This window comes from Oncorhynchus mykiss, chromosome 12, assembly GCF_057628025.1.
Source record: "Oncorhynchus mykiss isolate SJ-2025 chromosome 12, ASM5762802v1, whole genome shotgun sequence".
In the NCBI taxonomy this organism is placed as follows: Eukaryota; Metazoa; Chordata; class Actinopteri; order Salmoniformes; family Salmonidae; genus Oncorhynchus; species Oncorhynchus mykiss.
The window spans coordinates 30581580-30725758 of NC_143033.1; the positions used below are offsets into that span (position 1 = coordinate 30581580).

Here is a 144179-nt window from a genome sequence, read left to right on the forward strand (position 1 = left end):
GAATATTTTAGCTCCGTTAGTTAACATCTTATTAAGCTTCACATACAGACTCAAACTTGACATGTTCAACTATCTTTCCCTTAATCTGTTCTCTGTAGGAGAGCTGAAGAACCCCAGTGCTGCCATTCCCAAAGGCACCATTATTGCAGTCCTCTACACCTGCATAGTCTATGTCCTGCTCTTCATTCTGGCCAGCTCCACATGTGAAAGGTCTGAATGGATGAGGCTGGGAGTGGTGGGAACTGTGTCATCCCTAATTTGCTCATAATTGACTGCCCGACTATTCATCATACTGTAGCTACTATATACTTTCAAATAGTTAACTAATTCATGTATTTTGTTTAGGACCCTGTTGGTTCAGGATTACGGGTTCTTCCAGAGTATAAACATCTGGCCGCCATTTGTAACCATTGGGATCTACTGTTCCGCCCTATCAGCAGCCATGTGCTCTCTGATTGGGGCGTCCCGGATCCTCCATGCCCTTGCACTGGACCAGCTGTTTGGTAAGGATGTTGTTGAAATTGTTTCGCAAAGTGTAACAGAGTAAAGGACATGTTTTGGCCTGACACAGAATAAGGAGCATAATGTTGATGTAATGTTGATGTTACCCATAGGTTTTCCATTGGCTCCTGCTGCTATCACTTCCAGCTCTGGTAACCCATGGGTGGCAGTGCTGTACACCTGGGGGTTGGCACAGGTGATGAGAGGACATGGGTGTATTGTATTGAGCTGTGGAGTGCTACTTTTGGCATTTTAAACAGGCTCTGAGACAGTGTCTTTGGTGTGACTGTGTTGTAGTGTGTGGTGTTTGCAGGCCAACTTAATGCAATAGCTGGCCTTGTGACCGTGTTCTACCTGCTGGCCTATGCTGCTGTCGACTTGGCCTGTCTGGCTCTGGAATGGGCATCGGCCCCAAACTTCAGGTAATCAGATCCTAGTATCATGCTGTACAATCCAATAAAAATAAATAAAAAAAAGAAGACAATGACCTTGCGCTGATGTTCCTCTTTTTGTGTTTGGATGTCATTGTCCTTAGTGAAGTAGCTTTTATCTGGAATTCTTTTGACCATCATTGTCCAGTCTAGTTTTTACCTGTCTTTCACCTTTCCCCGGTTTCCCTTGCCATTCTATCTCCCCAGGCCTACCTTCCAGGTGTTCTCCTGGCACACATGTCTGCTGGGCATTCTGAGCTGTCTGGTGATGATGTTTGTCATTAATCCTGTCTACTCTTCAGCCAGCATCATCCTCCTCTTGCTGCTGTTGCTCTTCCTGCACTACAGATCACCCACCAGCAGTTGGGGATACATCAGCCAGGCTCTCATCTTCCATCAGGTACCCACACATGGCGACGTGTGCACACACACCACATGCATATACTTGTACCAAAGCAAACATGCGCTCATGGGCCAGTTCCTGAGTCATGTTCAGCAGGGAGGAAACAGTTCTTCACCGTTTCAAAATATCTGAAGGTGTTCAGTTTAGAAAACAGATGTAGGTTTTCTGATGCAAAATATTTTGCTATGGTGTTCCCCACTAAACAGGACCCTGTGGTGTGTCACTGCTGTCATTCTTGGTGCTTTGAATCTACTTTCCCCCATTCCCCCTCTCCTGTAGGTGCGTAAGTATCTGCTGATGCTGGACGTGAGGAAGGACCATGTGAAGTTCTGGAGGCCCCAGGTGTTGTTGATGGTGGCCAACCCTCGCTCCTCCTGCCAGCTCATCAACTTTGTCAATCAGCTGAAGAAGGGCGGCCTGTTTGTGCTGGGACACGTGAAGCTGGGAGATCTGGGTAACATTATAGGGACGGTGACTGGGGTTCTGGTACCAGTGGTATCATATGATTCTTACAATAAATGCTTGTAATTTTCATGACTGCATGAAACCTAAAGCTTCCACTATTTGATTACAAAAGGAGTAATCTGAGTGTGATATTTCTGGGGTCCAAAATGATTGACACCCTTGCTAAAAGATGTGCAACACATACTGTATAAAATAAATAGTTCAAATACTGAGCTATATTGTATGCTCCAAAAACTGGATTTTGTATGCTCCAAAAAAATATTCTATACTAATGCTAAGAGCTGCTCTATTTTTATGTTATCCAACAAATGTAAACACCTGGAGTTTGCTAAATGACATTGGCACTTGGATTGGAAACAGTCAGATGACATAAAAATTGAGCTTTTAGGCCATGCACACTAGTGGTGGGTTTGGCTTCATAATAAGAATGCATAAGCAGAAAAGAAACCCATATCTACTTTCAAATGTGGTTGTGGGGCCCTTGTTAAGGTCAATGGCATCATAAACTTTACCCAGTACCAGGACAGAGGCTGAACCTTGACCGCTTGCGGATCTTCCAGCACGACAATAACCCAGAGCACACATCAGTACCTAACAAAGAAATTGTTAATTGACCACAAAATCAACATTTTGCCATGGCCTTTTCAGTCGCCAGACTTGAAACCCATTGGAAACCTGTGGTTGGAATTGAAGAGGGGAGTCCATAAGCACAGACGAAGGATAACAATGATCTGGAAGGATTCTATATGGAGGAATGGTCTAAGATCACTTCCCAAGTGTTCTCCAGCTCATAACACATTTTGAGAAAAGGCTCATTGAAAAGGTCACAAGGTCAGGCATTGAAAAAAGTGGTGTCAATCATATTGACGCCTACCATCTGAGCAATTGCATTAGTTTAAAATACTATAATTTACCAATTTTCTGGGGAGCATAAAATGTAAACTGAGTATACCAAATATTAGGAACTCATTTTGCCCTGAGAACAGCCTCAATTTGTCAGGGCATGGACTCTACAAGGTGTTGAAAATGTTCCACAGGGATGCTGCCCCATGTTGACTCCAATGCTTCCCACAGTTGTGTCAAATTTGCTGATGTCCTTTGGGTGGTGGACCATTCTTCATACACACAGGAATCTGTTGAGCATCAAAAATCCAGCAGCATTTCAGTCCTTGACACAAACCGGTGCGCCTGGCACCTACTATCATACCCTGTTTAAAGGCACTTAAATCTGTTATCATGCCCATTCACCCTCTGAATGGCACACATACACAATCCATGTCTCAATTGTCTTGAGGTTTAAAAATCCTTATTTAACCTATCTCCCCTTCATCTACAATGATTTGAATGGGATTTAACAAGTTATTATACCTTTATTTCAACGAGGAACACAGACTGAGACCAATGTCTCTTTTACAGCTGGGCCCTGTTTACACATACAGTTTAGGTACAATGATTAAGAAACTAAACAAGACAAACAGATTATTACATTTACATAGGTTATTCCCCTAACAGCATAAGAACTTGTATTACCTGAAACAGTTACAAGCAATACAAAAATAAAAAATCCTCCAATAAATATTTTAAATGGGCAAGGAGGACAAGAGTCTCAAGTTTAACTTTAGGCTGCAGGCTATTCCATGGGCAAGGAGCGTAACAGGAAAAGGCAGCCATACCCAACTCTGTGGAAATCCCATGGGCCTCAAGAATAATCCATGCTTGAGACCTGGTTTTAGGAATTCTAATTCTAATATTGATGAGTGATGATGAAGTGCTTTATAGAAAAACACGAGAGCATGTTGTTCTCGTCTCACGGACAGCGAAGTCCAACCCACATTTTTATATAGAACACAGTGGTTAGTACTGTAGCTAGCACCCGTAATAAACCTAAGTGCGCAATGATAAGTAGCATCCAGCAATTTAAGTGTTGATGCCGTAGAATGCATGTAAATAATATCCCCATAATCTATAACAGACATAAAAGTAGCTTGCACAATTTGTCTTCTATTTATAGAGGACAAACATGTCCTGTTTCTATAGAGGAAGCCTAGCTTGATTTTTAACCGTTTACAAAGTTCATCAATATGCATTTTAAAAGGCAGTTTATCATCCAACCATATCCCTAAGTATTTATATGCAGAGACCTGAATAATTTGAAAACTACCTAAGCTTGTAAGTGCAAGTGTATTTTCAACCAACTTTTTTCCCCTATTAAAAATCATAAAATGTGTTTTGTTTGCATTTTTAAAACAAGTTTCAGCTGTATAAATGACCCTTGTAATATCTTAAAATATGACTCCAATAGTGACATCAATAAGGGATCATAGTTTTCACCTGGATTTACCTGGTCAGTCTATGTCATGGAAAGAGGTGTTTTGTATACTCAGTGTAGGAATATGAATTATTTGTTTTATTCAGTCATTTTTGCTCATCTTTATCAAGTGTGTCAATCATTTCAGACCCCATAGAAAATTTAAGGGAAACTAGTTTGGCTCTGCTCTTGTTTGGGAATCCAGGCATTCCAGCCTCTCTTCTGTTTCAGACACCCTGCCCTCTGACCCTGTCCAGCAGCAGTATAACTTCTGGTTGAGTCTGGTGGATAAGCTGGGGGTGAAGGCCTTTGTGGACCTGACTCTGTCCTCCTCTGTGAGGCAGGGCACACAGCATCTGCTGCGCATCACTGGCCTGGGTGAGTCACACAACCTCCTATTTACCATTCTGGATCATTCTTTGTTGTTTTCCTCCTCTTCACACACAACTGTGTCGTAAAGAGCAATGACATACTGTATTAAAAATAATATTACTACTTTGGAAAATGGAACATAAAACAGTTTAACCCGTCAAGCAATGTACTCTTTAATCCATTTGATTATCCTCCTCCACTCTTTACCTCTTCAAGGCGGCATGAAGCCCAACACTCTGGTCTTGGGGTTCTACGACAGTTGCACCCCTGAGGACTACTTCCTCCAAGACCCTGCCTTCTATGAGTCAGAAGAGGCCGGAGGGGATGATTTTGGTGTAGATCTGCCCTCTCTGCAAGCCCACTTCCCTCCAGTTCGCCATGTGGAGAGCCCACGCTGGCTCACGCCAGAGGAGTATGTGGGAATCATCTCTGATGCCATCAAGATGAGTAAGAACGTGTGTCTGGGCCGCTACTTCTTCCAGCTGCAGGGGGAGAGCATGGGGACCAAGATGGACGGGGCTGAGAGGATCATCGACGTGTGGCCCCTCAACCTGCTGCGTCCGGGCAGCACCTCAGCAGCCTCTGTTGACGTGTGCAGCCTTTTCCTGCTGCAGATGGCGTGTGTCCTCAACATGGCCAGCAGATGGCGCCATGCCAGAATGAGAATATTTCTGTGTGTGGAGGCAGAGTCAAGCGACCAGGGCTGGGTGGTTAAAGAGGAGACCTTCCGGGAGCTGTTGAGGAAGCTGAGGATCAGGGCCTCCATCAAGATAGTGCCTTGGGACTCTGTGGTGCAGCTGTACGGACAGAAACAGACACAGGACACAGAGCTGGGGGAGCTGGGCCTGACGAGGTCGGCCCCAGCCCTCTCAGAGGACTTCTTGTCTGCAGTCAACTGCCTGCTGATGGAGCACAGTGCTCAGGCTGCTGTCCGCTTCCTGTATTTACCACGCCCCCCTACTCACTCTGGCCAATCACAACAATACCTTAGTCAGTTAGAAGCTGTGACTCACGGTTTAGGCCCAACCCTCTTGATTCATGGTCTCACCCCAGTCACGTGCACTGAGCTTTGAGTGTGTCACTGTGTGTTTATGGGATCAATATGTCATGTAGCTAACTCAATCCTGAACATAATAGAAAGGGCAGTCTGTTGAAAGCATAACATATGAGGTACATGATGTATGTGTTAGTTAGACAATAAACACATAGGCACACTACACAACAGGACCTATTAGTATAGCTCTGTTCTGTAGGCACATAGTTTCACATCTTGTAATGTAACTCATTTACACATCTACTAATTTCATTAATGAACACATTCGGCACCTAGTCAGTCACAGTAAAAAAATCCTTCTTTAAGCTGTCTCCTCCCTTTCATCTACACTGATTTAAATGGATTTAACAAGTGACCTCAATAAGGGATCATAGCTTTCACCTGGATTCACCTGGTCAGTCTGACATGGTTTGTACACTGTGTATATTTATTTGTTCAAACTGTAATTTAATGGAGTAGAAGAAGAGTTGAGTTCCAACTCTGGATTCTGAAATGGAGAAAAGGCTACATATGTTTACTTGCTATGAAAACTAGAATTTTGTGTTATTTTATTTGATGTTGAACACATTCTCTTTCCATTGACCCCTTTTCCCAGCATATTCCTCTTCAGATTGTGACCCAGTTTGGGAGAGCTCACGACTGTCTGGACCACATGATCTCTTAGGATTTTAGGTCATTCATTAATTGGTCATGCTTGAAATGCTGCTTTTCTGGACTATTATCTGGTCCATGATGGAACATGAGTTCAAAGTTCCTGACCCCGCTCCTAACTAGATGAGTCCCTAATGCTTGACAATATTATGTAATGTTACACAACCACCAAGGCACTAACAGGCAGATTAAATATCAATTGCTAATTTATTTTGTCAATTGTTTTTTATGTATCAACTTTATGCCATACATTATTTAAGAATAGACAACGTATAACATACTGAGTAACATATGTGTAGAGGAAACCGTAACAAATATGACAGTAATTTGTGAATGGGTTCGTACTATACAATAGTAATTTGTATTTTTTATTAAAACATTTAAAGATCACAAAAATGACTTGCGACGGTTGATATCAGAAGTGGTACTATATTAAAAGACCAAATCAACCACAGAACATGCACATTTAACAGTCCAGTTTGGTTGTAGTCTATATCCCTATCGGTATATTACTCCAGTATATAGCTATAATGTGTAGTATAGAAGTTTGTTTGAGAGTTGCATCTGTATCCAGGCAGAATACAAGCTTTGGAAGTGATTACCCACAGATCATTCTCTGCTTCACTCAGGCTATATAGGTCAGGACAAGACATGATAGATTTGGGGTCAGCTTGTTTAGGCTACATCACAATATCAACTTTACAGTCTTCCTATTACCAATATATTTCAATGGCAGTCAATGCAAATACAGAACATGAAGTAAAACATATCTCATCTCAATTTCCAATGTGACCTGTAGCACCACATACAGGGCATTCTGAGAGTAGTTAGACCCCTTTTCCCACATTTTGTTACTTTAAAGCCTTATTCTAAAATGGATAAAGAAAGTGCCTCAACCTACACACACAATACCCCATAAAAGCAAAAACAGATGTGTTAATTTATAAAAATAAAACATACCTTATTTACATAAGTATTCAGACGCTTTGCTATGAGACTTGAAATTGAGCTCAGGTGCATCCTGTTTCCATTGATCATCCTTGGGATGTTTTTACACCTGTGGTAAAGTCAATTGATTGCACACGATATGGAAAGACAGTGGGTCTCTCCAGAAACACCAGTGGCTGTCTCACTTGCACTCTTCAGGTAGGAACTCTTATCAACTCATAGTCCAATCAAACTACTGTATACTGTTAATTACTTAAGCCAAAACGGAGCCATCAGAATGTACAGTATATGCATTTAGGCTATTGTTTGATTGTAAATATCTTTGCCATCCCACAGCACATTGCTCTGTCGATATTCTTCCCTGATAGGCACAGCCAATCTTCCAACTGTGTGAAGCGGAGAGAAGCTTCTGCCAGAAAAGAGGACTAATGAGTGCAAAGGAGGTTGCATAACATTTACATAAGTATTCAGACCCTTTACTCAGTACTTTGTTGAAACACCGTTGGCAGCAATTTCAGCCTCCAGTCTTCTTGGGAATAATGCTACAAGCTTGGCACACCTGTATTTGGGAGAGTTTCTCCTATTCTTCTCTGCAGATCCTCTCAAGCTCTGTCAAGTTGGTGGGGAGCGTCGCTGCACAGTTATTTTTTCTCTGTTCATCTTTCCCTCGATCCTGACTAGTCTCCCAGTCCCTGCCGCTGAAAAACATCCTACAGTATGATGCTGCCTCCACCATGCTTCACCATAGGGACGGTGTCAGGTTTCCTCCAGACGTGATGCTTGGCATTCAGGCAAAGAGTTCAATCTTGGTTTCATCAGACCAGAGAATCTTGTTTCTCATGGTCTGAGAGTCCTTCAGGTGCCTTATGGTAAACTCCATGCAGGCTGTCATGTGCCTTTTACTGAGAAGTGGCTTCCGTTTGGCCACTACCATGAAGTCCTGATTGGTGGAGTGCTGCAGAGATGGTTGTCCTTCTGGATGGTTCTCCCATCGCCACAGAGGAACTCTGGAGCTTTGTCAGAGTGATCATCGAGATCTTGGTCACCTCCCTGACCAAGCCCCTTCTCCCCCGATTGCTCAGTTTTGCCGGGTGGCCAGCTCTAGGAAGTGTCTTGGTGGATCCAAACTTTTTCCATTTAAGAATGATGGAAGCAACTGTGTTCTTGGGAACCTTGAATGCTACATAAATGTTTGTGTACCCTTCCCCAGATCTATGCCTCGACACAATCCTGTCTTGGAGCTCTATGGACAATACCTTCGACCTCATTGCTTGGTTTTTGCTCTGACATGTACTGTCAACTGTGGGAGCTTATATAGACAGGTGTGTGCCTTTCCAAATCATGTCCAATCAGTTGAATTTACCACAGGTGGACTCCAATCAAGTTGTAGAAACATCTCAAGGATGATCAATGGAAACAGGATGCACCTGGTATTCAGGATGCACCAGGTATTCATGTTTTTTATTTTGAATACATTTTTCTTTTAATAAAAAAAAAACTGTTTTCACTTTTTCATTATGGGCTATTGTATGTAGATTAATTAGGATTGGTATTTATTTAATAAATTTTGGATTGAGGCTGTAACGTAACACTGTGGAAAAAGGGAAGGGGTCTGAGTATTTTCCAAATGCTCTGTATATATAGAAACTGCTTCTTCAATATAAATCCTAGCTCACACTTGTAGGCAATGTTTAAGATCACTTTATTGGTCAATTGCACATAAGGTCTTCAACCAAAATGTGACTTCCGTTTTTAACCTAACAGATCCGAAAGACAGGTTTTGGAGCAGTGCGAGGGGCTGCTACATTGGACACCCTGGGAGTTGTTGTTGTTCGGGGTTAAGTGCCTTACTCAAGGGTATAATAGCAGACAAATCTAAGATTTGATACCAGCAACCCTCCGGTTTCCAGCTCACTTCCTGATATTTCTTTTTCCCTGTCGGACCCGTAATTCAAACTGGCAACCCTCCGGTTTCTGGCTTGCCCCTCTAACTGTGAGGCTACCTGCCGCCCTATTTAAGCTCATGTGCAGAAACACGTCATCGGTCTAACGGTCGGGTCCTGCTATCCGGGGTCCTTGGAATGTCCAACTCTGACATCACGTCGTTGAAGTTTACATTTAAAATGGTTACGGTGAGGGTTATGGTTAAGGGTAAGTGTAGGGGTTAAGGCGTCTGCATACTAGGTTTGGTATGGTCCTAGCAGAACTCGGCTAGGCGAAGTGAACGGTCTTGTTCGACAGTGCAGATGGCTGCCGACTGAAAGATCTACAAATTACCGGGGACCCATTTACGGAGGCAGGCAATGAGGCAGTGATTGCTGAGATCCTGGAGACAGCAGAGTTGTATTTAGAGGGCAAGTTGGTCAGGATGATATCTATCAGAGTGCCCGTGTTTACGGATTTAGGGTTGTACCTGGTAGGTTCCTTGATAATTTTTGTGAGATTAAGGGCATCTATCTTAGATTGTAGGACGGCCGGGGTGTTAAGCATATCCCAGTTTAGGTCATCTAACAGTACGCACTCTGAAGATAAATGGGTGGCAATCAATTCACATATGGTGTCCAGGGCACAGCTGAGGACTGATTGGGGTCTATAACAAGTGGCAACATTGAGAGACTTATTTCTGGAAAGGTGGATTTTTAAAAGTAGGAGCTCAAATTGTTTGGGCACAGACCTGGATAGCATGACACAACTCTGCAGACTATCTCTGCAGTAGATTGCAACTCGGCAGTTTTATCTTGATGGAAATTGTTGTAGTTGGGGATGGAAATTTCAGAATTTTTGTTGGCCTTCCTGAGCCAGGATTCAGACACGGCTAGGACATCAGGGTTGGCGGAATGTGCTAAAGCAGTGAATAAAACAAACTTTGGGAGGAGGCTTCTGATGTTAAGATGCACGAAACCAAGGCTTTTACGGTTACAAAAGTCAGCAAATGAGAGCGCCTGGGGAATAGGTGTAGTACTGGGGGCTACAGGGGTTAACCTCGACATCACGAGAGGAACAGAGGAGGAGTAGGATAAGGGTACGGCTAAGACCTATAAGAACTGGTCGTCTAGTGCATTGGGAACAGAGAATATAAGGAGCAGATTTCTGGGTGTGGAAGAATAGATTCAGGGCATAATGTACAGACAAGGATATGGTAGGATGTGAGTACAGGGAGGTAAACCTAGGCGTTGAGTGACGATGAGAGAGGTTTCGTCTTTGGAGGCACCAGTTAAGCCAGGTGAGGTCTCCGCATGTGTGGGGGGTGGGACAAAAGTGCTATCTAAGGCATGTTGAGCGGGACTGAGGGCTCTACAGTGAAAATAAAACAATAAGAACTAACCAAGACAGCAGTAGACAAGGCATATTGACATTAGAGAGAGGCATAAAGCAATTTCTATTTGATTTATTTCACCTTTATTTAACCAGGTAGGAAAGTTGAGAACAAGTTCTCATTTACAATTGCGACCTGGCCAAGATAAAGCAAAGCAGTTCGACACATACAACAACACAGAGTTACACATGGAGTAAAACAAACATACAGTCAATAATACAGTCGGAAAATAAGTCTACATACAATGTGAGCAAATGAGGTGAGATAAGAGAGGTAAAGGCAAAAAAAGGCCATGGTGGCAAAGTAAATACAATATAGCAAGTAAAACACTGGACTGGTAGATTTGCAGTGGAAGAATGTGCAAAGTAGAGAGAAATAATGGGGTGCAAAGGGGCAAAATAAATAAATAAATACAGTAGGGGGAGAGGTAGTTGTTTGGGCTAAATTATAGGTGGGCTATGTACAGGTGCAGTAATCTGTGAGCTGCTCTGACAGCTGGTGCTTAAAGCTAGTGAGGGAGAGAAGTTTTTCCAGTTTCAGAGATTTTTGCAGTTCGTTCCAGTCATTGGCAGCAGAGAACTGGAAGGAGAGGCGACCAAAGGAAGAATTGGTTTTGGGGGTGACCAGAGAGATGTCCCTGCTGGAGCGTGTGCAACAGGTGGGTGCTACTATGGTGACCAGCGAGCTGAGATAAGGGGGGACTTTACTTAGCAGGGTCTTGTAGATGACCTGGAGCCAGTGGGTTTAGCGACGAGTATGAAGCGAGGGCCAGCCAACGAGAGCATGCAGGTTGCAGTGGTGGGTAGTATATGGAGCTTTGGTGACGAAATGGATGGCACTGTGATAGACTGCATCCAATTCATTGAGTAGGGTTTGGGAGGCTATTTTGTAAATGACATCGCCGAAGTCGAGGATCAGTAGGATGGTCAGTTTTACAAGGGTATATTTGGCAGCATGAGTGAAGGATGCTTTCTTGCGAAATAGGAAGCCAATTCTAGATTTAACTTTGGATTGGAGATGTTTGATGTGAGTCTGGAAGGAGAGTTTACAGTCTAACCAGACACCTAGGTATTTGTAGTTGTCCACATATTCTAAGTCAGAACCGTCCAGAGTAGTGATGTTGGACGGGCGGGTAGGTGCAGGCAGCGATAGGTTGAAGAGCATGCATTTAGTTTGACTTATATTTAAGAGCAATTGGAGGCTATGGAAGGAGAGTTGAATGGCATTGAAGCTTTTCTGGAGGGTTGTTAACACAGTGCCCAAAGAAGGGCCAGAAGTATACAGAATGGTGTCGTCTGCGTAGAGGTGGATCAGAGACTCACCAGCAGCAAGAACGACTTCATTGATGTTTACAGAGAAGATAGTCGGTCCAAGAATTGAACACTGTGGCACCCCCATAGAGACTGCCAGAGGCCCGGACAACAGGCCCTCCGATTTGACACACTGAACTCTATCAGAGAAGAAGTTGGTGAACCAGGCGAGGCAATCATTTGAGAAACCAAGGCTATCTAGTCTGTCAATCACCACATCCTCATCGGCAGACTCGATAGCCTTGGTTTCTCAAATGATTGCCGAGTCGAAAGCCTTGGCCAGGTCAATGAATACGGCTGCACAGTATTGTTTCTTGTCGATGGCGGTTAAGATATCGTTTAGGACCTTGAGCGTGGCTGCTGTGCACCCATGACCAGCTCTGAAACCAGATTGCATAGCGGAGAAGGTATGGTCGGTAATCTGTTTGTTGACTTGGCTTTCGAAGACCTTAGAAAGGCAGGGTAGGATAGATATAGGTCTGAAGCAGTTTGGGTCAAGAGTGTCCCCCCCTTTGAAGAGGGGGAGGACCGCAGCTTCTTTCCAATCTTTGGGAACCTCAGACGACACGAAAGAGAGGTTGAACAGGCTAGTAATAGGGGTTGTAACAATTTCGGCAGATCATTTTTAGAAAGAAAGGGTCCAGATTGTCTAGCCCGGCTGATTTGTAGGAGTCCAGATTTTGCAGTTCTTTCAGAACATCAGCCTACTGGATTTGGGAGAAGGAGAAATGGGGAAGGCTTGGGCGAGTTGCTGTGGGGGGTCTAGTGCTGTTGACCGGGGTAGGGGTAGCCAGGTGGAAAGCATGGCCAGCCGTAGAAAAATGCTTATTGAAATGATCAATTATAGTGGATTTATCGGTGGTGACAGTCACAGGTGTTGATCGGGAGAGCTAAGACAACGACGGGTAAATGGCGATGAATGGGCAGAGCAGGTCAGTTAGGTACATACAGGACCTGAGTTCGAGGCTGGGGCCGATAGATAAGCAAAATGAGGTACCGTGTTATTGAAACAGTCCAGGGAGCATCAGCTGTGTAGCCGTGTGATCATAGGGTCCAATGAGCAGCAATAGGTAAGTCAGGGAGCAGTTCGGTAGTCACTACTACGCTAGGTGAGTGGGAGACACGCGTTCAGAAAGCTAGTGGTCCGGGGCTAGCAGATGGGGCTTCGGTGACATCGCAACGGAAAAGCCTGTTGAAACCACATTGGACGATTATGTTGGCAGACAAAACGAAACGGATTGGCGGGGCTCCGTGTCGACAATAAAGGGTCCAGGCCAATTGGCCAAAGAGGCATTGTAGCCCAAGAATTAGCTGGTTATGGGCCTAGCTCGAGGCTAGCTCAAGGCTAACTGGTGCTTGCTTCGGGACAGAGGCGTTAGCTAACAGTAGCCACTCGGTTGCAGCTAGCTAGCTGCGATGGTCCGGTGTAATGATCCAGAGCGGCAGGAATCTGGTGATGTGGTAGAGAGAAGCAGTCCAATATGCTCTGGGTTGATATCACGCTGTGCAGACTAGCAGGTGTTGTCCGAGCTAAAGCTGGCTGCTGTCCGAGCTAAAGGTGAAGACTGCTAGCTGTGGCTAACAAAGACTAATAGCTAGTTAGCTGGCTAGCTCCAGATGGAGGTTCCAGTTATAAGGAATAGCAATAGCAGATCCGTACCACATTGGGTGAGGCGGGTTGCAGGAAAGTATATTTAGTTCGTAGATAAAAAGTGAGATTAAAATATACAGTGCCTTGCGAAAGTATTCGGCCCCCTTGAACTTTGCGACCTTTTGCCACATTTCAGGATTCAAACATAAAGATATAAAACTGTATTTTTTTGTGAAGAATCAACAATAAGTGGGACACAATCATGAAGTGGAACGACATTTATTGGATATTTCAAACTTTTTTAACAAATCAAAAACTGAAAAATTGGGTGTGCAAAATTATTCAGCCCCTTTACTTTCAGTGCAGCAAACTCTCTCCAGAAGTTCCGTGAGGATCTCTGAATGATCCAATGTTGACCTAAATGACTAATGATGATAAATACAATCCACCTGTGTGTAATCAAGTCTCCGTATAAATGCACCTGCACTGTGATAGTCTCAGAGGTCCGTTAAAAGCGCAGAGAGCATCATGAAGAACAAGGAACACACCAGGCAGGTCCGAGATACTGTTGTGAAGAAGTTTAAAGCCGGATTTGGATACAAAAAGACTTCCCAAGCTTTTAACATCCCAAGGAGCACTGTGCAAGCGATAATATTGAAATGGAAGGAGTATCAGACCACTGCAAATCTACCAAGACCTGGCCGTCCCTCTAAACTTTCAGCTCATACAAGGAGAAGACTGATCAGAGATGCAGCCAAGAGGCCCATGATCACTCTGGATGAACTGCAGAGATCTACAGCTGAGGTGGGAGACTCTGTCCATAGGACAACAATCAGTCGTATATTGCACAAATCTGGCCTTTATGGAAGAGTGGCAAGAAGAAAGCCATTTCTTAAAGATATCCATAAAAAGTGTCATTTAAAGTTTGCCACAAGCCACCTGGGAGACACACCAAACATGTGGAAGAAGGTGCTCTGGTCAGATGAAACCAAAATTGAACTTTTTGGCAACAATGCAAAACGTTATGTTTGGCGTAAAAGCAACACAGCTCATCACCCTGAACACACCATCCCCCACTGTCAAACATGGTGGTGGCAGCATCATGGTTTGGGCCTGCTTTTCTTCAGCAGGGACAGGGAAGATGGTTAAAATTGATGGGAAGATGGATGGAGCCAAATACAGGACCATTCTGGAAGAAAACCTGATGGAGTCTGCAAAAGACCTGAGACTGGGACGGAGATTTGTCTTCCAACAAGACAATGATCCAAAACATAAAGCAAAATCTACAATGGAATGGTTCAAAAATAAACATATTTTAGAATGGCCAAGTCAAAGTCAAGAAAAAGAACTGAAAACTGCTGTTCACAAATGCTCTCCATCCAACCTCACTGAGCTCGAGCTGTTTTGCAAGGAGGAATGGGAAAAAATGTCAGTCTCTCGATGTGCAAAACTGATAGAGACATACCCCAAGCGACTTACAGCTGTAATCGCAGCAAAAGGTGGCGCTACAAAGTATTAATTTAAGGGGGCTGAATAATTTTGCACGCCCAATTTTTCAGTTTTTGATTTGTTAAAAAAGTTTGAAATATCCAATAAATGTCGTTCCACTTCATGATTGTGTCCCAGTTGTTGTTGATTCTTCACAAAAAAATACAGTTTTATATCTTTGTTTGAAGCCTGAAATGTTGCAAAAGGTCGCAAAGTTCAAGGGGGCCGAATACTTTCGCAAGGCACTGTATATGAAAAAACGACTATTTACACAGGATGAGACACAGGATAAGACAAACACACGTCCGACTGCTACGCCATCTTGGGGAAAATATCAAGATGTCTCCAACCTCCATTTCACACACTCACAAACTGAAAATATGTGAGAGAGAGAGAGACTTAAATATCACATTAATTTGTACATAATGGGCGTGTTCGAGCAGATCACTTTTGTCAAATCAGTGAACATTGTTGGTCACCGCCTTTAAAAGTGTGTTGCACTATGGGGATCAGAATTGTCCGACTTGCACATACATGTCGACTGCATGAACTTTACAAAAATCAAGGGATCACGATTGAGGGTATTTTCGTCCATATCGGCTGAACCGTTTAGAAATTACAGCACTTTTGATACATAGTCCCTTCATTTTAGGGGACCAAAAGTACTGGGACCAAGAGACTGAAAAACAGCTTCTATCTCAAGGCCATCAGACTGTTAAATAGACATCACTAGCCGGCTGCCAGCTGGTTATGCAACCCTGCACCTTCCAGGCTTCTGGCCTATGTACATAGACATGGAATCACTGGCCACTTTAATAATGTAACACAAGTCACTTTAATAATGTTTCCATACTGCTTTACTCATCTCATATGTATATACTGTATTATATTCTACAGATTTTTTGTCAAGTGGTTAGAGCATTGGAAGTTCAAACCCCCGAGCTGACAAGGTACAAATCTGTCGTTCTGCCCCTGAACAGGCAGTTAACCCACTGTTCCTAGGCCGTCATTGAAAATAAGAATTTGTTCTTAACTGACTTGCCTAGTAAAATAAAAATTCCTACCACGCAATGATTATATCAAGCATTTGCTGTTTTTTTTTGTGCCTAATAGAAATGTTAAATAATGTTTTGTTAATTTTGGATTCAGTTTTAGTGTAAATAAGAATAGAATATGTTTCTAAACATTTTTCTATTAATGCGGATGCCATCATGATTAGGGATAATCCGTAATGAATTGTGAATAATGATGAGTGAGAATGTTACAGACATACAAATATCATACCCCCAAGATATGCTAACCTCTCACCATTACAACAACAGGGGAGGTTAGCATTTTTGGGGGGTTATGACATTTATGCCTAACTTTCTCACTCATCATTATTCACAATTTATTCATTCAAAACAAACAGCAAATGCATCCAACAAGTCTGTAGAGTCACAAGCTTGATGTAATCATTTCATACTAGGAATATGGGACCAAGTACTGAACATTTGACTACTTTAATACACTACAAATGAATTTGTCTCAATAGTTTTGGTCCCCTAAAATGGGGGGACTATGTACAAAAAGTGTTGTAATTTCTAAGCGGTTCACCTGATATAGATGAAAATATCCTCAAATTAAATTGTGTCATTTAAAATCCAAAGTGCTGGAGTACAGAGCCAGAACAACTAAAACATTTTCACTGTCCCAATACTTTTGGGGCTCACTGTATCTACCACAAATACCTTGTACCTATGCATATTGATCGGGTACTGGTACTTCCTGTATAAAGCTCCATTCTTGTGTATTTAATTTGATTTCTCGTGTTACTATTTTGTAAGGGCTCGTAAGCAAGCATTTCACAGTACAATCTACACCAGTTGAATTCGACGCATGTGACAAATAAAATTTGATTTGATAAAAGTCAGACTGTAGACGCTACACAACACTAGAGGGAGCCAGCAGCATTGCTTTTACTGGCACATTAGCCTAAAAGAAGCCGACAAAGAGACTGATATCAAGGCTACTGGCACCTCAACAGTTTTACAGGTGTCATATCTTAATTTGATCACTCTATTGTCACGGAGAGTGTTCCTGCACCTCAGGAAACTAAAATAAACCCTATGATTTACATTAATACCCTGAAAACCCGCTGTTCTTTCTCTCTCGTGTGCAACTACACTTTTAAAAGTTAATGGAAAGAGCAAATGGCACTTTCATGTTCACAGCAACAGGAAATAAATGTACACTGTATGTACTGTAATTACCAGAGTTTATAAATGTCAGGGTGTCATATATGTATTACAGGGTTCAGAAAGTATGGTGGTGTCGTAGTGAACACTAATGCAAGATCCCTCTGCATTAGACCCACTTAGTTCTAAGTGAAAGTGAAAATGTAATGGCCATGTCAAGTAACTTTCATTTCAACTCCTGGAATTACCCCCGCTCTGTGAAATGAAATGCAAAAGCACATATCGTCCTCTCACAGTGAATTCGAGAAGAGAAAGGAAGACGAGCTGACATTTTTTTCTGTTGGGACTGACTTATGATTAAAAGGTAATACAATAATTTTGTATGTCATTGGTATGTTTGCAGATTGGTAGATCGATGTCTAATAGGGAGTGTACGTCCAAGTAAATCAAGTAGGTCATAATCAATCTTTGAACTGTGTTCTTTGATTCATGAGATATGTGTTTTGAAATAACAGTATGTACTGCATCTTCACAAGGAATCTCTTTAAATGTGGTTAATATAGCAATCAATAAAAAGGCATGTTTCTGAAAGTTTCATAGAATAGAAGAGCCCTTTACTAATTTCAATGTTCTATTTCCCTAGCCTCTGAGGACAGTTGATAATGAGTGGCTCACCCCTGCTTGCACAGGTAAGCTGTGTAACACTTCCACAGAGACAAAGTACGGCTTCAGCGCCTTGTACTCACTATTTTTGGTGCCAAGCAAGTCGGGCTGTCTAGAGCCACTATAGGACAGCATTAAGTTATTAAGATGTATTCTTGTCCACAGTGTAACGTTGAGCAGTTCAATGGCTATGTGTTATGTGCACACGTCAAAATGTGATATGTTTATTGACCCACACTATTTACAGACAATTTAATCAATAGGTTGTTCATCTTAATCTCACAACTAATTGTTTATGACATATGTCTCTCTCTTTCCCCTCCCCACCAGTCTGTTCTTCCAACCCCACTGAAGTGCCCCAGTTGCCACCAGGCTGGGGCCAGAAAGGTCAAAGGTCAGTGTGCTGTGTGTAAGCGCTGCTCCGAGACCCTGCGCCGTGTCTACCAGTTCTGCTGGGCCTGTGGGAGGGAGTGGCACCAGTCAGGAGGAACCCTGGAGGGCCAAGGGGTCCATTTCTCCTGCCCTCTGCCAGGCTGTGCCCTCAGGGCTGCCCTCCTCTCCCCAGAGGTCATTGTTGATCCAAGCAGTTCAGCCCAGGGATGCCCCTTCTTCAGGGCCTGTCCTCACTGTAAGGCCATCCTCACTCACACTGGAGAGGGATGCCCCAATATCATCTGTCCACACTGCCAAAAGGAGTTCTGCTTCCGCTGCTTGAAGGAGGAGTGCTATGATTATGAAGAGGAAGATGATGATGATTTTGAGTATCCTTTACCATGCACTGTGGTGGACAACAGTCAGTCTCTCAGAGAGTTGGAACTGTAGGGGCTATGCAACGGTCTGTAGAACATATTTTACGGCCTCATTCATTACCACTTGCAAAAGGAAATCATCTTGATTGTAATTACTATTGGAATTATTACATTAGTTCTATGGTACAAAGACATCATATTGCTATGCTGCATTGCTTCTGTATAGTTAAATGCAATCTGTCTAATACTCAAGTAAAAGATAAATAAAGCCAGAAGTTATCATTTGTGTTTTCACACCAGTGGCGTGTATTCATGGATGCCAAGGGAAGCCAGGCCCCCCCCCCAAAAAAAATTAAAATAAATAAACATATAAAATCGTCTGTGTTTTCATATCATTTTTTCAATTCACAAAAGGCTGAATGCACAGTATCTCACCTGAGAAAGCATCAGAGGGAGCGAAACAGTGGCCCTGTGATGGCCATCTATCTGATTCTGTCTGGTCATAAAGAGTATGACATTGTTGCCGCCCAAAGCATTGAATGCAAGGGAAAGAATAGCCAATCAGCGTTAAGCTAAACTGAGTGAGCTCAGCTGTGAATGGTCCTGGCACACAAAAAAGTCTCAAGGGAAGCCAGTTTGTATTTGACTTTACTCCTATCACATCGCATCAAGAGAAATATGTAATTGACAGAAACAACTTGAATTTGTCATGTACTGTCATGTTGTGTCTTGTCTCTGTCCTTTCCCTTCACCCTGTCTCCCTCTGCTGGTCATTGTTAGGTTACCTTTTCTCCCCCTCTTTCCCCCAGCTGTGCCTTGTCTCCTCCTAACCACCTCGTCACCCCTTTTCCCACCTGTTCCCTTTTTCCCTCTGATTAGGTCCCTATATCTCTCTCTGTTTCTGCTCCTGTCTTTGTCGGATTCTTGTTTGTTGTGTTTCATGCCTGAACCAGACTATCGTCATGTTTGCTGTAACCTTGTCGGAATCTGCCGGTCTATCTGAGCCTACCTATGTTTGGTTATTAAAGAAGCTCTGTTTAAGTTAATTCGCTTTTGGGTCCTCATTCACTCACCGTAACAGAATTGTTGCATCTTATTGTGTTGTTGTCCTAGCTAAAATGTTGTGTTGTTAGCTAGCTAAAATCGCCCCTTTCCTAAATTAGCCATGGATGGAGAAGGGATTGGACTTGTGGTTTTACTTATTTCTCCGTACTGGCCAGTGATCATGGCTCACATTAACATCATCATGCCGGAAACCCTAGACCCACTCCAATTAGCATACCGCCCCAACAGATCCACAGATGACGCAATCTCAATCGCACTCCACACTGCCCTATCCCACCTGGACAAAAGGAACACCTATGTGAGAATGCTGTTCATTGACCACAGCTCAGCGTTCAACACCATTTACAACATTAACAATGTCTGCACTGTATTTCTGATCAATTTGATGTTATTTTAACAGACAAAAAAAATAGATTTTATTTAAAAAACAAGGACATTTCTAAGTCACCCCAAACTTTTTAACAGTAGTGTATATTATAGTTGGTGTCAGAGGAAGGTCCAAGAAATGGTCAAGACTCCAGTCCCCCAAGTCATAGACTTTCTCTGCTACTGCACAGCAAGCGGTACCGGAGCGCCAAGTCTAGGTCCAAAAGGCTCCTTAACAGCTTCTACCCCCAAACCATAATACTGCTGAACAATTAATCAAATAGCCACCTGGACTATTTACATTGCCCCCCCTACCCCCAGCCTCCCTTTTGTTTTTACACTGCTGCTACTCACTGTTTATTATCTATGCATAGCCACTTTACCCCTACCTACATGTACAATTTACCTAGACTAACACGTACCCCCACTCATCGACTCGATACTGTCACCCCCTGTATATAGCCTCATTATTGTTATGTCATTTTCTTGTGTTACTTTTTGATATCATTTTTGTACTTTTGTTTATTTAGTAAATATTTTCTTAACTATATTTCTTCAACTGCATTGTTGGTTAGGGGCATGTAAGTAAGCATTTCACGGTCAGGTCAACACCTGTTTTATTCGGCGCATCAAATCAAAATCAAATCCAATTTGTATTGGTCACAAAGACATGGTTAGCAGATGTTAATGCGAGTGTAGCGAAATGCTTGTGCTTCTAGTTCCAATAGATTATTTGTTAGATATTACAGACCTACCAGTTTCCCAACAACTACATAATACACACAAATCTAAATATATGTACATATGGTTGAGCGGTGGCCGAGCGGCATAGCCATGGTCCAGACAGAGGATCTGCTTCGGGAAAGTCGTATTCCTGGTCTTAATGTTGGTAAGTTGACGTCGCTCTTATATCGAATAGTTCTTCACGGCTGTATGTAATAAGACTTCATATTTCCTCGGGTAACAATGTGATTATAAACTGTCTATGACATGATATGATTGCTGAACCCATTTGTCACATGCAGAGGTTGCTCTCTATTTTTAGCACATAATCAAGATGGCGTCGACAGAGATGGTCGCCTTTCTTCGAGTCCTTAGAAAACTATGCCGTTTTTAGTTTTTTTTATGTATTCTTTCTATTTTTCTGTATGTATTATTTGCCATTTCTCGCATCCACAGATGGTGGAACTTCCATTCCAGACTAGTGTTCTAACAATAATTATTTTGGCCTCTGACACTATATACTGTCATGTTATAATATAATCATACATAACTGGCACCTGGCTGTGGCATTTTAAATAGCCTATATGTCTGAACTATAGGGACTTCACCACTATTTTTAGCACAGGCTTATTTGCTGCTTACGGACTTAAAGCCATCTACATTTAATCTGGTGTAAATTCAAGGCTTTATAGAACACAGAGCAGGGTTACTACTGCTGGAAAATAGTAGTAGGCCTACTTCTTGGGGTGACATTTAAAAAACATTTTTTAAACTATATGCAGTACGAGATAACTGGATAATGCTTTTGGATTTCATATATTTCCATGCTGATTTTTATGATTTTTATAAACTGGGTGGTTCGAGCCCTGAATGCTGATTGGGTGACAGCCGTGGTATATCAGAACGCATACCACGGGTATACCACGGGTATGACAAAACAGTTATTTTTACTGCCCTACTTACATTGGTAGCAAGTTTATAATAGCAATAAGGCACCTCAGGGGTTCGTGATATATGGTCATATACTCCACGTTGCATCATGCATAACAGCCCTTAGCCATGGTATATTGGCCATATACCACACCCCCTTATTGCTTTAGTATGCTACTTACCCCCATCACTTGTTATTTCAGTAAGTGCACTACTAGAAGTCTTTGTTCTTGTGTGCGTGAGAGAGATATTCCCAGTGGCAAGGTGTGCAAATAGTGTGTATGAAGGGGTTAGGTGTCTGTGTGTTCACAGTAGTGTGTCTGGCAGTAGGAGGTAATCTGCAGGTGTAAAGAGGTCACTGAGATTAATAATCAGGTGTTTTCCAATGGGATCTAAGTTTGTTTCATAAGGCCTTTATTTATGGAGCGAGACCAGAGATAGCTGGCTGCCCCACTTGGATTCAGCAGCCTACTCTTAAACATTTTAGTCATTTAGCAGACACTCTTATCCAGAGCAACTTACAGGAGCAATTAGGGTTAAGTGCCTTGCTCAAGGGCACATCAACAGATTTCTCACCTAGTCAGATTGGGGATTCGAACCAGTAACCTTTCAGTTACTGACCCAACGCTCTTAACCACTAAGATACCTGCGTCTTTAGATGCCAAATGTGTCACAATGATGCCTTATACATAAATGTAGGTCCTCAGACCCTCATAGTGACCCTTTAACCGTTAAACAATTGCCCTGTAGTTCTACTCCAACATTACACGTCAGTATATCATTCACACACGCACATCTATTTTTAGCCTGCTTATTCATAGTCGAGTAACTCCATATAGCCTACAGATTAATGCTGGAGCCAGAATAGCTGCTATTACTTCACTAAGATATTTGATGTAGTCACCCGATCAATAGGAGGGGGGGGGGGGGGTGTCTGCTGTGTACCTAAGCTGCTTTCATGTTCCCTCCACCTACAGGTCTGCCGGTGGCCACTTTGACTTAAAGCTTAGGGAGAAGGAAAGAAGAAGAGAGAATTCCGTTCAAGACAGATGCTCCAATAGTATAGTGCACCTTTCTAGGATTGTGTCCTACTTACTACCTTCTACTCTATGCTGATTTTAGAGAGTTGCCTCCAGAATTGAATATTTAAGTGTTTCTATTGTAACAATGTGAGACATTGAAACAATGGAATTACATACCTCAAACAACTGTCCATGACAATAAACCAAAAGGCATTGTTATATGTGATATATTCCAAGGGCCCTCTCTTTGGCAGGTAGATGTTTCAATGTCACTTTGCAATATTTGTTACAATTGTACTTTTTTACATTTGATGTGTATGGATGTGTGTTTGCCCTAGATGATCTGACCTTACTTACTTACCTTATTACTGGGCTGTATTAAGACCAAATTACACTGTGACCACGGGTCAAAAGAGCATGTTCTCTCGTTGCTCTCTCTGTGGTTGCTACAGTTAAAGGGCCAGTGCAAGGGTTTGCTAGCTTTTTGAGGCTTTATCCCTAAGTGTGACCTTGCAGTGTCAGTGCAGTCAGCCTGTCCCACATGCTGCTAAGAGGCTTGCAGGTAGCGGCTCAGTTTAGCAGGACCCCATCTGACTAATCTGATTACTTTAACTGGACTCTACCAGTCGTGACATAGAAGAACACACTTGTGATCGTATGACCAGAAAGCTGTATGACAGCATTCTCCCAATATGTGAGTGTATGTGTGCATGTGTTTGCATGTGTGAGATATTTCTCCTAAGAAGCAGCCAGTCACAGCCCAATAAACTGTGCCATTCCCCCCTCTATCTGTATAGCAGGCCATTTCCAGGCATCCATATACTGTACCTACCATGCACATTGCATCTGAATCTATGGGCTGGCTTGGGTCAAAAGGCCAAAGACAGACTTGTAACTCACCCCAATATATTTTCAGCCGTGGTATCTTTATCACTGTCACCACTTTGCACTTTGTCCTCTAAATATATTGCCATCTTATGGTCCTGAGTTATAGTCATCGTTGTGGTTAGATTTGCCTTTCTCTGGTTAGCTGGTGGTTAGATGCACAAAGAGTGTTGTTCGTTGTGGTGTGCCACAGTAGGTAATGAAATTATGCTTAGCATTGTCCACACATTGTAAACTGTCAAAGAAAAAATGGTTAACTTATTTTCACATCTTTAAAAGTTGTCAATCATCTGTTCTCAGATTAAACATTTTCAGCTCTCTAAGATTCACCATTTCAGACCACCATTGGTGTCTGTAAATTGAAGGTGAGATTGTTCTCACAAAACATCCTTTCATACTAAATATCACTTAAACAACACTAAAGCCCATACCTGTACATAGCCAGGACAGTCTTTGTCCACTTTAAATACAAGCTGCTCTCTTTCCTTAAGCCCCCCTTCTCATCCTCTGCCATTATGTAAGGAGCACCTGTAACCACCTGTAGATAGCACTCAGACATCATATGAACAATAAAGTAAATAAACAATGAATTAAACAAATGACGGGCTCAGTGGCCTGTGTGAAATTGTGAGGATGAACTCATGGTAGCATGAAATCAAGATCTCAAAGTAATTGTTTCGGTGTAATGGCAAAGGATGCTAGACTTATCCATTCCAGGAAGTGGAATCCCCTTCGCCATGTCACACAGCCGGTGCAATGCCAATCCAATGGAACTGTTGTTAGGCAATCGGACGGAGCTGAAGATCAGGGGAGGGAACAAGGAGGGACATCTAAACCAATCAAAGCCCATTAGATTTGTTTCATGCTACTTTCGTAACCAAGTGGAAGTTGAGAATTTACCAGTTGCATTCACATGCTTTGAACTTTGAAACACTGATTGTTGATAGCCAACAAACTGTAAACCATAAACTCAAAGTACCGCTGTCATGCTTGTAAACAAATGATAGTGTTTAAAAACCATAGTAATAGATTGCTTTTTATAAATAATGTTTTGTTGTTGCATTTAATGTCCAAAAATGCTGTTATCAAGGTAATTTCCTTTGTAGGTGACGTCAGAGGTCAGCATGTGGGAGAAGTGGGAGCTCAGGATGATAGATGAGTTTCCCCAGTTGGAGGGCCGTTCAAGTGGATTTCCCAGCCGTATGTGTTAAATTTCCACTTCCCACTCAGTTAGGAACGCAGCATTGGCATGTAATGTCAGTGTCACACTAACTGTAGTCCATGACTCCAATCTCACCACCAGATCAGTGTAACCACTAATGGGGATTTCCAGGTTCAGGTAGAGTTATGGCAGCAGTCTGCAATGTTGGTGCACATAGCATAATCCAAAACACATATGAACATGCAAGTTTACATGGTTCCTGCCAGAACCAGGACTTTGTAGAAGACGGAAATGGCCTCTACCATATTTTTTTTCTGCCAAATGTCTTAGTTATTATTTTTTTGCGGTTTGACACTGCTAATCAATGGGGGAATTCCAACCCCAGTCAAGCGCATGTACAGTATCTAGAACGCAATTCCTTTCTACATGCTTATTCTGACCTTGAATTTAAGCATGAGTTTAGGGTGCTATTCAAATCAAATCAAATCAAATGTATTTACATAGCCCTTCGTACATCAGCTGATATCTCAAAGTGCTGTACAGAAACCCAGCCTAAAAACCCCAAACAGCAAGCAATGCAGGTGTTGAAGCATGTTGGCTAGGAAGAACTCCCTAGAAAGGCCAAAACCTAGGAAGAAACCTAGAGAGGAACCAGGCTATGAGGGGTGGCCAGTCCTCTTCTGGCTGTACCGGTTGGAGATTATAACAGAACATGGCCATTCAACCACTATTTGTTTGGGGTGGAGATCCAATAAATGAAGGTGTGTTGGAAGTCTGTCTATAGATATGCAGTTTTCTGACCTTTACTTAATTCCCTAATAATTCCAGCACTGTTATGTGCGAGGAAACCATGAATAAGGTCGAACGAACCTACTGGTTCCAAGTGGGAAAACCATTTACTACATTTTTTCATATAGAAAAAAATACTATTCTCCATGCACTGTAATTTACAATTTGACAAGAGCTGTTGATAAGAGTAAGGTAACAGAATACTCTGTTTGGATGAGGGAACTGTAAATATAAATTACACTTGTTTTAGATCTATTTTGCCTTATAATCGCTGGAGACAAATGTGAAACCAAACTGAAGGATATCAAAATATCAACTTTCCCACAGTAAAGTTTATGAAATGTTGTACCATTATGCAGAATAGAAATTGTACATCCTTTTAACTTGCAGGGATGGGAACTCTTGAATGTCTTAATTATAGGCTACTCAGACTTCTCTGTTTATTATTTCTATCATGTTAAATACTAGCCACTATCAGTATTGACAGTCTGTAGGCCTAATAACCAGACGAATATGCATACAGTACCAGTCAAAAGTTTGAACACACCTACTCATTCAAGGGTTTTTATTTTTCAAAATGTTTTCTACATTGTAAAATAATAGTGAAGACATCAAAACTTTGAAATAACATATATGGAATCATGTAGTAACCAAAAAAGTGTTAAAGAAATTAAAATCTATTTTATATTTGAGATTCTTCAAAGTAGCCACCGTTTGCCTTGATGACAGTTTTGCACACTCTTGGCATTCTCTCAACCAGCTTCATGAGATAGTCACCTGGAATGCATTTCAATTATTAGGTGTGCCTTGTTAAAAGTTAATTTGTGTAATTTCTTTCCTTTTTAATGCATTTGAGCCAATCAGTTGTGTTGTGACAAGGTAGGGGTGGTAAACAGAAGATAGCTCTATTTGGTAAAAGACCAAGTCCATATTATGGCAAGAACAACTCAAATAAGCAAAGAAAAATGACAGTCCTTCATTACTTTAAGACATGAATGTCAGTCAATAAAGAAAATGTCAAGAACTTTGAAAGTTTCTTCAAGTGAGTCGCAAAAACCATAAAACACTATGATGAAACTAGCTCTCATGAGGACCGCCACAAGAATGGAAGACCCAGAGTTACCTCTGCTGCAAAGGATACGTTTATTAGAGTTAGCAGCCTCAGAAATTGCAGCCCAAATAAATTCTTCACAGAGTTCAAGTAACAGACACATCTCAACATCAACTGTTCAGAGGAAACTGCATGAATCAGGCCTACTAAACACTACTAAAGGACGTCATTAAAAAGAAGAGACTTGCTTGGGCCAAGAAACACGAGCACTGGACATTAGATAGCTGGAAATCTGTCTTTAGGTCTTTGTGAGACTTGAAGCATGGAGGGCTTCCCGAGTGACACAGCGGTCTAAGGCACTGCATCTCAGTGATAGAGACCCAGGTTTGATCCCGGGCTGTTTTTTGTATGCTATTTTAATATATGAAAATTAACCAATGATATCAGGCCACACCCAGCCGTGATTACAGACACCTGTGTGTGTCTTTTGACTCTATATAAAACAAGTCACCCCGCAGTGTTTGTCATTATACCCTGATGAAGACAGCTTGTCTGTCGAAACGTTACATTTTTGTATCTGAGCTCCTAGAGTGTGCTGCTTGCTTTTATTATTTTAAGTGTTCCACTCTGCTAGCCAGCACCTCATCTAAATAGGCGTGCATTTCTTTCGCCTCTAGATTGATCCCGGGGTGTATGACAACCGGCCGTGATCGGGAGTCCCATAGGGCGGCGCACAATTGGCCCAGTGGCGTCCGTGTTAAGGGAGAGTTTGGATGGGGTAGGCCGTCATTGTAAATAAAAATTTGTTCTTAACTGACTTGCCTAGTTAAATAAAGGTTAAATAAATAAAAGAGGAGGTGTGATGTGTGGGGGTGCTTTGCTGGTGACATTGTCTGTGATTTATTTAGAATTCAAGGCACACTTAACCAGCATGGCTACCACAGCATTCTGCAGCGATAAGCCATCCCATCTGGTTTGCACTTAGTGGGGCTATAATTTGTTTTTCAACAGGACAATGACCCAAAACACACCTCCAGGCTCTGTAAGCGCTATTTGACCAAGGATAGTGATGGAGTGCTGCATTAGATGACCTGGCCTCCACAATCACCCGACCTCTACCCAATTGAGATGGTTTGGGATGAGTTGGACTGCAGAGTGATGGAAAATTAGCCAACAAGTGTTAAGCGTATGCGGGAACTCCTTCAAGACTGTTGAAAAAGCATTCCTCATAATGCTGGTTGAGAGAATGCCAAGAGTGTGCAAAACTGTCACCAAGGAAAAGGGTGGCTACTTTGAAGAATCTCAAAGATAAAATGTATTTTGATTTGTTTAAATTTTCATTCTATGTGTTATGTCATAGTTTGATGTCTTCGCTATTATTTTACAATGTAAGTAGCAAAAATAAAGAAAAACCCTTGAATGAGTAAGTGTCCAAACTTTTGAGTTGTACAGTATATTTAGATGGATTTATTTTATTTATCCCTAATATTCTGAACTCTTTCTCTCGATATACAGTGCATTCGGAAAATATTCAGACCCCTTGACTTTCTTCACATTTTGTTATGTTACAGCCTTATTCTAAAATGTATTAAACAATACCCATAATGACAAAGCAAAAACTGTTTTTTAGAAATGTTTACAATATTTGTATTTTTTTAATGAAATATCACATTTACGTAACTATTCAAATCCTTTACTCAGTACTTTGTTGAAGCACCTTTGGCAGCAGTTACAGCCTCGAGTCTTCCTGGTTTTGATGCAACAAGCTTTGCACACCTGATTTGGGGAATTTCACCTATTATTCTCTGCAGATCCTCTCAAGCTCTGTCAGGTTGGATGGGGAGTGGAACAGCACAGCTATTATCAGGTCTCTCCAGAGATGTTCGTTCGGGTTCAAGTTCTGGCTCTGGCTCTGGCTGGGCCACTCTGGATATTCAGACACTTGTCCCAAAGCCCCTCCTGCGTTGTCTTGGATGTGTTCTTAGGGTCGTTGTCCTTTTGGAAGGTGAACCTTCGCCCCAGTCTGAGGTCCTGAGGGCTCTGGAGCAGGTTGTCATCAAGGATCTCTCTATTCACCTTTGCCTCGATCCTGACTAGTCTCCCAGTCCCTGCCGCTGAAAAACATACCCACAGTATGATGCTGACACCACCATGCTTCACCATAGGGATGGTTCCAGGTTTCCTCCAGACGTGACGCTTGGCATTCAGGCCGAAGAGTTCAATATTGGTTTCATCAGACCAGAGAATCTTGTTTCTTATGGCCTGAGAGTTTTGATTTACCACAGGTGGACTCCAATCAAATTGTAGAAACCTCTCAAGCATGATGAATGGAAACAGGATGCACCTGAGCTCAATTGCGAGTCTCATAGCAAAGGGTGTGAATAATTATGTAAATAAGGTATTTCTGTTTTTATTTTTAATACATTTGCAAAAATGTCTAAAAACCTTGTTTCCCTTTGCAATTATGGTGTATTGTATGTAGATTGATGAGGAAAATATTTGATTTAATCAATTTTAGAATAAGGCCGTAACAACCAAATGTGGAAAAAGGGTAGGGGTCTGAATAATTTTCAGAATAGACTGTATTCTAGTGAGTATATCGACAAAATTCTAAATAAAAGGTACACCGTATTTAAAGGGATGGCTAAGATAAATATACTTAAAACCCTATTGAACAGAAAATCTGTTGACCAGCAAGTGGGAGGGTTTTCAGCGGTTGAATTAAATTTATTCAGAGCGCACAAGGTAGTCACACCTGCGAAGCACATTGATCTAACTTCACTGTCCAATTTACAGTAGCTATTACAGTGAAAAACAACTGTGCTATTGTTTGAGGAGAGTGCACAATTGTGAACTTGAAAATGTATTAAGCAAATGGTACCAAGAATATGCATATCCTTGCTTCAGGGCCAGAGCTATAGAAAGTTAGATTTTGGTATGTCATTTTAGGTGAACATTTAAAGAAAGGGGCAGATCCTTAAGAGGTTTAATAAACCAATTAGGCACATTTGTGTAGTCTTGATACAACATTTTGAACATATACAGTGGGGAGAACAAGTATTTGATACACTGCCGATTTTGCATAACATAGGTATTTGATACATCAGAAAAGCAGAAATTAATATTTGGTATAGAAACCTTTGTTTGCAATTACAGATATCATATGTTTCCTGTAGTTCTTGACCAGGTTTGCACACACTGCAGCAGGGATTTTGGCCCACTCCTCCATACAGACCTTCTCCAGATCCTTCAGGTTTCGGGGCTGTCGCTGGGCAATACGGACATTCAGCTCCCTCCAAAGATTTTCTATTGGGTTCAGGTCTGGAGACTGGCTAGGCCACTCCAGGACCTTGAGATGCTTCTCACGGAGCCACTCCTTAGTTGCCCTGGCTGTGTGTTTCGGGTCGTTGTCATGCTGGAAGACCCAGCCACGACCCATATTCAATGCGCTTACTGAGGGAAGGAGGTTGTTGGCCAAGATCTCGCGATACATGGCCCCATCCATCCTCCCCTCAATGCGGTGCAGTCGTCCTGTCCCCTTTGCAGAAAAGCATCCCGAAAGAATGTTTCCACCTCCATGCTTCACGATTAGGATGGTGTTCTTGGGGTTGTACTCATCCTTCTTCTTCCTCCAAAAACAGCGAGGGGAGTTTAGACCAAAAAGCTCTATTTTTGTCTCATCAGACCACATGACCTTCTCCCATTCCTCCTCTGGATCATCCAGATGGTCATTGGCAAACTTCAGACGGGCCTGGACATGCGCTGACTTGAGCAGGGGGATCTTGCGTGTGCTGCAGGATTTTAATCCATGATGGGGTAATGTGTTACTAATGGTTTTCTTTGAGACTGTGGTCCCAGCTCTCTTCAGGTCATTGACCAGGTCCTGCTGTGTAGTTCTGGGCTGATCCCTCACCTTCCTCATGATCATTGATGCCCCATGAGGTGAGATCTTGCATGGAGCCCCAGACTGAGGGCGATGGGCCGTCATCTTGAACTTCTTCCATTTTCTAATAATTGCGCCAACAGTTGTTGCCTTCTCACCAAGCTGCTTGCCTATTGTCCTGTAGCCCATCCCAGCCGTGTGCAGGTCTACAATTTTATCCCTGATGTCCTTACACCCTCTCAGGTCTTGGCTATTGTGGAGAGGTTGGAGAGCCGGAATTCTTACTGGTTGGTAGGTGATCAAATACTTATGTCATGCAATAAAATGCTAATTAATTACTTAAAAATCATACAATGTGATTTTCTGGATTTTTGTTTTACATTCCATCTCTCACAGTTGAAGTGTACCTATGATAAAAATTACAGACCTCTACATCCTTTGTAAGTAGGAAAACCTGCAAAATCGGCAGTGTATCAAATACTTGTTCTCCCCACTGTATGCAATGGTTCATTAGACCAGTCTAAAACTTTGCACATACACTGCTGCCAACTAGTGGCTAAAAATTGCGCCTGGCCTGGAATAATACATTATGGCCTTTCTTCTGCATTTAAAATAAAAAAAATAAAAAGTTGGGTTTTTTGTATTATCTTTTACCAGATCTAATGTGTTATATTCTCCTACATTAATTTCACATTTCCACAAACTTCCTTTCAAATAGTATCAAGAATATGCATATCCTTGCTTCAGGTCCTGTGCTACAAGGCAGTTAGATTTGCCGAAATTTTTAAAAAAAAGGGTCCGATCCTTAAGAAGACTGAATGAGGTAAGTCTGGATACCAAATACTGAGAAGTGCATAAGAAAGGCGAGCGTAGGAAAGGCGTTAATCTTCTACGTCTGAATTGGCCCGCAAGTCATTAACAGCCTCCTCAAATGAAACTTCCATTGTTACTCTGGCCTTGGTGGAAGCCACATGACCTTTGAGTTTTTCATTTTTAATAAAATAACATTTATTGTGTGCATCTTAAAGATATAGTTAACCCAAATTACAAAATGACACATTGGTTTGTTTACCCTGTAAGCAGTCTATGGACAAGGTATGACAGCAATCCATGCTTTGGTTTAATTTCTTTGTCAATGTTTTCGAATGCTAACATTTTAGCATTTGTTGCACAAATCCCATTCAGCTCATGGCACCGATATTAGCTTTTTGTGCATCATGTTCAAATGCATTGATTTCATGGTGGTACCGTGGTACTGCAGGTGGTCCGCAATTGTTTGAAAGATTTTTTATTTTTCTTTCAAAAATAGTAACAGTTGGGAGTATTAATGGCATTTTAAGCAATTTTACTTTACTATTTACAATGTAAATAGTTTATAATAATAACAAGAATAATTGGCATATCTGTTACATTCACTGAGACAATCGACTCTAAATTTGTCCGGCAAGATATTTTATATGAAACATATCTGCGACTCTGTGATGGTGGTCCTCAAGAGCTTTTGACAGTGATTTGTTGGTCCCCGGAATGGAAAAGGTTGAGAACTGCTGTACTACTGTATGACCCTGGGAATGGGTAGAACACATTCCTCTATTTTCACCTTCTTTCTCTTCTATCTAATCCCTTATTTCTTTCCCTCCCCCCTGAGCCTGAACTGCACACTCACACTCCCACACTGTTAATTATGGATTAAAAGCTACAGCGGGTTGAGAAGTCAAAGCTTGCCTGTCCTGCTCAGCCATTCCCTACCCTTCAACAGTTTTCTCTTACCAACTATCAGTCTATATAGTGTATCTGTTATCAGAATGGGTGAATCTCACCCTTCTTCTTACATCCCTCTTAGTCCCTTGCTCCTAGGTTTGGGGCAGGTCCCAGTCCAAAACAGGGGCAGCAACTATTAGGACTAAATTACATGAAGCCTATGAATTTGCTTGGATTTGTACAAAACAGATTCTAACAAGAGGATTGTAAAAACAAGAGGAACAATTTTAAACTGCTCTGATTTCCCCATCCCCCTTTCTTGGAATACTTTTTATTTTATATTTTCATGCGAAGATACTGTACCTGCTCTATTGCTGAATTTCAATCTCCTCGTCATCTGGATCCCTGCCATTCAAAGACAGAGAACATCGATATGGCACTGTTATAGACAAACTATTCCAGGTCAGCAACACTTCCAATCTATATGATTTTGTTTTATTATGTTTTAGTACTTACTGTTTTTATTTCAATACATTCTAACCTAACTTGTATGCTCTTGTGCTGTCTTATAATGTAATTTACAATGTTTATCATTGTAAAACTATATATACAATTATAGTGTATTTTTCTTTCATTCAAGGCTCATCTGTAAAAGAGACCATGGTCTCAGTATGACTCCCTGATAAAATAAAGGTTCAATAAATATGAATGAATTATTCAGTCAGTGGTTAAAATACTTAAAAAGGACTGAGCTTTTCAGGTAAAATTTTGTGAAATTGTTGTGCCCACCTGCATAGGTGTGTGTTCAGTAGGTGCTAATGTTTTCACTCCACAGAGATGGATCAACATCATCTATTACAGCTGCAGTGATATCAAGATACCTGGATTACACAGTTATATTTCAATTTCAGATTCATAGAGGAATTTGTTTATGATGGATTCAATAATCCTAGAGTCACAGCACATTTTTGTTGTACGATCAGTAAAGGTTTTATCACCAAGAGACTTGGTGCTTTTCATTCTATATTTATCCAGTATTCCTTTCTCATAATGTGTTTCGTATCTCAAATCCTCACAGCTAATGTAATTCACTTGAATGTACTGGATGTCCAGTCATAATTTGATTTAAATACAACTAACATTGGATATGTTTCTGACATAAATTCTGTAAATGGGACCATGAGGCCTGCATCACTTTACAGCTCATGTCATCACTACAGCTACTCTCACCAAAATGCCTGATGTTAAGTTGCCTGGAAAAGTCATGGAGATTCAAAAGTGGTAACTGAAACAGAAAATGCAGAAACCTGTGTCAAGATGGCACAAAGGAAACTTTTGTTGATATGCAAACTCAAACACTAAAGAAATACATTTATAATGGAGATGTATTGGTTTAGTGGTTTAGATGGCTTAAACTTGTACTTGGGCTATAGCAATATTTATGGTAACGCATCAGAGCAAGGGGATAGCCTACTGTAGGCCTCAGTACTTAGCCTATTAGCAGGTTCTTAGCCATTGCCATTATTAACTTTTGATGATAGCCATGTAGCTTAGCTACGGCTTGTACACTGTGTGCTAGCTGTATGTCCTAGCTGCAATGCACAATGCACAATAAACAATAACTTTATTGTTGTACAATCACCCAATTCAGCAACATTTGACTTTAATAGACTAGAGATATTTTGACACTGCTCAGACTTGCTCAGACTTTACTGAGAACCGGTCATGTTTTGTCATGTCAGCAGGGCAGAGTAAAAGATTCACTGAGGACACAGCTGCGGGAAGTAGGGTTGCTGACGGTGATGCATCACCCGTGAAAAAAATCGTAATAAAAAAAAATGGAAAATAAAAATAGTTTTTCACAAAAGTTTTTCACACTGGTCCTTTAATAATCCTGTATTAGCGGCTGATATAGCCATCAACACCAGTGTCTACAGTGGGGAGAACAAGTATTTGATACACTGCCAATTTTGCAGGTTTTCCTACTTACAAAGCATGTAGAGGTCTGTAATTTTTATCATAGGTACACTTCAACTGTAGGAGACTGAATGTAAAACAAAAATCCAGAAAATCACATTGTATGATTTTTAAGTAATTAATTTGCATTTTATTGCATGACATAAGTATTTGATCACCTACCAACCAGTAAGAATTCCGGCTCTCACAGACCTGTTCGTTTTTCTTTAAGAAGCCCTCCTGTTCTCTACCCATTACCTGTATTAACTGCACCTGTTTGAACTTGTTACCTGTATAAAAGACACCTGTCCACACACTCAATCAAACAGACTCCAACCTCTCCACAATAGCTGAGAGCTGTGTAAGGACATCAGGGATAAAATTGTAGACCTGCACAAGGCTGGGATGGGCTACAGGACAATAGGCAAGCAGCTTGGTGAGAAGGCAACAGCTGTTGGCGCAATTATTAGAAAATGGAAGAAGTTCAAGATGACGGTCAATCACCCTCGGTCTGGGGCTCCATGCAAGATCTCACCTCGTGGGGCATCAATGATCATGAGGAAGGTGAGGGATCAGCCCAGAACTACACAGCAGGACCTGGTCAATGTCCTGAAGAGAGCTGGGACCACAGTCTCAAAGAAAACCATTAGTAACACACTACGCCGTCATGGATTAAAATCCTGCAGCGCACGCAAGGTCCCCCTGCTCAAGTCAGTGCATGTCCAAGCCCTTCTGAAGTTTGCCAATGACCATCTGGATGATCCATAGGAGGAATGGGAGAAGGTCATGTGGTCTGATGAGACAAAAATAGAGCTTTTTGGTCTAAACTCCACTCGTCATATTTGGAGGAAGAAGAAGTACAACCCCAAGAACACCATCCCAACCGTGAAGCATGGAGGTGGAAACATCATTCTTTGGGGATGCTTTTCTGCAAAGGGGACAGGACGACTGCACCGCATTGAGGGGAGGATGGATGGGGCCATGTGTCGCGAGATCTTGGCCAACAACCTCCTTCCCTCAGTAAGAGCATTGAAGATGGGTCGTGGCTGGGTCTTCCAGCATGGCAATGACCCGAAACACACAGCCAGGGCAACTAAGGAGTGGCTCTGTGAGAAGCATCTCAAGGTCCTGGAGTGGCCTAGTCAGTCTCCAGACCTGAACCCAATAGAAAGTCTTTGTGGTGAGCAGAAAGTCCGTATTGCCCAATGACAGCCCCAAAACCTGAAGGATCTGGAGAAGGTCTGTATGGAGGAGTGGGCCAAAATCCCTGCTGCAGTGTGTGAAAACCTGGTCAAGAACTACAGGAAACGTAGTTTGCAAACAAAGGTTTCTGTACCAAATATTAATTTCTGCTTTTCTGATGTATCAAATACTTATGTCATGCAATAAAATGCAAAGTAATTACTTAAAAATCATACAATGTGATTTTCTGGATTTTTGTTTTAGATTCCATCTCTCACAGTTGAAGTGCACCAATGATAAAAATTACAGACTTCTACATGCTTTGTAAGTAGGAAAACCTGCAAAATCGGCAGTGTATCAAATACTTGTTCTCCCCACTGTATATGAAAATGTCACATTTAGTACAAAAAAATATATAAAGTAAAAAAATTCTACCTGATGACATCTTCAAAAGTTAAAACGTTTTTAAAACAGTGATTTTCAAAGACTATGCGGTGATGTGGGGAGCAGAAAAGTACCCTACCATTTGCTAGAAACTCGCTGCATTTAAATAAAAAAATGTAATCCAACCCTTTGATGCCACATAGAAGCATTTTTTAGGACCTGTTTTCTTATCTTTTAAACAACAGATAATAGAAACACACTTTTCATATGTACACTGGTTTGGTGCTGGAAATATGGAATATGAGCTTGAAAAGTGGCGGAATTTCCCTTTAAAGAGAGAGGAACAGTAGGCCTTCACTTTTTCTGTTTAACAAATACACTACATGAAAGTAAAACTGATAGTGAACGAGAGTAAAAAGCTTTGGAAAGCCTTAATTGAAATTTTGGACAACAAGGCTAACTCCGCTCCATCATTCATTGAATCAGACGGCTCATTCATCACAAAACACACTGATAACTACTTTAATAATTTTTTCATTGGCAAGGTTAGCAAATTTAGCATGACATACCAGCAACAAACGCCAACACTACACATCCAAGTACAACTGATCAAATTATGAAAGACAAGCATTGTAATTTTGAATTCCGTAATGTGAATGTGGAAAAGGTGCAAAAAATGTTGTTGTCTATCAACAATGACAAACCACCGGGGTATGACAATAATAGGATAATAGCGGAAGATATTGCCACTCCCATTTGCCATATCTTCAATCTAAGCCTACTGGAAAGTGTGTGCCCTCAGGGCTGGAGAAAAGCAAAAGTCATTCCGCTACCCAGGAATATTAAAGACCCCTTTTGAATTTTCATTTTATACATTTAAACTTTATTTAACTAGGGAAGTCAGTTAAGAACAAATTCTTATTTACAATGACGGCCTACCCCAGCCAAACCCTAACCCGGACAGCGCTGGGCCAATTGTGCGCTACCCTATGGGACTCCCAATCACGGCCGATTGTGATACAACGCAGGATCGAACAAGGGTCTATAGTGACACCTCTAGAACTGAGATGCGCCACTCGGGAGCTCAAAGAGCTGACCAATCAGCCTCTTACTAACCCCTTAGTAAACTTTGGGAAAAAATTGTACTTGACCAGATACAATGCTATTTTACAATAAACAAATTGACAACAGACTTTCAGTATGCTTAAAGGGAAGGACATTCAACAAGCACAGCACTTACACAAATGACGAATGATTGGCCAAGAGAAATTTATGATAAAAAGTTTGTGGGAGCTATTTTGTTAGACTTCAATGCGGCTTTTGACATTATCGATCACAGTCTGCTGCTGGAAAAACATATGTATTATGACATTATATCCCCTGCTATATTGTGGATAAATATTTACCTTTTTAACAGAACACAGAGGGTGTTTTCTAATGGAAGCTTCTCCAGCATAATCAAGGTAGAATCAGAAGTTCCCCAGGGCAGCTGTCTAGGCACCTTACTGTTCGGAAAATATTTGGTAAAAGAGGATGATAGCAGTACCGGTTATGTTATGTGTGATGATTGTGAGGTGCCATACATATTCAACAGTCACAAGACGGAACTTCAAATAACCTTATGGCATGTCAAGGAAACTGTAGCCTACAGTTTAGATTGGTTAAATGGAAACTGAAATCTGGAAATTGACTAACCAGAATAACTTATGAATCGACATCCCTGTGTTTTGAGTTTTACAGTTCTGCGCTTGGCCTATATATGAAGGGCCTACATATATCATTTATCTACATATTTCACAGTGAATGCTTTTGTTTATATGTTTTGTGCAAATTAATTGAACATCACCTAATGCATCATAAAAAAATATTGTGCCTATTTAATGCAACCCTTGCTGTTAATAGATCGCAAAGCAGCATACAACTGAACTAAACGTTTGGAACAAGTTCAGTTTCTCATTTATTGCCTAAAAAGGCATATCAAGTGCAAGTTAGCTGTTTAGCTCATATTTGAAGGCTGGGGGCGCATTTAGGACGTCATCTACTGCGGATCGCTAAAATATCCTATTGATTATGATCACACTTCCTCAATTCAAATATAATGGCGACACTATACCAATGATGGTTTGGTATGTTTTAGAAACTTTAGAACCAAGCTCGAGTTGTCAGTGTAGCCTGTTATCGCCTGGATTTGTTGAAATATCTTCACACCTAGAAAAAAAACTTCAGGATTCCTTCATAACTGTCCAATGGTCAAAAAAAAGAAAGAATGAATTACAGGGAGCTGTTTGGAAAACAACGCATGCCGTCTGAATCGTCCTCTAGAATAACATATATTCTGCTGTAATAAATACATAACCAATGTTCTCTACTTTTGTCCTATATTTATATTGTATTTTTATTTTTATCCCAGGCCCTCTTCCCCGCAGGAGGCCTTTTGCCTTTTGGTAGGCCGTCATTGTAAATAAGAATTTGTTCTTAACTGACTTGACTGGTTAAATAAAGGTTAAATACAATAAAAAATAAATAGTAGTCCTGTGAAAATAGGGCTATAGCCTAAATAGTAACTCCTGCAGAATTAAGCAACACTTGCAGTAAAATAATAGACCAAATGTTGGCAACATTTGGATTTGGGAACAGGAGTGGAGAAATATGATTGATTTCTTTCTGCATCTTGAGAGAATGCCATGCTCAGTTAGATACAATCTGTAGAGGTGCTGTCTTCATCATAAAACACAATAAAATCTGATAGCATTTCAACCACATAAAATATGCATCGAAGGTGAACTGAACTCTAATCAGAAACATTTTGGGCCATTTTCACAGCTTTGGACATCTTGCACAGAAAATCTTTTAGTGTTTGCTCCCCAAAAGGTGATAGAAAACTTTACAGATGTCAACAAGATTGAAGCATTAATTCTACCGATCTATTACATTCTGTTGAGCAAGGGTTTAGTTAGTCTTCTAGGCTAGGGCAACATATAATGACAAAAGAGAAGCTACATGTATCTAATTATAGACCCTGGGAATGGGTAGAACACATTCCTCTATTTTCACCTTCTTTCTCTTCTATCTAATCCCTTATTTCTTTCCCTCCCCCCTGAGCCTGAACTGCACACTCACACTCCCACACTGTTAATTATGGATTAAAAGCTAAAGCGGGTTGAGAAGTCAAAGCTTGCCTGTCCTGCTCAGCCCTTCCCTACCCTTCACCTGTTTTCTCTTACCAACTATCAGTCTATATAGTGTATTTGTTATCAGAATGGGTGAATCTCACCCTTCTTCTTACATCCCACTTAGTCCCTTGCTCCTAGGTTTGGGGCAGGTCCCAGTCCAAACTACTAGCAACTACTAGGACTAAATTACACGAAGCCTGTGGGTTCAAGTTTACTAACAAATAGCCTACCAAAATGTAAGAAATTATATACAGAAACATATCTAAACCTGACAAAAAAAAATTGTTCTTCAGTTTTTGACTGTAGACGATAGCACATTTTCTATGCTTGCGGGTTAGGGTTGGGTGCGGGCCTCAGATATTCACTTTATCACATATAGTCAGGTGGTTGCAGATGGGTTATTAGCAATTGGAGACTTGTGCGGATGAACAAACAGTTGACCACCTACTATACAGTGCTATACACGTAAGCTACTACAGCAACTGAAACGACTACAGCACAAGGAGCTGCAGTTAGTTTCAGAATGGGTGGCAAGGAATAAATATTTCAAAAACTAAAAGCTTTGTATTTGGAAGAAATCATTCACTCATCCCTAAACCCCAACTAAATATTGTAATGAATAATGTGGAAATTGAGCAAGTTGAGGTGACGAAACTGCCTGCAGTAACCGTGGACTGTAAACTGTCATGGTCAAAACATGTTGATACAACAGTAGCTAAGATCCAGGAGAAGTCTGTCCATAATAAAGCACTGCTCTGCCTTCTTAACAACACTATCAACAAGGCAGGTCCTACAGGCCCTAGTTTTGTCACACCTGGACTATTGTTCAGTCATGTGGTCAGGTGCCACACAGAGGGACTTAGGAAAATTACAGTTGGCTCAGAACAGGGCAGCACAGCTAGCCCTTAAATGTACATGGAGAGCTAACATTTGTATCAAGACTGCACAAATGTGTCTAATTGGTTAATTAATACATTTTCAAGTTCATAACTCTGCACTCTCCTCAAACAATAGCATGGTGTTCTTTCACTGTAATAGCTTCTGTAAATTGGACAGTGCAGTTAGATTAACAAGAATTTAAGCTTTCTGCCAATATCAGATATGTCTATGTCCTGGGAAATGTTCCTGTTACTTACAACGTCATGCTAATCACATTAGCCTACATTAGCTGAACCGTCCCATGGGGGACCCACCGATCATGTGAAGGTTAGGAAAATTACAGTTTGCTCACAACAGGGCAGCACAGCTGGCCCTTAAATGTGCAAGGAGTGCTAACATTAATAATATGCATGTCAATCTCTCATAGCTCAAAGTGGAGGAGAGATTGACTTCATCACAACTTGTTTTTGTAAGACGAGTTGACAAGCTGAATGCACCGAGCTGTTTAAACTACTAGCTCACAGCTTGGACACCCATGCATACACCACAAGACATGCCACCAGAGGTCTCTTCACAATCCCCCAAAATACACCTTATGGAACAGCGGGGAGTGTGAAGAGACATATACAGGTACAGACACATTCATACACACACTAGCACAAGCACTCTACACACACTTACATTGTAATATTGTTGTACGGTGGTATTATATATTTTGTATTGTAGATTGTATGTAGTGGTGTAATAATGTTATATTATGTAAGGTTTTATATTTTGTTTTATGTGTGATGTAAGTGCCTTAATGTGTTTGGACACTGGCAGCAGCTAATGGGGATCCCTAATAAATACAAATACTACATACACAACACAATTTTAGCAAATAGTACTTTTAGTTTGAAATGAGCACATTTCATTTGAAAACATTTAGTTTGAATGAGCACTTTTCAGACCCGCTTATACCTGGTTCTAACATATATCATTTTTCCTGTTTTTGTCCACATTCTGATTGTGCCCACATTTTCAGACAGGTGTAGGCGATAAAAATACTTATTGTGATCTGACTGTGATCAGATCAACCTGACCACCTCCGGAGGTACTGTATGCAGGCACGCATTCTGTCTGGATAACTTAAAAGTCTAGATGGATCTGGACAGTGACACCAATTAAATCTTCATAATCCCGCCTTCTAAAATGATTGACAAGTGGCATCATTGAATTATGGCATCAATATGTGTTTTAAAATAAATGTTAAAACACATTGATAAAGAATAGCTGTCAAATAATTTGCATACAGGGAGGGACCAGGAAATCTGGTCACAATGCGGACACAGCAGAAGGATATGATGTGTAGACATATTTCTGAAAATGTGGGCACAATCAGAATATGGACAAGATCAAGACAAAAGATGCATGTTAGCACAAGTTATAAATGAGGCTTGTGTTAGAAAGTGAGAGGGAAAGGGTCAAGATGGTGACAATGGACTTCTCTCTCAAATCCAGTTAACTCCATCAGGGTTAAGGGTAAATTCCATTTAAATTCAGGAAATATTTAATTAAAATAAAATAAAATAGAATTGTATTGGTCACATACACATATTTAGCAGATGTTATTGCGGGTGTAGCGAAATGCTTGTAACATTTTGCTACACCCACAATTGAGAAAGGAAACTGAAATTCCAATTTTCCTCTAAGGAATTTCAGTTTACTTCCTGAATGGTCTGGATTTAAGTGGAATTGACCCCAAACCTAAACTCCACAGTTCTATAGACAGGACATGATCTCATAAAAAGTAAGTGATTATCAGATCAAAGTGTATTGATGGTCTTCCTAATCCAGTTATTTCTGAAGTTATTACAGAGTGAGATAGAGGCCACCAGGGAAGGAGAGGCTGACCAAGAGGTCACAGGGGGTGAGTGACTTCAGAGAAAGAGAAAGCGATAGGGACATGGAAGACAGATTACGAGCCACGTTATTTGGCACCGCTCACACCATGGCTAATGGCCCCCACCTGTGTCAGCAGCTAATCTGATTGCCACTTGCATGTCATGGAAGCTGCCTAGGCACAGAGCTGAGCATTGATTCAGCCATGGTTTCAGGGCACCCTGGTCTGAAGAGACAGATGGACTGAGCTCCTCCAACATCACATTACATTCTTATAATGGGGATAGTCTTTGTCAGTCTTGTTTACCAGTGATTTCTCTTACATCATTACTTCATATGTTCATACAGTATTTATGTTGTCCAAAAGTAGTTTAGGGCTCTATTCAATCAGATCCGCTTTAGCTGACATCCGCATAATGGTTGTTTTTGCAGTGTCAGAGGTGGAACTGCGTTGGATTATATAGCCTACCTAAAGCGGGCATTGCCATTGGCTGCACTGAGTCGCATTAACAGAAATCCCACACAGCCTTGTTTGCAAGTTCGAACAACGGAATGTGAGATGTAGAAATCCTAATAGAAATCCCCATTGAGCATAATTATTTATATTTTGCCTACACTTTCTCGTTCTGCAATTCTAACGTGAGTGGGGCGGGTGTGGCTTCCTGACAATGAGAGCCAGAGCAACTGCTCACCGATTTCGGTTCCAACCCAGTTCCACCTCTAACACTGCCAAAACATCTGCCATGCAGGTGTCTGCTATCGCCAGTTAACGCTTGATCTGATTGAATCTAGACCTATAAATGTTATGTAATTAAACTATATTAATGATAATACAATTATTATGGAAACAGTGCCTTTCTGAGCTTCTGATGACATTGTAGCTCACTGACAAAGACAGAGCTTTGTCCTAGAAAATTGAGACAGAAGATAAAATATGCTTCAATATGTCTCATTTTGTTTTCTCTCACTCATATGTTCCATGGAAGCAGTGATGGCTGGGAATCCAGAGGTGACCTTCACAGCTCTGGGCTAATGCCCTACAGAGTGCTAGGGGGCTGAATCCCTTTCGTACACACACACACACTCTTCTGTCACTTCCAACCCTCCATTCCTCATCTGTGGTGTCTGACTCTAGATCGAAGCCCTGTGGGACAATGGCATCTCACAGAAACTCTAGTTTCCTCCTCAACCTCTCCCACCACCCACGATGGACACAAGATCCCTTAATGAGGGAGAGAAGGAGACAAAGAAGGACAGAGGATACAAAAACAATGAACAGTCTGACCCCCGCATCCTCATCTGCGGTGCTACGCTCCAGAAGCTCGTGGGGAAACTGGCTGATGTTACCCCTGCTGATGGCCACCTATCTACCCTGTGAGGCCTGGGGCGCCACTTTCACTGTGGCCATAATTGGTCCCTGGACATGTGACCCTATGTACTCCAAAGCCCTCCCTGACCTGGCTGCCCGCCTGGCCACCGCCCGCCTCAACATGGACCCCTACACTAAGAAAGGCTACTGGTACGACTATACTCTCGTCAACGAGGACTGTAAAACATCCAATGCCCTGGCCCGCTTCTCCTCTCTGGAAGGCTATGGCTCGGCTTTCCTCGGCCCTACTAATCCAGGCTACTGCTCATCGGCTGCTCTGTTTGCGAAAAACTGGAATAAGCCCTTTCTGTCCTGGGGTTGCCTGAAACCAAACATGGAGGATGGACAGTATCCCACCTTTCACAGGCCCCTGCCTCTGTCCTCCCGGGTTCTGTTTTCTGTGCTGCGGTACTTCCGCTGGGCCCATGTGGTCATTGTGACGTCAGAGGATGACCTGTGGGAGGCTACAGGACACGAGCTGGCGGCCTCTCTTATGGCCCTGGGCCTGCCGGTTATCAATGTGGTCACCATGGAGCCGGACAAGGATGGGCCCACAAAGGCCTTGAAAAGGATTCGGGAGTTAGACCGTGTCAGAGGTGTGTATGCGCATTTGTATTTGGTTGTTCATGTGTGTGTTTGTTTACGTGTGTGCGTGCATGCATGCGTGTGTGTGTGTGTGTGAATGTCTGACTTACTGTCATGTATTCCATTACAACACACTGCCATACTGCAATGACTAATAATGGTCTATTCGATTCCCTTCTTCTGTCCTCTACTTCCAACTTTACTACCTTCTTACTTTCCTCATCCTCCATTCTCCCTTCTCTGTCTCTGCAGTGGTCATCATGTGCATGCACTCAGCGTTGATCGGTGGTGAGGCCCAGTATCAGCTCCTAACCTCTGCCTCAAACATGCGTATGATAGACCGTGGCTATGTTTTCATCCCCTATGACACCCTCACATATTCGCTGCCCAAGGGCACAAACCTTCATGCTCTGACCAATGACAGCTTGTTGAGAAAAGCCTACGATGGAGTTCTCACCATCACCATGGATTCTGGTGAGAACACTTTCTATGAAAGCTTCAAAGATGCTCAGGAGAAATTTGAGATTCGCACCAGCACTCCACCAGATCAGGTGAGACATCCCAGAGCACAGCTCCTGAGGCATTCATCTAGTCATCATTCATCATTAGCCACACATGCCATGGACATGCAGTACTGTAGCAAGCACATTTGGTTGCACAACAGTCCTACTGAGTTGTAGTTCTTCAGAAACAGGTACCCTTAAGGTATTTGTACCTCTTAAACATTACAACCAATGTTGTTGAAATGTTTCAGTACTGATGATAATGACTAGTGGTTTGTCAGTGTCTTGGCAATGGTACATTTCTCTATTCCTGTACTCCCTGCTTACCATCATCAAAACTCCCACTGCCAGTCTAAAGAGTCTATAGACAGTCTTCAATAACAGCTGGTCAGATCAATGATTTATACATTGTCACCACTCTTCTCCCCTACCTAGGTGTCTCCATTCTTCGGCACCATCTACAACATGATATATTACATGGCCTATGCAGTAGAGAAGAGTCGCATGGTGGCTGGGCGCTGGGTGGATGGGGAGACCATGCTCCAGAGCGATGGAGGGGTCGACTTTGAGGGCTTCAACCAGCACATCTCATCCGATGAAGATGGGTTGGGGATGCTGGCTCGCTACGTGGTACTGGACTCTGACGGGGGAGACAAACTCTACATGACACACACTCTGGAAGCCCCCCATACCCTTGGCAAATTTGGGGCGGTCAAGTACAATGGGCGCTCCATCCACTTTGCTGGCAGTAGCCCCAGCACAGACTCCCGTTGTTGGTTCAGTCCATACATCACCTGCAGTTGGGGTAGGTGGTCTAGCATTGGGGTCAGTGATGTACCAGTAGCCTATGGTAAAATTAGGTTTGTGTTCCCTCAAACTCTTTCTCTTTATCACTCCCTCTATCCCCCTATCTGCCTTAAGGAATGGACGCAGGTACTATCTTCTTTCTGTTCATCCTGTTCTGTGGGTTGGTTGGAGGTGGAGCTGCCTTTTATATGAAGTAAGTTAAGCTCAAACACAGTGAGGAGTGTGTAAATCAGCTGCCTGTTTTGTCTTCTGTGTTGAACACATGCTTTTGTTTGTAATGAGGTTACTGATGTTTTGTGGTCTTGCCCTTTGTGTCTGTCCAGGAGAGGTGGACAGATTGGAACTATCTTTGGAGGATCAGGGGGAGGAGGAAGGCCCTTAAAAGTAGTCTTGAATCTGGATGACCTCATTTTCATCAATACCCAGACTAGCCAAAAGGTCAGTGTGAGGCCTATGATACCATAAAGGCCCATTTGTGTGTGTGTGAGTTTGTGTCTATTTAAAGTCCCTTATCTTTGATGGACTGTCTATTCTGAAGCCCTTGTAATCTCTCTCTGTAAGTAGAAGCTGAATGAGGACAGTATGATGAACAGTCAGCTGGACGTGAAGACGCCTCGCCACTCAGTGTCGGGACGAAGCTACTTTGGCTCCACCCCTGACAGTTCCAATGTCGCTGTCTTTGAGGTGGGTCACATGTCAATGTGGGGAATCTACTGTAAAACTACTGTAGAACAGAGACAGCAATCCAATATTCAAATGTTTGATGCCCTGCACTTAAGAAATAGTACTAATATGTAACTGGACCAAGTTCATATGTGATGATGCACTCACCCAATGTTGATACTCTTGTCTTCTTGACAAACAGTGATGAACAAAACTATCTCTGGTTAGTGTCCTTGTCCCTAATATTTTGCGTTTTCCAGATTAAAAATTGGCTAAACCTGTACATTCCACTAGGGTGACTGGGTTTGGTTGAAGAAATGTCCCAATGGAAACACTGTGTCAAGTGTCAGTGATGGCACTCAAAGTATTTTCACCAAGGTGAGTGACTGTCTGAGTGAGCCAGTCAAAACAGCAAGACATTGAATCTGTCTGCCACTGCACTGTTCCTCTGTCATAACCTACCTCTCTCTCTGTCCTCTCCCTCTCTCAGCTCAGGGACATGCGGAATGAGAATCTCAACCTGTTCCTTGGCCTGTTCCTCGACTCTGGGATCTTTGGTGTTGTGACAGAGCACTGTACCAGGGGCAGCTTGGAGGACCTTCTCAACAACGAGGACATGCGCCTCGATTGGATGTTCAAGTCCTCCCTGTTGATGGATCTGATCAGGGTAAGGAGGGAAACAACTCTCACGTTCATAGATATGTCTGACTATATCTCTCGCCTCGAGTCTACTCTGTCTCAATCCTTCCTTTCCCTCCCAGGGAATGAAGTATCTGCACAACCGTGATGTCATCCATGGGCGCCTGAAGTCCCGAAACTGTGTGGTGGACGGACGCTTCGTGCTGAAGGTGACTGAGTATGGCTTCAACGAGATCATAACGACCCAGGGTGTCGACTTTGACGAGGGCAGGCCTGATGGTAAGTCCACAAGGACACATACACTAGACTCAACATATCAGAGCCAGCAAATCCTCCTCCTTATCATTTACCAAGTCATTACACGAACAAAAGACACGTGTGTCCGTTTTCCCCCCTGGTCAGGTTATGTGATCACGAAAAACTCATGGCCTTAGTAATGTTCACTCTTATCACCATGATCCTTTTATAGGGCGGCAGGTAGCCTAGTGGTTAGAGCGTTGGACTTGTAACCAAAAGGTTGCAAGATTGAATCCCCAAGCTGACAACGTAAAAAATATATACAAAATAACTGCTCCTGAACAAGGCAGTTAACCCACTGTTCCCAGGCCGTCATTGAAAATAAGAACATGTTCTTAACTGACTTGCCTAGTTAAATAAAGGAAAAATAAATCAAAAATCCAAATGTTTGAAGGAAGGTGAAATACACCAACCCCCTCTTGTCCCCTCCCTCCCTGGTCCACCTTGCAGATCAGCTGTGGACGGCTCCAGAGCTACTGAGGGACTCCAGTTTGATGAAGAGAGGATCGTTCCCAGGGGACGTTTACAGTTTCGCCATCATCATGCAGGAGGTCATCGCCCGCTGTGCTCCCTTCTGCATGCTGGACATGCCTCCCAAGGGTGAGCTCATATCAAACAATACCACCATAACCTCATGTCAGATGTAAAACAAATACAGAAGGATGACCACCATGCCAATATGAACAGTACAATTGTTTGAGATCATAGGAACCACCAAAGGTTTGAAAACACTCAAAACAATGCAACAGAAGTTGTGTGTGTGTGTGTGTGTGTGTGTGTGTGTGTGTGTGTGTGTGTGTGTGTGTGTGTGTGTGTGTGTGTGTGTGTGTGTGTCTGTGCTTGACAGAGATCATCAGTAAGTTGAAATCCCCCCCACCACTGTGTCGGCCTACTGTGTCAGTGGATGAGGCTCCACTAGAGGTGATCCAGGTCATGAAACAGGCCTGGAGCGAGGAGCCAGACAAGAGACCCACTTTCGAGGAGATCTTCAAACAGGTCCTTTACTGTACACAAACATACACAAAGCTACACATATACAGTCAGGTACAAAATTATTGGCACCATTGATAAAGAGCAAAACTACTGCATAAAATAAATAATACAAATACTGAACTATATTGTATGCTAAAAAAATGGGAACATTTTATTATTTTATACTAAAACAATTACTCAGAGAAAGATTTTGTTTAACAAGTAATATTTTTTTTCTCAAAAAGATAGGGGTCAAAATGATTGGCACCCCTGTTTTCAATACCTTTCAATACCTCACCGTGCGAGTATAACAGCACTGAGCTTTTATCCCAAAAATTATATGAGATTGGGAGGGAGTATGGACCATTCAGAATCTTTACAGATCCTTGATATTCTTTGTATCCGCTTATGGGCGGCCCTCTAAATTCAACCACAGATTTTCAGTGGGGTTCAAGTCCAGAGACAGATGACCATTGCAAAATGTAGATTTTTGTGGTCAACTAACTATTTCTTTGTGTATTTTGATGTGTGGTTTTGGTTATTGTCTTGCTGGAAGGTCCACTTGCAGCCAAGTTTCAGCCTCCTGGCAGAGGCAACCAGTGCTGTTTTGGCTAAAATGCCCTGGTACAGGGTCAAGTTCATGATGCCATTGACCCCAGGACCAGTGAAAGCAAAATAGCCCCATAACATCAAAGATCCACCACCATATTTTACATTAGATGTGGGGTTCTTTTCTGCTTATGCATCCTTATTTTGACGCCAAACCCACCACTGTTGTGTGTGGCCAAATAGCTCTATTTTCATGTCATCCAACAAATACAAACCTCTGGAGTTTGCTAAACGGCATTGGAACCGGTGCAATAAGAGCTCTTTGGCCATGCACACCAGTAGTGGATTTGACATTGAAATAAGGATGCATAAGCAGAAAAGAATCCCATACCTACTGTAAAATATGGTGGTGGATCTTCGCAAGGTGAGGTATTGATAGGTTTTGAAAACAGGGGTGCCAATAATATTTTTTTGCGAAAAATATTATTGTTAAACAAACATTTTTGAGTATATAATGTATCTCAGTATTTGTATTATTTATTTTATACAGGAACTCAAAACAACATGCTTTTTGTGACCAACTTTTTATTTAGGTTTGTCATAAAAAGATATTGTGGGGGTGCGGGAGTTACAGGTACAAAAAAAAACATCAAAGAAATGCATATAAAGATAACCCAAACCCATCCCCCCTCAGTCCCCATCCACCTGCCCGCATCCTCCCTCCCCATCCGGAACCTGTGCCTCCTAACAGGAACTCAAAATGACACGCTTTTGTGAACCATATTACAGTAATATGTAACACACTTCACCCCCCCTCACTGCATGCTGTATGTTTTCCCTTCCATCCCTTAGTTCAAGAGTATAACCAAGGGAAAGAAGACCAACATCATAGACTCCATGCTGCGTATGTTGGAGCAGTACTCCACTAACCTTGAGGACCTGATCAGGGAGAGGACAGAGGAGCTGGAGGTGGAGAGGAAGAAGACTGATAACCTTCTGGCCCAGATGTTGCCGAGGTCAGTGCCCCTCCCCTCTCCTGACACTTCAAATTAAAAGCTGCACATGTTAATTTGCAACATCACATTTTTTTTTTTTTACTGTATTGAGAATATATTGTTTTCATCCATTGGTTGCTTGTCATTTATTCTCTACCTACACTCCTAACCTCCATCCACATCTGCATCCCTCTATCCACTCCTTTCTGTTGTCTAACCCAATAGGTCTGTGTGCCTGGCCCTGAAGACGGGCAAGCCTGTGAGACCAGAGCACTTCTCTGAGGTCACTCTGTACTTCAGTGACATTGTGGGCTTCACCACCATCTCTGCACTCAGCGAGCCCATTGAGGTGGTAGACTTACTCAATGATCTCTACACACTCTTTGATGCCATCATCGGGCAGCATGATGTCTACAAGGTGAGTATCCTGTCCTGCTGCAAGATAGTTGTGTCCAATATTAGTGATGCAATGGAAGCTTGTTCTAGTTTCAATACAAATCCTGGAAGTAAATGGGTGCATTTCTTAGTGTGTACGAGTTTGTGTCACTGACTCCTTTCTACGTGATTAAAAAAATAATCATCACAATTGGGACATTAAAGATATTTCATTTATTTTATTGAACCTTTATTTTATCAGGGAGTCATACTGAGACCAAGGTGTCATTTACAGATGAGCCCTGATTTACATCAATTATAGAAAATACACTCATCAAAAGATGAGTACAAAATGCAACCAGAAAGAAAAACACGGTCATAACAAACTAACACATTCATCAGTAATAAGGTCCTCAATCAGCTTTCTGAATCGCCCTAGAGGCACCAGAACATCACATTCATCAGTAATAAGGTCCTCAATCAGCTTTCTGAATCGCCCTAGAGGCACCAGAACATCACATTCATCAGAAATAAGGTCCTCAATCAGCTTTCTGAATCGCCCTAGAGGCACCAAAACATCACATTTAAGGACATTTTGAAGATTGTTTCACAAATAAGATAAAAAAAGCTGATGTCCCTAACTCAGTAGAGACCAAAGGACTTTTTGTAAAAAGGCTTTAGAAATGAAAACATAAGAATGTATCAACCTATGTGACAACAGAGGGACAACCAACTTTCTGGTAGAGAATGCAGTGATGAGTACTAATAATAAATAATTAAGTGCAGTGGACTATGATAAACTGCATCTAATGGGTTTAATGAAGTGCAGTGGACTATGATAAACTGCATCTAATGGGTTTAATGAAGTGCAGTGGACTATGATAAACTGCATCTAATGGGTTTAATGAAGTGCAGTGGACTATGATAAACTGCATCTAATGGGTTTAATGAAGTGCAGTGGACTATGATAAACTGCATCTAATGGGTTTAATGAAGTGCAGTGGACTATGATAAACTGCATCTAATGGGTTTAATGAAGTGCAGTGGACTTTGATAAACTGCATCTAATGGGTTTAATGAAGTGCAGTGGACTATGATAAACTGCATCTAATGGGTTTAATGAAGTGCAGTGGACTATGATAAACTGCATCTAATGGGTTTAATGAAGTGCAGTGGACTTTGATAAACTGCATCTAATGGGTTTAATGAAGTGCAGTGGACTATGATAAACTGCATCTAATGGGTTTAATGAAGTGCAGTGGACTATGATAAACTGCATCTAATGGGTTTAATGAAGTGCAGTGGACTATGATAAACTGCATCTAATGGGTTTAATGAAGTGCAGTGGACTATGATAAACTGCATCTAATGGGTTTAATGAAGTGCAGTGGACTATGATAAACTGCATCTAATGGGTTTAATGAAGTGCAGTGGACTATGATAAACTGCATCTAATGGGTTTAATGAAGTGCAGTGGACTATGATAAACTGCATCTAATGGGTTTAATGAAGTGCAGTGGACTTTGATAAACTGCATCTAATGGGTTTAATGAAGCGGCAGCTGCGTTCATATAGATGATGTCGCTATAGTCTAGGACAGATAGGAACATCAAACTGAATGATCTGCTTTCTACTATTTAGCGAGAGTCAGGACCTATTTCAACTATTATTATTATGATACTATTATATTGATATATAATAATGATTGATTGTGTGTACTTCAGGTGGAGACCATCGGAGATGCGTACATGGTAGCCTCTGGAGTTCCAAACCGGAACGGTAGACGCCACGCAGCTGAGATGTCCAACATGTCCCTGGACATTCTCCACTGTATTGGAACCTTCAAGATGAGGCACATGCCTGACGTCAAGGTCAAGATTCGTATCGGCCTGCACTCTGGTGGGTGACCCATCTCAAATTATTTGTCATAATGATATCCTCTGAATCAGTGTTCATAATGTAGACAGATTGACTGTCCTTTTCTTTGAAGCCATAATTCTTCATTTGTTTTTCAGCCAAACGGTAACCCCACTACTTAGTTTTCTAAAAATCTGGGTGATAATATAATAATAATAATAATACATGCCATTTCATGCTTACATGAGGCTGAAGAAATGTTACTCTCAAATTCATAGATGGAGCTATGGATAAAATGACTGGCAATCCATGAGGTCAACTGCTATAGATTGCAGTTCATGCCTGAGCAACCAAGTCAACAGATGAATTGTAAAATTCAATACATAAGCAATCTACACTTTTGCTACATCATATTGAAAATTAATTGAGAATGAGTACATTCATTCAATCCTTGTATTGGAATTCTCTGGAACATGGCATTAACGTCAGAGTATTGGTCAAAAGTGTATTTTTACCTGATCCCCGTCTAGAACGTATTCCTGGAACTGTGAAATGTCCTCCACTTAGCCCTGTCATCCTATTAGTCTTCACTGCCTAATGCTTTCTCGTTACTCTACCCTACCAATTCATATGGAATGTTTTACACATTTCTAGCAACACAGAGGTGGCTACTTTTAAGTATGAAAAAGGACAACTCAGAAATAACACAATGGCATAAAATACAAATATTCTGATGTCTCTTCTAAAGATTGAAAGGATATTCTGCAATCAAACTGATCAAATGAAGTTCATTTGCTATTTCTTTGCTCCAGAGACTTTTGTGAGACATATTGTAGGCTCTTTGAATAAGTCATGAATCACAAGTTATATATCAGGAATTATGTTGCTTCTGATCTTCATTATTTTATTTAACCTTTATTTAACTAGGCAAGTCAGTTAAGAACAACTTCTTATTTACAATGACGGCCTATCAAAAGGCAAAAGGCCTCCTGCGGGGACGGGGGCTGGGAGAAAAATAGAAAAATAGGACAAAACACACCACGACAAAAGAGACACCACAACACTACATAAAGAGAGACATAAAACAACAACAAAGCATGGCAGCAATACAACATGACACCAACATGTCAGCATGTGTATCATCTGCGTTTGTGTCTGTGTCTATCAGGCCCTGTGGTGGCAGGTGTGGTGGGTCTGACGATGCCTCGGTACTGTCTGTTCGGAGACACTGTCAACACAGCCTCTCGAATGGAGTCCACAGGGTTGTGTGAGTACCTCGCATTCGTTCTTTGGCCAGTCACCAGTGAAATCACGCTGTGTGAGGCCACTAAGGATAGGGACAGGTGTATGGCAGTTTGTGTGCCTGCAACACTAAAGAGGTTTATTATAAGCAGTCCTGACTAATCCTTTAAGACTATCAGTGGAATTAGTGGGCAAATTCAGGGTTTAAAGGCCCAGTGCCATTAACAACATGATTTTTCTGTGTTTTATATATTCTTACTCACCATGAGACCTTCAGTTTCTTGGCAATTTCTCACATGGAATAGCCTTCATTTCTCAGAACAAGTATAGACTGACGAATTTCAGAAGAAAGTTATTCGTTTCTGGCCATTTTGAGCCTGTCATCGAACCCACAAATGATGATGCTCCGGATGCTCAACTAGTCTAAGAAGGCCAGTTGTATTGCTTCTTTAATCAGAACAACAGTTTTGTGCATAATTGCATAACATAATTGCATAACATAGTTGCAAAATGGTTTTCTAATGATCAATTAGCCTTTTAAAATGATAAACTTGGATTAGCTAACACAACGTGCCATTGGAACACAGGAGTGATGGTTGCTGATAATGGGCCTCTGTATGCCTATGTAGATATTCCATTAAAAATCTGCCGTTTCCAAGTACAATAGTAATTTACAAAATTAACAATGTCTACACTGTATTTCTGATGCATTTGATGTTATTTTAATGGACGAAAAATGTGATTTTCTTTGAAAAACAAAGACATTTCTAAGTGACCCCAAACTTTTGAACGGTAGTGTATATCTAGGGTATTTCTAGAGGTAAGGGGCAACCAGTATAGTAGCTATAGTAAGTAATTACTATTGTAGGTGGCAAAAGAGAACAGTACATCTCACATCTACTCCCACCAAGTGGCCATAGATATGAATTGCTGCACAAAGAGTGTATGGACTCGGTCAAAAATGTTCTTGTGAATATATGGGCTCAAACACAATAGATTACCTTGTGTTGCTCTACGCTAAATCAGTATATGGTCATCCATATAAATGAATCAAAGTCTAAATATATGTAGGATATGTGAATGCTGTATGAGTTCATAATGTTGATACTCTTTAGACAAATAACTAATGGTAATTGTTTACATTGAATTTGTTCTGTGTTTGAGTACTTGAAGTCTAATGCTGCCTTTGTGGTTGCTATTGTTGTTTATTATCCCAGCTTACAGAATCCATGTCAACCAGAGCACAGTCGATATCCTGCATGAACTAAAAATGGGCTACAAAGTAGACACCAGGGGCATGACAGAGCTGAAGGTAAATAAACACACACACACACACACACACACACACACACACACACACACACACACACACAGAGAGAGAGAGAGAGAGAGACAAGACAGAAAGATCCAAATTAATCTAACTCACTACTTATTCTGTTATTCCCTATTTCTATTTCAGGGGAAGGGAGTTGAAAACACTTACTGGTTGGCTGGGAGAGCTGGGTTTGACAAGGTTCTGCCCATACCGCCTGACCTTACTCCAGGGTAAGATTTAACATGCCTTCCTGCTCTATTTACATTGTGCTTTATGTTTGCCCTAACTATACTGTCATTGACTCTCAGTCCTGCTGGGTCCTTTTGCCAGCCCCCTTGTCAGTAATACTTATGCAACCCTGTTTGTATCAAAACAGTTGATTTTCATCTAGCTAAGTCACTGTGGATATAGAGGATAAGATGTCAGAAAATAATTTAGAAAAAACTGATAATGTGCTGACCCATTTGTCAGATTGCGTGGTTGGAACTAACAGTTTTCTAAATCATAATTTCTCATTCTATTTCTATGTGCTGCTGACATGACCATTGTGTCGTGCTTCAGTTCACACGCTGACCCAAATGTACAATTCCTCATCTACCACCTGTTTAATCCATGTTTAATTAATCCGTGTCTCCCACTGCACTACATAATGTGTGATGAACGCTCTGCCTGGTAGGCAGCAAACATTGCTGTAGTGTTTCAACACATTACCCTGGTGGTTGCCTCATTTAGCCCTGTCCACATTTTATAACTGTGTTAAGAGTTCAAACTGAGACACGGTTGTCACCAGGGGTTGCTGAAAACAGTTGTCATTGTGGACAGGGCTTTTGTTGCTTCATATGCTGGGATATTATGAGTGCTCAGTGTGCACTACCAATCGAATAAGCCTTCTTTCTTTGACTTTCCTCAGGGCAAGTAACCATGGCATCAGTTTGGAGGAGATTCCTCCAGATAGAAAACAAAAATTCCTTGACCGGCAGGCGAGGAATAAGTAGCCTGTAAGGTACGCCTGGTTTCCTGTCAAATTCTAGATTTACAATGACTTTATTTCCCCAAATGGTTTGTAATGTGAGTGATGTCAATTCAGGTACATACAAATCCATTGTTCTGCATTTACGATATCCTTTTAATTGATAATATATAAGATTATTTTCCACAGATAGTGTGGCCCAGTCCTCCACCTACCTGTTGGAGTGAAAGACCAGAGAGGTGAATAGAGCAGGTTGGTAGAGAGGAGAGGATGGGTTAGGGGTGCGTCTGACAGACAGTCTGTCGCATCCCCCCATGTGTCCTGTCAAGAGTGCTGATCCACATTGCACAAATAAGCCAAAGTTGGAGAGACACTGTCTGTCTTCAACACATTACATTTGTTGCACAGAGCAAAGATATGTTTAAACAAGAGTTTATTAAATGTACTGTAGAGCATATGTGGGAAACAGGAGGGATAAATAAAGGGATATTACAATCATGCACCAAAATACCAAATACACTACAAAAGTATGTGGACACCCATTCAAATTTGTGGATTTGGCTATTTCAGACACACCCGTTGCTGACAGGTGTATAAAATTGCGCACACAGCCATGAAATCTCTATAGAAAAACATTGGCAGTGGAATGGCCCATACTGAAGAGCTCAGTGACTTTCAACGTGGCACCATCATAGGGTGCCACTTTTCCATCAAGTCAGTTCTTGATTTTCTGCCCTGCTAAAACTGCCCCGGTCAACTGTAAGTGCTGTTATTGAGAACTGGAAATGTCTAGGAGCAACAACAGTTTAGCTGCGAAGTGGTAGACAACACAAGCTCACAGAACGGGACTGCCGAGTGCTGAAGTGCTTAGAGTGTAAAAATTGTCTGTCCTCGGTTGCAACACTCACTACAGAGTTCCAAACTGCCTCTAGAAGCACCGTAAGCACAATAACTGTTCATCAGGAGGTTCATGAAATTGGTTTCCATGGCCTAGCAGCCGCACACAAGCCTAAGATCACCATGCGCAAAACCAAGCGGCGGCTGGAGTGGTGTAAAGCTCGCAACCATTGACCTCTGGAGCAGTGGAAAAGTGTTTTCTGGAGTGAGGAATCATGCTTCAACATCTGGCAGTCCGACGGACTAATCTGCGTTTGGCGGATGCCAGGAGAATGCTACCTGCCCGAATTCATAGTGCCAACTGTAAAGTTTGGTGGAGGAGGAATAATGGTCTGGGGCTGTTTTTCATGGTTTGGGCTAGGCCCCTTAGTTCCAGTGAAGGGAAATCTTATTGCCACACCATACAATGACATTGTAGACGATTATATGCTTTTAACTTTGTGGCAACAGTTTGGGGAAGGCCCTTTCCTGTTTCATCATGACAATGCCCCTGTGCACAAAGTGAAGTTCAGTGAGATCGATGTTGAAGAACTTGACTGAGCTGCACAGAACCCTGACCTCAACCTCATCGAACACCTTTGGGATGAATTGGAACATCAACTGCGAGCCGGTCCTAATCACCAAACATCAGTGCCCGACCTCACTAATGCTCTTGTGGCTGAATGGAAACAAGTTCCCGCAGCAATGTTTCAAGATTTAGTGGGAAGCCTTCCCAGAAGAGTGGAGGCTGTTATAGCAGCGAAGGGGGGACCAACTCCATATTAATGCCCATGATTTTGGAATGAGATGTTCGACGAGCAGGTGTCCACATACTTTTAGCCATGTAGTGTCAATTGATGTACTGTAGGAGTCTCTGTAGAATGAAAACATCACAGGACAAACATGGGAAGAGACGGACTTCTTGAAAAAAACGTTAAATGTCCATTATATCGTGTACAATATACTGTATTTATCTCTACTTTGCTTTATAGAAATATTGGACAGATTTCATTTTAAACACCCCAACGGTGAATGAAAAGTATTCATACTCAACTATATGACATGCGTATATTAAAATGTAGCATGCACTGTAATGTATCTAACCTGTTATATTTAAGTTTGGTAACGTCGTCTCTCACAATAATACAGTACATCGATCTTAGAAGTTTTTTTTTTACAGATATAAGGTAGACTGTTAAAGAATTTGGTCCAAGGCGTTCTCGTTTTTTTATTTTCTTATTGTCCTGCTTCAGTAATTAACGCCTTCTATTTGTTTGAAAGATAATTTAGAAAATTCAATCCATTAGAAAATATTAATTCATATTTTTTTCACAAATTTACCAGTTGGGACATTAATTGAATAATTTTCAAATCAAGTAAATATGTTGCAAAATCACTGTTCCCAGAAATTAAGCTTCACTTCAACAGATTATTAATAAACGTTGACTCATAGATCTAAACTCTTATCTATTGAGACAGAACCATCTATCTGCTCTTCTCTATCTTTCTGAAATCATGCTTTATTCATGTTTTCACTGTATTTTGTTATTCAACCAAATCCAGGTATGTATGTATAGACACATTTTGTTTTATGGTATTTATATATCAGTACTGTTTTATGGTATTTATATAACAGTAATGTTTTATGGTATTTATATAACAGTACTGTTTTATGGTATTTATATAACCGTATATCCCAATTTTATTTTTTAAAGAACTGTACATTTGTTTTAACATTAAGTGATATGCATTTTCTTACAACAATGACATTGAATGAGCAATGGGATTAATAAATGTTCCAATGGGATGAAAAATATGTAAACCCACATTATAAAATGATAAGGTCACAATCTCAATTCTTACAGGGTCATGTCATTCAAGCTATTTTCTGCTACATATATTGGTTCAAATAGTACAAAATGCAAGGGAATAATAATGGCTGCAGTCATTTTTAGTTTATTTCTACATATGCTACAATACACCTTGGAGTCATAGGGGACTGCTTACAAATCAAGAGCAGAGACTGGAATACACAGTAGCTTGTACTGCACATGGTTCCTAATAGGAAGTGATGTATTCAAAGGATGAGCTACACGTATTTGGTCTGAAAGATATAGACTGTCTATCAAACCCAAATAGCAATGTTTTATTTGGTATCATGATAACTCAATTGTAAATCTTGCGGTGTGGTCTCATTGTGTGTGCTTGTGTAAATAAATAATGGTTTTAGTGATGTCTGAATGTACTTCTTATTTTTTGTTGTTGCATACAACACTTTTACATACAACAACACGTAACACGATCTCATTACCAACTGCACATGTAAACATGGCCGGAAATCCTTGACCTTTGGCTGATGGTTTTAGAATTTTGAGAAAATCTTAATGTTGAATTGATGGTTCACAGTATTGTGAATGACTTCATACAGTAAAGGTAAAATACTTTAAGTTGTCATGACATGATCAGTGATTATCTTTTCTATATTCTCTGCATGAAACATACATCATTTTAGCTGAATGTCAAAATCCTGGCTTGTTTAAGAAAAGGCATTCCTTGTGAAAGTAACAATATAAAAACACAAAACTTTATAGTTTAATCAAAAGGTAAAGATAAGGTTTTAAAGATGGTGCTGTTCGGGAAGGCCTATATCATGACTGCACGGTGGGAATAAGCTACATAAAACAATTTGATGAGAGCTATGAATCATACTATCCAGTGAAATTGTAGTATGCCTATTTAGGATACAGACTGATCCCCACCACTTGGTTTAGTAGAAAGCTGAGGGATAGGGCTGGAGAAATGTAACCACTCTCAAATTCAAAGACAGAGCGATTGATGCAAGGACTCACAGTCATGAGAGCATTTTTACATATTTTGAAGCTATACATTCACTCACCTGAAAGCAAAAACATAAACAAAAGACAATATCACTTTATATTTTCTTTGGATTATAATCGGGAAATTAGGCAGTTGTAGCCCAAAACCATTAGTCTTATATTCTTAAATAATAAATGGTTACTTCTATCATTTTCGGAAATTAGTAATAAATGTCATAATCAATGTAATAAATTAGTCATTACATTGGTGTGAGTTCAAGATAAATTGTATGGTCATAAAGCGTTACTGATAAATGTAGCATCAACTGAACGCTATTTCTGTTATCTGCCAAAGGCGGTAATATATATTCTGGGTTGTAGGATTATACGAGTGATGCGTGATATTGCCCATCCTAATGGAGCGGACTCAATCTGAACTGTACCAGAACCAGAGCACGAAGGCTCCGCCTACTCAGCTGGAACTAGCTCGAGCATTGGTCTGCATTGTGTTATATAGATAAGGATTCTGTGGGAGTGATTTGACTGTACAAAAATTCTGATTGGTTTGAGACTTTATCAGTCAAGGTAGCAGTAGCAATAGAGGCTTTCAGAGATAAATCATTTGACACAATATATCAACTGTTTCTGGTTACTGTCATTGACATCGAGTGATTAAGCCTGTTATTTCTCGGAAACTAATAGCAGGTGTCATCAACCACGCTCGAAGAGTCAGCCATCAAGCCTGGCCTTTTTTCTATTCGATTTGCTGCTAAACCGAAACGTCTGAGCAATTACTGGTTGATTCACATCTTGAAACACTATTTAATTGCTCACAATGCAGGACACAGCATCGCCAATAAGCAGATTCATTACGCGTTTCACGGATTTCCAGGAAGACCGATAACGAAAGGTAAAACTTGGATGAAGAAATGCATGTCATAGCCACATATTTTCTTGTATGCTACTTCTATTAAGAACAATGATTCATTTGGAAATGTACTATGTTTTGCTGTGTATATGCGCCAGTCGCTCTCTAGAACTTGCTTTAGGCCTATAGCCCAGTGGACTTTATCGGTGTCTAATATACATATTTATACATTGTGTGAAACAGTGTGATCATATGGAAATAATGCAACCGTTCGCCGCTGCAGTTATTGCGACGTGTCATTATGTCTCTAATACGAATCTCGGGTAAATATGTTTTAAAATGGGTATGGAAGTTTTCAAAATTTAAAGGTCCTTTTTCGTTTCAACTATGTATATTTCTGTAGCCTAGTTACTGTTGTGTTGTTGAGCGCACGAGGGCGGGGCCAACCCAAATAAATGTGGGGAGGGAAAAACGAAGACAACAAACCCTCCAAATGTAGGCCACCGTGCGTGACCCAATTCCTCGTAACACAGCGACTGAATATGGAACACGGCGTTCCCCCGCCCCTCGTCACGGCTCGGCACAGTTCCAGGGCAAAGCTCTGTGTTTTACTGTGCCAGGATGGTAGGTTCAATAAAAATGACATTACAAGAAGTAGGTTATCACTATATAACACTGGATTCTAAAGGGATTCCTCGTATTGCTGTTATTTCACAGTCTCTACTGATGATGGCAACAAACACACACAAAGTATTTAAAAGAAACAAAATAATAGATTCACTATTGGATTGTGAATCAGAATGCTTAATAGTAGTCAAGTTTATCTTCTCCGTCTTCCCTTGAATCAAGCCATACTTCTAAAAGTGAGCAGGGTGAAGAGTTTTGTATTAAAGTATCGGGTTTTCTTTGCTCAAGCAGCTGTGTGACAGATATTTTGTTTTGGGCCCCTGGCAGTGTGATCAGTCTGTCTCTGACCTACTTTCCTCCTAACTTCATACCTGCAATGCTATTAATATCCCTGACATGGGGTTGGAGGAGCAGCACACAGCATATTCAACTGGACCTAGTTTTACCCTTATTATCAGTATCTCATCAACATATTATTATATTATACAGCTGCCTATAACTATTTCCTATTAATTATTGTGGTCAGGTCAGGACAACCTACTTCAGGGAACTTCAGCCCTGTTCACAGAGACCAACCCTCCTGTAGGTTTTCACTCCAACTAACCTGGTTCAGCTCATCAACCAGCTACTTATTAGAATCAGGTGTGCTAGATTAGGGTTGGAGTGAAATCCTACAGGACGGTAGCTCTACAGGTACAGAGATGGCGAGCCCTGGCCTACTTAATACCTGCTACTTCTTAGCACAGAGTTTCACAAACTCAGTCCTGCCCCCCCCCCCCCCCCCCCCCCTGCACGTTTTGTTTTTTACCTTATCACTTTATACTGAACAAAAATATAAACAACAATTTCAAAGATTTCACTGAGTTACAGTTATAAGGAGATCAGATATAAGGAAATTATTCAATTGAAATAAATGAATTAGTCCCCAATCTATGGATTGGGAGCCAGGCCCACCCACTGAGGAGCCAGGCCCAGCCAGTTTCATCAGCTGTCCATGTGGCTGGCCTTAGACTATCCCGCAGGTGAAGAAGCTGGATGTGGAGGTTCTGGGCTGGCGTGGTTACACATGTTCTGCGGCTGTGAGGCCGGTTGGATGTACTGCCAAATTCTCTAAAACGACGTTGGAACTGGCTTATGGTAGAAAAATTAACATTCAATTCTCTGGCAACAGCTCTGGTGGACATTCCTGCAGTCAGCATACTAATTGCACACTCCCTCAACACTTGACAGATCTGTGGCATTGTGTTTTGTGAAGAAAACTGCACATTTTAAGTTACCTTTTATTGTCCCCAGCTCAAGGTGCACCTGTGTAATGATCATGCTGTTTAATCAGCTTCTTGATATGTCACACCTGTCAGGTTGATGGATTATCTTGGCAAAGGATAAATTCTCACTAGCAGGGATGTAAACACATTTCTGCACAAAAGTTTAGAGAAATAAGCTTTTTGTGCATACAGAACATTTCTGGGATCTTTTATTTCAGCTCATGAAACATGGGACCAACACTTTACATGTTGCGTTCATATTTTTGTTCAGTATACATACATTTGATTGACACATCTAGGAAAAAAAGCTGGAGATACATTTAAGTGAAGTAGAACAAAGTTTTATGAATAATCTCCATTATCCTTCCACAGTAATGTTACTGGATATATTTGGAAATGCTTAAAAAAATTCAAGTCTGATTTTACCAATGTAGGTTATCTTTAATTGTGTTTGATGTGTTTTCAGAGGCCAGCCATGGAGGACAGGAGAATTCTCCCTACAGGGGTAGCAGGTGATCCAAAAACAATGGGCATACCCTTAGAGGTCAAAACTGAGCCGGACACAAAAACCCGTAGGGTGAGAGAGGAGGCACTGCCTACCATACCCATCAGGGTTAAAAAAGAGGACGTCTCTGACGTGCCACTCAAAGTGCCCAGATTCCAGTACGTGGACTTTCCTTCGCTGCACCAGTGCATCCAGCAGCTCACCGTGCCACCCTTGGACAGCTGGCTGGAGGGTTGCCCTCTGGCCCTGGGAAGACCCTCTGGAGGATGTGCCCCTCTCACTTCCAAGGAGAAGGTTCCCAAGTTTAAGTATGTGGATTATCCCTCTCTGCACCACTGCATCCAGCAGTTGTCTGTGCCGCCTCTGGAGAGCTGGAGCTCGGGGTTGGCCAGGCCAGGGAGTGCGGCGACAGGGGGACCTGGATCCACCACCTCTCAGCCCAGCTTTGTGAGGGGGAATCAGACAGGACAGGGAGATGTTTCAGCATCGGCTCAAAAGCAGGACAAGTACACTGCTTTCCCCTTCCCTGGTCCTGACCCCAGTTCCATCCAGTTTGTGAACTCCTCAAACCAGGCATCCCATAAGCCTCAACTGCCTCAAATGCGCTTGAGCAGTCTGCCCCGAGCCAGTCCCGCAGTAAGCTCACAGGGGGAAGAGGCTCACAATAAGGTGGTGTGTTCAGATCAGCTGTCTCAAAAGTCCTCTAATCCCAAATCTTGGGTTGCTGGAATGAAGCGTGTCAGAGGAGCAGGGCTACTCCATCAGAGTAATAGGAAGTCAGCTGGTGATGATAATTGGCACGCAGACCTAAAGAAATCTCCAGAAAGTCATCAAGAGGCCAAAGTGGAGCTCAGTGACTCTCCTGACCTAGGGCAAGGTTTTTGGAGAACCATCCCAGAGTCTGTCTGCCCCTTTTGCCAAAATATGTTTTCAAATCCAGAGGAATTGCGGATCCACCAGAAGAGTCACAGAGAAAAGGTGAGTCTGTAGTACCTTGAAAAATGTTCTGAATATGTGACAAATCCTTCTTTATCCAATCAAATTGTGTATCAAAGAATGATGAATCTTGTCTCATGATGTTTGTCATATAATTTCAGAAGCCACATTGATGTCTTGACCAAGGACACGTACAGCTGACAACAAGGAATATCTTCACAACTGTGCATCTCCTTCAGTACTTACTACACAGGCGTGGATTGTGGCAGTCATCTTCACAAATTATTGGTCACCTGAAAGGGGTCCACTGAGGTGGTTTTGAGTGTTGTGTGTTTATCTTGATGACCTACTGTAAGTGAGGGACTACAAACAAACTCCTTTAGCTAAGAGCCTAATTCATAATTCAGTTTAGGAATTAAATGTGAAATGAAATGTAATAGATTGCCCTGCAGTGGCTCTTGATAGTCTTACAACTCTTCATTTACTTATGGGTTAATTTGCCAGGAGGTGGTACACATTAGATTAGATATAACAGGAAAATCAACCATTTGATGTTTCAATTCAAATGTCAGGAATTCGATTGAAATGCAAAGCAATGCATTCATTTTTGTGCTGCGGTAGTTGAGAATTTAGTTTTAATTTATTTTCCTTAAAAGGGATGCCAATGTTTTCCTGTTTACAAGCTCTTGTTGGTGAAGTTTCGCTTTAAGGCAAAAAACATTAGTAAATTGGGGTATCAGCACCTTGTTCACTGGAGATGGCTGCCCGTTCAGTATTTTTAACATAATTATCCAGCTTTGGATGCCTATAAAACTATTAGCTTTTGCTGCGAAACAACACAGGCTTCTTTATTATTATCTAATGTTTTTATGCTTTGTATTTTGATGTTTCTTTTTTTACAATGGTAATTACATATTATTGCTTGTAATGTCAAGAAATAACTTTACACTTTTCTTAAACTTCGTTTTCAATTGTCTGTGTGCATTAAAGCTTTTCTAGTAAAGATTATTACTCTACTTTCCAGCAAATGCTATACGCATACAAGTGTCACATTATTTTCAGTACATACTATGGTAGCCTACACTACACTGTTCTCTAAAAAAAATGCCAAGAAAACATCCATGATTATTAAGAGTTCAACCTTTCCATCAACAACATAATTACAAAAACTATTTGTGATGATGTATGGCTATGCCATTTAAAACTAGGCCCAAAACAGTCAATGTAAATATTCCGGGTGGCCATTTGATTAATTGTTCAGCAGTCTTATGGTTTGGGGGTAGAAGCTGTTAAGACCTAGACTTGGCACTCTGCTACCGCTTGCTGTGCGGTAGCAGAGAGAACAGTCTATGACTTGGGTCTTTGGGCCTTCCTCTGACACCGCCTAGTATATAGGTCCTGAATGGCAGGAAGCTGTACTGGGCCGTACGCACTATACTTTCTGTAGCACCTTACGATCAGATGCCGAGCAGTTGCCATACCAGGCGGTGATGTTGATGGTGCAACTGTATAACATTTTGAGGATCTGGGAACCCATGCCAAATCTTTTCAGTCTCGTGAGGGGGAAAAGGTCTTGTCGTTCCCTATTCAAAACTGTCTTGGTGTGTTTGGACCATGATAGTTCGTTGGTGATGTAGACACCGAGGAACTTGAAATTCTCGACCCGCTCCACTACAGCCCCATTAATATTAATGTGGGCCTGTTCGGCCCTCCTTTTCCTATAGTCCATGATCAACTCATTTGTCTTGCTCACATTGAGGGAGAGGTTGTTGTTCTGGCACCACACTGCCAGATCTCTGACCTCCTCCATGTAGGCTGTCTCATCATTGTCGGGGATCAGGCCTACCACTGTTGTGTCGTCAGCAAAGGTGTTGGAGTCGTGCTTGCCCTTGCTCATAGGTGGAAAGGGAGTACAGGAGGGTACTAGCTCGCACCCCTGAGGGGCGTGTGTTAGTGTTGAGGATCAGCGTGGCAAATATGTTGTTGCCTACCCTTACCACCTGGGGGCGGCCCTTTGGGAAGTCCAGGACCCAGTTGCAGAGGGAGGTGTTAAGTCCCAGGGTCCTTAGCTTAGTGATGAGCTTTGTGGGCACTATGGTGTTGAACCTTGAGCTGTAGTCAATGAACAGCATCCTCACATACTGTAGGTGTTCCTTTTGTCCAGATGTGAAAGGGCAGTGTGGAGTGCGATTGAGATTGCGTCATCTGTTGGGGCAGCCTGCCAGACCATAACTAAATGCTTTCATATAAACAATGTGGCATCACTGGCATGGGACCTTCCATTCAAAGAATAGGGATATTCCACTTGGGATGCAATGTTTCACTTACACATTACAACTACAGCTGAGAGCTGTGCAGCAAAAGTTTGATTGATGAGGACTATGCGAAGAAGACCTAAAGTTAAAAGTCTGTCTACTGAAAACCCTCAAAATAATAGATTTTAAGGTAAGGGTTGGGGTTGGGGTTAAGGTTAGGGACATCGCAAGGATCCAGAAAAGGGATCTGGTAACCCAGAAGTAAATTCGGTCAGCTGCATGATTAACTCTGTCTGTGCTTCTGTGTTCATACTGTAGGTGCAGAGGAAAAGGTGAAGCGAGAGGATTTTCTCTGCTCAAAATCCAATAAATGGCCTAGCTGGCTTCTGGTTGGCAGGTCATTTGACAGTCACCCAATAGCGCCCGTACTACACTTGGTTTGTTGGCAGGTGCCGCTGCAACTGCGAGTCACTCAATAACGCCCCACTGGATAAACCGGTGTCAGTGTCAGATCTGACTGCCTAACTAATCTAACTCACTGTTGCGCCGATCTGCATCACAAACATTTTGGAAGCTGTTTCACTGATTCTCTTCCATAACTCCACCCCATAGTTACTGTTGCTATAACCAGCAGTTACTGTTCCTCATCTGTGTGGGAGCGGTTCGTGGGAAAAGGGGAGAGATTGGGCAAAGTACTGCAAGCTAACGTTAGCTAACAAGCTAGCAGCTAATTATGCGGCTATATATTGCATGTAACTAGCTAACTAGTTAGCAACTCGTTTGTTACTGTATAAAATAGTATATAGACGTGTTGATTGTATTCTCTGAACTAATAGCTTCAGCACCTTGGTCAGTTAGTTTCCAGGCCAATAAGCTAGCTAGCAAGTTGTGTGGTCATTTAGCTAGATAGCTGCTGTGCAATATAATCAAAGCCATTTACAACCTCTAAACACATCATTGGAAAGTGTCAAGTTGTGTGTATATGTCAGCATTTTAAGGGATAAGTAGATAAGACAATCTACTAAAATCATTCTGGTTGAACACATTTTGGCACACAGTGACTGTGGGAGAAGAACCCCTTAGGCTGAGTTTCATTACAGTAGGCTATTTGAGTTTGTCCTTGGTGAGACAGTCTTTACAAATACTGCTGGTTTATCATTTGATAAAGTTTGTGCAGGTCCTGTTCTGACTGGAGATGTCCACCTGACTGCCCCTCCAAAACCATATTTTGTGAAACAGTAAAACTTGCTTGTGTAACGGATGTGAAACTGCTAGCTAGTTACCGCCCGGGTATGGGCGAGGGGACGGTCTAAAGTTATACTGTTACACTTGACTCAATACTGTCAATGCCGCTAGCCCTTAGTATAGCTATACTGCATAATTACTTTTTCTTTGCAAATGTCGACTGGAAATTCAGAGGCATAATAGCCGATAAGTGTTTAGTTAGTTTATTGCTTTGTCATGCCCATGCCATAGCAATCAGTCTGCACAATTAACAAATAATTGTATTAGTGACCTGTGATAGAGACATTGTTCTACAGGTAACAGTTATTCGTGTCCTTGGAATCACTGGTGTTCAAGAAACATGTTACAATTTACACAACATGTTCAACTAAGTTTCCTTGATAATGGTTTCTAACATACAATTGCCAGAACTTCACTGAAGAGCAAGAACATTTTTGTATTGTAATTCTATTTGTAGAACACCTTATTGAACATGCGACTTGTTTCTGGTAACAAAGTGGCAATGTAAATTTGACTGAACAGTTTCGCAATAGTGGATAAGTCTGCCCTCTTCTTCCTCATCAGTACAGTTAGAAACATTAGCAGTAGAATTGGGGACAAAGTGATGTTCCTCCTCTGTTTCTCTCAGCTATGGAGACAGGTCATCAGCCTGAAACATCTGTGAAAAAGGAGCACAACTTATGTATTGGTTAGCATGTGTGGAAACTTAAAACAGAAGAGGTCAGTCTAATGCACCAGGGTAGTCAAGGACAAATGAAGTGTGAATGAGACTTTCTGTGTCCCGATTCACCACCCTTCTCCCCCACCATACATTTATAAACATTGAATTGATGTCGTCATTGGCTATAGAGGGAGTTTCCATCATAAAATCCATGACACTGCACATTTTGGGAGATGGGTGGACAATCAGGACTTACGCCTTACGCCTTTACCCTAAGTCAAAGTAAGCACTCATACAATCACCCTCATGGGCTTAAAAGGAATAGACGGGTGTAAGGAATATGGTGGAACTGCAGTTGGTCAGTGGAACAACTACCTTCTCATAGTTTCCTGAGGGTTGGAACACAAAATAGATTAGTTGAAAGGCACAGTTTCAGTTCTCGAGCAAATTAACTTGTATAGAAAATACTTTTCTTCCAAAGATAATTTTGTAGCCTTCAAATATCACATCAGAAAAATGAAACTGAATCAGACTATTTCCAGTCCATATCATAGGTCATACCCTTTCAGAGACTCTGGTACTGTCGCCACTGTTAACAACTGACAATATTTACTTGGTATGCATACAAGGCAAAGGTAAACATGTCGTCCCCAAAAAATTATTCCGTCCCCTTGGGCCAATTGAGATATTGCGTGTGATTAACACATTTCAGTTATTTACTATAGTTCCTGCCTTGGGTCAATCAGTATAATTATCTAAATGCTGGATCTCTATGGCAAGATGCATCATTCCCCCAAGTGCGGGCAAGTGTTGTCTGAGATATTGTGTGTGACGAATGTATGAATGGACAGAGACATATCCACAGTCTACTACCCCATTTCATTGCGGGGGACAACAAAACCCCGACTTGTGTGGTGGAAAGTAAAAAAACAGCATAGTATGCCTAATTAAACAGCATAGTATGTAATGAATTCATTTCCTCTACATATCCTCCCTTTTGAGACTAAGTCTCAACCTAATAGGAAATGACTTACGAGCATTTCCATCAAACAAGCATTAACATGAGGGGAAAGAGGGAAAGTAGAAGACTGGTCACTATGATGGATGTGGCCTTTAACTTTTTCACACCACCAACATATGGGTGTGATCATTCTACAGTGGTCCCTGCAGCGTACGCTCAAACCGATGTGATTAGAATGCTTATTTAGAACGTCCAGTTTTGATTGGTGCAACAGTCAGCATTTGAGCTGACCACACTGTTTTTTTCACAGAAACATTTTGCACAAACACAGTCCTTATATAGTTATGTCCAGAATGTGACCAGTTTATTTTTGGATGCAATGTTCAGACATTCACAGAAGTAGCTACAACATAACACAATCTTCCAAACCGGAAAATGTAGGCTAAATTTATCCTAGCGCTAACTGAGGAAAGATTGAAGTAACATAAGCATTCATATTTTCATAACTCTCGGTTGATAGAAACTACAGCAGGAATTAGCTAATAGCAATTACTATATAAAAATAATCACATCATGGGTGAGCTCACCATTGATCTAAATAATTGTGTAAAACACTTTCTAGAAATTGAAAGTAATCCAACAATGGGTTGTATGTGCACGCCACCATGTTTGTTTTTTCTCATCAACCAAAGATAAGAGGAGACAAGATGGGTTTGGTCTGTTTATAGTATGCATGTTGAAGGGGGTGTGTGTTATGGATTTATTTTTCTCAATAATGACTAATTATGTATACATATCAATCAGGACTGACTAATCAGAATACTATTATGTACTGTATATGTATGAATTTTCTTTTAATCCTAGTACTGAATATAATGTGTGTAATTATAATCAAGAATTAGAACAATGACTGTCTGTTCCGTGGTAGAAATGAATGAACGTATCGTCAGACTGGCTAGAATGCTTATCTACACAGGAAGACCTTGGCTCAGTCATAAATGATCTAAATTGGTGTGGGACGATGCGGGAAGGCTTGAGAACTATACTGCCATTGTACAAGAGTGGAGAAGAGACGGGACAGTTCGAAAACTAATGACGTCATTTTCAGTTTATAACCTGTGGTAAATTGTATCGTGTTCAGTACTCTCGAGAATAAACGCTACTGATTGATTTTGAGACTGGTCTCTGACCATTTTATGCAAATAAGGGTCTTACAAATTCTTAGGAGTGGGCAGTGTTTAATTGAATTGGTTAAATAAAACATAAAGGAATTTAATTCCTGCAACAGTGTGTCGTCTACCATCGTTCACATCCCATCATTCACTTCTGGAAGTTTACTCAAAAAGTGAACCCTCCCTCACCTCATTTTGTTATAAAATCCTTGGTCCGACAGACGTTTACGTGAAACCCAGAATGCGTTGTATTTCAACAAACATGGCTCCACACATAGCTGGAATTAGCTTAGCTCATCATAATCAGTACAACCTTCATAAAAGTATTTTACACACATAATGTGTCCATTACAATCTATGCAAGAATCAGAATGCATGATTTGTCACCAGTACTTGAAAACGTGAATAAAACAGTATATAAATAAATAATTACCACACAAAACATTTTCTGATAATGATGTATCGATACAATTGGCACGTGCCGGCAGTCAATCACGTAACCTCTCACTCCCACTCTGAGCGATTCAGTGTTGTTCTTTATGTATGTAGCTAGTGAGCTAAGCTGTAGCATTAGCAATGTCTTTCAAAAGGAGACAACTCACAAATGCGGAAAGATTTTGTACAATTCTGACAAAGTCAGGAATCAGATTCTGACAGTGACAATGAGGAGCTGCCCCCCAACCTTCTAGCCATTGAGAACCCTGAATCTGATGACCCCTTGTCCCCTGACGAAGCCCGAGGTCCCTTTGAAGATGCTGGTGTTGACGGAGGCAGACTGACAGTGGATAATGTACAGGAGGTCTGTGGTAGCTGGAAGGCTGCCAGCCATTTCCTGGCCCTGCTGCTTGCTTTGATGAGTCCCAATCTGGATTGCAAAGCCCCTTGCCATTTCCCTCTGAGGCAGAGTGCTTCATGCTGTTTCTGACAGAGGAGCTGGTGGGAGACATACTAGAGGAGACCAACCGCTATGCCTTGGAGCTGCAGGAGAAGAGAGAGCCAGGAGTGAGGGGGAAATTCACTAAAAGGGTGACAATCACAATTAGTGAAATGCATACCTTCCTGGTGACAATCCTTCTCATGGGAATAGTAAAACATAACATAACATAACATAACTCTCTAAGAGAATACTGGAGCACAGATCCTATGTTCGCAACTCCCTTCTTTGCCACCCTCTTTTCCCAAGGCTGCTTGCTATTTCTGCTGCGATGCCTGCATTTTGTCAACAAATCTACTGCCAACCTAAATGACCCGTTACACAAAATACGAAATGTTCTTACCAGCTTGACATTAGCATTTGGTAGGGTCTTTGTGCCATACAAGGACCTATGCATTGATAAGTCCCTGATGTTACGGAAGGGTAGGCTGGCGTTCCACCCAAAAGGCAAAGGTTTGTGGTCAAGTGCTTTGTTATGTGCGACGTGAAGACAGGATTTGTCCAGGACATTATAGTTTACACAGGATCCACCATTGACATCCAACATTATGAGGGGCTTGGGGTGTCTGGTTCCACGGTGATGACCATGCTGGCTCCTCATCTCGGCAAGGGACACACTTTGAATGTGGACAATTGGTACAGCAGTCCCACACTCTTCCAGCAAGTGTTTTCTTGCTTTGTTTTCATCCAGTACTGTTAAGGAGTGTACGCTAGGATACTAAATCTGGCCTCAATCTTCAACTCCAAACATGTCCAGTTCCAGTTATGATATTGGCAAATAATGTTCAATACTGTTTGTATGTGTGGTTTCTGAAAGTACAGAATAAAGAGGAATTATTAGTAATTAGAATACAATATCAGGATATAGCAATAAAACAATATTACAAAGAAGTAACACTGCTATAAAAATTATAAAATTGTATTGTCAAAATCAATATGAGTCATATAACAGTAAGAAACAGTAACTGTTGAGCTCCACAAGGGTGCAGGGCAGAACAGGGCTATGCTAAACAGGCCAATTGAAAACAAACCATGGTCATAAGGCCAGGGTAGCTTCAAGAGCCAACACAAGCTAATACTTCTCCGACGCAATTATCATTGTTTTACAGAGCTAATAGAAGAATGTAGGTAGCTACATAAGCACGATTTACTCAAACACCATAAAGGTTATGAAATTAGTCATGTTACCTTGCGTGTCCGCGGTTATAAGGAATACACACACATGTTATGCTCCATACATACTGTGAGCTATAGTAGAAACAACATAACGGCATACATAAACTTGTACAATGTAATAAGGCACTTACTTTGTTAGAAACGCACACATGTTCAAAGTTATTATCATTTAGTATTGAAAACAATAATGAAGGTGAAGCGGAAAATGCAAAAAAGTTTGTGCAGGTCCTGTTCTGACTGGAGATGCACACATGTCTGCATACTTGATCTGCGTGTCACACACACCCTGATCTGTTTCACCTGTCTTGTGCATGTCTCCACCCCCCACCAGGTGTCTCCCATTTCCCCCTATTATCTCCTGTGTATTTATACCTGGTTTTCTGTTGGTCTGTTGCCAGTTCGTCTTGTTTTGTCAAGTCTTACCAGTGTGTTTTCCTGTTTTCCAGTATCTCTAGTTTCTGTTTTCTAGTCCTCCTGGGTTCTGACCATTCTGCCTGCCCTGACCCTGCCTGCTGTTCTGTCCGATTTCATTTGCCTTGGATTACTGACCTCTGCCTGCCCTGGACCTGCCATTTGCCTGCCCCGTTTTGTAAAAAACATCTGAGATTTGAGCGCCCTAGCTTGAGAGCAGTGCAGATGAACTATCCTGTTGTGTAACTGACATCATGTGTATTAAAAACTCACGCTGGGGCAACCGCTAGAGATATTTGGAAGTCAAGTGTGAAAAGGTTAACTCTACCTTGGGAGCATCATTTACAGAATCTTCGCAGTGGGCATGGCCTATGCACATGCTGCACCATTAACTCAATGTTTTTAGATGGGTGTTATGGATTATCATCATCTCCATCAGACATGTAATCAGGCATAGGAAATTAATCCGGTTTTACTGCACAATTTCTTAACACAAGATATAATAAGCATTATTGCAAAAAAGATAACTAAGCCATAAATCAACCAATGGAATATTGTAGCTCCAATAAGACCAAATAATGACTGAACCCATCCAAACGGATTCCAATCGATGTCTGGTTGGTGTTCATTTGCGAGATCACAGCTGAGCTCTTTCAGATGTTTCACATTTTTCTCTTATGTCATTGGGCCAACTCACAATAGCATATCTGAATTCTTTATTAGATTGGAATTTTCGGTCAGCAGGGAAATGCTGCCCAATTTTATCCATGATTAGATTTATTTTCATATTTGAGCCGAATTTGTAGAATGTTCTCACACTTCTTTAAGTGCCTCTATGGCTTTGCTATAGTTTACCTCTTCTATTCCTACTTTTACGGGAGTGTCAGAGACAATGGATGACATTTCAATGGTGGTTATTTCTGTGCCTCTCTCAACGGTGTCCAGGGTGTTTAGATTTCCTCACTCACGGTTTTAATATATGCCAATCTTAACCATTTTCCAAGGTAGTGATACCCACTTCCCCGGAGAGTAGGTATGGTATTTGTGCCTGTTGATTGGTCATGGCACCTGATACCTTGTATTAGAACCAATACTGAAGCTTCTGCCAATTTACTACTGGAGAATATGGGAGACCTAATGTCTTATACCATTCTCACGCTTCAAATATCACTGTTGTTGACAACACATATTACCAAAATTAGGGTCCATCGTCCATCCATAATACAAATATCTCGTCAATACACACACACTCAGGAAACAAAAACAAACACACTCCCTCAAAATACTTTTTAATCACTCTATGTAATTTTACATTTTGTACCCACATGGTAGTTCCTCCAATGCAAATATCCATGTAGGGTTTAAATTTATAGCTGGTTTCCCAATCATAACCAACTGTTCTACAAGTCCACTGATTCAATTATTTTCTTTAACAATGTTTTCTAACCTGCAGGAATGTTTTTCTATCTTCTATCTCAGGATTGTGCCCTGGGATCACATAACTCGTAACCATGTCATGTCATCCCATGTCTGCTTCTGTGCTCAACATAGAACCCCCCTACCCTGCTCCAACAGGGCAAGTCGTCCCAGAATTTCTCCTTTAATTAAAGATATCTCTGCTGCAACAGAGTTCCTAATTAAAAATTATAGGACTTCCCCTATTAGAAATAACTGAGTTTCTAACTAGGGGTGTCTTTTGTGCCAACAAAAGACTTAAAGTGCACAATCTGTTCCCAGAACAGGATTTTCTATGATGTTTGAAAGACAATCAGTCTCACTCTTAACTCCGTATGTTCGGGATGGCGTATCCGTCCACTAACGCTCCCTGCCGGGTTCGAGGCAGGTCCCTTTCTGCTCAGCTTAGTGTGGGCTCCCTAAGCCACGTCTAACGCAGCCTCTGCGCGGAGATAACCTTGGTCACCCCGGGAACGAACAGCAGACGGAGTTAGCCATCCTATGTCTTTCCAAATTGTGATGGGAATTCTAACCAAAAGAAGAGAGACTGTAGATTTCTTCAAACAGTAAGATTTGCAACAATGAGATTTGCAACAATGGAGTAATCAATAATTACTCATATAGTTCAGAGTTGAATGCCCAATGAACAGTTGGCTCTCTCCTTTTATAGAAAGTACATCCTCGTATCTATGTGACAGTTGCAGATGTGCATAAACAGTGCCAGTGAACAGAGTTGTAAAAAGTAGTTTAGCTCATCTGTGCAGATCAAGATAGCTGATATCGCCACCATTCTATGTTCCTCCCTGCAATTCCCACATAGCTAAATTCCTGCCGATTGTAAACACAGGTCACATACTGCGGTCGTACCCAAACGGCTCCTAAATCTGTACGCTCGGATTTATGACTAAGTCACACAAGACAGGTTTGTAACAGTAAAAAATACTAGGATATAACAATGTAAAATTCTTTAAGTAAAAAACAGCATAGTATGTCTAATTAAACATAGTATGTAATAAATTAATTTCCTCCACATTTGCAACAAGCAACATGTCATATACATGTCATTAAACATCTAATTAAACATAGTATGTAATAAATTAATTTCCTCCACATTTGCAACAAGCAACATGTTATATACAGGAACTCAGTGGGAGAGGATGGGACTACAATATGAATAGAATTAAATGTCATGCCGTAGAGTATCCCGTATGTTCTTTTGTTGGCATAGAGGTGGTTGAGAGAGCACACAAGGGCTACGTCCCAATTCTCCACCCTTCTCCCTAAGTATGCACTTCTTGTCATTAATTGAAAAGCATAGGATTGGTGTAAGCATTGAAAGGAGGGCGTTTCCATTGCTAAATCCATGAAAAAAAGTATAGAAGTGCACATATTGGGAGAAGGAAGAGAACCTGGACACAATTCAGCAACACAATGTAAGTCCAACTCATTTGAGTACTGCCTATGAGGAGAAAGAGTGTTTCACACCCAGTCTGTGACACATGATGTGTCTTTGGGTTGCACAATCAGTGCCAAATAATGACTTACAAAGACTTGGAATCATAGAGTTAGATACAGTACAGAATCTATACCTGTATGCTTGCAAGCCTTCTACCTCCTATCTATCCAAGCAGTAGTACTTAATATGGGACACCATGTTACAGGGCCGGCGAATCAGTTAGACAGGCCTTTGAATTCCACATTTTTCACGGGATCTCCTATGTGCGCACGACAGTGAAGAACCACCGTACCTGTTTAGCTAAAAGAAACAAAAAAATGTGCATGTTATTTTGGCATTACTTCATGCATATCAGTTTGCAAACAATGTAAAAACATGAATAATAATCCTTGAGTTTAATAAAGCCGCATACAAACATGGAGGCGTTTCAGCCTAGCTCAGTGATTTCTGTGGTGGAGGGGCAGCCATCGAAAGCACAGAGCGTAGGTGTTATTAATTTTCTCTAGTTGCACCATGATTGGCTCAGTGTTCTGTCACTCATGGGGACACAACATCACTGCAGAATCTTCAGGAAGAGCTAGGCAGTTCAAGCCCCCTTGGGTGCTGCCATTGATTTACATTAGAAGTGCTCATCCACGAAGGCTCAAGGTCATTGGCCATAGATATAATGATGCCAAATCACGTTATATCTAAGGTAGCTTTGATTGGACTGATCATGTCAACATCATACTTTCAAAATCTTATCTAGCAAGGTAGCTAGCTAGACAAGCAGTCATCGTCATGAATACGCTTGACAATCTACTGGCAAATCCTTTTCAATCCTTGTCAAATGAAGAGAAATTATAGATAAAACGTATCGGTGCTCATCGCCATTGGACATAAACATTAACCAACAAGTCGGAAATCCCAAATTCAACAATGAGTGGTTTGGAATGAACCAGTGGCTAACTGCAATGCAAAGCAATCACTATTTTGCTTCCCCTGCTTGCTATTTGAGGAGAGAGTGTGTGGTCCAAGTCTGGGTTTAAGTATTTAAAATATCTGTCTGAAAGAGTCACTTTTCCAAGCTTAAAAGGATAAACATTCACACGCAACACCATGGGACAGAAAAGGTTGAATAGATTGGCCAGCTGTCAATCCAGCATGACTTCTGCCGTGTTCAAAACAACTGGGAACTTAGAAATCAGAACTTGGAAATATCTAACTTCGGTGTATTCAAGACAACTGGGAACTTGGGAAAAAACTAACTCAGACTGGGAAAATATGCGGTCATCCAAATTATGCGGTCATCCAAATTCCAAATCGCGAACTCTGGTCTCTTTCTAGAGCTCCGACTTTATTAAGACCTGAAGATCACTGACGTCATGATTCAACCTTGTTTTTTTTGAGTTGCCAGTTATCTTGAAAGTACCATATATCCAGAGAATGCCAAACTTTAATGACAAAGTGTGCCCACAGAAGGTCTGCCACGCCACCTTCCTGTTCAAGTGAGCACAACACAACAACGGTCCAAAAATAAGCCTGTCTTGTATGCTGCTGTATAAATTATGTAATATGCCAGGGATATATGTATACTGTAGCTAAGACAGTAATACTATGTGTATGTTGTGTAGTAAGCTGTTAGTAGCCCATGTGTCTCACCCTAAACATTTAGTCCCCCTCTCCCTCTCAGATCTTAGCCTATAGCCTACAGTTCGGACTTGGTGGTGCACGTTAAATAAAGGTTAAAACAACAACAACAAAAAATGTTTTATTCTATAGCCAGTTTTAGAAAAATGTCATCATCGAATATTGTAAAAGCTTTCATTGTCTGTTTATATGCCCCTGTTATTTATCCTACATTTCTGACTTAGTGTACAGGGAGAATACTGTAAGAACGGCCCATGTTCTGAATTCTGTCGCTGTCCATTTCAAAAGTGCTGAGCAAATAGGCATATTGTCTGTCTGAGCTCGCTCATTGTCTTAACAAAAATGATGGCTTGCCTCGTCCTCTCATCGTCCCCTTGTTATATTGCCTATATAGGTCTGTCTCATTAGTATCTAATTCATATTTTTAGGCAATGTTGGAATGATGCATTTCTTTGTTTTGCTTATTTTGTTTATTATAATTAGCTCATATGCTTTTCTCCACAAGGAGGGGATACTATAATGTTGTTCGGTCTGTAACCATGTTATGAAGAGAAAGTTCAGTAATAGACCCATGTAATTCAAGTTGATTTTACGAGGGTTGTGTTGATTGCGCAATGCCGTCTCTGCATCGGTATAGGCCTATTGCCTGTAAGTGGATCCTCATGATTGTTCCCTTCCTTTTTTGACCACATAGGCATAATAATAATAATAATCTCGATGCGGTAACACATGGCAGCCGGTGCCAAATGTAATATCTAAATTACCCTGCAGTAAACGCCTCAACATCTTGCTGAATTTATCTGAACTAACACCGATCTGAAACTGGGGGAAACGTAGTCGAATATTTACCTTTTCTACGCCGTTGGGTGGACGGCGTTCGCGCATGTTGGATGCATCTATGTCTTGTCGTTTGTCGTTATCCGACTGACCGGTGTTGCCAGGGGAGCCATCTTCTGCCTCTCCTCCCCCATCGGATAGCGGAGTCGAAGGAGCACAACAAGAGGAGCATGGCAATCAATGATGGTCGCATGTCGTGAGCCATGGAAGCCGAAGACAGCATCCTCGTGCAACGCAGTCTCCACTCCCAATGAGAAATTGATGATAAAAATATTGTGGGGGCTGCTTTGTTAGACTTCAGTGCGGATTTTGAAGTTATCGATCATAGTCTGCTGCTGGAAAAACGTATGTGTTATGGCTTTACACCCCCATGCTATATTGTGTAAATAGAGTTACGTGTCTAACAAAACACAGAGGGTGTTCTTTAAGCCCAGACTTGGACCACACACCCTCTCCACTGAATAGCAGTCCAGTGATTGCTTTGCAATGCTTGCAGTTAGCCACTGATTCCTTTCAAACCATTCATTGTTGAATTTGCGATATCCAACTTGTGCAATGCTTATGGCCGATGAGCACCGATTCGTTTTATCTATCATTTTTCTTCATATGAAAAGGATTTGCCAGTATATTGTCGACTTGATTCATGATGATGGCTGCTTGCTAGCTAAGATTTTGAAAGTATAATGTTGACATGATCAGTCCAATCAAAGCTACGGTAGATGTAACGTGATTTGACGTCATTTTATATGTAGCAGGTGAGTCTTCTTGGATGGGCTCTTCTAATGTAAATCTATGGCAGCACCCAAGGGGCTTGAATTTTCAATCTCTCCCAAATCAAATATTATTGGTCACATACACATGGTTAGCAGATGCTAATGTGAGTGTAGCGAAATGCTTGTGCCTCTAGTTCTGACAGTGCAAGTAATATAACAATTCCACAACTACCTAATACTCACAAATCTAAAGGGATGGAATAAGAATATGTACATATAAATATATGGATGAGCGATGACCGAGCGGCATAGGCAAGATGCAACAGATGGTTTAAAATACATTACATACATACAGTGCCTTGCGAAAGTATTCGGCCCCCTTGAACTTTGCGACCTTTTGCCACATTTCAGGCTTCAAACATAAAGATATAAAACTGTATTTTTTTGTGAAGAATCAACAACAAGTGGGACACAATCATGAAGTGGAACGACATTTATTGGATATTTCAAACTTTTTTAACAAATCAAAAACTGAAAAATTGGGCGTGCAAAATTATTCAGCCCCCTTAAGTTAATACTTTGTAGCGCCACCTTTTGCTGCGATTACAGCTGTAAGTCGCTTGGGGTATGTCTCTATCAGTTTTGCACATCGAGAGACTGAATTTTTTTCCCATTCCTCCTTGCAAAACAGCTCGAGCTCAGTGAGGTTGGATGGAGAGCATTTGTGAACAGCAGTTTTCAGTTCTTTCCACAGATTCTCGATTGGATTCAGGTCTGGACTTTGACTTGGCCATTCTAACACCTGGATATGTTTATTTTTGAACCATTCCATTGTAGATTTTGCTTTATGTTTTGGATCATTGTCTTGTTGGAAGACAAATCTCCGTCCCAGTCTCAGGTCTTTTGCAGACTCCATCAGGTTTTCTTCCAGAATGGTCCTGTATTTGGCTCCATCCATCTTCCCATCAATTTTAACCATCTTCCCTGTCCCTGCTGAAGAAAAGCAGGCCCAAACCATGATGCTGCCACCATTATGTTCGACAGTGGGGATGGTGTGTTCAGCTGTGTTGCTTTTACGCCAAACATAACGTTTTGCATTGTTGCCAAAAAGTTCAATTTTGGTTTCATCTGACCAGAGCACCTTCTTCCACATGTTTGGTGTGTCTCCCAGGTGGCTTGTGGCAAACTTTAAACTACAATTTTTCAGTTTTTGATTTGTTAAAAAAGTTTGAAATATCCAATAAATGTCGTTCCACTTCATGATTGTGTCCCACTTGTTGTTGATTCTTCACAAAAAAATACAGTTTTATATCTTTATGTTTGAAGCCAGAAATGTGGCAAAAGGTCGCAAAGTTCAAGGGGGCCGAATACTTTCGCAAGGCACTGTATGAGATGAGTAATGTAAGATATGTAAACATGATTAAAGTGACGTGTTCCATTTATTAAAGTGGCCAATGATTTTGAGTATGTATGTAGGCAGCAGCCTCTGTATTAGTGATGGTTGTTTAGCAGTCTGATGGCCTTGAGATAGAAGCTGTTTTTCAGTCTCTCGGTCCCAGCTTTGATGCCCCTGTACTGACCTCGCCTTCTGGATGGTAGCGGGGTGAACAGGCAGTGGCTCGAGTGGTTGTTGTCCTTGATCTTTTTGGCCTTCTTGTGATATCGGGTGCTGTAGGTGTCCTGGAGGGCAGGTAGTTTGCCCCCGGTGATGCATTGTGCAGACCGCACCACCCTCTGGAGAGCCTTGCGGTTGTGGGCGGTGCAGTTGTCGTACCAGGCGGTGATACAGCCCGACAGGATGCTCTCAATTGTGCATCTGTAAAAGTTTGTGAGGGTTTTAGGTGGCAAGCCAAATTTCTTCAGCCTCCTGAGGTTGAAGAGGCGCTGTTGCGCCTTTTTCACCACATTGTGTGGGTGGACCATTTCAGTTTGTCCGTGATGTGTACGCCGAGAAACTTAAAACTTTTCACATTCTCCACTGCCGTCCCATCAATGTGGATAGCGGGGTGCTCCCTCTGCTCTTTCCTGAAGTCAACGATCATCTCCTTTGTTTTGTTGACGTTGAGTGAGAGGTTATTTTCCTGACACCACACTCCGAGTGCCCTCACCACCTCCCTGTAGGCTGTTTCATTGTTGGTAATCAAGCCCACTACTGTTGTGTCGTCTGTAAACTTAATGATTAAGTTGGATGCGTGCATGGCCACGCAATCATGGGTGAACAGGGAGTACAGGAGGCACAGCCCCCACACCACTAGAGAGATATCTTCAACCAACAACTTACTACCCTGAAACAAGGCCAGTATAATACACAGAGATCTCCCCCACGGCATGAGCCCGAGGGGGGCGCCAACCCGGACAGGACGATCACGTCAGAGACTCAAGTGATGCACCCCTCCTAGTGACTGCATGGAAGAGCACCAGTAAGCCTATGACTCAGCCTCTGTAATAGGGTTAGAGGAAGAGAATCCCAGTGGAGGGAGGGGAACCGGCCAGGCAGAGACTGCAAGGGTGGTTCGTCACTCCAGTGCCTTTCCGTTCACCTTCACACCGCCTACTTTTGTTATCCAACGATTTAAGACTGGGCATAATAGGCTACTTTTTTCCACTAATTGGTCTTTTGACCATCAGATATTTTTCAGAGTTGATCAGATACCAATTCGTTTAAAAAAATGACTTAATAAACCTGCCTGTCTAAACACAGCCAAAGTGCATCTCTGAATGGCTCCATGCATTCATCCAAACCAGTCTGGACAGGGTTGATCTTTATGCATGGATGTTTACATATGATGTGTTTATATTATTGGAATATTGTATTGTGAATAACCTTTAGTATAGGCCTAAACAGTAACAAAGGAAAAACGTGGCATGCTGGGAGAACGGCTGTGGATTAGTTTCTTCCAAATGTTGTGATTCATATGTATACAATGGATATGTACAAATGATCCCCAAATTGATAGTACAATGTACACACATATGTACAATTTGTGAGTGTGTGATATGGGGGTCGGAGACATTTACAAACAATGGCAACACTGCCATGTTGCACTGATCCTTTCTGTTGAAAAACCACATCAGTGGCTGTAGCAGATGCACCTGCCCCGACTTCTGTCTGCCGTCGGTTGCTTCAGCCTTACTACTTAAACAAGCCCAATAGATAATCTTTGATACTGTTAGAAATTGAGAGTTGCCCACCCTTGCAAAAGGCCATCCCTAGTTACCACAGACAAGTCATTAACCATGCACATTTCTACAATTTATCTTATTACATTATATTTGACATTTGAGTCATTTTGCAGATACTCTTATTCAGAGTGATTTACAGCAGAAATTAGGGTTAAGTGCCTTGCTCAAGGGCACATCGGCAAATTTGAAACCTAAACTTAACTTCTGATAGCACGTGATTATATTCCATTCTGTGGAACTTTCTGTCCATTGATGAACATAGTGTGTCCATCAACTCTGTCACATGTCCTGTGGTTACATTTGCTTCTCTCTGGCGGCTGGCTGTGATTTGCTGCAGACCGTTACACAGGAGTATCATTTCTGAAGCTGTCTAATAGCTGAAAAGAGAGAACAGTAACTTATTAGTTCAGGTTCATGTTTTGTCTATTGATACTACGTTCTCATCTACTGTTCATATACATATATAATACTGGATTAAATAATGATGTAGTAATAACTGCTTACTGTACCTCTCTCCACTGAACTCCACAGTGACCTGCTCAAAGGGTTCCAGGACTCTGCACACCTCCTCCACCACCTCCCATTCCTCTTGGGTCAGAGCATCAACAGGTGCATTGACAATGGCTAGGGTAGAGATGATGGCATCCTTTGACTCAAGAAACCGCTTCAACATATAAAATGTTGAATTCCACCTTGTAGTGCAGTCTTGTTTAAGCCTCAGCTCAGGCATCCCCATCTGGCGTTGTGTAGACTTTAGTTTTTCAGCACCTACTGTGCTCCTGTGGAAGTATTCCACGGCTGCTTTCACTTTATCCACAGTTGGCTTAATCACCTTCAGAGCATCTCTTACAATCAGGTGTATTGTGTGGGCAAGACATGGATGATGGGTCCATTTTAAAATTTTCATGGCTTTGGTTATGTTAGCTGCATAACCAAATGCATCCAAATGCTACTGTGCCTCCGACTCATTTTCCAGCTGTTGTTTTCACAGCTGTCCTTCCTCTCTCTCTTCGCTGCTAAATGTGTGACTGTGAGTGAGTTGGCTCAGCCCTCCCTCACGCTTCTTTGGTTCATTGGTTGACACTGTGTGTCTGTGTGTCTGATTGACAGGAACAACAGGTGTTAGTCTGAGCAGACAGTCAGAATGAATGTGTGTGCTTGAGCGTTTAGGCCAATATTATATAATTGTTTTGTTCTTTGAATTAGTTAATTATATTCATTTAAATCTTTTGATCATTCATATCTTCATTTTTAAATATTTTTATAAAAAGATTTGTCTCCTCTGATATGCGAGCCGGCTCCCAACGTTCACCTACAAGAGCCGGCTCTTAGAGCTGACTCGTTCGCGAACGACCCATCACTAATGTAAATATGTGCTGTTTCAGCTGCCAGTACCGCTTCTGTTGGATCTGCTTACAGTCCAGTGAGGAGTGCAGGAAATATGAGGAGCTGTACTGGTCTCTGTTCTGCACTAAACCCACAGTAGGCAGGCAGGTGTTCACCACGTAGCACTTGTTAGTGGCGAGATCATTCTGGATTTCTTACATACTCTTATTTGATTTCTTTATCCTGCTCTAGAGCTAAAACAATTTAAGCTATGAACACGAATCCATCTTTAAAACATAGACAGCCCCAACATTTTTGATAGCATTTATACTTTTTGAAATATATTTTTTGAAATAATCTCCAGTGGATTTCAATGGCAATAAAAGGGGCCATAAACTTTAATGGAAAAAACACATTTTCTCCTCTTTTACTGTTTAAGCTATAAACACCTAGTCTGGCTGATACCAACCTCGAAGTCCTCCTGACTTCTGAGTCTGGAAAGGATGTTTGATGTTGTCGGCACGATGCGTTGATAATGAAAGGGTGGTGCTTTTACCGGTTGGTTTTCCTCTGTGTCTTTCTCACTCAGACACCCACAGGCTCAGCCACAGAAGCCCCCCCCCCCCCCCTGAAAAAGTCAAGGGGTGTGAATACTTTGAAGGAACTGTAAAATCCTTAACTAAAGCTGAATCCTACATGTACAAATTACCTCGATTAACCTGTACCCCCGCACATTGACTGAGTACCGGTGCCCCCGCTGGGTGCTGCAGCGGTCTAAGGCACTGCATCTCAGTGCTAGAGGCGTCACTACAGACCCTGGTTAGATTCCAGGCTTATCAAAACTAGCCATGATTGGGAGTTCCATTGGCCCAGCGTCTTTAAGGTTTGGTTGGGATAGGCCGTCATTGTAAATAAGAATGTGTTCTTAACTGGACTTGCCTAGTTAAATAAAGGTTAAATAAATAAAAATATAGCCTCGTGATTGTTAATTTAATTTTTTACTTTAGTTTATTTAGAAAATATTTTCCTAACTATTTCTTGAACTGCTTTGTTGGTTAAGGGCTTGTAAAGTAAGCATTTCACAGTATGGTCTATAAGTTGTATTCGGTGCATGTAAATAAAAATGGATTTGAATCATTGAGGAACTCCCAGATCAGTACAGTAGTTGGCAGTAATGCTCCTTTTTAGACTTGACCCTGTTATTTACATAGCTGTTATTAGCCAATGCTGTTGTACATGACACTAGAATCATAGGAACAAAATGTTTGAAGATCATGTTTCTGTATTGCAAATGTGATTGATATGACAGAATATATTCAGTAAGAGATAGACAGGATGTATTTGTTTTGTGGGGTTTTAATACAGAAACATGTCAGTTGGCAACAGTAAAATAAGCAAGCCATCGTACAAAACACTAGCTGAGTAAATGTGTATGGGAACAGATTGTCATATTTAACAGGATATTTCAAGCCGGACATTTGTCTATACATCATCAATGATGCACCTCACCTTGTATGAACCACATCAACTGTGCTGCACTCAAAGTTCTGCTCCCTTTGCCCCCAATTTGAATTATTTCTGTTCCTTCCGTTAAAAGACAGACTAAATTTATTTTAACATGTACAGTAAGCTAATACCATTTTTTTTTTACCAGTCTCTCTGTATATCCCCAGTGCTTTCCTTGCTTCCTGTTTTTCCTTCCATTAGTCTTTCATGAAGACCTTATCATCCGACCCCTCCCATTGAGTGAGTGCGTTGGTGAAATCGCAGCCCCCCACAGTTTCGGAAAGTTTTCCCACACTGGCTGCAGGTGTAGGGCTTCTCTCCTGTGTGAATGCGGAAGTGTCTTGTGAGAGCCCAAGAGTGACGGAAGCGTGCATTGCACACGGTGCAGGCATAAGGCCTCTCTCCAGTATGAATACGCTGATGGATCTTCAGGTGCTCCATGCGGTTGAAGTCTCGACCACACAGGGAACAGTGGTACGGGCTCCGCCCAGGGGGGTAGAGGTTGCGCTTGGGGAGCTTGTTCATGTCCTTCGGGTGAACAAGACTACGATGTCGCCGCAGCTCCTCTGACAGATGGAACTTTTCTCCACAGATCTTGCAGATGTGCTGTGCTGCAGCCATGTTGTTCACTTCATCTATCTGAGGGCTGTACATCTGGTGTGAGTGAGAGGTGGAGGCCCCAGAAGTCTCTCTGGGTGGGTACTGCTGCTTACCAAAGCCTGCATGGAGACCTGTGGCTGAAGAAGACGATAGGATGTCCAAGTCTGGAATGTCTGGGTTGAAGATTGGGGAGTCCGCTACAAAGTCAAATGAGAGAAAATGGATTAACCACTTGAAAAACTATCATTGTCACCTAACATGAGGTCAAATCCAGTTACTACAGAACTCTTTGGGCTGGTTTCCCAGACCCAACTTAAGGCTATTCCGGGACTAAACATTCTCTATTGAAATAGATTTTTTTTTGTCCGGGACTAGGCTTAATTTGTGTTTGGAAACCAGTCTGTAGTGAGGGACTTACATAGAGAGTGGCTAGTGGAGGGGGTGAATGAGTCTGGATCCCTGTGAGGGAGCTGCAGTGCCTCCGGCCTCCAATCCTCCAGCAGCCTAGTTTGAGCCAAGGAGAGACTGTCTGGACAGTAGTCCTCTTCTCCTCCTTCGGTGTGGGGACCAGAGTTCCTACTGCATCCCAGGTCTGCAGACTCCACCTTCACTTCAACCAGACACTTCACCTCTGCATTCTTTGTGGTAACTTCAGGGAAGGGATGGCTGTCAAGTGTGGATGTGTCATGTCCTGCGGTTGTCTCTGTGCATGCTCGGTTAAAATGTTCAGCATCTTCATGGGTGTCTGAGTACATGTTTGGAAGAACCGCTTTAGTCCCTGTAACGAAATATCGATAAGGAGATCATGCATCATAGCTTTGTGGAAACAATACATTACATAACATTTAAAATGTGAATAGTTAGTTCAACAGTAGTGAATGACAGTCCAACTTACCAGCTGCATCTCTTTCACTTAAGGTCGACTTGCCCAATAAATCTGGTTTAATATCTTGAGTGCAGATACGACCATCCTCACGGATCTCACAAAACGATTCGTTAAGATATGCAGGGATATCAGCAACTTCTGATTCAAATCCTCCATACCTATCCTCAACATTTTTTGTATGAAGAGACTGATTGGATTCATGAACCCCATGCTCTCCTTCTCTTCCCGATTTGATTGTATTTTGTGAGACGTTTAGAGAATTCAGCTGCTGATGAACCTGTTGAATTCTACTATTGGTACTGGCTTTGTCCCCTATTATTGATTCTACTTGACGTTCCTCTCCTCGCGCTGCACATAATTCAATTTCGGCTGCTTGCAAGCGAAACTTTAGTGACTTATTGTCCCGCAGCGTCTCGTGCATTTGATCCCGCACGTCCCTCAACACTTGGCCGACTAGTTTTGTAACCTCAACCACCGCTACCTCCACTGCTACTCCTAATGCATTTTGTATAGTAGCAGTCAATTCATCCTGAAACGAAAATGATAATTCTGCTACCAACGCCGTGTTTGGAGGACTCACGTTTGCCGACATTTTCGTGTTACCCTCGAACAAATTCTGACCTCAAGTCATGAGTTATTAATAATACTAAAGTCCAGAGATGTTTTCAAACAAGATAGCTAGTAGCTACGTATTTTAGCTTGTCCTGTATGTTAAACAACTGGCTGAGTGCATCTGGAAGTGTGCCCACGTTTGTTTGGTGAAAGCTGCTAACTCCCACCCCTTGCCTCTGACTGAACGCTGTCCCTCTGCTTGTTTAGTTCACTTACCTAGCAAGTACATAATTGAGTCTGTAGCTAACACTTAGTCACAAAATAATTGAAAACTATAATTTCAAGTGGCATTTAAAGAATTGTTGCATGCTTTCCAGTTAGCATCTTTCCTTGAATAATAACGGAAGTTTCTTCTTCCTGTTTGCTGTTAGGGCCAACCGTTGTCTATACCTTCACATTGCAGCCTATACCAGCAATATATTTCAAGAGACTATATGATAGATCATATAAGTAGAATACTTTTAACATAAACTCAGAATGTGTAATATACATGTTGGATATTGTGTTTTTATCAAGTCGTGTGAAATATAGAGTGAAAAGCAACGCAATGTTAAACTCTGGCTTGAGTGTTTGTTGGCCATCTATTTCAAATCAAATGGTCATGTTCGAATGGCTAGTTACCACAGCCACAAAGTCATGACCCCCCCCCCACACACACCTATTTTTACAATTTACCTTCTTAAAAATTGATTTTAAACATTGACCATAACCGTAACCACACTGCTGACCTTGTGTCTGACCTTTTAATACCAAAAAGCTACTTTTTGTTTTCATACATTTTTACGATACACTTTGTGGCTATGGTAACTAGTGGAAACCGCGAGTACGAGATCGCATAATGCATCCTTCCTTTCCTACCCTCCTTGAAATGACGACTACTGGCAAATCAGAGTGAGTAAATCATTAGTGTGATCATTGTGAGGAAGGAGGACACCTTTTTAAAGGGCGTTGGAATTCTGTAGGCCTACAGCTATAAAATAGTCTCATGCCTTTGTTAGACAAAATGCTATTATTGACTGTATGATTGATTGATAGATGAGGAGGATGATGATGAGCAATTGATGTTGTTGCTGCTACAGTAGTAGGCCTAAGGTTATTGTTATCATTTTCCATCATTTACTTTTCTTACATTTCCTTCCTCCTTGCCTAATGTTACCACGTATTGTAGCAGTGGTGGAAAAAGTATCAACTTGTCAAACTTGAGTAAAATTAAAGATACCTTAATAGAAAATGACTGAAGTAAAAGTGAAAGTCAGCTAGTAAAATCTTACTAAAGTATTTGGTTTTAAATATACTTAAGTATCAAAAGTAAATGTAATTTCTAAAATGTACTTAAGAATCAAAAGTAAAAGTAGAAATAATTTCAAATTCTTTATATTCAGCAAAACAGACGGCACCATTTTATTTTACATTTTTTATTTATGGTTAGCCAGGGGCATGCTCCAACACTCTTGATAAGTGTGAATTAGACCATTTTCTTGTCCTGCTAAGCATTCAAAATGTATCAAGTACTTTTGGGTGTCAGAGACAATATATGGAGTAAAAAATACATAATTTTCTTCCGGAATGTAGTGAAGTAAAAGTTGTCAAAAATGTAAATAGTAAAGTGAAGTACAGATACCCCCCAAATATGTTTACTTAAGTACTTTACACCACTGTATTTTAGTGATTGCAAAGATGAGAGCAGAATTTCCTATGATATTAATTTGAATTCCTATAATTTAGCAATTCTTAAGGCGAAAGGGGAATGGAATTCCAAAGAGTCAACAGACCTCTCACCTGCAGCCACACAATGACACAGATCATTTAGAGCTGTTCAAACCAAGCGTTCAAAAAGCCTACAGGGGTGTCAAACTCATTCCATTAATGGCCAAGTAGTGTCTGGTTTTTGTTTTTACCTTTCAATGAAGACCTAGTAGGCAACTAGGTGAGGGGAGTTATTTAGTAATTAGTGATCTTATTCATCAATCAAGAACAAGGGAGTAGCGAAAAGCCATAGACACTCTGCCCTCTGTGGGGGGAAAAGTAAGTCTATGGAAGGGGGTAAGACCCATGAGCCTCCTAGGTGTTGTATTGAAGTCAATGTACCCAGTGGAGGACAGAAGCTAGCTGTCTTCCGGCTACACCATGGTGCTACCCTACAGAGTGCTGCTGAAGCTACTGTAGACCTTCATTGCAAAACAGTGTGTTTTAATAAATTATTTAGTGATGTGAATATATTTAGTATAGTTCTATCTAAAAAGGAGAATTTTTTAAATGTTTCACTGTTTTAATTTTTATGAAATTCACAGAGGATGGTCCTCCCCTTGCTCCTCTAAGAAGCCTCCATTGATAGACAAACAAAACAAGGATAGCAATTCAAATTATGTATATAAAAATGTAATAAAAGGGAAACACTGCCATTTATTAAGATAACTAAGTTATTGCAGGGACATGTGGTATGGGAGAGCCATTGGCTTTACACTGTACCACTGGGGGGGGGGGGGGGGGGGGATCTAGATCGTTCTCTTTACACTACCCAAGTATCTCTCCTGGACATAGTTTGTCTTCAAAAGTTATGTAATGTAAAGACGCCCTTAGCCTGTTGGACCTGGGTGCTGTTCATCCTCATGGTGCTGAAGCGTTGACCGCAGCGCTGTTAACATTTATGACGTTGAAAAACTGACGTGGCGCTGTTCACGGCCGTGGGTGCTGAATCAGCATCGATCTTTTTGCTTTCAACGCTGACTACCGTGCAGGCTGCTTGATGTATAGCCCACAGAATGTGCAAAACCCATAAAACCCATACAGGGAGTGACCAACAGGTGTCGCAAACGCTCTGATGAAAACATGATTAAATAAATCTGTCAATGGTCAGAAGGGATACCGCATTGAATAATTAAAAAAATGTTAGGTATGGAAATTGAATGATCTGACTCACAAAAATATAATCCGTAGATGTCTGGTCTTATTTTCTCTTTTTGACTAGTTAAGGGGTATATTTCTGTAAGTACATATAACGGCTAAATAGAACATGACTTAGCCTAATTGGCTAACTTGGATATGTATTGATCAGTCCATCGATGGTAAAACATGCGATCACTGGCTTGTGATAGCCTACATAAAATAGCCAATATTTCTGTTTTTTTAGCAGGCCTACAGTAAACAAGAACCCGAGATCCTGTATTTTATGATAATTAACCTTAACTGAACGCAATGTCCTTTCAGTTTTGCCCCACTATCAATCTCAAGACCCAAACAGTCATTTGACTGACGTTTCAATAGAAGTGTGCAGCAGATGAACATGCATAGAGGAGCATCAATGTGACAGTCAATGCAGAGTAGTAGTAGGCCAGGCTACAGTAAACAGACGGAGTAGGAGTGGGCATAATACTCCATCCAGCAAGCAGCATAGGCTGGCTATAGGGACCAGTGCAGGCGTCACTCGCCGCATGTGCCAGTCTGTGTGTGCTCGCAGACGTGGGAAAAGGTTGATTTATAGAAATAACACATGTTCAAATTAGCTCGCTTTTTCTGAACGCACGCGCGTTGGATGCTTCACTATATGGAAACGATGAGAAGGAAAATAGTAATGTGGCTATAATAAATGAACAACCTGCTCGTTTTAGTGGGGGTGATTTTAAGCAAGCAAAACAAGAGACCTGCCTAGTAATGGAGAACGAGGCTGCGGAGCTGCTACAGCAGCAGCAGAGCTACGAGGACGTTCGGAAAAGCGGGTATCTCCGCAAGCAGAAATCTATGCACCGGCGATTCTTCGTTTTGAGGGAAGCCACGGAACAGGGCCCTGCCCGTCTAGAATATTATGAGAATGAGAAGAAATTCCAAAGCAAGTCACCTGTCCCGAAAAAAGCGCTGAATCTGGAGACTTGCTTCAACATCAACAAGCGGGCGGATTCCAAGAACAAGCACATGATAGTGATGTATACCCGCGGGGAGAGCTTTGCCATTGCCGCAGACAGCGAGGAGGTGCAGAATGAATGGTACCAGGCCATGCTGGACCTTCAGTGGAAATGTAAGCCATAGTACAAGGGTTTACTATACATGCTCAATTTTCCCCTTGTGCGTTTAGTCTGCATGGGCCAATGTTGGTCTAGCCATTCTGGATTGACATCCATTTGACATTTACATCTGTAACGCGACATCATGTTAAGGTATCCTTTATAGCCCATCACACGTGTGATGCTCTTTGTAGTGTGTATATATATATATATAGTACATTGAATACAGAATATTGCTATTATAAATCAAGATATGAGCAGGTGCATAGCAGTTCAAATGGGGTGGTGGACCACTGCTGCACGCGCACTGTCTCAGCAGTATAATAACCATAATAATAATGTTTTTCATCATTTACATTTTCCTGCATGTTACCCTACAACATTATTGCAAACGTGCATGAACCAGCATATGGAATTGTTGTATTCTTATTTGCGACCAAATAGGCTGCAGGACGCCATCATTCATAGCGCATAGTCTAGGCTACTGCAGAGGATGCAGCCGAGTAGTCCGCTGTATGTTTTTATTTTTCTACACAAAATTCTGCACGTCGTGCGCATAACCTACATTTCTGTGCTATGGCGTTGGCTGGCATGGGGGAGAGCCGCAGCATCTCCGTGTTTTCATTTGGAAACGGGTTTCTATTCGTTTCCGTCGTGTTTAAAGTAGGTTGTTATGCTGTGACACTAACTCCCACTGCTATCGTTTCAGTAGTAATATGATATAAAAAAAATATAATAATGATTGTAATAATGTGGCACATCATTTCCTCAACATTACGTTTGTCTTTATTGTAAGGGCGTAGATATTGTATTTTCTATTTATATAGGCATATGCAATTGGGTCGTTCCACTAATTGGGTACCTTTTAAGTAGTGTAACTTGGTCCCAAAAACGTTTGATTTCACCTAATTTTAACATCGTCAAGGAGCACATGTTCAACTTAATAAGAAACGTTTTTTCCATCTCAAGAGGTTAAATAAAAAAAAGACTATATTAATTGCCTATTAAGTGCCAAACAAATCAACAGTGTTGACTGTAACAGGGTGTCAATTAAAAACGCAAAAGGCACTCATTTCGTTGAACAACCCAATTTAAGATACACTATAGAGAACAAGGCTACACTAACACATATGTTGGTTTCTTGAGTGGAGCATGAATGTTGCTAGATGAAACATATCTGGAGTTACAATGTTGATGGTCAGTAATAACATTGTAATTAGAGTATTGACACCTTGTAGGTTATAAAGATTGATCATTTTCATGACTATAAACAGTCTTTATTGCACCAACCCAATAATGTTAAAGAAATGGTTTTGAAAAATATGCCTTATTCAAACAATATTAACTGTCACTCCACCACATGCTCTTAACCATCATGCAGGGTTTTTGTTAGATGAATCTGTCTTCAAAAATAGTGTTTTATGAATGCGTTCATGCAACAACACCTGCCTGCGTGAATAATGGGGCTAGTAATGTGTCTCTCACATGGACAGCGATTTTTAAGCCAGTTAAGGTGCGGCGTTCCTAAATGTGCAGTACGTGCTACAACTGACGTTCCTTCTGACCTTGACACTATAGGAATATTGTATACAATATTTTGGTCTCCTGTCTGTCAACCGTCGTAATGTTCTGTCTCTCTGTGTGTGTCTCTCTCTGTCTCTACACTGTATATCTCTTTGCATAGTTTTTTTGTCTTGCTGTGTATTGATATGTGTCTTTGTTGTGATTCTCTGCAGGTAAAAGCCCAGAGAATTGTGGCAGTGGTGGGGAGTGTGGACTCCCCTCTCCTCCAGGCCCAGCTTTTAAGGAGGTGTGGCAGGTCAAGGTGTGGCCTAAAGGGCTTGGCCAGGCCAGAAACCTAGTGGGCATCTACCGGCTGTGCCTGACCGACAAGACGGTCAACTTCGTCAAGCTCAACTCTGACATGGCCACCGTGGTCCTACAGCTGATGAATGTGCGTCGCTGCGGCCACTCTGAGAACTTCTTCTTCATCGAAGTGGGCCGCTCGGCCATGACGGGGCCTGGGGAGTTCTGGATGCAGGTGGAGGACTCGGTGGTGGCCCAGAACATGCATGAGACCCTGCTGGAGGCCATGAAGGCTCTGAGCGAGGAGTTCCGCCAGCGCAGTAAGTCCCAGTCTGTGGGAGCTACAGCTGGAGGTGGCACCGCCTCCAACCCCATCAGTGTCCCCACCCGCCGCCACCACCCCAACCTACCCCCCAGCCAGGTGGGCTTCGGCAGACGATCCCGGACCGAGACCCCTGGAGCAGGTGGGGCCAGCTGCACCAGCACTTCACCCACACCACGCAACGGATTCCCCAGGGCGCGTACAGCCAGCATCGGGGGAAGGATGGAGGAGGGTGGAGGTGGACCCAGGGGGGCATGGGCAAGTTCCAGTCCCAGCCTGAATGGATCCTGTTCCACTACACCCACCCTGAGACCCAAGCCCACCAGAGCTCCAACCCCAGCTAAGATCACTCTCAGCCTGGCCCGCTACACCCCCAACCCAGCCCCCTCCCCAGCCCCAAGCCTCTCCTCCAGCTCTGGTCATGGCTCAGAGTGTGGACTAGTTGGAGGGGCAATGGGAAATGTAGCCATTTCCTCTTACACCCGTGTCCCTCAAAGAGTCTCTGTGTCGGGCTCCCCTAGTGACTATGGCTCCTCAGACGAGTATGGCTCCAGCCCTGGAGAGCACTCCCTGCTTGTCCCCAGTCTGCCAGCAGGGTCCCATGGGGGGATGGGACACCATGCTCATGGAGAGATCTCTTCCAGCTACATAGTGATGGGCCAGAGAGAGAGCCTCCCTGGGTCCAATCAGCGTCCTCAGGGCCGCAGGATGCTGCGGCGCTCCTCCAGCAGGGAGTGTGAGGCAGAGCGCAGACTCCTCAGCAAGAGGGCCTCCCTGCCCCTGGCTGCCCACGAACGCCTGGCCCCTCGTAGGAAGGAGGAAGAGGATGAGGATGAAGAGTACACTGTCATGTCGCAGAGTATTAGCAGGGATGCCTTTGTGTCACAACGTGGCTCAGGGGGCTCGGCAGCAGGGGGCTCGGCAGTGGCAGTCGTGGTTGGGGAGACCCGGGCGAGGGCTGATGGGGTCCGAGGAGAGGTGGGAGGAGGAGGAGGGGCACCAGTGGACAGTGGCTACATGGCCATGTTACCCAGAGTGACAGCTTCTCCTGTTTCCCTCTCTCTATCTGTGGCCGTGTCTGACGTCGGTGCCAAACCTGGGGCTGATGATGAGTACATGGCCATGACTCCCAACAATAGTGTGTCTCCCCCCCAGCACATCTGCCTGCCTGTCTCAGAGGGCTACATGGTCATGTCCCCCAATAGCAGCTGCTCCCCAGACTTGCATGGAATGGCCATGTGGGGGAGCAGGGCCAGCATGGAGAGCCGAGCTGGCAGTGACTACATGAACATGTCTCCTATCAGCATCCGCTCAGCTTGCAGCACACCACCCTCCCAACCTGAACAGAACCAGTTACAACCCAAGATGGTCTACTCCTACTTCTCTCTGCCACGGTCCTACAAACACACACTCTCTACACGCTTCGAAGATGACTTAGATCAAGGGAAAAGAAAGGAGGGGGGTCATCATGACCATGACGGTCCTGGAAATCGGGGTGGACAAGTGGGCTACAGCAAGAGGGACACAGCCACAGTTGGCCCTGCAGGAGGCTGTCAACTCTCCCTCTCCTCTTCCTCCTTCTCTTCCAGCTCAGCTAGCAGTGAGAGCCTGGATGATAGGCCAAAATCAGTGGCAACAGGGGGAGGGCTACGACTAACAAGAACAGGGACAGGGTTCAGGAATGGCGGGTTCAGGAATGGGGGAGCACGCTCAAAGGACGGATCTTATCAGCAAAAACGTGCATCGCATGGCCCAGGGGGACAGCAGATGAAGCCTCGTCCCCTCAGTGTGTCGGTGGACATGTCTAAAGCTAACACTTTGCCAAGGGTTAAGGAGAATCTCCTTCCCACAGTGCCTCAGAGCCCTGGGGATTATGTCAGCATAGTGGTCAGGGGTGGTGACATGGGGTGCAGGAGAAGAGACCAGTGGGGGCCAGAGCATGGACTGTCAGTGACCCATGGAACCCAGAGGCCCCTGTACCGTCCAGCCCTCTGCCACAGTGGCTCCACCAACCTCCCCCGCAGCTTCTCTGTACCTCTGGCCACCTCCGCTGCCTCTGCTGAGTACGTCAACATGGACTTGGGGATGGGGAACTCCCCTTGCCCATCCCCCCGGAGCCCTGTTAAATCACCTTTCAGCCTGCCCCCAGCCATCGCCCCGAAGCCCCGAGTTTTGGCCCGTAGTAGGCCCTCTCCTAGGGCAGCAGAGGGCAATGTAGGTGGGCATAGGGCGGCAGTGCCAACAGACTTACCCACATCATATACAGACTACACAGAGATGGCCTTCAGCGTGGGTTCAGTGCCTAACCCTGCAGCGCTTGCCATGCACGCTGCCCAAAGATCATCAATGGAGCAGGAAACAGGCTTGGTCTTTCCCTCAGAAAAGTCCTATTCATCTCCTGCCCAGAAGCAAAGCAGCAGGCTGGCCAGAGACAGGGTTGACAGGGGCGACCAACTGGGACGGAGACGCCACCGCTCTGAGACCTTCATCATGACTCCTCCCTCTCTCCCCTTCCACCTATCCTCCTCAGGCTCCTTGTTCTTGGAGATTGCCCAGGCAGCATCGCCTCATCGGCACGGAGGGCTGGAGGGGGGTTCACCGTGGGAGAATGCACAGGCAGCTATGTCTCAATGTGCCATTCCTGCTGCACCTGTAGCCCAGGCTTCATCCTCTGGGTCTGCTGAACAAGGCCTTAACTATATTGATCTGGACCTGGCCATTAAGGACAGCTCTCAGGCTGGACTGGAGGGGGGAGCCACCATCCCCCACAACGTCTTCACATCCGTCCACAGTGGGGTAGTTGGGGGAGGCATGACTGGTTTGGGGAACAACCCTGGCTATGCCAGTATTGATTTCTGCAAATCAGAGGAGTTGAGAGCACATCATCAGAGCAGCAGGAAAGATGTAAAAGGTAAATGTACTCTATCTGTTTTCACCAAATGCACACAGAAATGAGTATGTTAGCTATCAAAAATATGATCAGTAGTAGAAATCTTTGTTATTCTGTGTGATGGAATACATTTCTGGCACACAATTGCTTCAGTGTTGGCTGGCCTCCTAAAATGACTGCTTGAGTTGAAAAATACATCTTATTTCACCATCAGAGTTTGCAAGGGTATTTACACATAGGGAAGCATGTACAGTTTTCAACCACTCCACAAATTTGTTGTTAACAAACTATAGTTTTGTCAAGTCGGTTAGGACATCTACTTTGTGTGTGACACAAGTCATTTTTCCAACAATTGTTTACAGACAGATTATTTCACTTGTCATTCACTGTATCACAATTCCAGTGGGTCAGATGTTTACATACACTAAGTTGACTGTGCCTTCAAACAGCTTGGCAAATTCCAGAAAATGATGTCATGGCTTTAGAAGCTTCGGATGGGCTAATTGACGTCATTCGAGTCAATTGGAGGTGTACCTGTGGATGTATTTCAAGGCCTACCTTCAAACTCAGTGCCACTTTGCTTGACATCATGGGAAAATCAAAAGAAATCAGCCAAGACCTCAGAAAAAAAATTGTAGACCTCCACAAGTCTGGTTCATCCTTGGGAACAATTTCCAAATTCCTGAAGGTACCACGTTCATCTGTACAAACAATAGTTACCAAATACAAACACCATGGGACCACACAGCCGTCATACCGCTCAGGAAGGAGATGCATTCTGTCTCCTAGAGATACACGTACTTTGGCGCGAAAAGTGCAAATCAATCCCAGAACAACAGCAAAGGACCTTGTGAAGATGCTGGAGGAAACAGGTACAAAAGTATCTATATCCACAGTAAAAATAGATCTATATCGACATAATCTGAAAGGCCGCTCAGCAAGGAAGAAGACACTGCTCCAAAACTGCTTTAAAAAAGCCAAACTACGGTTTGCAACTGCACATGGGGACAAAGATCGTACTTTTTGGAGAAATGTCCTCTGGTCTGATGAAGCAAAAATAGAACTGTTTGGCCATAATGACCATCGTTATGTTTGGAGAAAAAAGGGGGAGGCTTGCAAGCCGAAGAATACCATCCCAACCGTGAAGCACAGGGGTGGCTGCATCATGTTTGAGGGTGCTTTGCTGCAGGAGGGACTGGTACACTTCACAAAATAGAGGGCATCATGAGGCAGGAAAATTATGTGTATATATTGAAGTAACATCTCAAGACATCAAGTTAAAGCTTGGTCGCAAATGGGTCTTCCAAATGGACAATGACCCCAAGCATACTTCCAAAGTTGTGGCAAAATGGCTTAAGGACAACAAAGTCAAGGTATTGGAGTGGCCATCACAAAGCCCTGACCTCAATCCTATAGAAAACTTGTGGGCAGAACTGAAAAAGCATGTGTGAGCATGGAGGCCTACAAACCTGACTCAGTTACACCAGCTTTGACAGGAGGAATGGGCCAAAATTCACCCAATTTCTTGTGGGAAGCTTTTGGAAGGCTACCCGAAACGTTTGACCCAAGTTAAACAATTTTAAGGCAATGCTACCCAATACTAATTGAGTGTATGTAAACTTCTGACCCACTGGGAATTTGATGAAAGAAATAACAGCTGAAATAAATAATTCTCTCTACTATTATTCTGACATTTCACAATCTTTAAATAAAGTGGTGATCCTAACTGACCTAAGACAGGGAATTTTTACTAGGATTAAATGTCAGGAATTGTGAAAACTGAGTTTAAACGTGTTTGGCTAAGGTGTATGTAAACTTCCGACTTCAACTGTAACACCAACACTCCTTCTCAAACGACCTCAAACAAACCCTGTCACCTTTTTGTCCATCTATGAGAGGTTGTCGAGACCAGTGGTTCCCAAACTTTTTATAGTCCCGTTCCCCTTCAAACACTTAACCTCCGGCTGCATACCCCCTCTAGCACCAGGGTTAGCGTATTCGCAAATGTTATTTTTTGACATCATTGTAAGCCTTCCACACACACAATATACTATACATTTATTAAACATAAGAATGAGTGTGCGTTTTTGTCACAACCCGGCTCGTGGCAAATGACAAAGAGCTCCTATTGGACCAGGGAGCTAATAATAACAAAATAATAATCAATAATTTTGCTCTTTTTTTAGCCATCTTACATATAAAACCTTATTTGTTAATCGAAAATTGTGAATAACTCACCATAGGTTAATGAGAAGGATGTGCTTGAAAGGATGCACATAACTCCGCAATGTTGGGTTGTATTGGAGAGGATCTCAGTCTTAAATAATTTTCCACACACAGTCTGTGCCTGTATTTAGTTTTCATTCTAGTGAGGGCCGAGAATCCACTCTCACATAGGTGCGTGGTTGTAAAGGGCATCAGTGTCTTAACAGCGGGATTTGCCAAGGCAGGATACTCTGAGCGCAGCCCAATCCAGAAATCTGGCAGTGACTTCTGATTAAGTTCAATTTTCACAGAACTGCTTGTTGCAATTTCGATGAGGCTCTCTTGTTCAGATATCGATAAGTGGACTAGAGGCAGGGCATGAAAGGGATAACGAATCCAGTTGTTTGTGTCGTCCGTTTTGGGAAAGTACCTGCGTAATTGCGTACCCAACTCACTCAGGTGCTTCGCTATATCACATTTGACATTGTTCGTAAGCTTGAGTTAATTTGCACAAAAACAAATCATACAGTGATGGAAAGACCTGTGAGTTGTCCTTGTTAATGCAGACAGAGAAGAGCTCCAACTTCTTAATCATAGCCTCAATTTTGTCCCGCACACTGAATATAGTTGCGGAGAGTCCCTGTAATCATAGATTCAGATCATACAGGCGAGAAAAAACATCACCCAGATAGGTCAGTCATGTGAGAAACTCGTCATCATGCAAGCGGTCAGACAAGTGAAAATTATGGTCAGTAAAGAAAACTTTAAGCTCGTCTCTCAATTTACAAAACGTGTCAATACTTTGCCCCTTGATAACCAGCGCACTTCTCTGTATGTTGTTAAAGCGTTACATTGTTGCTTCCCATATCATTGCATAGTGCAGAAAATACACGAGAATTCAGTGGCCTTGCTTTAACAAAGTTAACAATTTTCACTATAGTGTCCAAAACATCTTTCAAGCTGTCAGGCATTCCCTTGGCAGCAAGAGCCTCTTGTGGATGCTGCAGTGTACCCAAGTGGTGTCGGGAGCAACTGCTTGCACACGTGTTACCACTATGTCTCCCTGTCATAGCTTTTGCACCATCAGTACAGCAGTTACGTTTTGCTACATACGGACCGTTAGTGTAACAGTTAATGTGATTGAATGTTAATTATTTGACTAGGCTACCTGTATATGACAGTGTGTTGTTATTTCACTGAACACTAGATGGTTTAATTTTATTTTTGGCAGTGAAACGAGGCTACTCGGGCGAGAAAAAAACCTCACCCAAATGTATAGCCCCGTTGGAAAATATAAATGGGCTGTTTGAAAATGTGAAGAAAAAAAAGTATATATATACAGTATATATACAGTATATATATATATATATATATATATATATATATATATATATATATATATATATATATATATATATGTAAGTATTTATATATATATATTTTAATGTGAATCCCATTTTATTTTGGCGTTCCCCCGACGTTATTGCGTGTACCCCTGGGGGTACTCATTCCCCAGTTTGGGAATACCTGGTCTAGACAATTGATTGTGCTGGGTCATGAAAGCTAAAGTGTAGCCCATTGATGGCTGGAGAAATAAGGGCTTTCATTGTACAGGGGTTACAATAAGATCTGTGTGGCACTCAACTATGATTTAGCATTATTAACATTGGTTGCCTTTTTAACACAGCAGAGGTTGTCATTTGTAAACTAGGACTGTTTTAGTTTGTAAAAACTTGATAAAGGCTAACCCTGGCCCCACCACCCCTGGATTACACAGGGATTAGATTGGGGAGGGGGACAAATACACACCAGGTTTACCTCCCCATTAATTCTAACCAAATCCAATGAAGGAATTCTTACTTCTGGAGAAATGCACACTAAAGAGTTTAAGAGTTAATGTTTTGTTGTAACCCTTACCCTCTTAGCTGTTTTTCATGAGGATTGCCTTTATAAAAGCTTGTGTTACTGTTGTAAGGACACCATCTTCTACAGTGTTTACCGCTGGTGTAATTAATGAACACTTCTCACGTCAAGGAGAGCCTTTGGGTGATGCACCGTAAGCCGTGTATAAAGAACTGAAGTGGAATACAGGTTAGGTTACATGACATCATCCTTTAGCATTCTTCAATCGGATGACTGAAGTTGAACCATAAACTATGACATATCTGGTGGTCAGCAGGCTGTACATCTAACCATGCCCTGACCAGTGTCAGTGGTCTTCGTCACCTGTGGTAGAGATTGTTTGCTGTCAGTGTATGTCAAAGGATTACTCATGAGCCCTGTGTCAGCAGCATGTACACAGTGTGTTACAGAGCCTGGAGAAAGGAGCCAGATATTTTGGGTTCTTTGATTTTGCTTACGTCAAAGGAAGTCTTATTCCCTTTGTTTCCTTAGTGATGCCAATGAAAGTGTTGTTGTTTTCACTCTGCTCCCCATTGCCCAGTTCTACTGAGCATATTCTCTCTTTTTCATTTCCTCCTTGTTGTGAAACCATTTCCTTAACCCCAAGGTGCTTATCCTTCAGTGTGTGATTGAACAGCCCAGTCAGCTCTTGTGTGGTAACAACAATCACCAAGCATAAAGTGGTTACTCCTCTTAGTGCAATGTTCAGTTCCTCACCCAGCCAGATACACTTGATTTATGGATCTTTGTTTTTGCCCTAAAGCGTTCAGCCATGTCTGATGTGTACATTGGCTTCCCGTCTGTGAGAAGTGTTGAGCTGCCTTCCAGGCTGAGATTTGTATAGCTGCCTGCCAGGCTCAGGGTTGTCTATAGAGAGTCTTTCGTAATCACAAGTGGGCGTTCAGAGAGTGAAGCCAATTGATTTGTCTACTGGTAATGAGCCATTTCAGATGGGTGGAGGTGGAGGGGTCAGGATTGTGGCCAGGTGTTTGTGTTGATGTGTGGGTGGCTTGTTGGCTTTAGACTTTCACGTGGCAAATGCTGTAGGATGTTGTGTGTGTGTGTGTGTGTGTGTGTGTGTGTGTGTGTGTGTGTGTGTGTGTGTGTGTGTGTGTGTGTGTGTGTGTGTGTGTGTGTGTGTTATATAGAAATGGAAGCCAGAGTGTATTTATATGATCCAATGACTGGAGAATTTATGTTTATCAAAGGGAACAAAACTACATTGCAATGGAGGATGATGCAAGAGGTGAGAGAGGTTTATGGATTAACATTGTCATCTGTCCACTCTGGTTGAAGGTATACAGTTTATTAGGTACACCCATCTAGAACCTGGTCAGACCCCCCTTGCCTCCAGAACATCCTGAATTATTTGGGGAATTCTACAAGGTGTCGGAAATATTCCACAGTGATGTTGGTCCATTCTAACAGAGTCATGTTTCGGAGGACTCATGACTCCTGATCTTCGCCTCGCCCGAGTCCGTAGGGGAGTTGCAGCGATGGGACAAGACTGTAAAAATACCAATTGGATCTCACAAAAGGGGTACAAAGTACACAAAAAAATGTATTTAAAAAAATGGAATAGATGGTGGTACATTTATGCTGTGAACAGCCCATTCCATCGCATCCCAAAGATGCTCTATTGCGCTGAGGTCTGGGGACTGTGCAGGCTGCTTAAGTACACTAAACTCGGTGTCATGTTCCAGGCAATGTTTTTCCACTCCTCAATTGTCCAGTTTTGGTGATCACATGTCCTCTGGAGCCGCTTCTTCTTGTTTTTAGCTGATAAGAGTGGAACCCGGTGTGGTCGTCTGCTGCAATAGCCCATCCATGAAAAGGAAAGGAAAAGGGGGATACCTAGTCAGTTGTACAACTGAAGGATCAACGAGTTGTGCATTCCAAAATGCCGTTCTGCAGACCACTGTTGTACTGTGCTGTTAGTTGTCTGTTTGTGACCTGCCTGTTATGCAGGATTCTTGCCATTCTCCTTCGACCTCTCACGAACGAGCTGTTTTCTCCCACAACACTGCCTCAGACTGGATGTTTTTTGGTTGTTGCACCATTCTCTGTAAACCTTAGACACTGTCTTGCGTGAAAAGCGCAGCAGGGTGGCCGTTTCTGAGAAACTGGATCGACAATCATACCACACTCAAAGTCACTTAGGTCACTCCTTTTGCCCATTTTAACGTTCAATCAAACAGTAACTGAATGCTTTGATGCCTGTCTGCCTGCTTTATATAGCAAGCCACGGCCACGTGACTCACTGTCTGTAGGAGAAATACATTTTCGTGAACCAGGTGGTGTACCAATAAACTGGCCTGTGAGTGTAAATAGTGAGGGATGAATAGTTAGTTTTTAGTTAGTTTATGGATGTTGAAATATTGAGTTTTTATGGGAACAGAATGCAGATTCTTTGTTAACAGATGAAATATGAGCGAGAGAATAGAGCTGAGAACTCTTGAGAAGGGAGGTACGGAGGACGAAGAAGGCCTTGTTCCAGCTCTTTACAACAGTGCTTGTGTTGAGAGTTCCAGCACTGACTAAGGTCACTATACAAGCAGTACTGTAACAGTAGCAGTGGAGGAGGCAGATGGGGCTGTTGAGCAGAACAGAACAGAACCATTTCAACCTGAGGTTGAGTCATCAGGTCTTTTGTATGTGCTTCCTGTGATGTAGAAGAGTAGTGGGGGACCGTAGGCTACTCATGGTGGTGGAGGCCCAATGCCATGCTTATAAACCTCTTTGAAAACTGTTTCTTCAGACTTGACAAATAAAATGTATTTTAAAAAATTCATGATAATTTGATTTGGCCACATTATAAGGAGTCCCCTGTTTTTTTGTTGGCTCATATTTAGTGTAGCAGGAGTGGAATGTGTTGTGTTGTTGTTGCCACGACTGAAGCAATGACCAAGAATGCAAAGCGCCCCTTGTTTTGTGATTGGGCTGAGTGTTTACTCCCCTTTGCCGTCTTTGGATCCACTCTTTGTCCCCAAGCTGGTTGTTCCCAAGCAGAACCCTGATATCCTTCTGTTCTACTCTCTAGTGCTGCTCACAACCATCTGTGGTGTATTGGAAACCTTATTCTTCAGAATAACCAATCATAATAATTCCAAAAAGGGTTATGGTTTTAATTAACTAATAGTAATTGGGTTACTGCCCTCCAAAGATTGTGATTGGCTAATGAGAGGCAAGGGAGGGGGTCACCTGGGAAGGCAGTAGGGTTATTAGTAGGGCTGAAGCAGCAAAGAGTGATGGCTAGCTGTGTTAACTGTGTGAATGTGAAATAAACGTGTTCCGTTGTTTTACAATTAGTGAAGTCTTGGAGTCATCAGTAAAGAACCCAGCATCTAAGATGTAACACCATCCACTCAAACACTTCCATGTGAGGTCATTAATCACAATGGTCCTATGAATATTCTCTTTTCTCCCTGATTTTTCTGTTGTTTTTGTGTCAATTAAAACGGCATTGTTTAAGTGATACACTCTGAGATGTAATGTTATTTTAGCTTTCAAAAGCCATGCTTTTGTAATGCTGAAAACAAGACAAAAATATCATTATTTGATGCAGCTTTCAAACATGTCACACAATGAAATGGGTGGGGGGAAGGGAGAGGGAGAGGGGGGATTCAGTCTAGCTCACTCTCAAACAGACTGAAAAGGAGACAGACAAAGGAGTTTCCCAGTGGCATTGTTAATGACCTGTGTACAGACAGCGAGGAAAACAAAAAACAAAATCTATTGATTGACATTACAGTTACGTGCGCGTGTGAGACCGATAGAGACAAAGAAAGAGATCTCCTTTTTTCGGGCGTCTCAACCATTTTCCCATTAGGCTTCGGAGGTGATTGTAAAACCTCTCCTTGATGGTACTGCTAGGATGTTTGTTAACACCTATATTTATTCTTCCTTTCTTTCAGAATGTTAATGACACATCTTCATGTGGACATTACTCCTGGGATTGAGCAGCACTGTCCAACACTCCTCCTTCTAACCATGGTGGGGTTGGTGGGCAACGGGATGTTTCTCACTGGAAGAGGAGTAACAGAGGTGAAGATATACCCATCAAATCATCATTAACTATTTGTCATCCTATCCAGTTGTTGCTATCCAATACTAATGTGTGCCAAAAAACTGCTGGTTATAACCAACACGACATGGTTATTTGAGGTAGAAAAATCTAGCCAATCAAGAGTGATTACAGCAACTCCAACCAACAACAAGGATCTAATGATATTTTGTTTATTTTTCCTAAGCATAAACTTCATGGAAATTGTTATAAAAATGTGAAATAGTATAAAGGTGCATACAGAAAACAATATAGTATAAGCTACAAAAATATAGAAATATATATATTATACTTTTTAAAAAGTGCCTAATTTTTTGAGTGTAGCCATTTTTACACAGGGAATGTTGAACAGGTCTGTTAGAAGGGAAAATATGTTGGTCTTGAATATAATTTTGTTAAGAATATTGTGAATACTGTATGTTGAAAATGTAATATAAAGTTATATAGTAAGAATAATCAAACTGCCTTACCGTGTTTGTGAAAGTACTTAAAGAATAGCCTCTTTTTACTTTATGCTGTGCCTCATGCTTCAGTCACAATGAAGGCTCTCGTTCTCTCACTTTCCTGCCTGAACCCTACCAGCTGGATCTCAGCCAACAACTAATGCTGCATAAAGACACACACACACACACACACACACACACACACACACACACACACACACACACTTTAATAGTCCTATATGTGGTCCAGCTGAGTAGATGAGGTTGATAGTAGTCACATTTACTGCTGAGATACTTGTGTTTGCCAGAACATTATTACACAAACAGGCTGAGAAGGGGATTGGATGTCTTATCAATGTGATTAAAGGTTCCTGTATGGCATGTGTGTGTGCAAGAGCATGATTAGAGTGGAGATGGATATCAATTAATTATGATATTTCCAGACCACATGATGGCTTCCCACAGCCTGTCAATTACCAACAGGGTAACTTTAATTTATTTCATAATAATATTCATCCCTTAATCACTTGCTTGTTAAAGGGGCAATCTGCTGTTGCTACATCCATTTTTGGACTTATAAATTGATGATATGTGCCCACTGATTCTTAAAGAATTTAACTTAGAATTGCCTCATGAGCTTCGTTCCTCTGTCGTGTCTCATCAGAACCCCAAATATGAGCTTGTTTTACTCCAACATTTGTAAGCAAAGTAAATGTAAGTAAATCAAACATGGTTAATACAATCATTTTGTTATCATGTATTAGTCCTTCCATCGCTCTGTCTGAATTTGAGAGTGGTTACCTTTCTCCAGCCCCATCCCTCAGCTTCTTTTTTTTTACTGAAACAAGGAAAACTCTTTGTTTCACCTGCTAAATGCTGCTTTAAGGTTCCCCCCTCTATATAACCACAGACAATTACAATCATATCACACACACGTCCCATGTTTTAAATGTTCCCAGATCTGTTTGTGCTTTCTTTCCAACTCCAAATGACCATAGGAGCTGGCACGATAGTACAAACAGACCAGGAACCAGGGTACATCCTCTGTGTATCCCAAAAGACACTCAAGTGCCTGGCTGCCTGTGTTTTTTGGTGTCCTCACATTCTACCGGTTACCCTCACTCATTCTCACTAGGTTCCCATTCCCTTATATTTCCCTACCCCTCCTGTACCAGTCAGATTCTCTTGCAGAAAAACTATTGGTATTTTTGATGTGGTGGCACAGTTTTATGAAATCACTTTAGTGATTTGAACATAGCCCACCCATTAATGCTAGTGTCTTGTGCTTTAATGCAGAGACATTTAGTGCCAAAATCCTGTATTACATAGACCAGTGGATTACTCATACTTCACTATGGTAGACTTATGCTGTTGTTGCTCTTAAGTTCGTTTCAACATACAGGCTAATGGCATTGCTTAATGGGACTTTTAGAATATGCCTTTCTTTCTTCTTCCCTTAAAATGATTATTCTTATTTGGGGATTTTCATTACTGAGTTTCTCTTACCTCATAATCATGTCTAGAGACTCTGAACAGACGTGACAGTTGGTCTGAAGCCCCCCAGGGCTGTCTGAGAAGGGTTCAGGATCACACCTTAACTTCCCCAGGGCTGTCTGAGAAGGGTTCAGGATCACACCTTAACTTCCCCAGGGCTGTCTGAGAAGGGTTCAGGATCACACCTTAACTTCCCCAGGGCTGTCTGAGAAAGGTTCAGGATCACACCTTAACTTCCCCAGGGCTGTCTGAGAAAGGTTCAGGATCACACCTTAACTTCCCCAGGGCTGTCTGAGAAGGGTTCAGGATCACACCTTAACTTCCCCAGGGCTGTCTGAGAAGGGTTCAGGATCACACCTTAACTTCCCCAGGGCTGTCTGAGAAGGGTTCAGGATCACACCTTAACTTCCCCAGGGCTGTCTGAGAATGGTTCAGGATCACACCTTAACTTCCCCAGGGCTGTCTGAGAAAGGTTCAGGATCACACCTTAACTTACCCACATGTTGCTTCACTTAACCACCGTAGCTATGGAAAAGTCCAATCAAGAGCTTTGTATTTTACTGGGTATCGTTTTACCTCTCATTTTTTTTGTGGTGTCTTTTAATGCCTTATTATTTTCTATATTAACTCTCACATGATACAACAGCTGTATAAAGGCGCTTTTTAATCTAGAATAAACATAATTCTGTCAAGTCTGAATACTCTTTGTGTGGTGAACTGCAGAGATGTGTTCTCTGTTGCTGTAGTGTGTTCAGCATAACGCCATACAAAGTGATGTAGAAATGAGACATATATATATGTATATATATATATATATATATATATACTGAAACCCCTCATCATATCAAAATACATGCCAATAGTTGTGGGAAAAGGGTATGATATGTACAATCATGGTAATAATTCCTATTACCAAGGAGAGAGCTGTATACTTATTTCAATGCTATTAATATTACAATGACTGACAATGATGTATAATGTATTGTAAAGAGGAGAAGGGGCAGGATCTATGGGTATGTACAGTATTCTGTGTATAAGGGAGTAGGCTTCAGGGGAGGGATATGGGCATGGGGTTCATGAAAATGTTATGGAAAAGATTTGTGTTCAAAACAGAATAATGCTGATGAGTCTTGCCTGTGGTGTAAACAATGTCACTTTGTTTCTTGGAAAAACGGAGGAATGAAATAGAAAGAACAAACTTTATTGTGTGTCGTGTCTGTTTCCTAGATCAATGGCAATGTTATTCAGATCAAATTCATTAGAGCCACTGAAGTGGTTCAACGTGTCAACAAACAAACCAGCCAGTCTAGACTGTAATAAGCCATCAGCGAGCCAGCTGAAATAAGGATATGCCTGGGGGACAGAGGGGTGCTGGTTGGCTGTACATGTTTATTATGCTCGTCTTCCTGAACACAGACAGTCACAATCCTTCCTACTGTATGCAACTTCATGACATCAGAGACTTCTGAATCCTCACAACATACACACTGGTTGGTAAGGATAAGGGTAAGGGTTGGGACGCACATATACACAGTTTTAGTCTATTTTTTATTTGCTAATTGTTTTTATCTTTTACCTCTGCATTGCTGGGAAAAAGGGGCTCATAAGTAAGCATTTCACAGTAAAGTCTAAACCTGTTGTATTCGGCGCACGTGACAAATAAAATTAGATATGATTCGATTTTGATTTATTCCCAAACCTACAGGATAATAGTACTTTATCTGAGTGGAAATTGAAATGTGATTAAGCATCAGATATAAACAGTGAGGAGATGACCTATTAATCATAAACACATGACTTTGACATGTCTGGTCACTTTAAAATTGAACAAAGAGTGAAATAATCGTTTTTTTCTTGTGAACACAGAACGTAGGCCTATTATGGACGAAGTTATCCAATAGGAAAAACAAGATGAGGGTCTATACAATATATATAATATAACTGATGTTGACGTTTCAGCTCTGAGGCCTTTCTCAATACCAATCACAAAGTGACAATGACAAAGTTTGTTACGGATAAACTCATTTGACTCAATGTCTCAACATTACAGTTATATTTCTGCATAGACTCAAAGCATCTGGGTTTGGATTCAAATAAACACGTTTATTCGTTTTCAATGAGACGTGTTGGGATGTAAAACTCAGATGTTTCTGCCACATTTTGTTGTGCTTCAGCCATCATTTAAATGGTGATGAGAAGCCTAGCAAGCTTAACGTTTTCTCCATAGGTCTTCTTCTGCATGCACAGAAAACATGTGTGTAGGCATGTTTTATTCATGTTTTCTTGTCAACAGTATTTTTGCCTCGTTTGCAGACTTTATTGAATCTTTATGAATACATATAGCGCCATCTAGCGTACACTGACAAGCATTTACCCTGCAATGCAGGCTCGATTGAAGCCATGTAACTCCCCCCAAAGCAGGACATTTTATAGCTGGACAATCTTTTAAAACTTTTCTTTAAAATTCAAGGAAAATCTGATATCCTCTTTGAACAGAATGCGTTGGATCTCATTGATTTCCAGTTACATGTTGTGGAGAGGCCTTCCTCTCACACACCCACACCTGACTCTTCCTTTGGTCCAGGTTAATTGAGGGCTGGGATCCTCACATTCAGCCGCATATTCAGCATCCTCCTGAGGATCAAACAAAGGTAATAAAGGAAGTTATTAGGAAATATTTCCTTTAAAGGCCCAGTGCAGTCAAAAACATGATTTTTATATATATATTTCCACACTATGTGGTTGGAATAATATTGTGAAAACATAGAATTATGATAATTCCCTTTCAGTGTAAGAGCTGTTTGAAAAGACCGACTGAAATGTTATGTCTGTTTTGGTGGAGTGGAGTTTGGCCTGCCTGGTGACAACACACATTTGTTAATAGACCAAAAAAAAGAGAGTTCCAAATCTTTGTGCCAAAAACAGATCGTTTTCAGGTTTCCCCTCCCAACTCAGACCACTCACAGACAGACCTGAAACAATCTTGCCTGAGAAGTTGCTCTTTGCTAAGAAGCTATTTTTGTTTATTTTTGACAATTTTAATTGAAAACAATCACAGTAAGGTACTACTTAATTCGATTTTGAGATAATTAAAAAAAATATATATATATATATACAGTGGGGCAAAAAAGTATTTAGTCAGCCACCAATTGTGCAAGTTCTCCCACTTAAAAAGATGAGAGAGGCCTGTAATTTTCATTATAGGTACACTTCAAAAATGACAAACAAAATGAAAAAAAAAATTCCAGAAAATCACATTGTAGGATTTTTAAGGAATTTATTTGCAAATTATGGTGGAAAATATGTATTTGGTCACCTACAAACAAGCAAGATTTCTGGCTCTCACAGACCTGTAACTTCTTCTTTAAGAGGCTCCTATGTCCTCCACTCGTTACCTGTATTAATGGCACCTGTTTGAACTTGTTATCAGTATAAAAGACACCTGTCCACAACCTCAAACAGTCACACTCCAAACTCCACTATGGCCAAGACCAAAGAGCTGTCAAAGGACACCAGAAACAACATTGTAGACCTGCACCAGGCTGGGAAGACTGAATCTGCAATAGGTAAGCAGCTTGGTTTGAAGAAATCAACTGTGGGAGCAATTATTAGGAAATGGAAGACATACAAGACCACGGATAATCTCCCTCGATCTGGGGCTCCCCACCCCTGTGGGGTCAAAATGATCACAAGAACGGTGAGCAAAAATCCCAGAACCTAGTGAATGACCTGCAGAGAGCTGGGACCAAAGTAACAAAGCCTACCATCAGTAACACACAACGCCGCCAGGGACTCAATCCTGCATTGCCAGATGTGTCCCCCTGCTTAAGCCAGTACATGTCCAGGCCCGTCTGAAGCTTGCTAGAGAGCATTTGGATGATCCAGAAGAAGATTGGGAGATGTCATATGTTCAGATGAAACCAAAATATAACTTTTTGGTAAAAACTCAACTCGTCGTGTTTGAAGGACAAAGAATGTTGAGTTGCATCCAAAGAACACCAGACCTACTGTGAAGTATGGGGGTGGAAACATCATGCTTTGGGGCTGTTTTTCTGCAAAGGGACCAGGACGACTGATCTGTGTAAAGGAAAGAATGAATTGGGCCATGTATTGTGAGATTTTAAGTGAAAACCTCCTTCCATCAGCAAGGGCATTGAAGATGAAACGTGGCTGGGTCTTTCAGCATGACAATGATCCCAAACACACCGCCCGGGCAACGAAGGAGTGGCTTCGTAAGAAGCATTTCAAGGTCCTGGAGTGGCCTAGCCAGTCTCCAGATCTCAACCCCATAGAAAATCTTTGAAGGGAGTTGAAAGTCCTTGTTGCCCAGTAACAGCCCCAAAACATCACTGCTCTAGAGGAGATCTGCATGGAGGAATGGGCCAAAATACCAGCAACAGTGTGTGAAAACCTTGTGAAGACTTACAGAAAATGTTTGACCTCTGTCATTGCCAACAAAGGGTATATTACAAAGTATTGAGATAAACTTTTGTTATTGACCAAATACTTATTTTCCACCATAATTAGCAAATAAATTCATTAAAATTCCTACAATGTGATTTTCTGAAATTTTTTTTCTCAATTTGTCTGTCATAGTTGAAGTGTACCTATGATGAAAATTAAATGAATGAAAATTATCATCTTTTTAAGTTGGAGAACTTGCACAATTGGTGGCTGACTAAATACTTTTTTTGCCCCACTGTATATATAAAATCATGACATGAAATAGAATAACTTATGGAGGATATCTGCTTTTCTAACTTCTTAAACATTTCAAGGAATTTGTTGTAATGCATTGCTTGGAAATATGGTTGAGATCTTTACCATAAAAGAAGACAGTTGGTGAACTCTCTTTAGAATTCATAATCTATAGCAGAAGATAGTAATTATTCACTGCAGTAAATAACTGACACCACCTAACCTTTGTTTATTTCATACAAATGGGACAGTGCCCTCTATTGAATAAAAGGTTAAAACAAATATGTGGGTAAACAACAACATCAATAAAACTATGTAGGTGTTAAATAGTAGACACACAGAAAGTGTGGGCCCCATAGCCTCATAACATAAACCAAACCAGATTGTGTGTGCGTACGTGCATGCTTGCGCGCGGACAGCCAGTCACAATGTCCCCATCACCTCTCTACCCCTCCATCCCTCCAGCTCCTCCAGCTCCTCCACCCTCCATCCCTCCAGCTCCTCCAGCTCCTCCACCCTCCATCCCTCCAGCTCCTCCAGCTCCTCCAGCTCCTCCACTCTCCATCCCTCCAGCTCCTCCAGCTCCTCCACCCTCCATCCCTCCAGCTTCTCCACCCTCCACCTTCCAGCTCCTCCAGCTCCTCCATGCTCCATCCCTCCATCCCTCCAGCTCCTCCACCCTGCATCCCTCCAGCTCCTCCACCCTCCATCCCTCCAGGTCCTCCACTCTCCACCCTCCGCCTCATCCCTCCATCCCCTCCAGCTCCTCCACCCTCCATCCCTCCATCCCTCCAGCTCCTCCATCCCTCCATCCCTCCAGCTCCTCCACCCTCCAGCTCCTCCACTCTCTACCATCTGCCCTCATCCCTCCTTACCTCCAGCTCCTGCACTCTCCACCCTCGGCCCTCATCCCTCCATCCCTCCAGCTCCTCCACCATCATGCCTCCAGCTCCTCCAACTCCTCCACCCTCCATCCCTCCATCCCTCCAGCTCCTCCACCCTCCAGCTCCTCCACTCTCCACCCTCCGCCCTCATCCCTCCATCCCTCCAGCTCCTCCACCCTCATCCCTCCATCCCTTCAGCTCCTCCACTCTCCACCCTCCACCCTCATCCCTCCATCCCTCCAGCTCCTCCATCCCTCCAGCTACTCCACCCTCCATCCCTCCAGCTCCTCCACCCTCCAGCTCCTCCACTCTCCACCCTCCGCCCTCATCCCTCCATCCCTCCAGCTCCTCCGCCCTCATCCCTCCATCCCTCCAGCTCCTCCAGCTCCTCCACCCTCCATCCCTCCATCCCTCCAGCTCCTCCATCCCTCCTTCCCTCCAGCTCCTCCACCCTCCAGCTCCTCCACTCTCCACCCTCCACCCTCATCCCTCCATCCCTCCAGCTCCTCCATCCCTCCAGCTCCTCCACCCTCCATCCCTCCAGCTCCTCCATCCCTCCTTCCCTCCAGCTCCTCCACCCTCCAGCTCCTCCACTCTCCACCCTCTGCCCTCATCCCTCCATCCCTCCAGCTCCTCCAGCTCCTCCACCCTCCATCCCTCCATCCCTCCAGCTCCTCCATCCCTCCTTCCCTCCAGCTCCTCCACCCTCCAGCTCCTCCACTCTCCACCCTCCACCCTCATCCCTCCATCCCTCCAGCTCCTCCATCCCTCCAGCTCCTCCACCCTCCATCCCTCCAGCTCCTCCGCTCTCCACCCTCCACCCTCATCCCTCCATCCCTCCAGCTCCTCCATCCCTCCAGCTCCTCCACCCTCCATCCCTCCAGCTCCTCCGCTCTCCACCCTCCGCCCTCATCCCTCCATCCCTCCAGCTCCTCCAGCTCCTCCACCCTCCATCCCTCCATCCCTCCAGCTCCTCCATCCCTCCTTCCCTCCAGCTCCTCCACCCTCCAGCTCCTCCACTCTCCACCCTCCGCCCTCATCCCTCCATCCCTCCAGCTCCTCCAGCTCCTCCACCCTCATCCCTCCATCCCTCCAGCTCCTCCATCCCTCCTTCCCTCCAGCTCCTCCACCCTCCAGCTCCTCCACTCTCCACCCTCCACCCTCATCCCTCCATCCCTCCAGCTCCTCCATCCCTCCAGCTCCTCCACCCTCCATCCCTCCAGCTCCTCCGCTCTCCACCCTCCACCCTCATCCCTCCATCCCTCCAGCTCCTCCAGCTCCTCCACCCTCCATCCCTCCATCCCTCCAGCTCCTCCATCCCTCCTTCCCTCCAGCTCCTCCAGCTCCTCCAGCTCCTCCACTCTCCATCCCTCCAGCTCCTCCAGCTCCTCCACCCTCCATCCCTCCAGCTTCTCCACCCTCCACCTTCCAGCTCCTCCAGCTCCTCCATGCTCCATCCCTCCATCCCTCCAGCTCCTCCACCCTGCATCCCTCCAGCTCCTCCACCCTCCATCCCTCCAGGTCCTCCACTCTCCACCCTCCGCCTCATCCCTCCATCCCCTCCAGCTCCTCCACCCTCCATCCCTCCATCCCTCCAGCTCCTCCATCCCTCCATCCCTCCAGCTCCTCCACCCTCCAGCTCCTCCACTCTCTACCATCTGCCCTCATCCCTCCTTACCTCCAGCTCCTGCACTCTCCACCCTCGGCCCTCATCCCTCCATCCCTCCAGCTCCTCCACCATCATGCCTCCAGCTCCTCCAACTCCTCCACCCTCCATCCCTCCATCCCTCCAGCTCCTCCACCCTCCAGCTCCTCCACTCTCCACCCTCCGCCCTCATCCCTCCATCCCTCCAGCTCCTCCACCCTCATCCCTCCATCCCTTCAGCTCCTCCACTCTCCACCCTCCACCCTCATCCCTCCATCCCTCCAGCTCCTCCATCCCTCCAGCTACTCCACCCTCCATCCCTCCAGCTCCTCCACCCTCCAGCTCCTCCACTCTCCACCCTCCGCCCTCATCCCTCCATCCCTCCAGCTCCTCCGCCCTCATCCCTCCATCCCTCCAGCTCCTCCAGCTCCTCCACCCTCCATCCCTCCATCCCTCCAGCTCCTCCATCCCTCCTTCCCTCCAGCTCCTCCACCCTCCAGCTCCTCCACTCTCCACCCTCCACCCTCATCCCTCCATCCCTCCAGCTCCTCCATCCCTCCAGCTCCTCCACCCTCCATCCCTCCAGCTCCTCCATCCCTCCTTCCCTCCAGCTCCTCCACCCTCCAGCTCCTCCACTCTCCACCCTCTGCCCTCATCCCTCCATCCCTCCAGCTCCTCCAGCTCCTCCACCCTCCATCCCTCCATCCCTCCAGCTCCTCCCTCCCTCCTTCCCTCCAGCTCCTCCACCCTCCAGCTCCTCCACTCTCCACCCTCCACCCTCATCCCTCCATCCCTCCAGCTCCTCCATCCCTCCAGCTCCTCCACCCTCCATCCCTCCAGCTCCTCCGCTCTCCACCCTCCACCCTCATCCCTCCATCCCTCCAGCTCCTCCATCCCTCCAGCTCCTCCACCCTCCATCCCTCCAGCTCCTCCGCTCTCCACCCTCCGCCCTCATCCCTCCATCCCTCCAGCTCCTCCAGCTCCTCCACCCTCCATCCCTCCATCCCTCCAGCTCCTCCATCCCTCCTTCCCTCCAGCTCCTCCACCCTCCAGCTCCTCCACTCTCCACCCTCCGCCCTCATCCCTCCATCCCTCCAGCTCCTCCAGCTCCTCCACCCTCCATCCCTCCATCCCTCCAGCTCCTCCATCCCTCCTTCCCTCCAGCTCCTCCACCCTCCAGCTCCTCCACTCTCCACCCTCCACCCTCATCCCTCCATCCCTCCAGCTCCTCCATCCCTCCAGCTCCTCCACCCTCCATCCCTCCAGCTCCTCCGCTCTCCACCCTCCACCCTCATCCCTCCATCCCTCCAGCTCCTCCATCCCCCCAGCTCCTCCATCCTCCATCCCTCCAGCTCCTCCGCTCTCCACCCTCCGCCCTCATCCCTCCATCCCTCCAGCTCCTCCAGCTCCTCCACCCTCCATCCCTCCATCCCTCCAGCTCCTCCATCCCTCCTTCCCTCCAGCTCCTCCACCCTCCAGCTCCTCCACTCTCCACCCTCTGCCCTCACCCCTCCATCCCTCCAGCACCTGCACTCTCCACCCTCGGCCCTCCATCCCTCCAGCTCCTCCACCCTCCATCCCTCCAGCTCCTCCACCCTCCGTCCCTCCAGCTCCTCCACCCTCCATCCCTACAGGTCCTCCACTCTCCACCCTCCGCCCTCATCCCTCCATCCCTCCAGCTCCTCCAGCTCCTCCAACCTTCATCCCTCCATCCCTCCAGCTCCTCCACCCTCCAGCTCCTCCACTCTCCACCCTCTACCCTCATCCCTCCATCCCTCCAGCTCCCCCACTCTCCACCCTCCGCCCTCATCCCTCCAGCTCCCCCACTCTCCACCCTCCGCCCTCATCCCTCCAGCTCCTCCACCCTCTATCCCTCCATCCCTCCAACTTCTCCACCCTCCAGCTCCTCCACTCTCCACCCTCCGCCCTCATCCCTCCATCCATCCAGCTCCTCCACTCTCCACCCTCTGCCCTCATCCCTCCATCCCTCCAGCTCCTCCACCCTCATCCCTCCATCCCTTCAGCTCCTCCACTCTCCACCCTCCGTCCTCATCCCTCCAGCTCCTCCACCCTCCATCCCTCCACCCTCCAGCTCCTCCACTCTCCACCCTCCACCCTCATCCCTCCATCCCTCCAGCTCCTCCACTCTCCACCCTCATCCCTGCATCCCTCCAGCTCCTCCACTCTCCACCCTCATCCCTCCATCCCTTCAGCTCCTCCACTCTCCACCCTCCGCCCTCATCCCTCCATCCCTCCAGCTCCTCCATCCCTCCAGCTCCCCCATCCCTCTAGCTCCTCCAGCTCCTCCATCCCTCCAGCTCTTCCATCCCCCAGCTCCTCCATCCCTCCAGCTCCTCCACCCTCCGTCCCTCCAGCTCCTCCACCCTCCATCCCTACAGGTCCTCCACTCTCCACCCTCCGCCCTCATCCCTCCATCCCTCCAGCTCCTCCAGCTCCTCCAACCTTCATCCCTCCATCCCTCCAGCTCCTCCACCCTCCAGCTCCTCCACTCTCCACCCTCTACCCTCATCCCTCCATCCCTCCAGCTCCCCCACTCTCCACCCTCCGCCCTCATCCCTCCAGCTCCTCCACCCTCTATCCCTCCATCCCTCCAACTTCTCCACCCTCCAGCTCCTCCACTCTCCACCCTCCGCCCTCATCCCTCCATCCATCCAGCTCCTCCACTCTCCACCCTCTGCCCTCATCCCTCCATCCCTCCAGCTCCTCCACCCTCATCCCTCCATCCCTTCAGCTCCTCCACTCTCCACCCTCCGTCCTCATCCCTCCAGCTCCTCCACCCTCCATCCCTCCACCCTCCAGCTCCTCCACTCTCCACCCTCCACCCTCATCCCTCCATCCCTCCAACTTCTCCACCCTCCAGCTCCTCCACTCTCCACCCTCCGCCCTCATCCCTCCACCCTCCAGCTCCTCCACTCTCCACCCTCCACCCTCATCCCTCCATCCCTCCAGCTCCTCCACTCTCCACCCTCATCCCTGCATCCCTCCAGCTCCTCCACTCTCCACCCTCATCCCTCCATCCCTTCAGCTCCTCCACTCTCCACCCTCCGCCCTCATCCCTCCATCCCTCCAGCTCCTCCATCCCTCCAGCTCCCCCATCCCTCTAGCTCCTCCAGCTCCTCCATCCCTCCAGCTCTTCCATCCCCCAGCTCCTCCATCCCTCCAGCTCCTCCACCCTCCGTCCCTCCAGCTCCTCCACCCTCCATCCCTACAGGTCCTCCACTCTCCACCCTCCGCCCTCATCCCTCCATCCCTCCAGCTCCTCCAGCTCCTCCAACCTTCATCCCTCCATCCCTCCAGCTCCTCCACCCTCCAGCTCCTCCACTCTCCACCCTCTACCCTCATCCCTCCATCCCTCCAGCTCCCCCACTCTCCACCCTCCGCCCTCATCCCTCCAGCTCCTCCACCCTCTATCCCTCCATCCCTCCAACTTCTCCACCCTCCAGCTCCTCCACTCTCCACCCTCCGCCCTCATCCCTCCATCCATCCAGCTCCTCCACTCTCCACCCTCTGCCCTCATCCCTCCATCCCTCCAGCTCCTCCACCCTCATCCCTCCATCCCTTCAGCTCCTCCACTCTCCACCCTCCGTCCTCATCCCTCCAGCTCCTCCACCCTCCATCCCTCCACCCTCCAGCTCCTCCACTCTCCACCCTCCACCCTCATCCCTCCATCCCTCCAGCTCCTCCACTCTCCACCCTCATCCCTGCATCCCTCCAGCTCCTCCACTCTCCACCCTCATCCCTCCATCCCTTCAGCTCCTCCACTCTCCACCCTCCGCCCTCATCCCTCCATCCCTCCAGCTCCTCCATCCCTCCAGCTCCCCCATCCCTCTAGCTCCTCCAGCTCCTCCATCCCTCCAGCTCTTCCATCCCCCAGCTCCTCCATCCCTCCAGCTCCTCCACCCTCCGTCCCTCCAGCTCCTCCACCCTCCATCCCTACAGGTCCTCCACTCTCCACCCTCCGCCCTCATCCCTCCATCCCTCCAGCTCCTTCAGCTCCTCCAACCTTCATCCCTCCATCCCTCCAGCTCCTCCACCCTCCAGCTCCTCCACTCTCCACCCTCTACCCTCATCCCTCCATCCCTCCAGCTCCCCCACTCTCCACCCTCCGCCCTCATCCCTCCAGCTCCTCCACCCTCTATCCCTCCATCCCTCCAACTTCTCCACCCTCCAGCTCCTCCACTCTCCACCCTCCGCCCTCATCCCTCCATCCATCCAGCTCCTCCCCTCTCCACCCTCTGCCCTCATCCCTCCATCCCTCCAGCTCCTCCACCCTCATCCCTCCATCCCTTCAGCTCCTCCACTCTCCACCCTCCGTCCTCATCCCTCCAGCTCCTCCACCCTCCATCCCTCCACCCTCCAGCTCCTCCACTCTCCACCCTCCACCCTCATCCCTCCATCCCTCCAGCTCCTCCACTCTCCACCCTCATCCCTGCATCCCTCCAGCTCCTCCACTCTCCACCCTCATCCCTCCATCCCTTCAGCTCCTCCACTCTCCACCCTCCGCCCTCATCCCTCCATCCCTCCAGCTCCTCCATCCCTCCAGCTCCCCCATCCCTCTAGCTCCTCCAGCTCCTCCATCCCTCCAGCTCTTCCATCCCCCAGCTCCTCCATCCCTCCAGCTCCTCCAGCTCCTCCATCCCTCCAGCTCCTCCAGCTCCTCCATCCCTCCAGCTCCTCCAGCTCCTCCAGCTCCTCCATCCCTCCAGCTCCTCCATCCCTCCAGCTCCTCCATCCCTCCAGCTCCTCCACCTTTGCAGCTGCATTGATTTGCTGACATTCCAAACCACTAATTAGGTAATTTAGAAAAATGTTAAAGTAATGTCAGAATGTCTGATAGCCTTACCCCTTGTCTCTCTAAAACCACACTTCCCTTCCTCTAGCCCCCATTGTCTTGTCTCTCAGCCTCACCATGGTCTCTTTCCAATTATTGGCCGTATTTCGGAATCAAAACCCCTACCACTCCATCCTAGCCCTTCTCATCACCAATGTGCTACTGTTAGGTGTGCTACACATGAGGACACATTGGGGAAGGGATCACACCCACATGACCGTGTCGAACTGAGGTTGTCATTGATAATGTGTGTGGTGTGGGCCTGGATGGAAGTGTTTGTCTGATGTGTGAAAATACAGACACAATATAATGATCACACATGCATGGATGGACGGACGCACACACACATTACTGTTTGTGGTTGGGGTGATTAGGCAGCCTGGCCCCATATTGCAACAAAGGACCTCATCCACAGATGTGGGAAGGGGGCCCTCTGTATGTGTGTGTGTGTGTTTGTGTTTGTGGTTCTCTCTCTGTGTGTGTGTGTGTGTGTGTGTGTGTGTGTGTGTGTGTGTGTGTGTGTGTGTGTGTGTGTGTGTGTGTGTGTGTGTGTGTGTGCGTGTGTGTGTGTGCGTGCGGCAGCCCCGGCAGCTCCCTGAGGTGTAGAAGATTAGAAGCAGTCTCTCTGGAGGGGTCATTAGACGCCACTGATTATCTAACTACCCCTGAGCCCCCCCCCCCCCCCCCCCCCCCCCCCCCCCCCGTCACCCTCAAATCCCCCACACTAGCCCATGCTACCCCCCTCATATCTCCTCATCCCCCCCTGGGGGTTGAGGTAGGGTCTGGTGTATGTGGTATGTAGTCATCTGATATGATACGGAGTATACTTGGGGTTTAGAGGGGTTTGGATGGATTAACAGTTCTCCTTGCACCCGTCAACTCTCACCACCAGGTTACAGTCATTGAAACGGTTTGTAGTGTTTTGAAGATGCATGGGTTTTTAAAGAAGACACACCTGATTTAGCATCAGTCCTACCATAAATCACTCCCTGATTATAAGGCAGAAACAAAACCTGCAGATCTGCAGCCCTTGAGGACTGAACCTGTGCACCCATGCCTGCTCCCATATGCCTGGTTCAAGTTCAATATTGCCATCTTTCCACAAATCCTCTCCCTGGTCCTCCCTGCACCAGTCATGTCTCACCACCAGATGGCAGTCACAGACAGAGTTTGGCTAATGAGCAAGTGGACAGGCAGACAGACACACACACACAGATACTGTGTTTGGCAAAGGGCCATGTTTATATTAGGCACAAGTTATTTTTCTAATTTGCACCTGATGTTCTCCTTAATGAAGACAGAGGAAAATCCCTGTAGAGAGACAGAGCTGTGCTAGAGCCAAGTCTCAGGACAGAACGTCATAGGAAAATGCAGTAATTAAGGCATCAGAGTGTACACACAACACACACACAGCATACACACACACATGTTGAGTATGAGAGGATCAGTTGAACAAAGCTCTTTCCCTATTTAAGATTTTTGAAACAAAGAAAGCATGGTGCAGTCTGTCGAAATGTCAACCATTATGACACAATGGCGCAATTAAAGGTGCTATTTTCAATTGAGGGGGATATGATTACCTTCTGAATAAATACATCTGAGTAGAACCAATGTAAAACGGGTCACGTACAGTATGAGAGAGAGTAGTTGTGCGTAAAGTACAAAAAATGTGTGTGTGTGTGTGTGTGTGTTTGTGTGTCTATGTGTTTGTGTGTCTGTGTGTGTGCTCCATGTCAGGTTGTGTTCATTAGAACCAGCAGAGTGTAGCCCATAAGTCAGTACTGGGTCTTTCCTGTACTAATCGTCCTACTGCCATTAGGAAGTGTCCATTAGGCTGCTTTCTCTCCCCTCAACTAACCACTCCTTATCTTTACAACACCTCAGAGACTATTTCCTTTTCTCTTTCTCTCTCTCTCTCTCTTTCCCCTTCCACTCTCTATCTCTCTCTCTCTTTCCACTTCCACTCACTCTCTCTCTTTCTTTCCCCTTCCTCTCTCTCTCTCTCTCTCTCTCTCTCTCTCTCTCTCTCTCTCTCTCTCTCTCTTTCTCTCTCTCGTTTCATAGGGTGCCATGTGCCGCTGTGTCATTCCTAGCTGCAGGGCATTGGAAAGGGGGATTATATGAAGAAAAATATAAAATATTAAAGTCTCACTCCTCCGAGTGGAGAACACTGGGAGCCACTTGTAACATGGTCCCAAAAGAAAGAAGAGCAGAGAGAAGAGAGAGAAAGAGAGGGTGATCAGGGGTAGAGGTCAATGGATGGGGTGAGTGTGCAGAAGATAAAAACACATCCGGGACGTGTCCTCAAGATGATTAGCCTGTATGGGACCTCTCCTCTCCTCTATTTCCTTCCCCTCTACTCCCCTCCACTAAACTCCACTCCCTGCCCCTCTTCTCCTGTCCTGTCCTGAGCATCGCCAGCCATATTGGTTTCATACATAATGATGAACTATCTGGGCTATCACTGGTGCTTTAAGGCAGTATAGGTGTGTAGGTGTGTGTCTGTGTGTGCTCATCTGTGTGTGCTTGCATGTACTGTAGTGAAGAGAGCAAGCCTTCACAGTACAATGTGCCTGTCACTGTGAATAGACTACGATGGGATCAGAGCAGGTACGCAGTGCTATATTTGTAAATCCCAAGAGATCACAGACGCTGAGGGACTCTGTGATCCACCAATAACAGACCATCAAACTGATGACACAAGTGTTACCTGACGCCTCTGGCATTAAAAATAAATGAAATATGAATGATATGTTGTACTGTTATACACACATGCATGCACACACACACACACAGACACACAGACACACACACACACACACACACACACACACACACACACACACACACACACACACACACACACACACACATGCTTGTTTTACTATCCGTGTGGGAACCAAACAATTGATTCCCGTTCAAAATACAATTTTTAACCTTAACCCTAACCCTTAACCTAACCGTAACCTTAACCCCAAACCCTAACTCTAACACTAAGCCTAACCCATTACCCAAACCCTAATTATAACCCTAACCCTAACCCCTAAGCCTAAAATATATGGGGGCCGGCGAAATGCCCCCACTTTTCATGTTTTACTATCTTTGTGAGGATTTCTTGCGAGTAAAACAAAAAACACACACACATATGACATGGGCATGTGATACAGAAACTGCCTGGCTAAGAGTTAACACAAGATGGGGCTCGAACAGTGGGAGAACGAGAGAGAGAGAGAGAGAGGGAGAGAGAGAGAGAGAGAGAGAGAGAGAGAGAGAGAGAGAGAGAGGGAGAGAGAGAGAGAGAGAGAGAGAGAGGAGTATGAGGGAAAGAGAGATGGGTGATTGACTGTCATAATAACACAGCAGCTGGGTGGAAATTGAGTGAAAATCGATCCATTTGATTTATAAAGCCTTTTTTGTTTATATCAAACAGCTTCACAGTTACCCTGCCTAGAACCCAAAGAGCATGCTGAAGCACAGTGGCAAGGTAAACTCCCTAAAAAGATGGAGAAGAGATCCTGATAGCAGTCGGACTCAATGGGATAAGATGGACAGTAGTGGCTGTGTTAAGATCCAGTAAGGGGGAGGTTGATGGTGAGGGGGGTGTAGGTGGTGAAGGATCAACGGCATGACCAGCTGGACTTAAGTCAGGGTGTCCTTGGGCTGTGGTGTCTTCAGCAATTGCAGTGGAAACAAACAGAGAGAGAGAGAGAAAGACACGGTTAGTGGCAACATGCTGAAGACAACACATCAGATAAAGCAGTCTGAACACCCAGCACATATAAACTATTGCAGCATAAACATTGCAAAGAGGGGTGGTCAGAGTCACCTGGGATGAAGCCAATCAGGAAGGGAAGTTAGTTAGTGTTAGGGTTATGGCTGGGGTTAGGCTTGAACCATGATGTGGACATGAAGTTAGGGTTAAGGTTAGGGTTATGTCTAGGGCTAGGGTTGACCTGTGATGTGAACATGAAGTTAGGGTTAAGGTTAGGGTTGGTGTTGAACTGTGATGTGGAGATGATGCTAGGGTTAAGGTTAGGGTTATGTCTAGGGATGGTGTTGACCTGTGGTGTGGACATGATGCTAGGGTTAAGGTTAGGGTTATGTCTAGGGTTGGTGTTGAACTGTGGTGTGGACATGATGCTAGGGTTAAGGTTAGGGTTATGTCTAGGGTTGGTGTTGAACTGTGGTGTGGACATGATGCTAGGGTTAAGGCTAGGGTTATGTCTAGGGTTGGTGTTGAACAGTGATGTGGACATGATGCTAGGGTTAAGGTTAGGGTTATGTCTAGGGTTGGTGTTGAACTGTGGTGTGGACATGATGCTAGGGTTAAGGCTAGGGTTATGTCTAGGGTTGGTGTTGAACTGTGGTGTGAACATAAAGTTAGGGTTAAGGTTAGGGTTATGTCTAGGGTTGGTGTTGAACTGTGGTGTGGACATGATGCTAGGGTTAAGGTTAGGGTTATGTCTAGGGTTGGTGTTGAACTGTGGTGTGGACATGATGCTAGGGTTAAGGTTAGGGTTATGTCTAGGGTTGGTGTTGAACTGTGATGTGAACATGATGCTAGGGTTATGTCTAGGGATGGTGTTGAACTGTGGTGTGAACTTGAAGTTAGGGTTAAGGTTAGGGTTATGTCTAGGGTTGGTGTTGAACAGTGATGTGAACATGAAGCTAGGGTTAAGGTTAGGGTTATGTCTAGGGTTGGTGTTGAACTGTGGTGTGAACATGAAGTTAGGGTTAAGGTTAGGGTTGGTGTTGAACTGTGATGTGGAGATGATGCTAGGGTTAAGGTTAGGGTTATGTCTAGGGATGGTGTTGACCTGTGGTGTGGACATGATGCTAGGGTTAAGGTTAGGGTTATGTCTAGGGTTGGTGTTGAACTGTGGTGTGGACATGATGCTAGGGTTAAGGTTAGGGTTATGTCTAGGGTTGGTGTTGAACTGTGGTGTGGACATGATGCTAGGGTTAAGGCTAGGGTTATGTCTAGGGTTGGTGTTGAACAGTGATGTGGACATGATGCTAGGGTTAAGGTTAGGGTTATGTCTAGGGTTGGTGTTGAACTGTGGTGTGGACATGATGCTAGGGTTAAGGCTAGGGTTATGTCTAGGGTTGGTGTTGAACTGTGGTGTGAACATAAAGTTAGGGTTAAGGTTAGGGTTATGTCTAGGGTTGGTGTTGAACTGTGGTGTGGACATGATGCTAGGGTTAAGGTTAGGGTTATGTCTAGGGTTGGTGTTGAACTGTGGTGTGGACATGATGCTAGGGTTAAGGTTAGGGTTATGTCTAGGGTTGGTGTTGAACTGTGATGTGAACATGATGCTAGGGTTATGTCTAGGGATGGTGTTGAACTGTGGTGTGAACTTGAAGTTAGGGTTAAGGTTAGGGTTATGTCTAGGGTTGGTGTTGAACAGTGATATGAACATGAAGCTAGGGTTAAGGTTAGGGTTATGTCTAGGGTTGGTGTTGAACTGTGGTGTGGACATGATGCTAGGGTTAGAATGTGGGTGAATTGTAAATGTTTTTCCAGTAGTAATAGAAAGACATCATGGTGAGACCATGACGTCTGTGCGAGGGAGCGTAACACAAGTTAGTCCGCCAATATATGATGACTGCAACCGGAGACTCTCCACTTTAAACTCAGGCACAGGCTTAACAGTTTAAACTGTTTAAAGAAACCTTAAGCCTGAACCAGGGAGGGGTGAACATGCCTTTGTTGATAGATAGATAGCTCTGATCAAGGGTCTAGAATTGTTGGCCTTCTAAAGAAACCAGAGAGCAGGGTCATATCAGGGCTCTGTGCTGTAGAACTAACTGGGCTGGAGCTGAGAGAGGAGAATGCTGATGATGGCAGATGGTTTATTGACTGCTGTTCCCCCTGGAGGGGTTAGATTGTGTAATAACCCACCTACTGGTTTACACACTCAACACTCCACCCCTCTCCAACCCTCATTACACAAACACACACACTCGTGCACGCACACACGCATACACGCACACAGGCACACACGCATACACACACACAGGCACACACACACACACACACACACAGGCACACACACACAAAGGCACACACACACACAGGCATACACGCACACAGGCACACACGCATGCACACACACAGGCACACACACACACGCACACAATGATTTGACAAAAGAACATGCCCTGATATCAACCCAAAGGCAAAACACTCAGAAATAAACCATCAAGGATATCAAAAACAACTACTTTGCCCGTATATTTCCATAATGTATTGTATAGTATCAAACGGTAGCTAACCGTATTCCACAGAATAAAGTAAGTTACCTCTTTCTCTCAATCTGATGCAGGCAATCTGTTAGTCAACGGCTGTTTTACTGGCACCACCATCTCACCCTGAGTGTGTGTCTCTGGGTGTGTGTGTGTCTCTGTGTGTGTGTGTGTCTCTGGGTGTGTGTACGTCCTCTGCTGCTCATCCAAAGATCCAGAGTCTTCCGCTCTACGCTCTCTGCTCCAGGGCTCGAACTCCCCTTTCAGTCCTGCCATCACACACCTGCTGTTGGCATAGTGGCGAGGGGGGGAGCAGTACACAATGGCAACAGATTGTGCTATTTGTCACAGTAAGGACTGTGGTAAAATAATATACTAGTACCCTCTCCTCCCCCTTCATACCCTTTTCAAAGAATGCCAACAAGGGTCTTTTATCAGCGTCTGTAGGGTACAGTGCATTTGGAAAGTATTCATACCCCTTGACTTTTTCCACATTTTGTTACATTACAGCCTTATTCTAAATAGATTACATTATTTTCCCCCCTCATCAATCTACACACAATACCCCATAATGGCCAAGCAACAATTATTTAGCAAATGTATTAAAAATAAAACCCAGAAATATCACATTTACATCAGTATTCAGAGCCTTTACTCAATACTTTGTTGAAGCACCTATGGCAGCGATTACAGGCTCGAGTCTTCTTGGGTATGACACTACAAGCTTGGCACACCTGTATTTGGGGAGTTTCTCCCATTCTTCTCTGCAGATCCTCTCAAGCTCTGTCAGGTTGGATGGGGAGCGTCGCTGGACAGCTATTTTCAGGTCTCTCCAGAGAAGTTTGATCAGGTTCAAGTCCAGGCTCTGGCTGGGCCCCTCAAGGACATTCAGACTTGTCCCGAAGCCACTCCTGCGTTGTCTTGGCTGTGTGCATGGGGTCGTTGTCCTGTTGGAAGGTGAACCTTCGCCCCAGTCTGAGGTCCTGAGAGATCTGGAGCGGGTTTTCATCAAGGATCTTTTTGTACTTTGCTCAGTTCATCTTTCCCTCAAACCTGACTCGTCTTCCAGTCCCTGCCGCTGAATAACATCCCCTAGCATGATGCTGCCACCACCATGCTTCACCATAGGGATGGTGCCAGGTTTCCTCCAGACGTGACACTTGGCTTTCTGGCCAAAGAGTTCAATCTTGGTTTCATCAGTTTCTCATGGATTGAGAGTCTTTTGTGGTATTTTGGCAAACTCCAAGTGGGCTATCATGTGCCTTTTAGTGAGGAGTGGCTTCCTTCTGGCCACTGTACCATAAAGGCCTGATTGGTGGAGTGCTGCAGAGACGGTTGTCCTTCTGGAAGGTTCTCCCATCTCCACAGTGGAACTCTGGAGCTCTGTCAGAGTGACCATAAGTTTCTTGGTCACCTCCCTGACCAAGGCCCTTCTCCCTCGATTGCTCAGTTTGGCCGGGCGGCCAGCTCTAGGAAGAGTCTTAGTGGTTCCAAACTTCTTCCATTTAAGAATGATGGGGGCCGCTGTGTTCTTGGGGACATTCAATGTTGCAGACATTTTTTGGTACCCTTCCCCAGATCTGTGACTCGACACAATCCTGTCTCGTAAATCTATGGGGAATTCCTTCGACCTCATGGCTTGGTTTTTGCTCTGACATGCACTGTCAACTGTGGGACCTTATATATATACACAGGTGTGTTCCTTTCCAATTCATGTCCAATCAATTGAATTAACCACAGGTGGACTCCAATGAAGTTGCAGTAACATCTCAAGGATGATCAATGGAAACAGGATTATCTTGAGCTCAATTTCAAGTTTTATAGCAAATGGTCTGAATACTTATGTAAATAAGGAATTTCTGTTTCTAAATTTGTAATAAATTTGCAAAAAATTCTAGAAGGCTTTTTTTGCTTTGTCATTGTGGGGTATTGTGTGTAGATTGCTGAGGAAATTGTTTTATTTAATCAATTTTAGAATAAGGGTGTAACGTAACAAAATGTGGAACAAGGCTTGCATGTACGTTAGATTATGCTGATCTGGTTTGGCTGTTCAGGAAGCAGTAGCCGTGACAGCTTTAAAGCAGGCTGTGGTTACAATGTTGAGGGCCATATCTGATCTTATCAACGTTCTAATTTTACTCAACACTAGAGTGGAGAGATACTACAACTGATCATTTCACATTAAGAGGTACTTAACCCTCCTATTATGTTGCGGGTCAATTTGACCCATTTCCACTTTTGAGTTGTCAAAAATACTAGTTAATACTTTTTCTCCATGAAATTACATTTAAACCTAACTTCAAATTGTGGACACACTGACGTGATGTGCAATGTCTGTAGATTTTGTATACAAACATGATGTTGTGGTTCATTTTGACCCGGAGGCTTTCACCTGTATAGATATTGGCACAGGTCCAAAATAAACAAGTGTCTTTGATATATTTTGTTTTGACTGGTTCTGGTTGCACTTTTATAGTTATGTTTGGGTGAAAAGGAGCTTTCCCAAGCTTCTCCTTCTCAGTGCGAGAGCAGCATCTCTCTGACACAGACACTCAAAAATGAGCTCCAAACAGAAAATGCTTGTTTGTGAGAAAGGAAATATGTTTAACAAATGGTTCTTAAATATAGATTTTTTTTAAATCAAATGTTCTTGTATTTCTTCTTTTTTAAAGGTCTGACATGACAAAATAACATTTGGCCTGTTTTTACTTGATTCTTTGACTGTCTTGAATGTGTTTAAACTGTGCGGGTCAATCTGACCCATTTTTTCAGCAAAGCACAAGGGTTAAACAAACTATTAAACTATATATTTACATAAACTTGTGCAGAGTGATTTAAGTGTGATACTTGTTTGTCCTTTGAATGCAGACAATAACACATGTAAACTTGCTTAATCAAGTTCTTAAGGTGCAGTTGTTGCTGTCACAAATCAACTCAACAAAGCATGGTGTCTTTTTGTTTTTCATATACATTCAGGTCCAAAATGATTGGCACCCGTGATAAAGATGAGCAAAAAAAACAGCATAAAATTACTAATATAAATACTGAGCTACATTGTATCAAACCTACCACTGGTGTGCATGGTCAAAGAACTGCATTTCAATGTCATTCAATGTAAATTCCTGGAGTTTGTTAATTATGGATCCGCCCCCTTTTCCCCCCAATTTTCGGCTAAAATGACATACCCAAATCTAACTGCCTGTAGCTCAGGACCTGAAGCAAGGATATGCCTATTCTTGATAACATTGGAAAGAAAACACTTTGAAGTGTGTGGAAATGTGAAATTAATGTAGGAGAATATAACACATTAGATCTGGTAAAAGATAATACAAAGAAAAAAACATGCGTTTTTTGTATTTTTTTTCTCATCATCTTTGCAATGCAGGAGAAAGGCCATAATGTATTATTCCAGCCCAGGCGCAATTTAGATATTGGCCACAAGATGGCAGCAGTGTATGTGCAAAGTCTTAAACTAGTCCAATGAACCATTGCATTTCTGTTCAACATTTTGTATCAAGACTGCTCAAATGTGCCTAATTTGTTTATTAATAACTTTTCAAGTTCATAACCGTGCACTCTCCTCAAACAATAGCATGGCATTCTTTCACTGTAATAGCTACAGTAAATTGGACAGTGCAATTAGAATAACACAAATTTAAGCTTTCTGCCAACATCAGATATGTCTATGTCCTGGGAAACGTTCTGGTTACTTACAACCTCATGCTAATCACATTAGCCTACGTTAGCTCAACCATCACGTGGGGGACCCACTGATCTTGTAGAGGCTAAACAACATTGGCACTTGCGTTGGAACCGGTGCTATAGTCAGATGACATGAAAATAGAGCTATTTTTGCCACGCACATAAGTGGTGGGTTTGGCGTCGAAAAGAGTAACCATATGCAGAAAATAACCCCATACCTAGTGTAAAATATGGTGATAGATTTTTTGATGTTATGGGGCTATTTTTCTTCCACTGGTCCTGAGGCCCTTGTTAAGGTCAATGACATCATTAACTTTATCCAGTACCAGGACATTTTATCCAAAAACCTGGTTGCTTCTTGGCCGGAAGTGGATCTTCCAGTGAGACAATAACCCCAAGCACACATCAAAATCCACAAAGAAATGGTGAATTGACCACAAAATCAACATATTGCAATGGCCATCTCATTCTACGTACTTAAACTACATAGAAAACTTATGGTTTGAATTGAAGAGGGCAGTCCATAAGCGCAGACAAAGGATATCAAGGTTCTGGAAAGATTATGTATGAAGAAATGGTTTAAGACCTCTCCCAATGTGTTCTCTAATCTCATACATTTTTTTAGAAAAAGGCTCAGTGCTGTTAGCCTCATAAGGTGAGGTATTGAAAGGTATTGAAAACAGGGGTGCCAATCATCTTGACCCCTATCTTTTTGAGAAAAAGTATTACTTGTTAAACAAAATCCCTTTATTTGTTAAATTGTATTTGTATAAAATAATATAATTTAAAAAAATGTAGAGCTTACAATATAGCTCGTTATTTGTATTATTTATTTTATAGTCTTTTTTGCTCATCTGTTTTAAGAGTGCCAATAATTTTGGACCTTACTCTATCTCTTTAACCAATGTGAAATTCAAATAAAACCCAGTGATTAACTCTATACGACCATCTAAGTAGTGCAAATTGATTGATGGTGTGTGTGGGTGCGTGCAAATGTGTGTCTATGTGTGTGTGTGTGTGTGTGTGTGTGTGTGTGTGTGTGTGTGTGTGTGTGTGTGTGTGTGTGTGTGTGTGTGTGTATGTCCCATGGGACTGTCTGCTCTGTGTTCCAGGTAATGTAGTGACAGGGACTGGCAGAGAATACAGCGCTAAGCTAACAAGAGGGGAGCTCCATCCATCTTTCCCAGTCAGCTCCCAGCCAGGATATTGATCGCGAGGGAATCACACAAAGCTGTTTCCAGACCGATCCCTGACTCCAACAGCCTGGTGACAAGACTCCCAACATGCTCTCCCCCTCCCGGGAACGCCTTAGTAACACTTTGGGAACGTCTTGGGATTTAGGAATGGGAACAATAAGGATTTCTCAAGGAAAAGATTTTGTCTCAAGACTTGGGGAGCATCTCAGTACTCTAAAGTGGCTTCCTGTCCTTGTTTCTTCTCCTTTACTTTGCCTGTACTGAGCTGAGAAGCCAGAATAGATGACATCAATATAGTGGACGCATACTATGTCAGGTGTTTGCTTTCATCTGTCCAGTTCTTTGACATCAATGCAGATGAAGAAAAGGGACAAGGAGGTGTATAACACCTCAACTTTAGAGTATTGACACTCATCCCAGGACTTTGCTATTTACACTACAACTAATTTGTGCAGATTATGGAAAGGAAATGAGGACGACACCTAATATATTTTTTAATGTCTCCATAGATTTGTGTGGTTGCATTTCAGGTGTGTTTCAGTGGCTTTAGCATGAGTCATTAGAGATATTTCCCTACCAGGTCAGTCAATAGCGGTGACATGAAATCTGCACCTAACACTTTAGCACGTCCTCCGTTATTGGCATTCACTTCAACACCAGCAGCAGAGATATTGACAAGCAGTGTACAGCTACCATTATCACTATAATCAGGATCACTGCTCTGATGCAAGTGTATGTGGTTCACCACGATACTCCATGGAAGATGTTATTATAGTGCTAGAGATAACCCAACACCAAACATGGAGAAAAATACTACATCTATTTATAGTAGCAGCAGCAGATGCAATAGAAGCAGCAGATACACTACATTTCCAAAGGTATGTGGACACCTGCTCGTCGAACATCTCATTCCAAAATCATGGGCATTAAGCTATAACAGCCTTCACTCTTCTGGGAAGGCTTTCCACTAGATGTTGGAACATTGCTGTGGGGACTTGCTTCCATTCAGCCACAAGAGCGTTAGTGCGGCTAGGCGCTGATGTTGGGCGATTAGGCAGTTGACTTTCCAATTCATCCCAAAGGTATTTGATGGGGTTGAAGTCAGGGCTTTGTGCAGGCCAGTCAAGTTCTTCCACACCGATCTCGACAAACCATTTCTGTATGAACCTCTCTTTATGCACGGGGCCATTGTCATGCTGAAACAGGAAAGTGCTTTCCCCAAACTTTTGCCACAAAGTTGGAAGTACAGAATCGTCTAGAATGTCATTGTATGCTGTAGCGTTAAGATTTCCCTTCATTGGAACTAAGTCAGAATCATGAAAAACAGCTCCAGTGTCATGTTGGTATTAATGATTCAGGAGACAGACGCAGGAATGCGTAATAGTTTTTTTTATTGTACCGAAATGACGGCGTGCCGTGTAAAGGCACAGGGACGAAGACCAACCAAACACTATACAAAACACAGGGTAGAAATCCAAAACAAAAGAGCGAGGAGTACCTCAAATAAATCACACACATGCACAATGATTAACACATGGGACGAGACCTGTAATCATCTGCGCAATCCACAATGGTACGAAAGCCAAAACACACAGCACAGGTACTCACACGCACCAACACGCATTGTAACAATAATCAACAGCCCAATGGAAACCAAAGGGCACACTTACACAAGTACTAATCAGTGGGAATAGGGGACAGGTGTGCGTAATGAAAGTTCCGGAGGGATCCGTGACACCCAGACCATTATTCCTTCTCCACCAAACTTTACAGTTGGCACTATGCATTCGGGCAGGTACTGTAGTATTCTCCTGGCATCCGTAAAACCCAGATTTGTCTGTCGGGCTACCAGATGGTAAAGCGTGATTCAACCCTCCACAGAACGTGCTTCCACTGCTCCAGAGTCCAATGGCGTTGAGCTTTACACCACTTCAGGACTCGGCGGTCCCATTCTGTGTCCTTGTGTGGCCTACCACGCCACTTTGACAGTTGGTTCCACATTGAAAGTCATTGAACTCTTTAGTAAGGCCATTCTACTGCCAATATTTGTCTATGGATTTGTCTCAATTTTACACACCAGTCAGCAACAGGTGTGGCCAAAATAGCCAAGTCCACTAATTTGAAAGGGTGTCTACATACTTTTGTATATATAGTGTAATAGTGCATACAATATGCTATTTTCATGAATGGGTATTGTAGACTTAATAACAACATGAAAAAGTCAGATGGTCTGGCGGAGATGTTCCACAGACATGGACTGACAGTCCAGACAACATGCAGAGACAGTAAGGTCATTAGTACAGTTAATACTGTTGAAGGAAGGACAGAGACAGATGTGTCCGGGAGCTATAGATCTATGGTGCATTATCTGACTCTCAGGGGAACCCACTAAACGCCCCAACGAAACAACGACTCAAAACACAATGGAAACACAACAGTCAAATAGACAGAGGATGGGATGGGTGTGTGCCCAAATATTTCCTTTTTTAAAATCCCCCACCTACACTCAAGGCTGGTCATGTGATACACACACGCCAGAAAGGACACACACAAACACACAAAAGGAATGCTGGGAAGAGTAGGTATAGACACGTGTCACACAATACAACACAGATAAGAGAAGAGACCGTCGGTTTAGACTGACATGATTCCTCTGGCCTTAACACAAAGACACATTGGGAAATGCCACATCACATCACGCCACACCATACTACGCCAAGAAAACCTGTTGGGGTCTGAAACTGAAGTAACAATGGAGAGAGAGATAGAGATTGAAAGTGAGAGAGATAAAGAGGGAAATATCAATGGAGTGAAATGACATAAATGAGAGGAGGGAGGGATCGAAAGAGAGAATAATAAGAGTACAGCAAAATATAATTTCACTCATTATCTGGTGGCTGTGTTAAAATATGCGTTACAGTGAATCTAAGCAACAGTATAGAGATTATTAGTCATTGCAATGGGTAAAATTTGCCACCATGTGCCTTAGTGTGTGTGCAGTGAGGCTGACTCTAAGGCGTACAGACACTTCCATATGGCCCAATGACAAATCTCTTGCCGCTGATCACTTGTAGAACACTTGGCTGACCTGCAGGTTCTATTGTTCTGCTTCAATCAGGCATTGTGGGAAAGGGGCCCCAGGGTCAGGGGTTACCACGGAGATTCATATACATGCCTTGTTCTCCAGCTAATCTCGATACTGTTGCTTAGATTCACTGTAACACTATACACTTCCAGGCCTTTGAGTTTATTACCAGACTTAGAGGAATAGAGAGGAGAAATTTAGATGAGGCGGGGAGGCACAGAGAGAGAGATAAAGAGAGAGACCGAGAGAGAGTGTGAGACAGAGAGAGAATTGACAAAAAACAGAGCAAACTAGAATGCTATTTGGCCCTAAACAGAAAGTACACAGTGGCCTGACCACTGTGACTGACCAAAACTTAAGGAAAGCTTTGACTACAGTGCCTTGCGAAAGTATTCGGCCCCCTTGAACTTTGCGACCTTTTGCCACATTTCAGGCTTCAAACATAAAGATATAAAACTGTGTTTTTTTGTGAAGAATCAACAACAAGTGGGACACAATCATGAAGTGGAACGACATTTATTGGATACTTCAAACTTTTTGAACAAATCAAAAACTGAAAAATTGGGCGTGCAAAATTATTCAGCCCCTTTACTTTCAGTGCAGCAAACTCTCTCCAGAAGTTCAGTGAGGATCTCTGAATGATCCAATGTTGACCTAAATGACTAATGATGATAAATACAATCCACCTGTGTGTAATCAAGTCTCCGTATAAATGCACCTGCACTGTGATAGTCTCAGAGGTCCGTTAAAAGCGCAGAGAGCCTCATGAAGAACAAGGAACACACCAGGCAGGTCCGAGATACTGTTGTGAAGAAGTTTAAAGCCGGATTTGGATACAAAAAGATTTCCCAAGCTTTAAACATCCCAAGGAGCACTGTGCAAGCGATAAAATTGAAATGGAAGGAGTATCAGACCACTGCAAATCTACCAAGACCTGGCCGTCCCTCTAAACTTTCAGCTCATACAAGGAGAAGACTGATCAGAGATGCAGCCAAGAGGCCCATGATCACTCTGGATGAACTGCAGAGATCTACAGCTGAGGTGGGAGACTCTGTCCATAGGACAACAATCAGTCGTATATTGCACAAATCTGGCCTTTATGGAAGAGTGGCAAGAAGAAAGCCATTTCTTAAAGATATCCATAAAAAGTGTAGTTTAAAGTTTGCCACAAGCCACCTGGCCACCTGAGACACACCAAACATGTGGAAGAAGGTGCTCTGGTCAGATGAAACCAAAATTGAACTTTTTGGCAACAATGCAAAACGTTATGTTTGGCGTAAAAGCAACACAGCTCATCACCCTGAACACACCATCCCCACTGTCAAACATGGTGGTGGCAGCATCATGGTTTGGGCCTGCTTTTCTTCAGCAGGGACATGGAAGATGGTTAAAATTGATGGGAAGATGGATGGAGCCAAATACAGGACCATTCTGGAAGAAAACCTGATGGAGTCTGCAAAAGACCTGAGAGTGGGTCGGAGATTTGTCTTCCAACAAGACAATGATCCAAAACATAAAGCAAAATCTACAATGGAATGGTTCAAAAATAAACATATCCAGGTGTTAGAATGGCCAAGTCAAAGTCCAGACCTGAATCCAATCGAGAATCTGTGGAAAGAACTGAAAACTGCTGTTCACAAATGCTCTCCATCCAACCTCACTGAGCTCGAGCTGTTTTGCAAGGAGGAATGGGAAAAATTTCAGTCTCTCGATGTGCAAAGCTGATAGAGACATACCCCAAGCGACTTACAGCTGTAATCGCAGCAAAAGGTGGCGCTACAAAGTATTAACTTAATTTTAAGGGGGCTGAATAATTTTGCACGCCCAATTTTTCAGTTTTTGATTTGTTAAAAAAGTTTGAAATATCCAATAAATGTCGTTCCACTTCATGATTGTGTCCCACTTGTTGTTGATTCTTCACAAAAAAATACAGTTTTATATCTTTATGTTTGAAGCCTGAAATGTGGCAAAAGGTCGCAAAGTTCAAGGGGGCCGAATACTTTCGCAAGGCACTGTATATACAGAGTCAGTGATCATAGCCTTGCTATTTATTTTCCCTTTGGTACTTTAATAACTATTTGCACATAATATGACTTGTTATGTCTTTGTTATTTTGAAACTTTGGTGAGTGTAATGTTCATCATGAATTTTTTTATTGTTTATTTCACTCTTGTTTATTATCTATTTCACTTGCTTTGGCAATATGTTTCCCATGCCAATAAATCCCTTACATTGAATTGAATTGAAATTGAAATTGAAAGAGAAAGAGAGAGAGAGAGAAAGAGAGAGAGAGAGAGAGAGAGAGAGAGAGAGAGAGAGAGAGAGAGAGAGGGAGAGAGAGAGAGAGAGAGAGAAGAAAAAGATCAAGGAGTGAGTGAAAGGGGCAAAGATAAAGAGAAACCTCTGACTATGCAGACAGACAAACAGTCACAATGTTCATCAAGCTAAAAGCACAAAAGCACACACACAGAGTACCACATAGAGTCCCAGCTGACCCTAGGGCCATTGTGTCCCGTCAGTGGGAGTAAGCTGTAATGAATACAGGCTAAGCTTGTAATTAGTAGGGCAGGGCCCAACCCTCTCAGCCTCTCTGCCCAGCTCACAGAGTCCTGAGCTGGGCCACAGCACGGCTACGCACAGCACACTGCCAGGCATCCCAGCTGACACAGCAGCTCCACACCACCATGGGCCTGGGGGGATACCTCTACCACACCGCCCATCATATGTCATGCCTGGAGGGGTGGGGGGTGTTGGAGAGGAGTGGAGGGGAGGGGGAGTTATATGAGCATGCCTATAAATCTAGAGATAGTCCTCATCATCCTCCCATCTTCTCTCCCTCGTTTCATCCCTCAGGGCAGTTTTTACTCCCCCCCCTCTCCCCCTCTCGCTTTCACGTAATCCCTCTTTCAGTCACGATCTCTCTTTCTCTTTCTCTCCGTATGTCTGTGAATTTAAAAGTCACTGACAATCTGCCGCCTGCTGGTATTGCTGGGGTAAATGACATGCTGGCAGACTAAACGTATTGCACCAATGCTGGTTATGCCTCTACTTTATCTTCTGTGAATGTGTTCTTTTTAATTTCATATAATGCTGCAATAATATTTTTATCACCTACACACACACACACACACACACACACACACACACACACACACACACACACACACACACACACACACACACACACACACACACACACACACACACACACACACACACACACACACACACACACACACACACACACAGCAGGAATGAATCCACTCAGGACCGAGGCTGCGTCCAGGCCTCTTGGCCTGCGGAATGGCCTCTTGATTGTGAGAATGTGTAAGGAACAAGGAGCATCCATTATACATCAGTGGCATCACTTATTAATCCTGCTACCCTGTCTGTCTGTAAACATACAGCCTACAGCCTCCCTCTCATCCTCACTACGCTGTGTGTGTGTTTGTGTATCAAATAAAAAATGTACACTGCACACTGAGCATAATAACAATTAAGACACTTTTTTGATGAAAGGTATTTGCTCTTATAAAATCAATCACAATAACATGAGATTTACCGCTACTCTAACGACTAATTTCAATGTTTGGATTCATTCAGTCAATACAATATTACATGTTTAGTTTTCTTTAGAGACTTCCGCTATCTGTCTAATAGCCTGTTATGAGACTAACGTGTTTCTGAAGGCTGGAGATAAAAACCTCTCCGTTAGAGAAGCAGCTTGTCACCAGTTACTGTATATAGCTGATTCAACAGGCTATATATTTCTATCAATGCTCCTCTCTTCTTAATGGTCTCTGAACTGCTGATATCAACAAAACACATTAATGCACCTGGCTGTGAGTGAGATGGTCTGATGATGTATGGATCAAGTAATATAGAGTCTCTAAAACGAATAGACACGCTGGGTCACTTGCAGTGCTTTTTGTTGTTCTTGTCTTTATTGAAGGACTGTCTGTCAAATATCAATACGGTACATTATATCCATGCACTTCATTTGAGGGCGTTACACAGGAGAATATTGTAGAGGGTTTTTAGAGCACTAAATTACTAACCCTGTGTTATGGGTTAAAAGATGTTGCAGACATTACACTTCCCACCTACGTCAGACAACATTGACTTCAAATACCAAATTCAGCCAAGGTGCTACACTGAGGATATTGTTGCTTGCTGTGTATGGCCAACCAAGCATAACAACTGGCCAAAAAGAAACAGCTCCACAGTGACACTCATGTGTTAACCCATGCAGGGCAGGATTATGGGCCGAACACTAAAGCTGTCAAACAGCCAATCAATATCCTCCTCTACGTTATGACCAACTCTCCCATGATTGCAATGACAACATAATTAGTGTTGCGTTTCACCAATCAGATCCATTACAACAACATAATATATATTTTGGGGGGGTTATGTATATACAGTGCCTTCGGAAAGTGTTCAGACCCCTTGACTTTTTCCACATTTTGTTAGGTTACAGCCTTATTCTAAAATGTATTCAATCATTTTCCCCCCTCATCAATCTAAACGCAATACCCCACAATGACAATGCAAAAACTGATTTTTGGAAATCTTTGCAAATGTATATATTTTTTAAAACAACTGGTAATTTCACATTTACATAGGTATTCAGACTCTTTACTCAGTACTTTGTTGAAGGACCTTTGGCCATGATTACAGCCTCGAGTCTTCTTGGGTATGATGCTAAACACTTGGCATACTTGTACTTGGGGAGTTTCTCCCATTCTTCTATGCAGACCCTCTCAAGTTCTGTCAGGTTGGATGGGGAGATTTATTTTCAAGTTTCTCCAGAGATGTTCAATCGGGTTCAAGTCCGGGCTCTGGCTGGGCCACTCAAGGACATTCAGATACTTACATTTTTTTTTTTTTAAGTGACTTGTCCCGAAGCCACTCCTGCATTGTCTTGGCTGTGTGCTTAGGGTCATTGTCCTGTTGGAAAGTGAACTTTCGCTCCAGTCTGAGGTCTTGAGCGCTCTGGAGCAGGTTTTCATCAAGGATCTCTCTGTACTTTTCTCCGTTCTTTTTTTGCTTCGATCCTGATTAGTCTCCCAGTCCCTGCAACAACAAAAAGCAGCCCACAGCATGATGCTGCCACCACCAGGCTTCACCGTAGGGATGGTCAAGTTTCGTCCATAGGTGACGCTTGGCTTCAGGTCGAAGAGTTCATCCTTGGTTTCATCAGACCAGATAATCTTGCTTCTCATGGTCTGAGAGTCTTTAGGTGCCTTTTAGCAAACTGCAAGTGGGCAATTATGTGTTTCTTACTAAGGAGTGGCTTCAGTCTGGTCACCCTACCATAAAGGCCTAATTTGTGGAGTACTGCAGAGATGGTTGTCCTTCTGGAAGGTTCTCCCATCTCCACAGAGGAACTGTAGAGCTCTGTCAGAGTGACCATCGGGTGCTTGGTCACCTCCCTGACCAAGCGCCTTCTCCCCCGATTGCTCAGTTTGGCCGCCAGCTCTAGGAAGAGTCTTGGTGGTTCTGAACGTCTTTCATTTAAGAATGATGGAGGCCACTGTTTTCTTGGGGACCTTCAATGCTGCAGAAATGTTTTGTTACTCTTCCCCAGATCTGTGCCTCGACTCAATCCTGTCTCGGGGATCTACGGACAATTCCTTCAACCAAATGGATTGATTTTTGCTCTGACATGGACTGTCAACTGTGGGACCTTACATAGACAGGTGTGTGCCTTTACAAATCATGTCCAATCAAGTGAATTTACCACAGGTGGACTCCAATCAAGTTGTAGAAACATCTCAAGGATGATCAATGGTAACAGGATGCCCCTGAGCTCAATTCCGAGTCTCATAGCAAATGGTCTGAATACTTACGTAAATTAGATATTTCTGTTTGTTTTTTTGTAATACATTTGCTAAAATTTCTAAAACCCTTTTTTTGCTTTGTCGTTATGGGGTATTGTTTGTAGATTGCTGAGGAAAAGGTTTCACTTAATCTATTTCTGAATAAGGCTGTAACGTAACAAAATGTGGAAAAAGTCAAAGGATCTGAATACTTTCCGAAGGCACTATTTGACTAATAATTCAACTATTTGATTGGCTGATGAGGACCAATAAATCAATTAACATTAACTAATTAACAAATTATGTTTATATTTTCCCTCTGGGAAGGACAGCTTGACTGACATGTAGTAGCTAGTAACTGTAGTGTAGTATATTAGAGTCAGTCACCTCAGGGCACAGGCTATACTGAGCCTCTGCAGGGAGGACTCCAACTGACCAGCAGCACCTGTCAATCAAAAAACACTGTATAGTCTATCTATTATATAGTCTCTCTCTATCAGCTCTGAGTGAGTCTGAGTGGGTTAGGGATGTACCGTAAGACAAAAACACACTGTATGTGCATAGCACACACAAGTATGTAGACACCATAAAGACACACACGTGTACACAGTACATACACACACATGTAGTACATTGCTTGTTCTGAAAGACAGAGGGGAAGAATAGTTTTGGTAATGGACTAGAGAAAAAAAGACATACAAAGACAGAAAAAAAGAGAGACACAGTGGAAGAGAGAAAGGTAGAGTGAGTGAGACAGGGGAAGACAGCAGCGCAGGGCGACGAGGTTGGTCCCTCATTGCCCTCTGCTAGCTCTGCTAAGTGGAAAAGGCTTTTTTCTCTCATCCTCTGTTTTCTCTGTCTACCTTTCTATTCATTAAATATTCACCACTCCATTCCCCGCTAATTGTTCCCAACAAGCCGGAGTGCCCTGCCTGCTGGAATTAAATTATCCCATTAGCGGCTGTCTCCGTAAGAGCAGCCAACCCAGGACGTGTATGTGTGCGTGTGTGTGTAACACGCAGGCACGCACAAATGGACACACCCACGAGCACACAGTGTACACACTCTCTACCTCTCCCACATACCCAACAGAACTCAGGCTGAGTGATACTAGGTGCTATACAGTAAAAACACAAACAGAACATATTGCAAGCACAAATATTCCACATTTACACAGATTTTTACATTAACACACACACACACACACACACACACACACACACACACACACACACACACACACACACACACACACACACACACACACACACACACACACACACACACACAGGCCCTCTGAGAGCCATTTAGAGTTTAAGCAAATCTAATAAAGTAAATCTAATACGACTGTAAATGTATTCAATACTTCTCTTTCTGAACAAGGAAGTTCAAAGAACAACATGGAGACAGTACAGAGACTCACCTCTCCTCTGAGTTAACCCTGCACGACTCCCGCCGCATAAACTTACACTCAACACGTTCTAATTGGGTCAAACTACAACAAACTGCATTCAATGTACATTTACTCCTCATACTGTTCTGTACTCATAACCTCTGCCTTTTGTTCACCGAATGAAGATTGTGACTAAATTATATGCTTGCTTATAGACACTACCCACCATGAATACATGCATAAACAGCCCATTATCAGCCTGAAAACGTTATCCTGGCAGGTTTTTGCAAAAATGTAAAATGTCACAGAAGCTGATGTTTTTCTCAATACATTGCAGTCAATGGGAAAAAATGAGTGTCACGGGGTTGATGCTTACAAATTGTCAATACATTGCAGCCAATGGGAAACGATGAGTGTCACAGGATTGATGCCTAAGTGAATACATACGTACACTTAGGTTGGAGTCATTAAAACTTGTTTTTCAACCACTCAACCACTCCTGGTCAGAAGTTTACATACACTAAGTTGACTGTGCCTTTAAATAGCTTGGAATGATCCAGAAAATGATGTCATGGCTTTAGAAGCTTCTGATAGCATAATTGACATAATTTGAGTCAATTGGAGGTATACCTGTGGATGTATTTCAAGGCCTACCTTCAAACTCAGTGCCTCTTTGCTTGACATGGTGAAATCAAAAGAAATCAGTCAAAAAATTGTAGCCCTCCACAAGTCTGGTTCATCCTTAGGAGCAATTTCCAAACGCCTGAAGGTACCACGTTCATCTGTACAAACAATAGTACGCAAGTATAAATACCATGGGTCCACGCAGCCGTCATACCGCTCAGGAAGGAGACGTGTTCTGTCTCCTAGAGATGAACGTACTTTGGTGTCGAAAAGTGCAAATCAATCCCAGAACAACAGCAAAGGACCTTGTGAAGATGCTGGAGGAAACAGATACAAAACTATTTATATCCACAGTTAAACTAGTTCTATATCGACATAATCTGAAAGACCGCTCAGCAAGGAAGAAGCCACTGCTCCATAAAAAATCCAGACTACAGTTTGCAACAAAGATCACACTTTTTGGAGACATGTCCTCTGGTCTGATAAAACTGTTTGGCCATAATGACCATTGTTATGTTTGGAGGAAAAAGGGGGAGGCTTGCAAGCCGAAGAACACCATCCCAACCGTGAAGCACGGGGGTGGCAGCATCATGTTGTGGGGGTGCTTTGATGCAGGAGGAACTGGTGCACATCACAAAATAAATGGCATCATGAGGATGGAAAATGAGGTGTATATATTTAAGCAACATCTCAAGACATCAGTAAGTAGTTAAAGCTTGGCCGCAAATTTTACTTTTTTATTTTTTTATTTCACCTTTATTTAACCAGGTAGGCAAATTGAGAACAAGTTCATGGTGGCAAAGTAAATACAATATAGCAAGTAAAACACTGGAATGGTAGATTTGCAGTGGAAGAATGTGCAAACTAGAAATAAAAATAATGGGGTGCAAAGGAGCAAAATAAATAAATAAAATAAATACAGTAGGGAAAGAGGTAGTTGCTTGGGCTAAATTATAGGTGGGCTATGTACAGGTGCAGTAATCTGTGAGCTGCTCTGACAGTTAAAGCTAGTGAGGGAGATAAGTGTTTCCAGTTTCAGAGATTTTTGTAGTACGTTCCAGTCATTGGCAGCAGAGAACTGGAAGGAGAGGCGGCCAAAGCAAAAATTGGTTTTGGGGGTGACCAGAGAGATATTCCTGCTGGAGCGCGTGCAACAGGTGGGTGATGCTATGGTGACCAGCGAGCTGAGATAAGGGGGGACTTTACCTAGCAGGGTCTTGTAGATGACATGGAGCCAGTGGGTTTGGCGACGAGTATGAAGCAAGGGCCAGCCAACGAGAGCGTACAGGTCGCAATGGTGGGTAGTATATGGGGCTTTGGTGACAAAACAGATTGCACTGTGATAGACTGCATCCAATTTGTTGAGTAGGGTATTGGAGGCTATTTTGTAAATGACATCGCCAAAGTCGAGGATTGGTAGGATGGTCAGTTTTACAAGGGTATGTTTGGCAGGATGCTTTGTTGCAAAATAGGAAGCAAATTCTAGATTTAACTTTGGATTGGAGATGTTTGATATGGGTCTGGAAGGAGAGTTTACAGTCTAACCAGACACCTAGGTATTTGTAGTTGTCCACGTATTCTAAGTCAGAGCCATCCAGAGTAGTGATGTTGGACAGGCGGGCAGGTGCAGGCAGCGATCGGTTGAAGAGCATGCATTTAGTTTTACTTGTATTTAAGAGCAATTGGAGGCCACGGAAGGAGGGTCTTCCAAATGGACAATGACCCCAAGCATACATCCAAAGTTGTGGCAAAATGGCTTAAGGACAACAAAGTAAAGGTATTGGAGTGGCCACCACAAAGCTCTGACCTCAATCCTATAGAAAATGTGTGGGTAGAACTGAAAAAGCATGTGTGAGCAAGGAGGCCTACAAACCTGACTCAGTTACACCAGCTCTGACAGGAGGAGTGGGCCAAAATTCCCGCAACTTGTTGTGGGAAGCTTGTGGAAGTCTACCTGAAATGTTTGACCCAAGTTAAACAATTTTAAGGCAATGCTACCAAATACTAATAGAGCGTATGTAAACTTCTGACCCACTGGGAGTTTGATGAAAGACATAAAAGCTTAAATAAATAATTGTCTACTATTACTCTGACATTTAACATTCTTAAAATAAAGTGGTGATCCTAGCTGACCTAATTTTGACTAGGATTAAATGTTAGGAATTGTGAAAAACTGAGTTTAAATATATTTGGCTAAGGTGTATGTAAACCTACGACTCCAACTTTAGGTATATATATATATATATATATATATATATATATATATATATATATATATATATATATATATATATAGGACCCAGTTGCATAGGGCGTTGGTTCAGACCCAGTGCCCCGAGCTTAATGATGAGCTTGGAGGGTACTATGGTGTTGAAGGCTGAGCTATAGTCAATGATGTGCGTATATATATATATATATATATATATATATATATATATATATAGAGAGAGAGAGAGAGAGAGAGAGAGAGAGAGAGAGATTGGAGATTGGAAATTGGATAGATCAGCTGAAAGAGCTGAAAGAGCAGCAATGCTTAAATTGGTGAAAGACCCAAACAGACATATCAAATCAAATTGTATTGGTTACATACATATATTTAGCAGATGTTATTGCGGGTGTAGTGAAATCCTTCACTTCCTAGCTCCAACAGTGCAGTAGTATCTAACAATTCACAACCATACACACAAATCTAAAAGTAAAATAATGGAATCTAGAAAAAATATAAATATTAAGACCAGCAATGTCGGAGTGGCATTGACTAAAATACAGTAGAATACAGTATATACACACAGTATGAGATGAGAAAAGTAGTATGTAAATTGCTCGGGCGGCAGGTAGCCTAGTGGTTAGAGCGTGTTGTGTTGGGCAGACAACTGGAGAGCCTTGCAGTTGCGGGCGGTGCAGTTGCTGTACCAGGCGGTGATACAGCCCGACAGGATGCTCTCAAACAAAATGTCTTCAGCCTCCTGAGGTTAAAGAGGCCTCTAAAGAGGCCATTTTGTTTGAGAGCATCCTGTCGGGCTGTATCACCGCCTGGTACGGCAACTGCACCGCCCGCAACTGCAAGGCTCTCCAGAGGTTGGTGTTGTCTGCCCAACACAACACGCTCTAACCACTAGGCTACCTGCCGCCCGAGCAATTTACATACTACTTTTCTGCCTTCTTCACAACTCTGTCTGTGTGGGTGGACCATTTAAGATTGTCAGTGATGTGTACACCAAGGAACTTGAAGCTTTCCACCTTCGCCTCTGCGGTCCAGTCGATGTGGATAGGGGGGTGCTCCCTCTGCTGTATCCTGATGTCCACCATCCTCTCCTTCGTTTTGTTGACGTTGAGGGAGAGGTTATTTTCCTGGCACCACTCCGTCAGGGCCCTCACGTCCTCCCTGTAGACTGTCTCGTCATTGTTGGTAATCAGGCCTACTACTGTTGTGTCATCTGCAAACTTGATGATTGAGCTGGAGATGTGCGTGACCCCGCAATCATGGGTGAAAAGGGAGTAGAGGACGGAGCTGAGCACACACCCTTGTGGGGCCCCTGTGTAGAGGATCAGTGAAGTGGAGATGCTGTTTCCTACCTTCACCACCTGGGGGCTGTCCGTCAGGAAGTCCAGGACCCAGTTGCACAGGGCCTTGGTTCAGACCCAGTGCCCCGAGCTTAATGATGAGCTTGGAGGGTACTATGGTGTTGAAGACTGAGCTGTAGTCAATGAACAGCATTCTGACATAGGTATTCCTCTTGTCCAGATGGGATAGGGCAGTGTGCAGTACGATAGCATTTGTATTGTTTGTATATCTATTGGGGCATTATGCAAAATGAAGTGGGTCTAGGGTGACATGTAAGGTAGAGGTGATATGATCCTTAGGTAGCCTATCAAAGCACTTCATGATGACATAGTAATTTAGTTCAGTTACCTTTGCTTTCTTGGGTACAGGAACAATGGTGTACATCTTGAAGAATGTGGGGACAGCAGACTGGAATAGGGAGAGATTGAATATGTCTGTAAACACTCCAGCCAGCTGGTCTGCCCATTCTTTGAGGACATGCCTGGAGATGCCTTCTGGGCCGGCAGCCTTGCGAAGATTAACACGCTTAAATGTCTTACTCATGTCAGCCACAGAGAACGAGAGCCCGCAGCCCATGGGAGTGGACCACTTCAGTGGCAACTGTGTCATCCTCAAAGCGGGCAAAGAAGTTGTTTGGCTTGTCTGGGAGCAAGATGTCGGTGTCCACAACGTGGCTGGTTTTTCTTTTGTAATCCCTGATTGTCTGTAGACCCGGGCCACATACGTCTTGTGTCTGAGCCGTTGAATTGCAACTCCACTTTGTCTCTGTACTGACATTTTGGAAGGTGGCACAAAATCCTGAATTGGAATTCCGAGTTGGATGACCGTTAAACATTTTTTTACATGTTTTCCCTGTCGGAGCTAGTTTTATCCGAGTTCCCAGTTGTGTTGAACTCGGATATTTTCCAGTTCCGAGTCATGCTGGATTGACAGCATGGCCAATGTTTTCAAACGTTGCCCCTTTTTATCCAACTGGTAGTTACGATATGTCTCATTGCCACAACTCCCCTATGGACTCGGCGACGGTCGAGAGCCAATGCCGCACAGCTTCTTGACACACTGCTTGCTTAACCCAAAAGCCAGCCGCACAAATGTGTCGGAGGAAACACTGTCGAACTGACGACCGTGGTCAGCTTGCAGGCGTGCGTCTGCCATAAGGAGTCGCGAGAGCACGATGAGATGAGGACATCCAGGCCAGACGACACTGGGATAATTGTGCGCACCTCATGTGTCTCCCGGTCATAGACGGCAGTGACACAGCCTGGTGTCGAACCCAGGGCTGCAGTGGCGCCTTAGCACTCATTGTTGAATTTGTGATTTCCAACTTGTGTAATGTTTATATCCAATTACCGATGAGCACCGATTCCTTTTATCTATAATTTCTCTTCATATGACAAGGATTGAAAAGGATTTGCCAGTAGATTGCCGACATGATGCATGATGATGACTGCTTTTCTAGCTTGATAGCTAAGATTTTGAAAGTATGATGGTGACATGATCAGTCCAATCAAAGCTACCGTAGATATAATGTGATTTGATATCATTTTATCTGTGGCCAATGACTTTGAGCCTCCTTGAATAGGCACTTCTAATGTAAGTCTATGGCAGCACCCAAGGGGCTTGATTTTTTTAGCTCTTCCTGTACATTTTGCAGTGACGTAGTGTCCCCATGAGTGACAGAACACTGAGCCATTCATGGCGCAACTAGAGAACATTACCAAACCTTACGCTCTGTATTTTCCGCTGGCTGCCCCACCACCACAGAAAGCACTGCGGTAGGCTGAAACACCTGCATTTTTGAGATGCCTTACTCAAGAAAGCAAGAAAGAGACCACA

At 43.2% G+C, this 144179-nt stretch overlaps 6 protein-coding genes and 1 long non-coding RNA gene across 9 annotated transcripts in view; 5 read left to right on the forward strand and 2 right to left on the reverse strand.

Moving 5' to 3' along the window:
* LOC110537395 (solute carrier family 12 member 9) overlaps positions 1–6395 on the forward strand; it is a 17783-nt gene extending 11388 nt beyond the window's left edge. For all 3 annotated transcript variants that reach the window (XM_090192221.1, XM_021623412.3, XM_090192219.1), the window contains 8 exons: positions 99–210; positions 346–503; positions 615–697; positions 799–923; positions 1140–1332; positions 1615–1789; positions 4340–4486; positions 4697–6395. In XM_090192221.1, coding sequence (XP_090048347.1) covers positions 99–210; positions 346–503; positions 615–697; positions 799–923; positions 1140–1332; positions 1615–1789; positions 4340–4486; positions 4697–5553 — 1850 coding nt within the window. In that variant the 3' untranslated portion in view covers positions 5554–6395. The remainder of the gene's footprint in view (positions 1–98; positions 211–345; positions 504–614; positions 698–798; positions 924–1139; positions 1333–1614; positions 1790–4339; positions 4487–4696) is intronic.
* Positions 6396–17202: 10807 nt separating this feature from the next.
* On the forward strand, positions 17203–18802 carry si:ch211-284e13.9 (putative E3 ubiquitin-protein ligase RNF144A). The gene is made up of 3 exons (XM_021623424.3): positions 17203–17379; positions 17659–17704; positions 18009–18802. Exons 2-3 carry the CDS (start codon positions 17678–17680, stop codon positions 18498–18500), a joined length of 519 nt encoding a protein of 172 aa, XP_021479099.1. The 5' UTR covers positions 17203–17379; positions 17659–17677; the 3' UTR covers positions 18501–18802.
* A 13374-nt stretch (positions 18803–32176) lies between these two features.
* On the forward strand, positions 32177–57710 carry LOC110537393 (retinal guanylyl cyclase 2-like). The gene is made up of 20 exons (XM_021623409.3): positions 32177–32466; positions 42449–43424; positions 43666–43964; positions 44352–44721; positions 44838–44916; positions 45047–45161; positions 45288–45407; positions 45681–45764; positions 45877–46053; positions 46148–46304; positions 46773–46922; positions 47170–47318; positions 48696–48859; positions 49064–49256; positions 50938–51112; positions 52239–52337; positions 53530–53624; positions 53772–53857; positions 54538–54630; positions 54787–57710. The coding sequence occupies exons 2-19, from the start codon at positions 42614–42616 to the stop codon at positions 54620–54622; spliced, it is 3408 nt and encodes a 1135-aa protein (XP_021479084.3). The 5' UTR covers positions 32177–32466; positions 42449–42613; the 3' UTR covers positions 54623–54630; positions 54787–57710.
* A 1029-nt stretch (positions 57711–58739) lies between these two features.
* LOC118937657 (uncharacterized) lies at positions 58740–63516 on the forward strand. Its single transcript, XM_036937373.2, has 3 exons — positions 58740–59199; positions 61516–62532; positions 62652–63516. Exons 2-3 carry the CDS (start codon positions 61525–61527, stop codon positions 62661–62663), a joined length of 1020 nt encoding a protein of 339 aa, XP_036793268.2. The 5' UTR covers positions 58740–59199; positions 61516–61524; the 3' UTR covers positions 62664–63516.
* A 4433-nt stretch (positions 63517–67949) lies between these two features.
* On the reverse strand, positions 67950–73101 carry LOC110537405 (uncharacterized). Its single transcript, XR_002475620.3, has 2 exons — positions 70062–73101; positions 67950–69762 (listed from the first exon to the last, which is right to left on the reverse strand). It is a non-coding gene; the product is annotated as an uncharacterized LOC110537405 (long non-coding RNA).
* A 10143-nt stretch (positions 73102–83244) lies between these two features.
* On the reverse strand, positions 83245–86377 carry LOC110537397 (uncharacterized). The gene is made up of 3 exons (XM_021623418.3): positions 84906–86377; positions 84429–84788; positions 83245–84207 (listed from the first exon to the last, which is right to left on the reverse strand). Exons 1-3 carry the CDS (start codon positions 85486–85488, stop codon positions 83630–83632), a joined length of 1521 nt encoding a protein of 506 aa, XP_021479093.3. The 5' UTR covers positions 85489–86377; the 3' UTR covers positions 83245–83629.
* A 2528-nt stretch (positions 86378–88905) lies between these two features.
* LOC110537392 (insulin receptor substrate 1-B) lies at positions 88906–105831 on the forward strand. The gene is made up of 3 exons (XM_021623408.3): positions 88906–89520; positions 91243–94545; positions 102546–105831. Exons 1-3 carry the CDS (start codon positions 89160–89162, stop codon positions 102551–102553), a joined length of 3672 nt encoding a protein of 1223 aa, XP_021479083.3. The 5' UTR covers positions 88906–89159; the 3' UTR covers positions 102554–105831.
* The last annotated feature ends 38348 nt before the right edge of the window (positions 105832–144179 follow it).

Coding starts and splice junctions, on each gene's coding strand:
- LOC110537397 (XM_021623418.3), bottom strand. CDS start 85,488: ATGTCGGCAAACGTGAGTCCTCCAAACACGGCGTTGGTAGCAGAATTA. Junction 84,789..84,905: donor AAGTGAAAGAGATGCAGCTG/GTAAGTTGGACT, acceptor ATTTCGTTACAG/GGACTAAAGCGGTTCTTCCA. Junction 84,208..84,428: donor CTCCACTAGCCACTCTCTAT/GTAAGTCCCTCA, acceptor TTGACTTTGTAG/CGGACTCCCCAATCTTCAAC.
- LOC110537392 (XM_021623408.3), top strand. CDS start 89,160: ATGGAGAACGAGGCTGCGGAGCTGCTACAGCAGCAGCAGAGCTACGAG. Junction 89,521..91,242: donor GCTGGACCTTCAGTGGAAAT/GTAAGCCATAGT, acceptor GATTCTCTGCAG/GTAAAAGCCCAGAGAATTGT.
- LOC110537393 (XM_021623409.3), top strand. CDS start 42,614: ATGGCATCTCACAGAAACTCTAGTTTCCTCCTCAACCTCTCCCACCAC. Junction 44,722..44,837: donor ATACATCACCTGCAGTTGGG/GTAGGTGGTCTA, acceptor ATCTGCCTTAAG/GAATGGACGCAGGTACTATC. Junction 48,860..49,063: donor CTGGCCCAGATGTTGCCGAG/GTCAGTGCCCCT, acceptor CTAACCCAATAG/GTCTGTGTGCCTGGCCCTGA.
- si:ch211-284e13.9 (XM_021623424.3), top strand. CDS start 17,678: ATGAGTGGCTCACCCCTGCTTGCACAG. Junction 17,705..18,008: donor GCTCACCCCTGCTTGCACAG/GTAAGCTGTGTA, acceptor CCTCCCCACCAG/TCTGTTCTTCCAACCCCACT.
- LOC118937657 (XM_036937373.2), top strand. CDS start 61,525: ATGGAGGACAGGAGAATTCTCCCTACAGGGGTAGCAGGTGATCCAAAA.